This window comes from Eumetopias jubatus, unplaced genomic scaffold, assembly GCF_037043125.1.
Source record: "Eumetopias jubatus isolate StellerSeaLion01/CBP00866 unplaced genomic scaffold, mEumJub1_p1.0 scaffold_3, whole genome shotgun sequence".
Lineage (NCBI taxonomy): Eukaryota > Metazoa > Chordata > Mammalia > Carnivora > Otariidae > Eumetopias > Eumetopias jubatus.
The window spans coordinates 11,884,025-12,005,920 of NW_028274809.1; the positions used below are offsets into that span (position 1 = coordinate 11,884,025).

Here is a 121,896-nt window from a genome sequence, read left to right on the forward strand (position 1 = left end):
CCATTGTGACATTTTAAATATTTTATTTATGTAGAGAAAGAGAGAGCGTGAATGGGGGGTAGGGGCAGAGGGAGAGAGAGAGAGACAATCCTCAAGCACACTCCCTGCTCAGCCCAACATGGGGCTCAATCTCATGACCCTGAGATCATGACCTGAGCAGAAATCAAGAGTCAGATGCTTAACCAACTGAGCCATCCAGGCACCCCCTCCCATTGTGATATTTTAAGTTTTCAGTTCTTATAATATGTTTAGGATCTAGCCCCATGTCGGGCTCAGGGAGCTTGTTTCTCCCTCTCCCTCTGCTGTTCCCCCTGCTTATGCTCTCTCTCTGTCAAGTAAATAAAATCTTTTAAAAAATATATATGTTTAGATATGACAGAATATAGTCAAAGTGAAGAAAGTGTTTGGGTAACTCACAATGCTTACTAACAGATTTTTTCACTTATGACCACACCGGTATTTTATGACCACAACCTGACAAAGACACAGTTAACTAGTACTGGTGATGGAGTAAAAGTTCTCATTAATATGCAGTCGGATTTTAGGTTGTTAATAGGACCAGACAGAAATAACTAAAACTTAAATAGGTACACATTGCTTTAGGTGTTGAATTTCCCCTGACTGTAGACACTGAGATCAAAATCTGTTTAAAAAGTTGAATCCAGAAGTGGAGAGACAGAATCCATTGATACAGTGTTACCAGAATCTTTTTCCTGACTTGCACAGGGGGATAGTTGAAGCCACCAAATTATGACCACCCTATGAAAACCTATTAATGACAGATTATCCACTACTTACGCCAAACCCATCTCAAACAAACATCAGGGGGTCTTACTTTGATGAGTGTAATCACATCCCTGGGTGAGACACAGTCGAGTAAGGACAAGAGAGGAGATGTCAGTGATACTTTGAATGCCCGTTTTACGCGGTTTATTAGGAAAATCATTGCCTTAGGTTTACAGAAACAGAAACTAGCAGAGATTCGGGATATAGAAGCCACAAAAAGAGGAGGAAAGGAGTAGAAACATACATTTCAGCAGGAACATTTCAAGAAAGCATAGCATTAAAAATCATCACTCTTGTGTTGGGCTCATACTTTGGTGATGGACGGAGGATTGTGCTGGTGTTTTCCATTTAGAGGCAGGATATCAGGGACCAGGCGATCTATATTAAACTCCTCAGGCTGAGAACCAGTGTCATGTCACCCCTGTGACATTCAAATCAGGGAGGACTGGCAGGAAGAAAAATCTTACCAATGGGAGAGTTACCTGCAGCATCTTCCCAGAGGCCGGCCGGCCGTCTAGCAGCAACACTGCTTCTTGCAACAGCTCTTCTGCTGGCAACAGCACTTCTGCTGGCAACAGCCCTTCCCACCGCCGCAGCCACACGAGCCGCAGCCACACGAGCCGCAACCACACGAGCCACAGGAGCGACAGGAGCGGCGGCAGCAGCAGACCACGGGGGTACTGCAGCAGCCCCCACAGCAGCCGCAGCAGCAGGGGCAGCAGGCCGAGCAACAGCCCACCCGGTAGCACCTGCAGGTGGTGCAGCCGCCGCCGCAGCCGCCGCCGCAACCCCCGCCGCAGCCGCCGCAACCGCCGCAGCCGCCACCACCACCACAGCCGCCACAACCGCCACAACCGCCACAACCGCCACAACCGCCACAGCCACAGCAGCCCATGGTGTCAGGAGAGAGGACTCAGGAGGGACTAGCGAGGAGGGAGACTCGGGAGGTGAGGGAGGTCTGGTGCCGCCGTCTGCGGGGGGAGCCCCTTATGTACCATCCCTGCGCGTAGGGACAGTGAGACACATGACCACTTCCCTGTTGCTATTTAGTTCAGTCATCATGGGAAAAACTTCATAATATATTAATGACTTCCCTTTTCGTGATGTCAGCTAGATTTATTAGGTTATTTGTTTATTTTTCCAAGTCAAATAAATGCCCTAAAAATTCCAGTAAGGGCTCCTGGGAGCCACGGAAAAAGGGGGATGCTGTCAACAGCTACGGACACGCTAAGAAAGCCCACGCAACACAACATACTGTGGCTGACCTCCGAGCAACAACTAACATCATGAAGGGGCTATTTCCGTGCTCAGCCCAGAAGTCCTCTTACCAAAGACTAGACAAATAAAAGGAGTGTCAGGCTGAAATGGCATTGCCAACTGCAGAATCAGCCTTGCTACCCTCATCAGAGATTGTTTACCAAAGAATGAAAGCCTTACTCCTCTCCACAGACTTGTAAAGCAGGTCACCGTGTTCATTAATGGGTACATTTCACCTAGCAAGCCTGCTTAGAAAGCACAAGTAAATATTTGCAATGGCTCATCTTTTTCTGGTATGATTCTGATTGCGTTTAAAATATGAAGGCATTTCCTAATTAGAACAAAAAATGAATCTTGAGTGCTTGGGAAGTTTTTATCAACTGATATCTAAGAGGAAACTCTACGTGAAAAATGGTATGGCCCACAATGGCAGATAGATGAAGAGAAATATTTTAACTATGTACATCTATTTTTAAATTAATATTCAAGGCATATTTGAAAGCTACTGACATAACCCATATTGCCAGTTTCCACTGGTCTCATATAGGTGACCACACACCCAGCCTTAGATCCTTTTCTAAAGCATACACCAAATCATGGCACAAAATGGTCCATTACAGAACCTCCCAGCACAGAACGTCATCTATGTCAAGGGCTGAATGCTTCTTTATTATTGAGAAATATTTTTTTTAGGTGAGTCTCAGGCAACTATATTGCTTTGGAATGATAGATGAGAAGTACTTCAGAATATACTTTGGAAAGATAAAACAGTGGTAGGGGTTCCTAACCTTGGCACTGCTGACATTTTGAGCCAGATATCTCCTTGTTGTGGGAGGTGTCCTATGCATTTTAGGATGTTGAGCGGCATCCCCGGCCTCTGACTAGTTATGACAACCTCTCTCCCAGTAATGACAACCCAAATGTCTCCAGACATTGCCAAATGTCCCCAGGAGGCGAAATCACTCCCCACTGAGATCAAGAGCCCTACTGAAATATAAGGGAAATAACCTACATCCTGGCACTCTGGCAAAGGATGCAAGTTTAAAACTAGCCCTTGAAGTCCACAAAAGGATATTGTATGAAATTCTTTTTCTTTTTAAATTTTTGGAGAAAATCCCCAGGACATATGATTCGGGAGGGGTAAAGTATGTGGGGTGGCTGGTGAATGAGGCCAGGGAGGGCCTTGCCCACGCTGACTGACCCCTGCCCCCTGCCACCATACTGACAAAAATGTTTGTTGGATGGAGTCAATTGAGTTGTGTTCTCATCAGTTTCTTTTGTGTCAAATACCACTGGGAGCAGGCAGTCAGTAGTAAGAAAACCACAGAAAATGCTGGTGATGCCAACAAAATGAAATCCTAGCCCCTTTTAAAAAATGAAGTAGACAGAGCAAAGCACAAAAACAAAACAAAACAAAAAGCCACATGAGTCTATGTTGTTTTGCTAGTCAGCACAACCCAACGTTCTCTCTTTCATCCCCACAGGAGGGGAAGAAAGGAATCCAGAGAAACTCAGGCGATGCTTGGTGAGGGAAAGGGGTGGGTGCCTTGGTTGGACCAGCAGGCTTGCCTTCTGATTCCTGGCCACACAAGCACGGCTGTAAAGATAGGAAGCCAGTCAAAGGGGCCTGGGGACAAAAACTTTTTATACTAAGTTGTACCCCAGGGAGCTCAAAATGGCTTCCAAGAAACCTAGGTTGCAGGGAATAGAAAGGCAGTAATTCAAGAAATAGGAAAGAAGCCATAAAAACAGAGCTGGGAGAATGCCGTGGACAAAGCTGCCACCTTGTAACTCTGGCCCACAGCTTTTCCCACGCCTCCTTCCCCTTCTATTCCTGTTGTTTACAGGCTGGGTAGGAAGATCCCATCTTTTCCACGATCTGCCACTTCATCCTCCTCAGTGTCTTTTTGGAAGCCTTCAGTGTGATATATCTTTGGCCCAAGTTACTTTGCCTGATCACATCTGTCTTAGTTTGGGCTGCTCAAACAGAATACCACAGACTGGGTGGCTTATAAACACTCACAGTTCCAGAGGCTGGAAATCCAAGATCAGAATGCCACCATGGTGGGTTTCGGTGAGAGCCCTCTTCGTGGTTGCAGACTTCTTGATGTATCTCCACATAGTGGAAAGGATGAGAGCTCTCTGGGGTCCCTGAATAAGGGCACTAATCCCATTCATTAGGGCTCACCCTCCTGACCTGATCCCCTCCCCAAGGCCCCACCTCCTAATACCATCACAATGGAGGTTAGGATTTCAGCCTATGCATTTGGGACTCACCTCCCACCAATCTGCCCCTTTCTCAGTTCACTTCTGTGTTCCTGATACAGGGATGAAAACATAAATAAAATATGATCCCAGACTTCAAGGAACTCAGTCTGGTCAGGGACACAGGGTGTATAATCTGGCAACATGAAGGCAGAAAAAAGAGTAGAAAAAGTGGCAAGGAAGGAGTGCACAATGCTTTGTGGGCAATGATGATCTAGACAAAAGATGTTTCAGTTGAGCTTTGAATAAAACCAGAAATCTCTCAAGAGGCCACAGGTGAGGAAATAAGAGTGGTGAGTTATCTTTCTTGAAATGTAAGTCTTTTTAACGACCAGTCATGGTATTTTTCTGGCTATAAAAAAATCCAAGAAATTAAACTTGGTCATGAAGGCCAAGGTCATGTGCCATTCCCCCAGGCTTTGCAACCTATGGTGACATTTGCAGAGGGGACCCAAGGGATGAGACACTGGAGCTCCTTCAGAAGTGATGGGTGATCCATTGCAGGCATTTCTGCAGAGGGGCGTAGCCTCAAAGAACCACTGTTCTACACAACATACGTAAAATATGACAGGAATTAATTGTAATCCCTGCGAGTGATGTTTTGCATCTCAGTTACAATGGAAAGGAAAAATAGAGCCTGGACATTTCAGCAGTAGGTTCTGAGGAAACATGGCTGTCCCTTTGTTATGCTCAGCCAGGGTGAGGCAGAGCTAAGTTGGAATCCTGGCTCAGACCCCAGATGTGACACTCAGCATGTACCTTGACCCCTGTGAACCAATTTTAATGGCATTTACCTCCTAGGACTGCACTGACATAAACCACGATAAAGTACTTGGAATGGAGTTACATACTACACATATGTGATTAGTTCCTTTCTTCTACAAAAGCTAGAAATAGAAGCTACAGTGACAAAGTCAGTTTCCTACATTTACTGTGAACCTCGGTAAGTACTAGTCAAGATCTTGCTGTGATTATTTTAGGCCTGGCCATACAATCTAGGCAGGGAGTAACTTATATACAGTTGACCCTTGAAAAATGCAGGATTGGGGCACCAAACCCCCACACAGTTTGAAATATAACCTTTGACTCCTCGAAAACTTAACTACTAATAGCCTACTGTTGACCAGAAGCCTTACTGATAACAACAAACACTGATTCACAAGTTTTATATGTTATATATATTATATAGTATGTTCTTTAAAATAAGCCAGAGCAAAGAAAATGCTGTTAAGAAAATCACAAGGCAGAGAAAACACATTTACACATTTACTGTATTTATTGAAAAAAAATCCACTTATAAGTGAAACCATGGAGTTCCAACCTGAGTTGTTCAAGAGTCAACTGTGTATTTTTCAAATTAAACATGAATTATTTCAGTGATAAGACATTCTGGAAAAGGTAAAACTGGAGACAGACATCTGGGAGGAAAGAGGGACAAATAGGCAGAACACTTCTCTGTATAATACTATAATGGCGGTTAGCTGTCATTATACATTTACCAAAACTCGAGGAATTTATAACCCCAAAAGCGACCCAGAGAGTAAACAGTGGATTTCTGGAGACAATGACACGTCGAGTTAGGTTCCTCCATTGTGACAGCTGTCCCACTCTGGGGCAGGACGCTAATGGTGGGGGAGGCTGAGTGTGGGGACAGGGAGTACATGAGGAATCTCAGAACTTTCCGATGAATTTGTCTGTGAGCCTAAAACTGGTCTAAAAATTACAGTCTACTTTACTCTGAAACCAATAATACATTATACGTTAATTAATTGAATTTAAATTAAAAAAAGTTTCCAAAAATACATTTATATAGTCTACTTTAAAAAAAAATAAACATGACTTGACCTAAACGAAGGAAACTGAGGCACAGAGGGACCAAGGTTTTCTCTGGGCCTTGGAGCCAACTTGGCTCCATCCACTACCCCATGAGTGCAGAACACAGGAAGACATGAGCTGGTATTGGAAGCTCATTTTGAAATACATCATCACAAGCCCTCCAGCCCCAGAGAAATCTCTTTCCAAGCGACTTTCCCATATTTTGACCCATGATCCAAGGACAAAGTGAATCTGAAAATCAATGAGAAAACTGTTGGACTTTCTAGCCTCAGAGCTTTATGACATGTGAAAAGAGGCAAATGGGGGTGCTTTGCTTCCCCAAAGGGGATCCCACCTTCTCTACCATTCAGCAAAGACCATCTGCAAGCAGAGAAGGGTTCATCTGTAACCACGGGAAAGACACGCACTCGGCAAAGGGATCCTGATGCTCACAGGATGCGTGAGCTTTCATCAAGTGAGAGTCCTTGCACTTGAAGGTCGTCCTTGCCCTTGAAGACTGCTAGATGCAAACAAGATTAAACATTTCAGAAGCATGTTGTTTTATCAGGAGCACAACTTGAGGAAGAAGCAAACGCTAAAACAAGCAACTGTATGAAGTCAGAGGTGTTCAATGAGGAAATACATTCAGGGTCTTGTGGAATTCGGCCAAGGAAGCTGGTGGAAACCACAACAAGGAAGTGGCCACATGCCCCGGGTTGGGCCCCGAGGTGGGTATATAAGGGTCGGTGAAGCAAAGGGCCTCAGACCTCCCTCACCTCCCAAGTCTCCCTCTTCTCTACTCCCTCCTGAGTCCTCTCTCCTGACACCATGGGCTGCTGTGGCTGTGGAAGTTGCGGTGGTTGCGGCGGCGGCTGCGGCGGCGGCTGCGGCGGCGGCTGCGGCGGCGGCTGCGGCGGCGGCTGCACTACCTGCAGGTGCTACCGAGTGGGCTGTTGCTCGGCCTGCTGCCCCTGCTGCTGCGGCTGCTGTGGGGGCTGCTGCAGTACCCCCGTGGTCTGCTGCTGCCGCCGCTCCTGTCGCTCCTGTGGCTCGTGTGGCTGCGGCTCGTGTGGCTGCGGCTCGTGTGGCTGCGGCGGTGGGAAGGGCTGTTGCCAGCAGAAGTGCTGTTGCCAGCAGAAGAGCTGTTGCAAGAAGCAATGTTGCTGCTAGGCGGCCGGCGGCTCGGCCGCTAGCGTGAGAGATGTTTGGGGCTGTGCTCACAGGCGCCTGGTAAGACTTTCCTCCATCCCTCCCACCTGCTTGCTCCTCCTCTATGCACTTTGATGTCTTAGAGCTGCTCATTCTGTCCTGGTGCTCTGAAGTTTCAGGGCTGGTTCTTCCCCTTCAGTGTGGTGTCATGACGACACCAATTTCTTCTCCCTGTATTTTCCAGAAGGTAACGTCAAGCAGGTAACGGTTCTCCGTCATCTTTGAAATCTTGTCTCTGTTTGGAAGAAAGATAAATCATATATTGTCAGCCTTACAGAGTGGGAACACAGGCACCCAGGTCAAATATCGGTTTATATTATAAGCTTGATAAAGTAAAATCATGATAGTTAATATTTCATTTTCTTCAAAAAATTACTTATGATTAACGTTTCTATTGTACATTCACTAACTTCTTTCCATTTCTATGTCTCTGTAAAAAAAAAAGTGGGGGGCAACTCTTTCTTAATAAAAATATTATTCACAATATTCTAATGTGTCTCTCTGTTGTATAAGATGTGTCCCCTCCCATGACTGAGGCCAATGGAGCCGAAGACAAAGGGTGATATCGAAAGACTTGGGATAGTCTTCAGTTCATGGGTGATTGGTCCTATACTGTCCTATAATGGGTTTTACAAGAAAGATAGAAATCGGAGGTGGGGGAGGTAGAACCTCAACTTTCGGTCATGAGGGTCATTGAAGGAAATTCCTGGGCTCTCCTACACGTCTGTGTCTGCAGCTGAATTCTGGTTGTAAGTGTTGGACAGCCCCACACGGCAGGTCACGTTTCACTCCATCGCTCTGTACATTTCACTCATTCATTCATTCTGCAGACATGTTAAGTGCCATGTTAGGTATTTAGCCAAGCACCAGGGATCTAAAGAAAAACAAGCCTTTGCCTTCGAAGGGTTGATGTCTGAGAGGGGGAGAGAGAGAGAAAATCAATTACAAAACAGCATCCTATGTCAGGTTTCTTTGGTCACCCTTTCACCACACCTGTGTCATCGATTCAAATAGATATTTGTGTATATCATTGCAGCACACTGCTGAGTACAAACAGAAGAGACACTCAGTTCATTTCCTGGTCATCATTAGATGACCAAGTGAGCTGTTGACAATTTCCATGGGGCTTTCCCTGGCTCCCATGGCATTTGGCAAAAATGAGCACCCGTCCTCCCTAATAAACTTCTGTCTCCCAGCTTTTCATCCTCCTTCTAGTGACTTCTTCTCGTCCCCTGTGCGCTTGCCCAACACGGACACCCCAGAGCTCAACCCTAACCCTCTCCTCCATCATTCTACACCCTCATCTGTCTCTACTCTGTCATCCTTTTTTTCTTTTCCTTTCCAGAGCACCTAACACTTTCTAACATACCATAAAATTCAGGAATTTATCATGTTGATCCCATGGTGTCCCCTCCATCTCACCCCACACAGAAATGTACATTCTACAAAGCAAAGATTTCTCACTCTTTTGTTCACTGACAGTATCTCAAGCACCTAGAACAGCATCTGGCACATCATATATACTCAATAAATAGCTTGGGGTTTTTTTTTAAGATTTTATTTATTTGAGAGAAGAGAGAGAGCATGAGCAGGGGTTGGGGGGAGGGGCAGAGTGAAATGGACAAACAGATTCTCCACTGAGCAGGGAGCCTGACTTGGGGCTTGATCCCAGGATTCCGAGATCTTGACCTCAGCCAAAGGCAGATGCTTAACTGACTGAGCCACCCAAGCACCCCTAAATAGTTTCTTAATGAATAAATCATTTTGTAAACTTTTTTATCATGGAACATGCCAAACATAAACAGAAGTGGAGAATACAGTATAACACATTCCTAAGAATGATCACCCAAGTCAACAATTATCAACATGGCCAGTCTTTTATCATCTATGACCTCATCCATACCCCTCCCACCACTGGATAATATACAACGAAATCCAGACCTCATAACACCTAATCAGCAAATATGTTCCTTCAAGTGAATGAATTCCTCATCATCTCCCTCTGACTTAAGACTATGACCAAGGGCTATCAGAGAAACACAGAAGTAAACTCAAGGTCCAAAACGAGGTCCTCTCTTGGCAAAAGGTTATGGAGGAAATCATGACACCCTGGACCTTTAAGAAAATTCTGGTGTTCTCTGGGAGGCCTTGGCAGTCAATGTACAAGGGCACTCTGTTGCACAATGAGCAGGGTACTCCCACTCCCAATGGGTAGCTTGGTAATTTATAAATCGATTTTCTGCAAATCATAGGAAGGTGAAAATAGAAAATCTAAGCCAACAGCACAGTGACTCCAAACATGTGGGGGACTTTCAATCAATTTAACTTCCAGTCAGAGTCCTTAGAAACCAAACAGTATTTATCTTTGGGGAGAATTTTCCATTTACCAACAGATAATGAGAAAGGTTTGGGGTTTTGTTTTGTTTTTTTCCATTTTAATCAATGAGAACTTCATAATGCTTTTTTTTTTAACAGCTTGCGCTTAACAAAAACTAATAGTTGAACTGTTTGTGTTAGAAAATTCTCTGTCTTGTTTCCCAAATTCCTCATATCAGTGAGCTCATAGGGGAAGGGAGGGGAAAAATGAAACAAGATGAAACCAGAGAGGGAGACAAACCGTAAGAGACTCTTAATCTCAAGAAACAAACTGATGGTTGCTGGAAGGGAGGGGGTGGGAGGGATGGGGTGGCTGGGTGATAGACATTGGGGAGGGTACATACTATGGGTGAGTGCTGTGAATTGTGTAAGACTGATGAATCACAGACCTGTACCCCTGAAACAAATAATACATTATATGTTAATTTAAAAAAAATTTTTAAAGAAAATTCTTAAAGCGCAAGAAAACCACGCCACCTCACAACCTTAAAAATAAAATAATATAATAAAACAAAACAAAACAAAATAATAAAATAACATAAAATAACACAGTGCCTATAAACATTAACTCTGGAGCCAGGATGCCCGGATAAAAATCCAGACTTCTCCGTTTACTAGTCCCACTGCCTTCTGTCTCACTTTCTTCATTGCAGAATGGGCATCCCAACTGTACCTCTCTCACAAATTTGGGGGGAAAGTAAATGGAGTTACAGGCAAGGACATATTTATAAATATATCCACACTGCATTCAGTTCATCCTGCTTTATTACATTGATATATCAGTATATTACTTTAAGCTGCTTCTTTCGGGTTCGGATACACGGGGTAACAGGTGAGTTGTTTGTCGGCCAACCTTCGATTTCCTCCTCTGAGTTTAAAGGTTCGGGAGGCCTGTAATTGGCATATGCAAAACGTTGGGGCGGGGCTTCAGGGCTCCGTGTCGGGCAGGCTCCCGCCCCCGCCCCTACAGTCAGCGCCAGGCTTCATGCGAGGGGTCGCCCGCGGGGTCCTGTCCCGGGGGCTTGGTCTCTGGGGATGTGAGCGATCTGTCGAGCAGACACCCCCTCCTCTAGGTAAGACTAGCTGCGGGAAGCGAATTCCTGGCAGAAACACCATCACCCCTAGGCCGCCGCACTTCCCTGTCTCCCAGTTTCGGTGGCGCGGGCGGGACGCGTACCTGCGCTGCCGCGGGCGGGTTGGAACCGGCCTGGATTCCTTCGCGCGCCCCCGGCGGCATCGCGCTGCGGCCCCTGCGCTCTCCCTACCCGGTGCTGAGGCTCGCCCAAGTAGGTCCGGTGAGAATCTCACTTTCAACCACCTGCCAAGCCCATTAAATGAGACCACGACTCCGGTAAAGGGCCAGCATCCCCCCATGGTTATACCCAGGTGCACAGATTCTAACTGAAAGGAAACCTGAGCGCAGAATTTTAAATCCCAATCCAAAAATGGAGAAACGCACCAGTGAGGAAAAGGGGACTTGGAAGTGAAGAGACCTGGGACTCTATTGAGACTACCTTAACTGAGATTAAAGGATAACACAACTGTACTTTACAATAATATTTCTGGAAAGGATACCTGATTCATCAGATAACATGTATAACAATAATTTGGCAAGTCGGGGTTGCTGCTATAAATGTGCAAAAGGTGTGAGGATGTGGAGTGCTTAAAGTCTGTAAAGGGTGAAGAAAATATTTTCTACAAATACTCATACAGAACTGTTCCGCTGCTACCAAGACTGGAACACGTTTGTATCTCCTAAGGCAAAAGGTGTGTTTTCATTAAGGTACATATTTTAAAAAGACCCAAACATAACTAACTTCCAAATATGTTTTTCTTCACACTGCCTTAGGAGTAGCTGAAATGGACAAAAATACTAGGTTTGCTCAGTCATTATTGGTCCGAGATCATCAATGGCTTCTCAGAGTTGGGTAATTCAAGGATAAATACCCAAATGAATTTAGATGAAGTTATTTACTGTGTCCCTTTTCTGAAATTACTCTCTCTGAACTATGAGTGCCCAGCTGTGTTCATTCTGGTTGACTCTGCTATGTGTGTTTGCAGGAGGCAGATGGGAAGGGAGCTTTTTGAGCAATTACTATGTGAGCAGTTCCTGAGAGGAACTGTGAGGTGGGTGTGGTTATCCACATTTTTTTTTTAAATAAGAGAGAGAGAGAGAGAGAGAGCACAAGCAGGCAGAGCGGCAGGCGGAGGGAGAGGGAGAAGTGGGCTCCTCACTGAGCAGGGAGTCTGATGTGGGGCTTGATTCCAAGACCCTGGGATCATGAGCCTCCAAAGGCAGATGCTTAACCGACTGAGCCACCCAGGCGCCCTGGTTATCCACATTTTTTTAAACATTTTATTATGTTATATTAACCACCATACATTACATCATTAGTTTTTGATGTAGTGTTCCATGATTCATTGTTTGTGTGTAACACCCAGTACGTGCCCTCTTTAATACCCATCACCAGGCTAACCCATCCCCCCACCCCACCCCCTCCAGAACCCTCAGTTTGTTTCTCAGAGTCCATCCTCTCTCATGGTTCGTCTCCCCCTCCGATTACCCCCCCTTCATTTTTCCCTTCCTACTATCTTCTTTTTTTTTTTTTAACATATGATGTATTATTGTTTCAGAGGTACAGGTCTGTGATTCATCAGTCTTATACAATTCACAGCACTCACCATAGCACATACCCTCCCCCATGTCTATCACCCAGTCACCCCATCCCTCCACCCCCCACCACTCCAGCAACCCTCAGTTTGTTTCCTGAGATTAAGAATTCCTCTTATCAGTGAGATCATATGATACATGTCTTTCTCTGATTGAGTTATTTCACTTAGCGTAATACCCTCTAGTTCCATCCACGTCATTGCAAATGGCAAGATTTCGTGGGGTTTTTTTGATGGCCGCATAATATTCCATTGTGTGTGTGTGTGTGTGTGTGTGTGTGTGTGTGTGTGTGTATATATATATATATATATATACCACATCTTCTTTATCCATTCATCTGTTGATGGACATCTTAGCTCTTTCCACAGTTTGGCTATTGTGGACATTGCTGCTATAAACATTGGGGTGCAGGTACCCCTTCAGATCACTACATTTGTATCTTTAGGGTAAATACCCAGTAGTGCAATTGCTGGGTCATATGGTAGCTCTATTTTCAACTTTTTGAGGAACCTCCATACTGTTTTCCAGAGTGGTTGCACCAGCTTGCATTCCCACCAACAGTGTAGGAGGGTTCCCTTTTCTCCGCATCCTCACCAACATCTGTTGTTTCCTGAGTTGTTAATTTTAGCCATTTTGACTGGTGTGGTGGTATCTCATTGAGGTTTTGATTTAGATTTCCCTGATGCCAAACGATGTTGAGCACTTTTTCACGTGTCTGTTGGCCATTTGGATGTCTTCTTTGGAAAAATGTTCATGTCTTCTGCCCATTTCTTGACTGGACTATTTGTTCTTTGGGTGTTGAGTTTGATAAGTTCTTTATAGATTTTTGGATACTAGCCCTTTATCTGATAGGTCATTTGCAAATATCTTCTCCCATTCTGTTGGTTGTCTTTTGGTTTTGTTGACTGGTTGTCTGCATTTTAAGAGCAGACTTGAGGAGGTTAAGTACTTGCCACAAACAGGGGTGAGGCGAGGAGGAACTGGAGCTTCAGGCTCCAAAGTCCTGTTCTTTCCACTGAACCACACTGGCACCACAAACCCAAGTCTGGAGGTGGGGGAGCCTACAGCCGGGAAGGTCTGCAGTAAGATGTCAAAATTTTAAATAGTATATTCAGTAATTAACAACTATTAGCAAATCATTTAGATTCAGAGGAAGAAATTGGAAGTTATTTGGATAGGCTAGAGACATGATGAATGGTAACAAATATTAAAAGATAATTTTTGGAAAAGGATAAAGTGATGACTGTCACACAGATATAAATATGAACATGTGTTAAAGGTTTTATTAACTCATTAATGAGGAAACTGGTAAGGCCATTACAACCAGATCAAAGGAGAACCCAAAGAATGGGTATATTTATAGATCAGGAATACTGAAATCTAGGTAAAACTGGTTTTCCATGGGGGTGGGGACACAGAGCTGTCCTTTCACCACATAGAATTCTGCTTGTCTATAGACAAGATTTCTTTCACATTGCTATTGATTACCTCAATTTACGTAGTTGTAAAATAGCTTAAACTCTGCATAGTTTTTTTCCTTGAAGTTCAAATTTTTCCCTCCCGGGGTCCATACCCCGTGTACTGGACTAGTCACCCACAGGGCACTTCAGTGGCTAGACTTGGTCAGCTGACTTTCCATATAAGCTGTCCACCGGTTTTATTCCTCTCACTGTACCTGACGCTAGATCGATCTAACCGTAGACATAGAAGAAACAGCCTGGAAAGGGATGATTGCTTCATCAGCAAATGTTTCGCAGGAGCGAAAAAGAGCCAGAAAGATGCCATAGATGACAAAAAGGAATCTGAAGCGTGTGTTTTAAAGATCACTTGTATCTGCTCTTACAGTGGTTGGACCTAATTCACACTTTTTGAAGTTGTGTGGAGAGCTGCATGTCCGCAAACCTTCCTTAGTGTTTGCTTTTGTCATGTTTGTTTTTTGGGGGGGTAATATATAAAGCCTTATGAGCAGATGGTAGGTGATAGGACTACTTCCCAGTTTTCTGAGATTCTAAGTCACTTAATACAGAATTCGAGAAAAACTAGATTATTTTAGTTCTAACATTCAGAAAAAAGTGTTTTTGATATGTTTACCTCCCTGTCTGTGTTTCACAAAGATCTGTTTCTCTGGTTTATTTTCCTAATGAGATTCCATGAGAAGGTTGCCGCGGAAGAGGTGGGTTCCAGTGTTGCAAGCCCTCAGAAGGGGGTGGGCTCTGGCGTATAAAGCCATTGCTCTTGACAGCTCAGTTCTGAAGGACTCCAGATTCCCAGGAGAGGGAGGGGCATTGTGACAGGGACTCCCAGCAGGGAACATCAGGAAGGAGCTGGAGTTGGATCTGAAGGCAGGAAACTGGACTCAGTTCTAGAAAAAAGAAACTCAGGACACAAAAGGAACAGGTAACTCTGATTCTCCCTGTATTATTTTGAAGAATGTTCTATGTAGCTAGACTGCCAAAGCTTGTTGGTCTGTCCTAGCTTTGATTTGTGGGCAGTTTCTGTTCTAAATCTTCTAGGGAAGACCCAGTTAGAAAGATGTTGTTCTGTTTTCAGATTGTCTCATGTAGATTTTGGAAAAACCTTAGTGCTTACAACAATAAGAAAAATCCAAGCCTGCAGAGAGTCCCACACAGTGAAATGCTTTTAAGGAGTAGGGGATGGGGAGGGGGAATAGAATGTATTTTTTTTTTTACTTGAGATAAAATTTACATATAATATAAAGTATGGATTTGAAGTTTGAATGTTTATAATTGTATACACACTTTTATCTATATCTCATCAAGATATAGGATATTCCATCACTCCAGAAAGTTCCCTTGTGCTCTACTACAGTCAGTCCCTCCCCTGTCTCCCACCCTGGGCAACCACTGATCCAGTTTCTACCCTGTAGATTAGTTTTGCTGGCTTTAGGACTTTATCTACATTAATGGAATCACAGTTTTGTGCCTGGATTCTTTGGCAGAGCATAACTTTTTAAATATTCACCCAAATTGTGCCATAGTTCATTCCTTTTTATTGCTGATTAAATCAGTATTAGTTGCTTTTATATATATAATTTTTATTCATTCACCTTTTAATGGACATTTCAGTTGCTTCCTGTTTTTTCACTATTGTGAGTATATGAATTTTCTTTTTCTTTTTAAGATTTTATTTATTTATTTGACAGAGAGAGACACAGCAAGAGAGGGAACACAAGCAGGGGCAGAGGGAGAGGGAGAAGCAGGCTTCCTGCTGAGCAAGGAGCCTGATGCGGGGCTCGATCCCAGGACCCTGGGATCATGACCTGAGCCGAGCCGAAGGCAGACGCTTAACGACTGAGCCACCCAGGTGCCCCTATGAATTTTCTTATATAGAGTGCCAAATGATTTTCCAAAGAGTTGTTGGTATCCTTTTACTTTCCCACAAGCAATGTATAGAAATTCTAAACCTTTGCCAACATTTGGTTTGCTAGTCTTTTTGTGCTTAGGTGTTCTAGCGGTTACAGTGTTCCCTGGGGTTTTCCTTTCCATTTTCCCAGTGGTATCTCTTGATTAGCAGATATGTTTTTCCAATGAAATCCAATTTATCAATTTATTTTCTTTTAAGTTGAGTCCTCCTTACCATTTCAGCGACACATTTTGCGATCCCTGTGTCATAATGATCTGTTTTCTTCTAGACGATACTCCATGGTTCCTAGAATAGATTACGTCAAATTAGTTTTGGTGTGTGGAATGAAGCAGAGATCAGTGAAATGCATTTTAAATAAGATGAGGGCTAAAATACAATAACTCACTGGAAATCGGTGAAACCACCCTGAGATCCCTGATTTTGCAACAGCAGAATGATAATTAAGCAACTCCCTGGGATCACTTCACCTTGCCTGCCTCCGGCATCAGCTGGCCTTGACTTAAGCAGACTGCAGTTCCTCCCATTAGGTGGCTGTTTCACTCAAAGTCCTATTCTCTTCTCCTTTAGTAGCAAGTAGACTGAAAGGCATAATTAGTTGTTATACTCTGCTGTCAGTGACAAGCATATATTTCAGTTTTCAGTAGTCAAATTTCGAGTTTGCTTCTGTCTGGTGAGGGGCTTGGCTCCAGCAGTGTTGAAAAACCTGAAAGGTGAGTTTTTGGAAAATGGGACAAATACTGGCCCTAACTGTTTTTAAAAGGGCTTTGGGGCTTGGGGCGTGAAACCGTTTGCAAATTATCATCTCTCCTGACCCGCGTCCAAGTCCTTTGGCATTTAGAGGTGGGGAGATTCGTGGTTATTTTAAATTACCAACCTGAGGCTCTGTTATTGGAAATTGATGTTTTGACTGCAGTAAAGGTTCTGGAGAACAATGTGAAAATTAGGCCAGCCCATTCTCAGATGCCGGTAGCCTTGTCGGGCACCCTCTCTGAGATGACTGGAACGTTTAGTAGGGAGGATCGGACAGGAACTGGGTGGAGAATGAGGGTTCTGGAGTTTTCTCCAAATGTATTAGCACCTCAGTTAATTCCGGCAGCATCTTCTAAACAAACATGAAAGAGGATTTGATTCCTTTCCACTGACTTAAGTCCTGATACTCCAGGCTCTCTGTTGTGGGAAACCTTTGGAAAACCAGATTTGGGAAAGATCTTTGCTTTGACTGGGTCATCTTGTCCCCTGCATCGGGGAGCCCACAGCTCGGAAGTCTTTAGCAGTGGGAGGCGAATTCCATCTTGTCAGAGTGGGCGGAGGAATCTGATCACCCTGAGGTCCCCCTAGCTTGGGAAGTACCCCCAGGCCTCAAGGAGCCAAGAGGCCCACCAGTATGTGCCAGTTTCTATAGTTCTTGCTTTTTAATAGTTGCCTATTCCATGCAAATGGAAATATACACTTAAGAAATATTTGTGGCCACAGAGTTTTATATATATATATATATATATAAATATATATATATATACACACACACATAGTAGTACACACATATAGCCTATTGTTTAGGAAATAGGACACTGTCCTTGCTTGCAGTTTAGATAAGGTCCACATTGGCACAGGCCCAATATGATTCTCCAGGGCATAGATGAACAATACATGAAAATTTTTACATGCACATATATGGAAAAGGTTTAGTTCACACAATGAGTCTATAAGTTAATTAAGGAAATACAGCCAAGTGGATGGCTGTAGACTGCAACAACCAGGAAATGTGAGTTCTAAGTTTACCTTGCAACTCAGTCCAAATGGGAATTCTGGCAACAATAAACAAAAAGTTTCCTTTTCCCCATACCATAGAATTATAGTGACAAATGAACTTCTTTTGTGGTCAATATAAGAAAGCTGGGAGTTTCGAGGACACTATTGTAAGTCAAACAACACTTTTGATTATTTTTATTAAAGCTATGCACATTCATATGGAAAAGACATTGACCTGAAGCCAGTTGGAAAGATTTAAAGATGTGGTTAAAGAACAATAAAAATGGGAAAAAGTCAGTAATACGGTAATAATTGGAATGAAAATGGAGATGAAAACTTGAACTCTGAAAGCAAGAGACTGGAAACACACATAAGAGGATGAATAAAAAGAAATTGTTCCAAGGAGGAGGAAAAGAAAAATAATGAGAAGCCACCCCAGCCCAACCTGATCGTGGTTGAATACTTGTGTTTCTGCATCTAGAAATCTAAAAACCACGTTTTCTAGGAGATGCAGAAAAGTCTATGAGCACCTTAAAACAAAGTTAGTTTCACTACAGTAACCAGGGAATTGTGATTCTAAAGAAGACTACAGCACCCCACGGAGCCTGAAGAAAAGGAAGTGGCAGTAAAAATAGGTGGTCTTCCAGAAATAGACCCCGCATAGAGTTTGAGAGAAGAGACCGGAGTCTTGCTGAAGGGTCCCTGGCAAATTTTAATGAAAAATCATCATTATTTTCTTACCAGCAAAAAGAGAAAGGAACACATTATTTCCAAAGTAATTTAGATGGGTCACTTCCTAGTGCAAAGGTGTTCGTGGTTTCCCAAGCTCAGAGAAGGTCACGTGTGCTGGCTGGTAACCCCAACAGTGCACGTGGCCATTTACCACCGGGGCCCATGTGATGTGCTGCACGTGTGCAGATGGCGCAACTGGATCAGAAGTAGGTGCTCTCTAGTACACTGGTCAGGGAGAGCAAGGAGACTGCACCCCGCCCAGGACCACTGGGGCATAGGAGTAAAGCAGAGGCTAATGCCCAGAGTTCACCTCCTCCAGCTGCTGTTGCTAGACCTCTGAAGAACTCTCCTACATGGCCCAGCCAATGGAGGTAAGCTCTGTGGGAGATGCAGTTGCTGCTCCAAGTCTCCAAAAGGAGCAGCTGATTCACTCAGCCTTTCAGGTATTTCTGGCATTTTCACTATAGACTTCAAGTCAGGATAGTCCAATAAGCTGACTGAAAGGGGAAAGATCAACGTCTTGCTTTCAGAAGCATCAGGTCAGAAAATCAATCCGATTCATGTCCTTGAGTTAAAATCAATGAAGTGAGGAAAGGTTTAGAGTACTCTCTAGGAGGAGGATAATATTACAAGGTCAAAAATAATGATACATGGAAAAGTAGCAAAAGGACAGTTTTTTCCAGGATGGTGCTTTGCCATGAAGGCTGAGGCCCTCCCAAACAGAACAGGTGTTCTATGATGACCTTAACAGGTGTGCTTATGAGAGACATGAGTAAATATTTAGTCCTGTATTTTCCTCTGCAACTTCTTTTTTTCTTTTCTTTTCTTTTTTTCTGAGAGAGATAAAGAGCGTGGGTGAGTGAGCGGGAAGGGCAGAGGGAGAAGGAGAGAAAGAATCTTAAGCAGGCTCCACACCCAGTGCAGAGCTGGACATGGGGCTCGATCTCACGACCCTGAGATCATGACCTGGGCCGAAATCAGGAGTCTGACACTTAACCGACTGAACCACCCAGGCACCCCTTTCCTCTGTAACTTCTAGCCCCATGACTGTGTCCCACAGAAAGATGTAATATATAGTGTGATCATTCTTGTGTATTTCTATACTGATAATCCAAACAAAGCTGAAAAAAAATAGCCTCACTCTGCAGTGCACTTTGACACTTAATATATTTTATCTGCAAAGAGGATATTAAAAAAAAAAGAAATCCTGGGCGCCTGGGTGGCTCAGTCGTTAAGCGTCTGCCTTCGGCTCAGGTCATGATCCCAGGGTCCTGCGATCGAGTCCCACATCGGGCTCCCTGCTCAGCGGGAAGCCTGCTTCTCCCTCTCCCACTCCCCCTGCTTGTGTTCCTGCTCTCGCTGTGTCTCTCTGTCAAATAAATAAATAAAATCTTAAAAAAAATAAAAAATAAATAAAAAATAAAAAAAAGAAATACTGTTTGCAACCCACTAAATTTTTTTTACATCCACAATCTGAAAAACATTATCCTAGAATAAATGGGCATTGGAAGCTCGAGGGTATGACCAGGCATCTCAACAGAGAGGAAAGATTACTGAACTTGGAATTAGAAAAACCAAGCACAAGTCCAGGCTCTAATGTTGGTTAAAGGTGAAAACCTGCACACATGTTACTGCCTCTGGCCCTCAGTTTCCTTATCTACAAAATGAGGACAGTCCCATCTTCTCTATCTACCCCAGAAAATTGTCAAGGAAAAAAATGAAATATTCTTCCAAATGTAGAAATTATAGATTGTGTAATTTGATTATCATCGTCATAGTCATGGTGACAGCAAAGAGCGGCATCTCCTCAATAAGATAAAAATAAAAGGCTGTGATCAGTACTTCCAAGGTTTGTGACACCATTAGCCAGAGGTCTCTCCAGTAAAGAGGGAATGATTTGGGCAGAGATTGTTCGGTTGGAAACCTAGAGGCCATGTTGACAGTGCCTGTGGGAGTGGCCGGTGAGGAAACGAGAAGAAAATATCCAGGAGTCGGAATCGGTGTCACAGAAGTAGGAAGCATCTACCCACCCGAGTAGAGGGAAGATGTAAACTTGGCGCCAACAGACCCGACCCTGAACTCAGTCTTAACCTTTCTTAGTGGAGTGGCCATGAGCTTTGAGGAGGCTCCGTTCCCACGTCTGAGAAATTGGGGACACTTCAGATACATATAAAAAATATGTAATTACAGTTGATCCTTGAACAACATAGGGGTTAAGAATGCCACCCCCCTACATGTTTGAAAATCCACTTATAACTTTTGACTCCCCCAAAACTTAACTACTAATAGTCTACTGTTGACTAGAAACCTTACTGATAACAAAAGTCGACACATATTTTGTATGTTATATGTATTATATACTGTATTCTCTTTTTTTAAAAGATTTTATTTATTTATTTATTTATTTATTTATTTGAGAGAGAGAGTGAGCCAGAGAGAGCACAAACTGGGGGAGGGGCAGAGGGAGAAGCAGGCTCCCCACTGAGCAAGGACCCCCCATGCGGGACTCGATCCCAGGACCACAGGATCATGACCTGAGCCAAAGGCAGATGCTTAACCAACTGAGCCACCCAGGCGCCCCTATATGCCGTATTCTTACAGTAAAGTAAGCTAGAGAAGGAAATCATAAGGAAGAGAAAATAGATTTATAGTACTATACTGTATTTATCAAAAAAAATTTGCCTATAGGTAGACCCATGCAGTTCAAACTTGTTGTTTAAGGATCAACTACCTGTAATAACAAATATAATAAATGTGTATTATATATCCTATAATTATACTTACATTTATTTAATATAACCATATTTAATAATTATAATTATTTATATAATAAATATCTGTATATAATTATTATATAAAATATATAATTATAGATATATATAATGTGTATAATTAGGACTGTTCTAAGGATTAGAGACAATAATTATATACAGCAATTAATACAATACTTGGTGTAAAGCAGGAGCCACACAGACAATAGCTGATAGATTGTTACCATTTTACCTGTGTGCGAGAAGTAAGAACAAAATCACTGCCTTCAGACGGTGGGTGAAAGGTCATGCTGGGCTGGAGAGTTTCAGAACCTGTGTGCTGTGGAACTGAAGAAGCCAGAGCCATGGTATTTACTCAGAGCTAGACACAGACACTCAAGGGCCCCTACCGGAAAAGGCTTTCAGCTGACTGGGACAGAATGGGTCACAAACAGGGAGTGATGTGCACACAGGAGAAGGGGTTAGTGGGTTGGGGCAGACAGAATGTTGAGAGGCATATCCAAAACATCAGAGTCACCTGAGGATGTTTCCACCTGTCCTGGACTCTTCAGGGCCTGGAGAGCCAGAAAAGAATTTCAGGGTCGTGTGTCTACGTGTAGTTTTGCAAAAGCTCCCTGGACGATTTCCATCTGCTTCCCCCTCCACCCTGTTAAGCTCCAAGGCTGTGGCATGGAGCCAGTTTGCCCCCAGCGGATGGGAAAGGGACAAATTGTCCTTGGGCCTCCTGTGTCAGAATCGCTCTATATAAATGCAGATTCCGTGGCCCCCGTACCTCCTGAACCACATCTTAGGGATGGAGCCCGGAAGTCCCTATTTTTCCAAGTGCCCAGGCCATCTGATAAGCGAGTCAAGTTCACATGGTCTTTGTTAAGTGGCCAGAGTAGGAAAGGATTCTGGAATGCGACCAGTGCTAGACAAGGGGACCCTGGGCTGGGGGAAGGGGAAAGAACAGCCAGACAATCACCGCTGAGAAGTCTCCCAGTAGGCAGTAACAAGGGCTGGAGCCCTGCAGGCTGAAGAAGAGACACCAGGCAAGACTTGGCCTTGGAAAGGGTCTGGTCACCCGTGCTGTTCTGCCCAGTCCTCCCAGGCTAAAGGATTCCTGCTAATGTTTGGTTGAATGCCTTCTCCTATTTCCTCTGGCAGAAAACCTAGCTTTGGAGCCTGTGTTTGTTTCTGTGGGGAGGAGGCTGGGAAAGGAGTGAGGAAAGGAAGCCCAGCATCCCAGGATGCAAGGATGCAGGTGTGAGCCCCCCAGATCTTTCTCAGTTGTTTTCAACTATGGTCAGAAACCTTCCCTCATTTTCTCCTCATTAAGCCAGAATCACTATGGATCCTCCAACGTGAAGAGAGGAAAGGGAAGAGAAATGCCATGTGTTTGAGCAGTAACTCTGTGCCCAACATGGTGCCTCCAGATATCAGTCAAGGCTCACTGGTGCTCACTGAAAGCCCACACATGTAGTTAGCATCATTACCCCATTTTACAGATGCACAGCTGAACTGCGAGGCCCGTGTAGAATTAAGGACCTCCCTAGCCTTCCCCTGATGCAGCTAGCAGTCCACTCTGGAAATGCAGACAAAACTTTACTAGTTCTCAGTAGTGAGGTTTGCCCTTTATCTTCTTCCTTCTGCAAGAGATACCATGTGTTGGACACTTCTAGGTATGAGGCATAGAGCCGTGAACCAACCAAACAAAAAGCCCTGCCCTCCTGCTTACACTCTCATGGGAGATAGACCATCTTTTTCTGTGTGACCTTTCCAGCCAAATGCAGTTGGGTAGGAGTATTAGGACAGTTAAGAGATGGAAGGGATAGGGGCGCCTGGGTGGCTCAGTTGGTTAAGCAACTGCCTTTGGCTCAGGTCGTGGTCCCAGGGTCCTGGGATTGAGCCCTGCCTCGAGCTCGCTGCTCCGCGGGAAGCCTGCTTCTCCCTCTCCCACTCCCCCTGCTTGTGTTCCCTCTCTCGCTGTGTCTCTCTCTGTCAAATAAATAAATAAAATCTTTAAAAAAGAGAGATCTCTCTTTTAAGAAAGAGAGATAAATAAAATCTTTAAAAAAAATAAAAAAAAAGATGTGTCTCTCTCTGTCAAATAAATAAATAAAATCTTTAAAAAAAGAGAGATCTCTCTTTAAAAAAAGAGAGATAAATAAAATCTTTAAAAAAAATAAAAAAAGATGTGTCTCTCTCTGTCAAATAAATAAATAAAATCTTTAAAAAAAGAGAGATCGCTCTTTAAAAAAAGAGATAAATAAAATCTTTAAAAAAAAATTAAAAAAAAAGATGTGTCTCTCTCTGTCAAATAAATAAATAAAATCTTTAAAAAAAGATTTTAAAATCTTTTAAAAAAAGACTCTACTCCCAGGGAACCATGGGAGTAGACTTAGTTCTCTGAGATGCATGGAGAAGATAATGACTTGAAGGCAGCAGACAATCCACGGTCAGCTAGATGGAGAGAATGTTCTAGATGTAGCGTCAACAGATGTTACCCCATTAAGTGGCTCAGTTGGTTGAGCGACTGCCTTCGGCTCAGGTCATGATCCTGGAGTCCCGGGATCGAGTCCCACATCGGGCTCCCTGCTCGGCGGGGAGTCTGCTGCTCCCTCTGACCCTCTTCCCTCTCGTGCTCTCTGTCTCTCATTCTCTCTCTCAAATAAGTAAATAAAATCTTTAAAAAAAAAAAAAAAGACCGTCCTTTGAAAGATAGCCAAGCCTCAGCGGTTGTCTTCCCAGGGTAGACTTCTCTGCAAGCACATGACTCACGAAGAAAGAAGGCCCCAGCGGTTTGCTGGTGTTCCTCGCAACCCTGGAAGAGGTGAATCCCAGGCATTGAAGGCTGAGGGCAGTCAAACCCAGTACGCTATTAGCAAAATTTTCACATTGTCAGCATTGCTCGAAATTATAATCCCGTCCAAATTCTGATTTCCATTGTCTCTGCACTGTTTCCATCAAGGGTCTTGTTGACAAAAACAGAGACAGTGTTCCCCTCATTTAACTTGAAAGAACTGTGCCACTGTCCAGGTCACCTTGTGAAAAGATATGGTGGCCCAGTAGGCCCTCCCCACCTCACTAGCCCCTAACAAGTTTCCTTTTCCTAGACGCCTGGAACTGCACCCACTGACATGCTCTTCTGGAGTGAGCATCACTTTCCCTCTCTTGGGCCCACTTTCAAACTACAGTTGACCCTGGAGGTTCTATGTAGTTAGTCATATTCTTTAGGATGAGTGTGTTCATGAAAACACTTTCTTCCCTTCCTGCGAGGAAAGGTTGTCATTAGGTTGCTACCAGCAGCCCAGGAGGAAGGGCCACCAGAACGAGGCAGAGTGGAGCAGGGGAAAGGACCCAGATAGAAATCCAGGAGATGTGGATTCAAATCTTGATCATGTGGTTTGAAGGCAGTTAGAGGACACCTTGGATCTCCCATATGCTCAGCTGGGAATTTGGGGAAATGGTATCTATTCTACAGTTATTATTAGGACTTAATTAGATAATATGCAGAAAAGCATCATACAGCAAGTTAGTTTCCCCATTCCCCATGCTGCATAAGTAAAGCTGGATCCCAAATGTGAAGGAATGAGAGGGAATTTTCCTGTTTCAGATTTTCCATTGGACTTTCTGTCTGAAGTTTGCATTTCAAGCAATTTTATTTGTGGCTTGGAAAAAAAAAAGCATGAACTATTAATTAGCTCCCTGCCCCACTGGGTGCTGTGAAACTGCAGACCATGAGAAGCAATGGGCCCAGTGGTAATGAAAAGGAGATTAGTCGTCTACAGAGTGACGCCTTGCGTTCCCAGCGTAGACTTAGCGTCAGTCTGGAATGGGGGAAAATAGGGAAGAATGGCCAGTCAGATCTTTATCTGGCTTTATTTTTTTTTTAACTGAAGAATTATAAATTCTCAGATTGGAGACACCTAACAAAAGTATCTGGGATGTGTATTATGTGTCAAGCACCATACAAAGCAAGGGATAGTGTAATGGAGAGATAAATGTGTAAATAAACACACGCCAGTCAGTGTGGGAAAGATTTCAGAGTCACAGTACAAAATAGAGTGGGCAGATTAGTAGTAACTTGATCCACTAAATCTGCATTAAGTTGGATTTGACCTCCTAGAGGTACTTGACCTACCACATGTACACCGGTAACTCACCAGCCAATGTTTTACTTACTTTCAAGCGTGAATTAACCCATGTTTACCATTTATTAGTAACTACTCCTTAGCACGTTCTTGATGAAGAACACTAAGGAGGTGTAACCTGTCCCAGCAATAGTGAGTAAGAAGCCCATTGACAAAGGAGGGTTTGACTGGTGCACCTAAGGAGTATTTGAGAACATTTATTCATCACTCACCTTTCCATTTCAACTGCAGACAGATGAAACTTTACCCTTTCACAAGACATTTAGAAATCGGTTTTTCATTATATCCAGGATGCCAAAAGTAAGTAAACATCAGCTAATTTTGACTTTGTTTCCATTTGATCAGCCATGGATTGTTTCAAAACTTCACCAAGTCATTCCTGGATTTATCCCACGGTGGTCCTGTGCTTATTTGGATTTTTCTCCATGATGAGACCCTCAGAACCCTTCCTTATCCCGTATTTATCTGGACCAGATAAAAACCTGACCAGCTCAGAGGTAAATTAACATACATACAGACATATCTTAACATAGTTTAACTTTACAGGATTTGAACAGGACGTGCCATTAGGGCTTCATTCAACGTGAGACATGAACCCACTGACCTCTCCAATCCCGTTTTCATTGTATTTGTCATTTAATACAACGACTCAAACTACTCTTCCCTCCTCACACATACAGAAATGGGACACCATAGCACATTATATGTCTAATAAATATTTTAACTTTTATGGAGTTCTACCATTAGTCTTAATGCTTGGTAACTTTCAGGCTCAATTGATTTGTTACACTAACCGTAAAGTAAAATCTCTGCCAGGCACAGGATCTAGTCCTCACAAACTTCTGGGCGGCTGAGGCATAAGCAGGATCTGATAAAGAATCGTATCATTTCTTGAGGACACTTACTCAATTGTGAAAAACTATCGACCAGCCGGTGAGACATTAACAGCTTTATCTCTCAGTTTTATCTTCCCCTGCAGGCCAAATTCTCTTACTGAAAAGATTCACCTCCTTTTTTATAATAAGGGCAACAGGAAAACGTACTCACCCAACTGGAGAATTACCCTGTGATGCTTTTATCATCTCCAGCCATAACCACGAAAGCACTGCAGAGTGTGTGGCTTCACCTGGAAGGTTCCTCAATACTAGTTAATTTGGCGATGAGGTGCTACGGACAGAAAAGCAAGCTTGCTGTGCGGTGATGTAAAATCACTTCGCGACAACCCCGTTTCCAATTTTTTCCAGGTGGAAGCCTATCACGATTAAGACAAAACAAAGGACAAACAAATACAGGTCCCAAATCATCCGGTGAACCCAGTGGGGTCTGCTTCTGCAACCACTGTGGACCAGTTAATGTACCCATGCTCAGAGGTGCCACTTGGTCCCACTTTCCAGCCACTGAGCTTTCCCTCGTCATTGACCTTGGGGCCCACGGAGGTTGCTGTCGACAGCTGGGGCACAGAACAAAGGCTGGTCTGACAGAGCTGCCCCCACATCCACATCCTGCCCCAGAGATCAGCCCTTTCAGTCCCTCCCTTCTAGGACTGATCACTGAGGTCCCCGGCATTTCTGACGACAGCCATGAGATACCCACATCAAACTGAGGCCAGAATTGAGTAAGCAGAGATTAACCAGTAGAGTTGGGAGGGAAGAGGCTTTGGGAGCCCAGCAAATTTGGCCAGGAAGAAAATCCAGTGCATTACTTGCTCCCACTTTATAATTCTGCAAGGTTAGTATTTATTCGTTGCTGTCTTCACGTATGTTCATTAGACTCTGGACATTTATGACACAGTGATGGATCAAATAAACAAAAAGGTGGTCGCTTCTTCTAACATTGTCTAATTGTTAAAATCTTTGAACAGGAAAAGAGTGGTATTTTTTAAGAGCCTGAAAAACTCCGAAGTGTCTGTTGAACAATTTGTAACTAATTTAACTCAAATGTACATACTATTTAACTTTAAGAGAGTTCAGATTGCACGTTAAGCAAATATATTCTTACGTTGGGAGGCACATACATTTATAAATTGGTTTTGTTTTGGAGAAGGGGAAGGAGCTCTCTTTTCCTTGAAAATCAGTTTTCTCTTGTGCTTTTCCATCGTAATAAAGAACATCCTATCCCATTGGATGCAGAATTTGCTATTGGGCAAGCCACCTGTACCTTAGTAATGTACTACCTAAAAAGGTATCCTTTTTACCTCCCGGTGCTGCATGGTTATGTGATCCACTTTTCAACCTCACAGATCACCAATGAAATCCTTCCAATTTGGACATACTCTTACCTGGTGCTGCTTCTCCCCGTGTTCATCCTTACCGATTACGTCCGCTACAAGCCAGTCATCATCCTGCAAGGGATCAGCTTCATCATCACCTGGCTGCTGCTTGTATTTGGCCAGGGAGTGAAGGCCATGCAGGTGCTGGAGTTCTTCTATGGCATGGTCTCCGCCACCGAGGTGGCCTACTATGCCTACATTTACAGCGTGGTCAGCCCCGAGCACTACCAGAAAGTGAGCAGCTACTGCAGGAGCATCACGCTGGTGGCCTACACGGCGGCCTCGGTGCTGGCCCAGCTCCTGGTGTCCCTGGCCAGCCTATCGTACTTTTACCTCAACGTCATATCCTTGGTCTCCGTCTCGGTGGCCTTTCTTTTGTCACTTTTCCTACCAATGCCTAAGAAGAGCATGTTTTTTCATGCCAAACCCGGCAAAGAAGTACGGAAGCCACCGAACAAAAACGCGGCATCAGATGCACCTTACAAAGTTAACACAGCAGGCGGCGGAGAGAAACCCACTTCAGAAATAGCCACCATTTCAGGGAACCTGGATGGTGGTCCGTCGAGCGGCCCGATGCCACGAAATGTAGCGTTGAGTGTTTTTGTGCAATGGTTCCAAGATTTGAAGGAGTGCTACTCCTCCAAGCGACTTTTCTACTGGTCCCTGTGGTGGGCCTTCTCCACAGCAGGTTTTAACCAGGTTTTGAACTATGTTCAAATCCTGTGGGATTACAAGGCACCGTCCCAGAGTTCTACAATCTATAATGGGGCAGTAGAAGCTATTGCAACCTTTGGAGGTAAGCAAACATTGATTTATCTTCCTTTGATGGGTTACCCCCTTTAAGTTTATGTCTTCAGTTGCTAAACTCCATGGTGGTAAACTAGTTCTGTTCAGAGGGCATATCAATATTTTTTTTAAATGAGATTCACTGGAAAGAAAAAAAAGAGGACCATGACACTTCTATTCAGTGTGGTAGAGTTACAGCAGGTAACTCAAGAGCTCAGGATTAAGCACCAAATGATTAAATTCTGGCCAAATTCCTAAGATTCCAATTCATCATCAGGAAAGGGGTTAGTAATGCCCCTTATTCTTCCAGGTTGTTTTTATATCCAAAGGAAAATACTCACCTCGTATATAAGTAAGAAGTTTTTATTATTTTAGTAATAGATTGAACTGTCAAGGCTTCCAGATTACCACTGGAGGAGTTTTGTTACTAAAGGATTTGATTTAGCTAGTACCCCACCTTTAGCAATTCTAGATTCCATGCCAAAAATTTCCAAAAGTAGCTTTCTTAAGAGATTTAAGTGAGAAGTAGAATAAATGTGAGAGTCAGGATTCTAATATCGGAAGGAAATCTGCCTTTGAAGTTTACTCTGTAATAAATATTTATATCCTGGTAAGTGGAAACTTAAACTCAACTGAGACTTTAAAGATATTTTCTAGGAAGTAGGAGATTTCCACACCCTCATTTCCCAAAAATTTCAGAAAACTCATGTGGTGTTTGTTCTCCTATTGTCTCTCTTTTGGGAGGCCTCACCTTAACTCCTGCATACCAGGACTGCACTAGAATTGGTTCACTGAAATTCTTTCTCTTACGTTCCAAATTCTGGGGAGGAAAGAATTTTATTTCTTTTGTAACACTGGTTCTTTCCTGGATCACAGGTGGAAAAGTTAATTAACTAAACATCAGCAATTTGAAACATAAATACCTTTCATTTTGTTAGAAAGAACTATAAATAGTAACCCTAACGACTGCCAATTATTCAATCTCTTGAACTCCGTAAGTCAGTATAGAGTTCACTGAAAACCTCAAGTAAATGAGGCCAGATCTCAAAGACATTGCGATGGAGACCAGAAGATTAAGATTACTAATAAAGACTAAAATTTTCTACCCAGGGCAACACATCCATTACCCATTGAAAAAATTTACGATGAACAGCGAACAAGAAAGGCAAGTTTGGACAGGCTAGATATACACCAGAGCAGCCCTTTCACTCTTCTTCTATGTTGTAGCAAGTGACTGGGTTTAGGTATTGTTTCTCCCCGCGCTGCTGTGATAAAGAACCTTTCTGGCCCCTCCGCAGGGTGCACTGCATGGCATGTGGTAGACGCTAATTAAAAGTGTGGCAACTACCTGATTGAAAGAAGAGTAGGTAAAGAAAGAAGTCAAAGGCAAACCTGGTTGAGAAAAAGATAAATCCACATTTAGGTGGATCACACTATTTTTGTGAGAGCCACATATTCATCTTGTAGATTTGCCTAAGATGTGGCTTTTTAAAGAGAGCGTGTTGACCTATCCCACGTGCAAAGTCAATGTGTTGGATCTCCCTTAATGTTTCTTTTTCAGGGGCCATGGCTGCCTTTGCAGTGGGCTATGTGAAAGTCAACTGGGATCTTCTGGGAGAGTTGGCTCTAGCCATTTTCTCCATCGTTAGTGCAGGCTCTCTGTTTCTCATGAATTACACGACCGACATCTGGGCATGCTATGCTGGCTATCTGATATTCAAGTCCAGCTATATGCTTCTTATAACCATAGCAGTGTGAGTATTACCAACCACTTCTCTCCACTCCTAAACCCACACCATATTCTCTCTTCTGTAGCATTTCTATAGTTCCTTGCAGAACGTCAGAAGGATTTTAATCAATTGCAATATTAAATGTTGATTACATATTAAATTGGACACAATTAAGCCATGCTTTCATTTAACTATTTACCCTGTGAATGTTGCTAAGATTAGTCATCAAAGAAAAAAGAAGTTCTGTGGGTTCATAAACCAAAAGCAATGATACACTGTCGGGTTGTGATTTTTATTTCAAGCTTTTTGCCATAACAAGGTGTGGAGCAATCTGATTTTGAGTAAGTTTATTAAAGTTAATTTCATTTAGTTGTTTTTGTAATTCCAGGCATATACTTTTGTGTAAAGCAAAATATGCTCAGCAAATTATAAAAAGTTGGATATTGAAAAAAGTAGATGCAATGATTATAAGAAACTATGTATCCCAGAAATCATTTTTTTAAATGAAAAACGTTTTGTTCCATATAGAAGTTCAGAGAAAGCTGACTATTGGAAATGTGCTTTGGTATTAACCAAAAGAGATAAGAAATATTTGAATTTCAAATCATATGAAAGAAGTAGAGCCAGAAACTTTATTATAAAGTTTTGGGATTTAATGTGTGAAAAATGTTTGATAAGGAATTGATGAAACACAGAAATATAAGCAGACTTTGAAAAGACCATGGAACAAAAAGAGCATAGCTTGTTGGCAAGTTGACTTTTTTGTGGAAATATGTCAGTTTAATGAATCAAACTTGTATCTCTTAAGTTTCTCTTTTTAATGCGAAAGGATATTGTTAAGGTAGAATTACATTACTTATTTTCATTTTAAGAATCCTCAGAACCAAAAGTCCTTTACCTTTGCCACAGAAGAGCTCTAAATAACATACATTTGCCAGTCATTCATGAGTCGTAAGATGTCAAAATCTATTTAATTATTAAAAACAAATTAATTACAGATTCATTCAGTTGCACAGCCAGTCATGATTTGGATCTTCCAAATAACTCACCTACCAAAATTTAGAAGCTGTTGATACAATTGACAATAAAAAGAATAACTCTCCAAATGATTCCATGGATTGGATATTGCTTTTGCATTTTCATAAAAATTCACTGTGAAACACTATCTAAAATCAGATAGCATCAAATCTGATGCTATCTAAGTTCTCAGGTTGTGAGAACTTAGAATATTTAGGTTTCATTTCTGGGAAGCATTAAATTGGATAGGAGGAATTGTGTCATATTTCCTCAACTGGTATTTTAATTCAGCCTTCAACTGTATTTTTAAAATTAATTCCCTTTCTTTGCTCTACCTGTTTGTCTAAACTGGAGGAGATTTAGCCAAAGAGTACTGGTAACAAGACATCACTTTTATCTTCAGTTTCTGTCTTTTAAAGGTAAGAGTCCCATGTGTATTTTGTTTAAAAAAAAAAAACGTAATTCAACGTTTAATGATAGATTTCAGATCGCAGTTAATCTGAATGTGGAACGCTACGCCCTGGTGTTTGGAATGAACACCTTCATGGCCCTGGTGATTCAGACCATTATGACAGTGATCGTAGTAGATCAGAAAGGACTCAACCTGCCAATCAGCATTCAGGTAAGCTGCAATATTGCCGTTTTCCTAGTCAGGTAGTTGGGGGAATGTAGAATACCTAGGTAATCTGAAAGGTTTTTTCAGCCTCACCACAGCCAATATTTAATTTCTTGAATTGCTTAGTTGGGCAAATTTTTAAATAAGCAATTCCTTAATTATCATATTGTAACACACCAAGTAGGTTTTCAGCAATAAATACAGTTGGTTAGCCCTTGCCTGTGGCTCCTAACACCTCATCAGGTGCTACTCCGGTAACTGTGTCCCCTGTATGTCTGCTCTTCCTCCCGTCATCCCCTTCCAAGGGTTAAGAGATTCGACTACAAATGGTACATGGCTGCAGAGCTCAGTTCCTTTTCCCTACTCCACTGAGGGACTTGAAATTAGCCCAATTTCACATTTTACATTTGGCTCTGGGAAAGGGGGGGGGGGTTAAGGCATGTAAGAAGTAGCCTCATTATCTAAAATTCACTCGTAGCATTGCACTGTCCTGCAGACATAAACACATAGATCAATGGGACTTAGTGTTTTTTCATGATTGGTGGTGTTAGCTGGGGTTTGAACCCAAGTAAACTTGGCTCCAGAACCCACATTCTTAATTACTGCATTTCTTATACTTTTATGGCTGATTCTTCTAAGATAGAAGAAGAAAGTATTGTGTAAATCTAAAGGACCCATATTAAGGTCCTTGGTCTTAGTTATCCCATAATCCAAGCAAATCAGCACCATCACTGTGTATTATCAATGACATAGGCAGTCATATTTTTGTGTGTCTAGTTAATTCTATTTGTTTTTCTCTAGTTTTTAGTTTATGGGAGTTATTTTGCAGTTATTGCCGCCATTTTTCTAACGAGAAGCATGTACATCATCTACTCAACCAAATGCCAAAAGCAAGCACAGAGTTGTGCTACAAGTCAGAATCCAGATGAGCCCCACCCAGAGGGACTAAGGAATGTCATCATGGGAACAAAACTCTAACCTTATGGCAGCCACTGCATCCACTGAGCAAGGACCCTCTTGGTCACAAAGTCACCGAGTGCCATAAATTGACACACGTCTTAAGTCTGGATTTCAATGAACCTTTTCAAGACCACAACAAAATCTCAGTTTTAGACCAGATGCTATGTGTCCATCTGGGTGTAGTTGACAAGGCCCGTCATCTCAATCAAAGAGCCCATGTTGGGGACTCCCAACGAGTAGCAAGGATTGGGAAATTGTGGTTTTGATTACTCCCTAGGACATATAAATGGCATGGACACAAGCCACAAGAAAACTGCAGTCATCCTGCAGTTGCTGTTCCTCATTCGTAGGCAGAAATACTAACTGGACTGACCACTTTGCTTGCTTTAGATATTTGTTTTATCTTACCAAAACAGGCAAGAGATGGGACATTTTTGTCACATAGCCATTTTCCTCCTTCTTCCATTAAGTATATTTCTATATAACTTGCAGTGTTCTGTACGAATTTCAAGGTCTGGTCCCATTTCTAAGGACCTCTCTCCAATTCTGACAACATGGATTCACAACATGGGTCCACAACATGGATTCACAAAGCTATATTCATAACAATAATTCATAAGCTATTTTTGATTATATCACCATTTAATTTTGTCATGATTACTTTTTACTTTGTGTTCTGCTGAGCTTTGTTGTTGAAACTCTACCTCAGGAATAGCCCCAGACATTCCTGTGTGTCCACAGAATGACATTCAAGTCCATCCCTGGTGGCCCTAGGGGAGGCAATGAGCTTTATCCCTACCATGACCCCAGATAGGTGTTTTAATGCTATGTCAGTGTGATCTCTGTCTAAGAAATTTCCAGGAGTTTCTAAAATTATTTGTAAGTAAGAAAACACTGATGGGGCGGGGGGAACACCTAATTTTTAAATGGCAAAGATTGTGCTACATAAAATAATGTGTGCAAAAATAGTAAAGAGCCTTTCTAAATTTTTGATGAATTGTGCTGAGAATCGTCTGTGCTTGTGTCCTTTGAAACTGCAACAGAGGAAACATGGAGCAGTCTGCCATGGAAATAAAGAATGCTGATTCAAAATTTACATTTCAAATATCCTTTTCTCCAAATTCTAAAATTCGATTACTGGACTGAAAATAAGATTCAGCTCCAAAGCCAACACTTACTTAGGGAAAACTAATGACATTCCTACTTACATCAAAACCAAGGAAAGGATGATCACTATTTTTCTCCTTATTTAATTTATTGTACTAGAGGTATAAGCCAACACAATTACACAAGCAAAAAAAAGAAAATGAGATGAACTGTAAAAGAGGAAGCAAAACTATCACTATTCCAGATGCAAGTATACACCCAGGAGACTCAACTAAAAACTAAGATTGCAGTGCAGAAATTAAGTGTATAGAAATCAACTGCCCTCATGATACAACAACCATTTACAAGATGCATGGGAGTAAAAGACCCAATTTATGGTAGGACAAAAATAATACAAAACAATTACATGTAATCTATTTAATAAATGTGTAAAGCATATATGAATATGCCTGCTAAAACTTCTGTAGATTACAAAATAACACCTAAACACATGGAAAAGCCTATCTTGTTGTTGGTTAGGAAGAAAAAATATATAAAGATATCATGCTTTCTTTTTTTTATTATTAATATATAATGTATTATTTGTTTCAGAGGTACAGGTCTGTGATTCATTATATAATACCCAGTGCTCATTACATGTGTCCATCACCCAGTTACCCCATCCACCCCCCCTCCCCTCCAGCAGCCCTCAGATTGTTTCCCATGATTAAGAGTCTCTTATGGTTTGTCTCCCTCTCTGGTTTTGTCTTGTTTCATTTTTTCCTCTCTTCCCCTATGATCCTGCTTTCTAGATGAGTTTATAAGTTAAATACTGTCTCAGAGGAAAAAATACAGCATTTTTTTTTCAGAACTAGTGAGGGTGATTCTAAATTTTATTTGGAAAGTTAACAAAGAAGAACCAGGAAAATGCTTTGTCAAATGGGAAAATGAAATTAAATTATTTGCAGAGAATAAAATCCTATTTAAACTCTCAACTGCAGTAACATAGCAACATGAAGGGACAGTCCACTGGAAAAGAGTAAAAAGTTCTGAATCAATCCCTAGTTCCTAATGAGTTAGACTATGATTAAGATAGCATCTCATACAAAAGGAAGAAAAAGATGGGATATTTAATAAATTGGAACAATTTTTTTTCAAAGGAAAACAAAGTTGGACCCAAAAGTGATAGAATAACTCCATCCATATGTAATATCTAGTATTAATGCACAGTTATAAAAAAAACACGAAACCACAAAAATACTAGAAAAAAAACATGTAACATTGTTTTATAACCTCAAATCTTTCTAAAGTAGTATAAAACCTCGAAGTCATTTAATAAAATGAATTGACAGCATAAAACTAAACTTAACGTGTAGAAGAAAAATCACTGCAAACAAACCCAAAAGACATGATAACCTGGAGTAAATATTGCAACACTTCAAAGCTGCTTTCCCTCATTTATAAAGAACCAACACCAACTGGTAAGAGAAAGATCAGTCACCTGATAGAAAAATGGGCAAATCATGTGAACAGGGAATTCAGAGAAAGCGAAATACAAATGGCTCAGACATGTAGAAGATGTTTAAATTAACTCGTGAGGGAAATGTTTATTAAAGTACAATGAGATACCATTTTTCACCTGGCAGACTAGAAAATAATCCAAAAGTATAACAATACACTTGGTTCTCTGGGAATGGGCCAGCAGGCAGTCTCAAAGATGGGGGATGGGAATATAGATTAGCTTCATTGCTGTGAAGGAAAACTCCGCACTGTCACAATTACAAATCCTACCTATAGATTTCTCTGGTAGAAATATGCCCTACCGATGTACTACCTGCCTGGAAAATGACTCACACAGATGTTTTTCATTACAGTAGTGTTTCTAGGGATTGGATTTCTAGGTTTCTAGGGATTGGATTTCATTGGTTTCTAGGAAAGGATTGGGAACTGTTTAAATGTTGCTACATGGGAACAGGGAGAATGTATTATGGTACACCAATATATTCACTTGTAATAATATTAACTGGATAAAAAAAAATGAGGAAGATCCTTACATAGTGATAAAAGGCTCTAAAATAAATTATTAAGTGGAGAGAAGTCAAATGCCAAAATAACGAATGTGGGAGCTCATCATTTGTGCAAAAGTAAGGTGAAAAATACCTATATCAGCTTATATACACATACAACTTTTCTGGAAGGACAAACAAAACTAATAATTACCTGCTAAGGAGTAATGAAGAATGTGGGGGGTGGGGGGGAGTGGCATCTTTCCATGGCTTTTGATGCTTGCACCACGTAAATTACCCATAACAGAATTAAAATGCTAACTTTTAAAAAGTGTTTCACCTCTTGGGATATAAGTTAGCATCGAAGAATAAGGAGCTGGAGATTTTTATTTTTCACATGTAACCATTCTGAAGTTTTTTCATTTTATTTTGTAATATACATGAATAACCTAAATGTACATCTATAATTAAAAGGAACAAATGCAGAAGACAAGAGTATTTTGGTTTGTTTGTTTGCTTAAAGATTTTATTTATTTATTTTACAGAGAGGGACACAGCAAGAGAGGGAACACAAGCAGGGGCAGTGGGAGAAGGGGAAGCAGGCTTCCCGCTGAGCAGGGCGCCCGATGGGGGACTCGATCCCAGGACCTCGGGATCATGACCTGAGCTGAAGGCAGATGTTTAACAACTGAGCCACCCAGGCGCCCCAACAAAAGAGTATTTTGAAAAGAATTTTTTTTCATTTGGTATCTCATTAAAGAGAAAGGTTTTTTAATATTAAAACATAGATTTGCTTTGTAAAGTGTGGGGTTTCTTAACTGGTTAGAACACCTTATGGAGAAATACGTTAAATGCTTTTTTTTGTCTGTGGAACAACTCATGGAAACAACAGAAACAGAATTCATAAATAACAGAAGTAAGGGGATAGAAACGGCAAGAGAGTAACCATTTCTGAGAAGAAAAAGGTTATGATTCTAGCTTGTTTGCACTTGTCCTTTGTCTATACTTAGCCTTGATGTAGGTGAAATATTTAGATCTGGTTTGAGGAAATGGTTACGTGAAGAGGCACATGGTGTGCATTTGACAAAGAAGCAGGGTTACCGGGTCTTTAGGGAAGAGGCACACACGGTAGTGGGTGTTGAAAGGTCCGAGGGAAGTGCCTGCCAATCTCGTGGAAAAATGACAGGTGTCTGGGAGGGGTGGCCCAAGGCCTGGCCATGGCCTGCCCAGCAGCTCTGAGCTTGCATGGCTGCTTCGCACTCTTACCATTCAGCTTGGCCAAGGTGACAGATGCACCCTGTTGCCATAGCAGAATACAGGCAGAATCACTTTGGGTGGTTTTCCTTATTTTTCCGCATTTTTTACTTATTTAATTTCTTTTAACCTTTTGACCCCCTTCACCTGTTTCTCTCAACCCCACCCCCAACAAATGGCTTCTTCCTTGTTACTTATTCCAACATCCAGAAAAGAATCTAGAGTTCTTTCTCATTTATATCCTTACTGGAAACAGAGTTTTTACCACGTGGAAGGAAGATGGTCCCTCTACTGGACAGATTCCACTTGCATGTCTGTCCATAAGAATTATTTCATGTTGCTTTTAGGTATCGGCAACGTCCAGATCTGGAAAATAGCCCACCTGGTAATGGAAAGCTAGAATCAGGTAACTGGGAAAAATGTGCTTTAGAGTCTCGACAGCATCTGGTCCTTTCCTGATGCATAGATTATTTCCTTCATATCAAAACAACTCATATTCAGTTGAAAAGTAAAAAAGGAAGATGAAAGCAACAATATTCTGACCTGATCATTGGGTGTCCCTTTACTCTTGCAGAGGCAGAAAAATATCACCCGTGGGGGGTTGGGGGCGCGGTCAGGTGGTGTCTAGGTGTCAGGTGGGAGGCTGCCCTGGGAGTCTTCTCTAAATCTGTGGTTCTAGAGCTTAGCCACTGAGCACAAAATTCTAAAGTTCCTTCAATCATGGCACTCTAGGGAAGATGTTGGCTTGCATTTTTCCCCCCAGCCACCCATATTCTCAAAAAGATCTAGATCCAAACTTCAAGTCTCTGTTTGACTTTACAAGGGAAGTTGGCTTCAGCAGGGTGTAGCCCTCGGCGTCTGGACTATGCCTTGACTGTTTGGCGGGGAGGAAGATGGCTCTGAGGACTCAGAGCTGGGCAATCTCTGATGCGGGAACGGGAGAGGCAGAGAGCGGAACTTGTCCAGAAAGGAATAAAAACAAGCAGAAATGAGAAAAGAGAGCTTGTTGAATTTGCCAACCTCCTGTCTCCCCGACAATACAAGAAGGAATGGGATGGTCTGCTGTGGTATTCGCTGGAGCTTCCGGGGATTTGGGCTCGTGCCATCAAACTGCCCCGCTGAAAATATTCCCGTGCACTGCATGATTCGGGGAAGTTACTTCACGTTTTCGCACCCCAGTGTTCTCATCTATAAAATGGAGACAAGAGCAGTCTTACTTCATAGGATTTTTGTGAGGATTAAATGAGCTAAGACGTGTGTATCAAGTACCCAAGAGTGGCCAGCATGCAGTAAAGGCTCGGTAAGTCTTGGCTGATATTAATAGTAATAATTATTTTTCTAAATGTGAGATGTCCAGGCATACACATTTTCATGGACTGCCTGAGTTTTGATTGAGAGACCACATTAGTAGCATTTTTCTAGGACAGTCACAATTCAAATATCTCTTGATACTGCCTAATTAGACTGCAGAGCATACGTTTTGAACTTTGGAAACTATGGCCATTTCACTAATGGAAAAGAAGAGACTGTATGAGGCTGAAAACCTTGAACTGCCCTAGTGGAGATTCCCTCTAAAGTGGTAACACCTCTTATTAATAATTAATTCAGTGCTTGGTATGAACCAGACATTGTTCTAGTTCCTACATTAGCTTATTTTTAATCAGAAGGCTTCAAAAAACCATGCCTCTTCCTTTTCTATTTGCATCAGAGAAACAGAAATTAACTCTCCTTACTTCCTCTAGAGTCAGCTTCTGCTCCAGCCGATCCTGGCCCAGATTAGAACAACATATGCTGGCTTTATCTAAATTTACTGTGGTTTCCCTGCTTGAACACTAAAGAGCAAATTAAAATGTTATTTTATGTGAAGATATGTGAAATTTAACTAAATGCTTACATTTCCATTGTCAGATGTCCAATTTTGGTAGACCGTATCCCCAGTGTCAGTCTGTAACTTTCTAGTCAGAGTTTATTCTAAGGACATTGTAGGAATTGGTGGGTTATAAAGAAGGTTGTAAAACATAGTTGCCAAAATAATGTCGACCTTTTGGGCAACGGGAAGCAAATCATTTACAAATTTATCTTCACCAGTTTAGCTCCTCCAAACCTTCAGAATTACAAAAAAAAAAAAAAAGCTAGTATGGGGGGCAAAACAATATTAGGGAACTTAGCTCTGTCCACTTAACAGACACTGTTACTAGAGGTATCACATTGGAGTTTCTCCTCCACAGACAGGGTGACTTAGAAAGTTAAGGGATTTTTTTTTTTAAGATTTTATTCATTCATTTGAGAGAGAGAGACAGAGCATGAGCAGGGAGAGGGGCAGAGGAAGAGGGAGAAGCAGGCTCCCTGCTGAGCAGGGAGCCCGACGCAGGACTCGATCCCAGGACCCTGGGATCATGACCTGAGCCAAAGGCAGACTCCTAACAAACTGAGTCACCCAGGCGCCCCTATAGGAAATAAATTGAGGGTTGCTGGAGCAGAGGTGGGTGGGGGGATGGGGTAACTGGGGGATGGGCATTAAGGAGGGCACGTGATATGATGAGCACTGGGTGTTATACGCAACTGATGAATTATTGAACACTACATCTGAAACTAATGATGTACTATATGTTGGCTAATTGAATTTAAATTTGAAAAAAAAGAAAGCTAAGGGATGAATCTTGGGGTTCGGGGAGGCTACAGTACCTACAGCAAATTCAGAGTATCTGGGGGCACATCCCACACTCTGTTCCCTTCTACTAAACACAAAATGAGAACCTTGTCATTTCTTTTTGTTTCCTTTCCTATCTTTCAAAATGATAATAAGGACAACTGACCTAATCTAAGAATGCATGTGAGCTTCGAGGTTATTATATAAAATCCACAGTGCTGGCTGGAGGATGAATGCCAGCCTGTGAGCTACACCCACATAGAGGAAGAAAAATGCTGGCCTCGAGCCAGTGGAAAACGTCCAGAAGGAAGTGGCTCAAAAACAGGTTGTAGGTGATACGGCAGAACAAATGGGGGCAGCACATTAACAGTGTCCATAAAGGGAGGCAGATGCCTAAATCTTCCTCCTGAGAGACCAAGTTGCTTAGGAGATCCTAGAAAGGGAGACTTTCTCAAAGGAAATGGAAGGGGGAAAATGCATCACGCTTTGGAGATAGGAATTAAAGTCAAATATCATGGAAGAGAAAGGCAAGTGTGTGCACTCAAAAATTCAACCCGATGAGCTGTTTCCAGGAAGAAAATTGGACTTTGGATGAGACCCGGGGAGTGAGATTAAAATAGGAAACTAGCCAAGTAACAGCAGGAATGTGTCTGACTGGTCTTCTGGCCACTCACAAAATTAGGTGCTGAGAAAATCCAAAAACTTAGCTTCTCCAAGCAGTTGTTAATACGATCGCAGTGATTTGTGTTTAATACAAGGAGAAATCAATTCTCTGCCGATGCAAAGGCGGAGGCCTCCTTGCTCTGTGATAATGAACTCTGGTCCTTCCCTCCTGTCTGCCAAGGATTGCAGCATGCCACGGCGTGCCACGGCGTGCTTCACTGCTCAATCAGGATGTGCAGCAGGTGTTACGGGTCTGCCCTACAGACCAGAACTTTGAGATGGCGGTTGATGGCGGCTGGCTTTGTGTCCCAGGGCAGCAGAGGACAGAACGCCGCGCTCACCTTGTGAATTTTGGGGTTTTTTGCTGACTAATGCTCTCCTTTTGCGTAAAGGCTCCTCCCCACAAAGGTAAGCCCACACATGCTTTACTTATCTGCTGGAAGAAGCAGCTGATGAAAGACACCTTTCTAGTTTTTGCTTCAGACCCTGGTTTCACCAAATACAGGACCGCTGTTGCTTCATCTTCATAAGGTAAAATAAAGTATGCAAAATTATTCATCCCAGAGGGGGTAAAAATTGTGTCAGAATAGAGAGGGCAATAGCAAAATAATAATTTGTATAGAATTCTGATTTCTACTCCTTGTTATGGAGAAGGTACGTGAGTCAAATAATAATTTAAATGACATCGCTTTTTAGAAATTTGCCCAGGGTTGGACAGAGCTGCAACATTTACTCAAAATTGTGTACTATTAGGTGTTATAATAAAGGCAAAGCATCCTTGAAGCAACCTTCGAAACTCTGCCAAGCAGCACCAGCAGCAGCTGGATCAGGAGGTTCTAGAAGCAGGGACAAGAAGGGGATCTAAGCCTCGTTGCATTCACGGGATAGAGCCAGCTCTCAATGTGAATGCTCTTCCCCTCCCATCTGAACTTTCTATTTAGGAAGCTTTACAGATGGGCAGGAAGCACCACATCACTGAAAGCCTGACACTGGTAGATGTCACTAGCAGGAAATAGTACAGGATCTCTTTGGCCCTAGGAACAGCTTGTGGGGGCTTAAACGATCCAAAGAAAATTTCTGTAAATGTCCACTGAACTGATTTCAAGGATGCATGCTGCCTTACTTGGCAATAAAGAAGAATGAAATCTTGCCTTTCGCGACAACATGGATGGATCTGGAGGGTACTATGCTGAGGGAAATAAGTCAAACACAGAAAAACAAATGCTGTATGATTTCATTTATATGTGGAATCTAAAAAACAAAATAAATAAAACAAAGCAAACTCACAGACACATAAAATAAATAGAGGAGGAGGGGCTGGAGATGGGCAAAACATGTGAAGGGATGAAGAGGTACAAACTTCCAGTTTTAAGATAAATAAGCCATGCAAATGTATTATACAGCATAGGGAATATCATTAATAATATCATAATAAATTTGTATGGTGACAGATGGTAACTACACTTACTGTGAGGATCACTTCATAATGTCTAAAAATATTAAATCATTATGATGTACATCTGAAACTAATAGGATATTGGATGTCAATTATACTTCAATAAGAAAAAGAGAATGCATGCTACATTTATTATCAGTTAGGGTAATACGTGACATTTAATGATGTTCATCCTTTTATTTTTTTCAAGATTTATCTATTTATTAGAGAGAGAGCATGCTCATGTGCATGGGGGGGGCAGAGGGAGAGAGAGAGAATCTCAAGCAGACTCCCCGCCAAGGAGGGAGCTGGACACGGGGTTGGAGGGGGGCCTCAATCTCACACCCCTGAGACCACGACCTGAGCCGAAATCAAGAGTCGAATGTTTAACCAACTGCGCCACCCATGCACCTCAATGTTCATCATTTTACATAGCAACCCTAAGTTGTATGCCACACAGTTCTAATTTGGGGAGTAGCCAGCAAAGGACAGAGGAGAAAGTAAATGAGACCATGGGACAACTTGAAAGGGATGAGAGAAGGAAACAAAACTAGCATGCCCCACCCAGCAGGCAGAAGAAGAAGCGTTCAAGCCTTGCATCCTTACAGAACTGGATTCTAAACGGCATGACCCTTGGCCAGCCACATTATCTCTCCCGGAATGTCTGCTTTCTCAACTGCCAAGTGGAGACAATATCTACTTTGTGAACTTTTCAGAGGATTAAAAACAAGGCATAGAAAACATGTCATATAAATGCCTGCCTAAGCAGGTATTAGGGTCAATGGCACCTACCAGCGGTATTATTTTTACATGCTTGTTGATGGTATGGGTTAGGAAGAATTGATTTGGTTTTGATAGAGAATTGCATACTTGGAGTACATGCTGAGCACTCAGAATCTCAGGAAATGTGGACAGACAGGCACAGCCAGATTCAAATAGGTCACTAGAAGTAATATTTACAGGTGGTTATTCAAACTAAAGAGGTATCAGAAGAAGACAGGTTGTATTTGACTATCCAAGGGCTTCCAGGGGATATGGAGGGGATAAGACTTCCGTGGGCTGAAGAATTTCAGATATTTGTGTGCATATGTCTTTTAAACCATGTAGCCCTGCCACACACCCCTTGTGCAGCACTAACCCAGGCAGTGTGCCGACCTGGCACTCAGGTGGTCCCTTTTTGAGAAAGCAGTCTGTGCGGAGGTATCAGAGTGGTCCTCAACTTCGGGGTGGGGTGCATCAGAATCCAGAAGATCTCTGAGTAGCAGCTGAAAATTGCATACAGGAGATTACAATACCCCTTCTCGGAAGGGCACTCTAGGAACTCCATGGAATAAGGGGAAAGCCCTAGTGGAGAACTCAGTTTTGAGTCCAATAGACAATATCAGGAATGCAAAATCACCAGCTAAAAATGTACTCTGAAAAAAACCTTAAGATGAGGTTTTTTTCCACACAGATGTGACCAAAACATGGACAGGCAATGGAGTTTAGGGCATTTGTATGATTACTGTAGAAATTATAAGGGAAAGAAGGAAAGGAGAGGGCTGGGATATTGGAAGCAAAACAGAGACATCCCAATGGAGCTAAGGAATGGTACGGTCAAGGTAGCTGATGACATAAGCAAGAAGAGGTAGCTGTAGATAGAGCCGGTTGACGAGATCCCTTATTAGAGAGAGAATAGGGTGTGGCCATGAGAATGGGGAGCTGAGACAGAATGGAAAAAGGAGTTCCTGGAAATGAGAAGACTGAGGAACTGGGAAGATGAGATGCATTTCAGATGGATATTGAAGAACTGTAAGATAATAGCAGGACTTGGGATGAAGAATTGATGCCAAGGATTTGGAAGACGCAGGAAGAGAGATGAGGAAGTCAGTGAATATCGGCAACTAGACCATGACAAAGTGGTCAAGTTAAGAGAGTTCCAAAGAAATGAACATTTTTATTTTCTGCCAAAGGATTGAGAATAATTGTCTGGAGGCAGCGTGGAAGATCAAGGACAGTGTCAACTACCACATGTAAACACCCAAAATCACAGCTAGAAAATGATGGCGCTGGTATTTGAACTCAAGAACCTGGGAAATACTAGCAGCATTATTGCTATCCTTAGCTGTGGGGAGTAACTTCTGTCCCCCTTCTCTCTCAATATCACCACCTCCATTTCTATATTCTTGTCCAATACCAACACTTTTGCCTATTCTTCTCCTCCTCTCTCCAAGAAGGCTGGGGTCTTCTCCCATCCCCACCAAGTGGGCAGTTGTGTTTCTTCTATTAGGTTGACTCTGGTCTTCTCAAACCAAAATTCAGAAGGCAGAGGAATTTCAACTTCTCCAGGATAGTAGAAATAGCTGTAGGTCCATGAAAGTCATGGAGAAGAAAAGACCTGAAGTGCAGCGCCAAGTTCAATTATGGAGTTGTGCAAACAACCCAGGGTCAGGCTAGACAGAAATATAATGAACGAAAGAAGAGTGTGGGCTTCTAGGAGCACAGAAAACAGATGACTCTCGGCTCAACTATGGCTCCTCAGATGGTCATTTCATCGGTTACACAAGAAAGACCTAGAAAACCCCAAAAGCATTCTTTATGGAAGAGCAAATCCCTACTTTCTGTGAAGTAGAAGTAAATGGAAAGCAGTTATCTCAATTTAACCCCTGGCAAATATTTGTCATTGTCATCATTCCTGTTTATTGATGTAATTCAGTTTCTGATTTTTATTGCCACCTACTCGGCTTAAGTAAGAGCTTTATTGATATAAATTGGATCAGTATTTACTTTGCCTCGAGGAAAAGGACAATCAATCTAATAGGTCTCCAAATAAATCAATCTTCATGTTGGCGCACCGTGTAAAGGGGCAGAGAGGGTGGTGGATAACATGACGACATCTGGAAGGTCATCCTTCCCAAAGTTCTCCCACGAAAAGCCAAGATTCCACCCAAGGCTACTCACTCTTTTCCAGGGAACATCATCTTCCATGCTGAACATTATATCTAACCTCCTTTCAAAGTGAAATTACCAGAGGACTCATTGATTGTTACTAGCAACTGAGTGTGAACGCACTTGTGGAAACTTGTATCTCTCACTGTAGACAGCACTGCTCCAGCTAAGAATACCAGAAGCTGGGTACCTAACACACGAGTTCTTTAACACATCACATCTATTTTCGGGGTTTCTTTTATATCTAAGACCGCATGCACGCATGCACTCATGTACTCACATGCACACACAGATGCACGCATGCACGCACGTATGCACTCCTCACTCCCTGCTCGATTACTTCAATGGTCCGTGGAGCAGGAGGGAACCTTGTGATTCAAGGAGAGAAGATAAGCTCTGTGAGGCTGAACAGGGGAAGTCTACTCAGAGAGTGGATTTTTTTTTAATTTATTCATTTTATTTTTTTATTTTTTTATTTTTTTTATTTTTTACTAAGATACAATGTATTATTTGTTTCATGGGTACAGGTGTGAGGTTCATCAGTCTTACACAATTCACAGCACTCACCATAGCACATACCCTCACCGGTGTCCACCACCCAGCCACCCCATCCCTCCCAGCCCCTCCCCTCCAGTAACCCTCAGTTTGTTTCTTGAGATTAAGAGTCTCTTATGGTTTGTCTCCCTCTCTGGTTTCATCTTGTTTCATTTTTCCCTCCTTTCCCCTATGATCCTCTGCCTTGTTTCTCAAATTCTGGAGGGTGGATTTTATCTTAAGTTAGTTAACCTCACCAATATCTGTGCTTCTCTGTCTGTTGGCAACTCGATGTCATCCCCACAGCCACCGCCACCTTTCAGGGCCTCCTCCTTCCTGCCTGGGACGACATCTGCTTGACTTTGCTTCCCTGTATGGTTTTGGGTCAGTCTGCTCATGAGAGGCACTCCTGTGAGATTCGGAAGATAGGAAATAAAGAAGTGGCCAGTATTTTCCAAGGCAGCTACCTTAATTGCAGTAATACCCAGGGTAGAATTCCTTCTCAGAGAGGCCTTTGGATAAATATAAATACCCATCACCTTAATAACATTTAAATCCAAACTTCCTGAAGCCTGTAAGAATATTCTCTAACATACCAGGATATATACAAATAAAATGCCATTAAATTTAAACTATTACCAGAAAGTGTCAAATATTGTACTTTTAAGCCCAGAAATGCAAGCAGAAATTTGCCTGTAAATTCATATAGCACTTAGATTATCTGGGTCCTATTAGAACTATTTTATAAAACACACTAGTTTTTGCCATTTTAACCCATAACATATATAACTCCTATTGATTTCATTTCTCTGGAGAGCCCTGACTGATACAATAATTAATCTTAGGTTATATACTTTGCTAGCACTAGGTAATTTATCCAAAAAATGTTAATTGAGCCCTATTAAATATGAATATAGTAGACACCAAGATGTCTCTGGCTCTTCTGTTTTAAAAGGAAGAGATGAACAAAAACCAATAAGCATATCAATATATAGCAAGTGGTGACAAAGCAATAGTGACAAAACAAAACAAAACAAAATATTTTGGACAGGGTGTCCTGAGAAGTCCTGTCTGGAAAGGGGCCTTGGAGCACCATCTGTATGAAGGTATGGGGCGCAGCCTGCAGACACCTGGAGGAAGAGTATTCCAACAGGTGGGCTAGGAAGACTTACGGCCCCAAACAGGATGCACATTTGACCCATGTGGGCACTGTCATTGCACGCAGGTCTGTAGGTATTTCCCGTGGCAAGTACATTGAGCCACACTCAAGAGACAGGCCCTGTCACTACCCAGCAGCCATGTTATCTTCTGGTCTCTACTTCTAGAAAAATGAAGAATTAGGACCAGATTGGTGTTTCTTTCCCAAATACTCGTAGTGGCCCTGCATTCTACATCTTCCTCACAAGGATTTCCAACGTACAAATAAGGACTCTGAGGAACATTCCAGCAAAGAAACTCATATAACTTTATTTAACCCAATGCTTCTGAACTTATTTGGTCTCAAAACTCTCTTTCTGTTATGAATAGAATTTGAGTTCATTGCAAACACTTTTATAAATACCGGACGCTAAGGAGCCAATTTATCTTTCAGTACTAAAGCTGTCTGAATACTGGGACATAAAATAACACACCCTCATTGCCCCTGCTGCCCAGCTAGCAGGCCCTAGGACTTCAAAAAGAAGGGACTGGAGAGAGAACAACTTTTAAATTTATTTTTGGCAGTAGAACCTTTCTTACATGTAAATTCCTATGTGAAAAAAATAATAAATTCCTACGTGAACCGTCAATAAACAAAGCAGATAAAAATCAAAGATGCCTGGGCTGAAGCAAAGGTCTGGATTTTTTTATTTTTTTTATTTTATTATTTTATTTATTTTATTTTATTTTATTTTATTTTATATTTTATTTTATTTTATTTTATTTTATATTTTATTTTATTTTATATTTTATTTTATTATTTTATTTTATTTTATTTTATTTTATTTTATTTTATTTTATTTTATTTTATTTTATTTTATTTTATTTTTTATTTTATTTTATTTTATTTATTATGTTGTGTTAGTCACCATACAGTACATCATTAGTTTTTGATGTAGTGGTTTGGATTTGATGTGACATCATCAGCTGTCTGTCTCCATGTACCGGGATCACACTGCCCTCTAGTGTCTAATCTTCAAAGAGAGTAAAGCTAAAACTACTACAGAAATCTCTTTTCAAACTTCCAGCCTCAGAGTTGCACCTAACTGCAGTTTGCTAAGCTGACTCTCAAAGTGAGATCCCCAACCATCAGTCAGCATCGCCTGGGAACTTGTTAGAAATGAAAATTCTCCAATGGAACAGAATCGAGAGCCCAGAAATGGACCCTCGACTCTATGGTCAACTAATCTTTGACAAAGCAGGAAAGAATGTACAATGGATAAAAGACAGTCTCTTCAACAAATGGTGTTGGGAAAATTGGACAGCCATATGCAGAAGAATGAAACTGGACCATTTCCTTACACCACACACAAAAATAGACTCAAAATGGTTGAAAGACCTAAATGTGAGACAGGAGTCCATCAAAATCCTAAAGGAGAACACAGGCAGCAACCTCTTCGACCTCAGCTGCAGCAACGTCTTCCTAGAAAGATCGCCAAAGGCAAGGGAAGCAAGGGCAAAAATGAACTATTGGGACTTCATCAAGATAAAAAGCTTTTGCAAAGCAAAAGAAACAGTCAACAAAACCAAAAGACAACCGACAGAATGGGAGAAGATATTTGCAAATGACATATCAGATAAAAGGCTAGTAGCCAAAATCTATAAAGAACTTATCAAATTCAACACCCAAAGAACAAATAATCTAATCAAGAAATGGGCAGAATACATGAACAGACATTTTTCCAAAGAAGACATTCAAATGGCCACAGACACGTGAAAAAGTGCTCAACATGGCTCGGCATCAGGGAAATCCAAATCAAAACCTAGATGAGATACCACCTCACACCAGTCAGAATGGCTAAAATTAACAAGTCAGGAAATGACAGATGTTGGCGGGGATGTGGAGAAAGGGGAACCCTCCTACACTCTTGGTGGGAATGCAAGCTGGTGCAGCCACTCTGGAAAACAGTATGGAGGTTCCTCAAACAGTTGAAAATAGAGCTACCATACGACCTAGCAATTGCACTACTAGGTATTTACCCCAAAGACACAAATGTAGGGACCTGAAGGGGTACGTGCAACCCGATGTTTATAGCAGCAATGTCCACAATAGCCAAACTATGGAAAGAGCCAAGATGTCCATCGACAGATGAATGGATAAAGAAGAAGTGGTATATATACACAATGGAATATTATGCAGCCATCAAAAGGAATGAGATCTTGCCATTTGCAATGACGTGGTTGGAACAGGAGGGTGTTATGCTGAGTGAAATAAGTCAATCAGAGAAAGACATGTATCATATGACCTCACTGATATGAGGAATTCTTCATCTCAGGAAACAAACTGAGGGTTGCTGGAGTGGGGGTGGGTGGGAGGCGTGGGGTGGCTGGGTGATAGACATGGGGGAGGGTATGTGCTATGGCGAGCACTGTGAATTGTGCAAGACTGTTGAATCACAGATCTGTACTTCTGAAACAAATAATGCAATATATGTTAAGAAAAAAAAAAGAAGATAGCAGGAAGGGAAGAATGAAGGGGGGAAATCAGAGGGGGAGACGAACCATGAGAGACGATAGACTCTGAGAAACAAACTGAGGGTTCTAGAGGGGAGGGGGGTGGGGGGATGGGTTAGCCCGGTGATGGGTATTGAAGAGGGCACATACTGCATGGAGCACTGGGTGTTATGCACAAACAATGAATCATGGAACACTACATCAAAAACTAATGATGTAATGTATGGTGATTAACATAACAATTAAAAATTTAAAAAAAAAGAAATGAAAATTCTCAGTCTCAACCCCTCCCCACCAAGACCTGCTGAATCAGTAAGTGGGGAAGAGACTCAACGGTCAGTGTTTAAACACCTTCTCCAGATGAGAAGAAAATCAGAACTCAGCCCATCACCCACAGGTGGGAGTACCATGTTGCTTTCAATTAAGAAAAAAAAAAGAACTTGGAACAGCCTGTTGACAACCACAAATTCACAGAGGAGTTTCTCTACCTAGGATTCGTTCAGCAATTTTCACTTTCTGCCATTCTTTCAGACTCAATATGAGTTATATCCATTCCAACAATACCACTGGACCCCATTTATCTGTAGCATTGCCATGAATGACAAAAGCAGGTTCTAGAATGAACCTGGTCATCTTTTCTTTAAAAGAAAATTTCTGTAATGGTAATGCCCATCGTAAAACATAGGGTTTGCTCGTGAAGTAGTGGTGAAAACCCTGTAACTCTAGCCTGTGTTTAATACATACACAAGATTGTATTTCCATCACAAGTCTTTTTCCTGCCCGCCATGCTGAATTTATGCTCTGTTCAGACCAGGCAGACCAAATACGGGTGCGTGAATGGGTTAGAGCAGTTTTACTACAACGACAACAAAACTGGCTTTCTTCTTTCCTTTCTTTCTTCTTCCTTCCCCAAAGGCTTCCTGACTACTTCGGGTGAATGAGGGCTCTGTTGGCTGAAAGCACAAACCCAACCAAAGGGGCCCTGGGAACATCAGCTTCCTGTACAAAAAACACCTTCTTTGCCTTTAAGACACCTTCAAGTTTAGAAACACTTGTTTATAAAATTTGATAACTTGATAAAGAAAACAGACCCAGTAAAAAGGAGTGCCGTCATTACAAACACTATAAACATCAGTATCTCAGCGGGAAAGTCAATAACTTATGAGTAATGACTAAGCATGAAGGAAATTTACAAATTTTTATTTAAAATTACAGTCTGCTTAGACGGATGACCCTAAAAGAGTGAGGCACTCCTTTATCATTCCTGCAATTCATATATGATGAGAACACTTCAGTTTTTTGAAACCACCACCATATGGAGTATAACCAGTTTATTACCTAGCTGAAGATACTTATAGGTAGCTACAAAACGAACTGGGAAATTTCACTCAATATGTAAATAAAGACTCACTTATTCTATTTATGGTTAACAATAATGAAAGTATGAATACAAGGAAATCCAGGATAGAATATATTTAACAAAAAATTTTAAATGTGTAATATATCATACATTTTGTCCAAATTATCAAAAATTTAAATTATAAGGGGAAGGGAGGGAAAAATAAAATAAGACGAAAACAAAAAGGGAGTCTAACCACAAAAGACTCTTAACTCTAGGGAACAAACTGAGGGTTGCTGGAGGGGTGGTGGATGGGGACATGGGGTAACTGGGTGATGGGCATTAAGGAGGGCACGTGATGTGATGAGCACTGCGTGTTATATGCAACTGATGAAGCGCTGAACTCTACCTCTGAAATTAATAATACACTATATGTTAATTAATTGAATTGAAATGTGAAAAATTCAAATTAGGTGTATTAGAATCAATATCAGCTTCCTAGGGTGGCTGTACCAAAGCACCACAAAACTGGGTGGTTTCAAACATCAGGAATTTATTGCCTCTCTCATAGTTCTGGGGATTAGAAGTCTAGAACTAAGGTGTCAATAAGACCCTTCTCCCTCTGAAAGCTGTAGGGAAGAGTCTTCCTTGCCTCTGCCAACCTATGGTGTTTGCTGGCAATCCTTACTCTTCCTTGGTTTGTAGATGCATCATTCCAATCTTTTCCTTTGTTGGCACATTGTCACCTTCTCCCTGTGGGTCTTTGTATCTGTGTCTCTCCTTATAAGCATCTCAGTCATATCGGAATAAAGGCCCACCCTACTCTAGGATGACCTCATCTTAACTAATTATATCTACAACAACCCTGTTTCCAAGTAAGTTCCATTTTGAGGTACTGGGAATTAGGATTTCAACATATTTTTTGGGGGAGGGGACACAATTCAACCCATAACAGTCCCCCTTCTGGCCTCCCAAAATTCACATCCTCCCCACATGCACAATTATATTCACCCCATTCCAAACATTCCCAAACATCTGAACCATCCCAGGCTCTAAATCCAGGCTCTCATCTAAATATCATCACTTCAGAGTCCCGAATTTCATTGTCTAAATCATATAAATCACTATGGGTGAGACCTACGTTATGATTCATCCTTTGGTAAAATTCCCCTCCATCTGAGGGGGAGACGAACCATGAGAGACGATGGACTCTGAAAAACAAACTGAGGGTTCTAGAGGGGAGGGGGTGGGGGGATGGATTAGCCTGGTGATGGGTATTAAGGAGGGCACGTTCTGCATGGAGCACTGGGTGTTATGCACAAACAATGAATCATGGAACACTACATCAAAAACTAATGATGTAATGTATGGTGATCAACATAACAATAAAAAATTTAAAAAAAAAATTCCCCTCCATCTGTGAACCAGAAAGCAAGGTATCTGCTTATAAAATACAATTATCATGGCATAGGGTAGACATTCTCATTCCAAATAGGAGAAATTGGAAGGAAAAAAAGGGGTAAAGGGACTGTCTTAAAAACTAGCAAGGCAAGTTTCATTAGATTTCAAAGCCTGAGAATAATTCCGTGCGGCTGGATGTTCTGTCCTCTGGGCCTGAGAGAATGGCAGCCTCACCCTGTTGGCCTGAGGGGGTCTCATCAGCCCAAACTTCTGCATCTGTGCCTCTGCCCTCAGACTCATTCTTTTTTCGTTTCATGCCGCCTCTGCCCCTGTTAAGCCAGGCTGGTAGTGATTCTGCTGATATAAAATTCTCAAAGACCCATCAGACTCCCGTGCAATTCACAGAGGTCCAAACCATCAGACTAGAGGGTCCTCCATGGAGCTTTCCAGGATAACCCCATCTCCATCCCTGGCTTCTGCTTAGATGGTTGATTGGATCCATCAGCCACACACCTGAGCTCTTTAGCAAACGATGGCCCAGCCACACTGTTGGCACTGTTTATTATATATGCTATCTAGTCGTGCTCAGAATCTTCCAAGTCATTGAGCGCTGGTTCCTTTTTGCTTTGGAGTTCTTTCCTTGATTTCTTTCCTTTCTCTCACATTTTATTATAAGTAGCAAGGAGAAGCCAGACAGCACCTTCGACACTGCTTGGAACTCTCCAAGCAAAGTATCTCCAAGCAAGATTCATGGCTTACAAGTTCTACTCTCTTTCCAACAACAAAATGTAATTCAACCACGTTCTTTGCCATTTTAGAACAAAATCACCTTTCCTCCAATGTCCAATAACATGTTTCTCCTTCCCATCTAAGACATCACCAGAAGCACCTTTATCATTCATATTTCTAACAACATTCTGTTCCTAATGAAATATGTCTTCTCTAAGACAATAGACACTTTCTCTGTAGCACTCATTTCTTCTTTCTGAGCCCTCAACAGAATTGCACTTAACGGCAATATTTCTACCAACAAACTCTTCAAGGCATTCTAAATTTTTTTCTATCAAAGAGAGTAGAACTTGTACCTCAAAATTCTTCCAGCCTCTACCCATTTTCCAGTTCCTAAGCCACTTCCATGTTTTTACGTGTTTGTTACAGCACCACATACTCACCAGTACCAAAATTGGTATCAACAATCCATTAATCCTTGTGATGTCCTGGGTGAAAGGGAACCATGCCGTTGAAATGAGTCCCTATTTCCCTATTTGATAACATCCAAATAGCAAAAGGAGTGATGTGACCGCTGAAAGTCAAATAGAAAGAAATCTGTCTAATCACCATTAAAAATAAGGAGCATTTAGTGGTCAGTGTGTATTAACCAACACAGCTAGTTAGAAAGGGCAAAGCAAGGTTCAGATGGAAAATGTTGACATGGAAAGCTGATTTAAGTCATCTAGATTAAAAAAAAAACATACTTTTAATACTGAGTCATGGTGAGCTGGAATATAGAGATCATATTCTCTTAATTCTTTAAAAAGTATGTACAGTAAATGTTCACTAATTTAGAGAAGAATCTAAGTAAATTTAGTAAAACATCTAAATAGAGAAGTATAGGTGTGGACAGCATGTATTTTGTAACTAAACTGATCAAATGTTCCCTTTATGGCAGACCATAAAGGTCTGATTAAAAGGCAAATAAGTATGATTTATGATCTCTCATATGTAATTAGTATTTATAAAGGGCTTTCAGACAATTTAAGTCCTTAAAGAAATAGTTTTCCATGTGATCTTAAACTGTAAACTTACTCTTTTGGTGTCTTCTTATTCTCTCAAATTAATTTTGAAATTATTCCCACATTGTGTACTGATAATCAACAATTCAGCTTAGCTGAGTCTAACATTATGAGCTGTTACTTTATCAGTGATTCATTGGTGGTGCGATTTCCTGGGTCACTGGGACTAGACCAGATTCTCAAAGAGAGACCAGGGAAAGACACTGGTATTTATTGTTAGGCAGTGCCCCGAGTCTTCTCCTGTTGACCTCATTTATTCCTCACAAATAATAAAGTAGATCACTGTTGCCTTCTTTTAATCAGTGGGACTCAGAGAGGCAAAGGAATTTGGGTAAGTTCAGCCAGCTATGTTAAGTACAACAGAAAAAAAAACATCTATCAGACGGTCTACATCACGGTAAGAGCTGGGATACTTATTAAGTGCCCGCCCACTCATGGCAGCGCACTTGCCCCTCAAACAGCGAGGGCCCCGAAGCTGCAGAACTCCCCACCTGAAGCACCTGGGATAGATCTGTGTCCTGCACCAGAAGCCCACTGTGTTCAATGTACCCAGTGTCCTCCTCCGGAAGACTAGAAATTTGCACTTTGACATAACTAAGAGCAAATCAGAGCATTTGTTTGGTAACATGTTAACTGATTTCCAATGACCTTTGGAGCAACAGGTTAAAAATCAACTAAGAATTATCACCTGCTTGAACTATTAACAATCACACCCCTAGGGTAACCTGAGATTGTAAATTCAGTATTTGTCTCTTTTTAAAGCTATAACTCCACCATTAATTTTAAAAGGGGGGAAATGCCTTAGAATTAGAAAAAGAGGTCTAAGGAAGGAATGTTTGCATCTATCATGTTGGGTTCTTCGCTCCCTTCAATCTCAGTGGAGACCACATATCAGGGAATAGTGTATGCCTTGTGTTTTCAAAGTTCTTCCCAGGGAGCCATTAGTTTTCCACAGGCCATAAGGAAAGTCGTTCAATTCAGAGGGGCAATGCAGGCAGAGAAAATAAAAACACGCTGTCCCTTTGCAATAAGGGAGGGTGCCAGCAGGGGGCCAACTTGGAGCCCATCCTCACAGCAGTAGTCCCGATTTCACATTCAAGAGGATTTGTTGTAGCTCTTTCTCCACCTGATCACTTGTCATGTGAATCTTCCCATTGTGGTGGTAACGGATTCCATATTCTAGTCAGACCAACCAATCCACTCATTTTGAGTTCAACAGCCTTTGACGAACTGGCTGCCAACATCTGGGGTGGGTGGAATGGAAGTTCCCCACCTGCCCAGGTGAGGACAACTGAGGCCTCAGCCCATCAAGAAACGTGTCCAGGACAGGGAAAGAAACAACAAATGTTGGAGAGGTTGTGGAGAAAGGGGAACACTCTTGCACTGTTGGTGGGAATGCAGGTTGGTACAGGCACTTTGGAAAACAGTGTGGAGGTTCCTCAAAAATTTAAAAATAGAGCTACCCTATGACCCAGCAATTGCACTACTGGGTATTTACCTCAAAGACACAGATGTAGGGAAAAGAAGGGCCATATGCACCCCAATGTTCATAGCAGCAATGTCCACAATAGCCAAACTGTGGAAGGAGCCGAGATGCCCTTCAACAGACAAATGGATAAAGAAGATGTGGTCCATGTATACAATGGACTATTACTCAGCCACCAGAAAGGATGAATACCCAACTTTTACATCAACATGGATGGGACTGGAGGAGACTATGCTAAGTGAAATAAGTCAAGCAGAGAAAGTCAATTATCATATGGATTCACATAAGGAATAGCATGGAGGACATTAGGAGAAGGAAGGGGAAAATGAGGGGGGGAATCGGAGGGGGAAACGAACCATGAGAGACTATGGACTCTGAGAAACAAACAAGGTTTTAGAGGGGAGGGGGGTGGAGGGATGGGTTAGCCCGGTGATGGGTATTAAGGAGGGCTCGTATTGCATGGAGCACTGGGTGTTGTACGAAAACAATGGATCGTGGATCACCACATCAAAAACCAATGATGTATTGTATGGTGACTAATGTAACATAATAAAATTTAAAAATAAATAAATTAAATTAAATTAAAAAAAAAAAAGAAAGAAACTTGTCCAGGGACCACACAACTCAAAAGGTGGATTCGAGATTTAAATTTGCTCAACTGCAAATGCTGTGTTCTTCTCACCAGGAAATCCTCAGTTCGTTATTCCAAAACTATTTTGGGGGTAACCTCCAGGGTTGCCTGGGTGGCTCAGTCGGTTAAGTGGCCGACTCTTGGTTTTGGCTCAGGTCATGGTCTCAGGGTCCTGGAATTGAGCCCCACGTCAGGCTCCGCACTCAGCAGGGTTGGAGGAGGGGGAGTTCTGCCTGGGATTCTCTCCCTGCCCCTCCCTTCTCTCAAATAAATAAATAAATCTTTAGGAAGAAAAGAGTAACCTCCATATTCTTGAGACGCAAACAGTGGTTTGTGGTTCCCACTCTGGAGAACTAGAACACTTGGGAAATATCTCCTTATTATTATTTGAACTATTCTGGTCAGTTAGAAAACCGTGTTTGGCCCAATGGCTGTACTTTGAACAAACATTTCCAGGAGACCTTTGAGATTTTATTTATTTATTTATTTGTCAGAGAGAGGCGGGGAGAGAGAGAGAGAGCACAAGCAGGGGAAGCAGGAGAGGGAGAAGTAGTTTCCCCGCGTAGCAAGGAGCCGCATGTGGGACTCGATCCTAGCCCTCTGGGATCTGACCTGAGCTGAAGGCAGCTGCTTAACCGACTGAGCCACTCAGGCGTCCCTCCAGGGGATCTTTGATATGTAAGATTGTGTGCTAGATTCGGTGACAAAAATGAATCCCCGCCCCCATGGAGCTGCCAGGCTAACAAGCAGATGTGCATGTTGATACCTCAGTTTCTTCCAAAGCCATGCCTTCTACAGAATGCATAGTGTGTGCTTACTGACTGGCATCGTTCAAACATGTACTAGTGTGTGTAATCTTCCCAACACGAGGTAGGTCTTACCATTCCCATTTTACAGATGAGAAATCTGAGGTACCAAAGAGGTCCAGTAACTTGCCAAAGTTTACATGCTTGTGAGGAGCAGCAAGAATTTGGACCTTCTTGACTCCAGAGCCCTGCCCTTTACTGTCGTGCCACACTGCTTTGCCAGGGCTGTAACTGAGAGGAAGCATAGAAGAAGGCAGGAGAGAAGCTGAAAAGGGTTGGGAAGCTTCAGGCAGGAAATGGTCAATGACTGAGTGAGTGACATTCTCTCCGAGCAGTCCATTGCTTTCCTAAGGGCTGCCCATGTCTTCCCTCAGGCAGCCAACCTTAAGGCTTATCCTCCTGAACTTAAGTTCTCACGTTTCAGTATTAGCAACATAAGTGGGGAAAAATAGGAACAGAGCAAGAGCTAAGTATCAACTCAGAAAAATACTTTTAAGTCCTGTTGAATTTCATCCATGATACCTTACTGTCTAGATGTCATGTAATTCTTCTGAAGGTTGGCATCAGAAACAAGTCAAATCACCTGAGTGGGTGACAAATCAAATTACTGGAGGCTTCTTATGCTAAACCAAGGCTCACCTTGAGTTTGATTCCTAGATAAAGGAAGGGGTCTATCTGCTTTATAAAGCTTCACTCCCCAAAGGCTATTTTATTCACCAATTTAAGCACTCATTAAAATGGATTTCCAGTTCATCAACCACCACAGGGTAATAAGCTCATGATGGGGGGCAGGAAGCAGATGTTTGCTCAGCAACTACGTTGATCAAAATTCTACCAGTCTTATCTTATGCCCAGATTTCTGCCTGAGGAGAAATTCCCTGACTTCTTTCTCCTGGAAAAGATTAGAGGAGAGCATGGCCCACTGGCTTGACACACTGGGGAGTACTTTCTTCCTCAGTGACCCCGCCAGTCCAGCTGATATGAAACTTAACCCCCTTCCTGCAGTGTTTTCAAGTAACCATTAGTTTTCTCTTTAAACCAAAAAACCCAAAGACTTGAGTCCCTGTGTTTTGACCTGTGATATATATTTACTGTCACAACAATTTTCTTTTTGTCATTTTTTAAGACCAAAGGACAAATGGAGCATGGGGAAGAGAACACAAGTTTTATGAAAAGAAACCATCAATCTTCTGACTTGCTTTTTTTTTTCTTTTTTCTCCAACAGTTTAACCATCCATGAATTGTTGCCGTACATCACCAAACCCTTCCTGGGTTTTTCCCACAGTAAACCTCTGCTGCTTTGGGTTTTTCTCAATGATGAAACCATCAGAGCCATTTGTCGTACCTTATTTGGCAGGACCAGATAAAAATATAAGCCTCAGCATGGTAAGTTTACTAACGTGCTTATCTTAGATTTGTCTTGTTAGAACCGATGTCTAAAGCCTTGGGTAGGAGCTAAGTATCCGCACTTCTTACCATCTCAAATGTGAACAAATGGTCCCTAATGATTTCTGCGCATTTGTCATGTAAAAATATAAAACTCTTTCCTACCACACATATGGGGTGAGTTCAAAACAACCTTTCAGCTGTACAAAAACAATACTCCCTGATGTCATTGCTTATTATCATGAACCTAAAACAAAGCCATACCTAGATATAAGCACAAACCTTAGAGGATAGTATAAGATTTGGAGGGGAAATGTTAGGAAAAAGCATATGAAAAAATCCTCTGAAGATTTTCTTCCTCTTTATGTATAAACATTAAGGCCATGGGTAGTTTTTAGTCAGGTCATAGGAAATAATCCTAAGGAGCCAATGAGTCAGTGGTTCTCAAAGTGTGGTCCGTGGACCAGTGCAAGAGCATCACCTGGGAACTTGTTAGAAATGTACATTTTCAGGCCCTGCCCCAGATCTACTGAGTCTCAATGTCTGGTTTTTAACAAACCCTCCAGGTGAATTGGCTACATGCTAAAATTTGAGACCTGCCACTTTAGTCACTGAACAATAACAAGATCAGACAAAGCACTGTATCGATTCAATTTCCTTAGGAAAAAAATGCCACACCCATTTTATGGGCTGGTTATTCAGCAAATAGGGCATAACAATTGTATCCCCCTTGGTCTCCCTCTCCCGGAAAACATCCTCATGTCCCTCCCGGACACCAAGGAAACTCTTCCCTCTAAACCAATCCACCATTTTCCCTCCCGATAAAAAAGACGCATGCCAATCTTGAATGCTGGTAGGAGCAAACAGGTTTGGCTGAGAGATAGCCATGGACTGGGTTTAGAGTCCAGAGACAGTCACAAAAAACAGATCTGGAACATAGCTTTTCCCAGATTAGTGACTACACGTAATGTCGGGAAAAGCCAGAATGAAGTTCTACCAAACTGTAAGAATACGTAGGTAAAAGGTGACCTGAGAACTCAAGGAGTCAGGCACAGATTAGGTCAAAACACACTCTTGGGCTCAGTAAATTGGCGGGTTTATGTCAGTGATCCGAGACTCTGGGATTTGAGAGGGATTTAAGAGGTTCTACCCCAACCTTCTTTACACATCTTCTACCCACTAGATTCCGCTTATAGAAGCTAAAATAATTATGTACTGTTGATGGGTTCAGATGATTTGCCGATACCGCCAGTGTTTTCTGGAAAACCATGGCCAAAGCTGACTTAAACAAGAACCAACGCACTAAGCGATTTCTCATGGCTCTTCCAAAGCAGCCCAAGAAAGTAAGGCCAAGAATGCAGAAAAACAGAAGACAAACTGGCATTCCTTCTTCTGATATTTGGTCTTGAACTGGTCATTTGTCCTATGTGTTCCTGATCACTCAGATGATCTCTTGATGGTCTCTACATTTTACATACTGATGTGGATCAAAGGTAAATATGGTCAGGTTCTGCCAGTACTGAAACATTCTTTTTAACCTTATTGAAGAAGAGTCAACTATTTTAAAAGAACAGGCAACAGCATGTGAGCAGCCCTACACTGCCCTGGGGAAGCTGAGAAGCCTAACATACGCATTACGGCCTCTTTTCCCAGCCTCAGTGCCTTATGCAGATGATATTCCATTTTAAAAATGTAAGAAGCAGGGATGCCTGGGTGGCTCAGTCAGTTAAGCGTCTGCCTTCGGCTCAGGTCATGATCTCGGGGTCCTGGGATCGAGTCCCGCATCGGGCTCCTTGCTCAGCAGGGAGCCTGCTTCTCCCTCTGCTTGTGCTCTCTCTCTCTCTCTGACAAATGGATAAATAAAAAAAATCTTTAAAAAAAATAAAAAGGTAAGAAGTAGATAACTAAGAACAATAACTGCTCTTTATACTTGGAGGAGGGAGCCCACATGTTATGAATATCCATGATTTTGGCACTTTGTTTCCTTGAATTTCAGTTTCCCATGGCTTTCCATTGTATTGTCAGAAACTCGTGTGAAGTATCCAATTGACATGGGCCAAGCAATGTCTTAGGATGGATACATGTCATCTGAATAATATATATGTCAGAGATCTATGGTGTGTTACACTTCTGGTGCTTTTGTCCTCACACCCTCCCCATTTAACCTCACAGATCACCAATGAGATCTTTCCAATTTGGACATACTCTTACCTGGTGCTGCTTCTCCCCGTGTTCATCCTCACCGATTACGTCCGCTACAAGCCAGTCATCATCCTGCAAGGGATCAGCCTCATCATCACCTGGCTGCTGCTTGTATTTGGCCAGGGAGTGAAGGCCATGCAGGTGCTGGAGTTCTTCTATGGCATGGTCTCCGCCACCGAGGTGGCCTACTATGCCTACATTTACAGCGTGGTCAGCCCCGAGCACTACCAGAAAGTGAGCAGCTACTGCAGGAGCATCACGCTGGTGGCCTACACGGCGGCCTCGGTGCTGGCCCAGCTCCTGGTGTCCTTGGCCAGCCTATCGTACTTTTACCTCAACGTCATATCCTTGGTCTCCGTCTCGGTGGCCTTTCTTTTGTCACTTTTCCTACCAATGCCTAAGAAGAGCATGTTTTTTCATGCCAAATCCGGCAAAGAAGTACAGAAGCCACCGAACAAAAACGCGGCATCAGATGCACCTTACAAAGTTAACACAGCAGGCGGCGGAGAGAAACCCACTTCAGAAATAGCCACCATTTCAGGGAACCTGGATGGTGGTCCGTCGAGCGGCCCGATGCCAAAAAATGTAGCGTTGAGTGTTTTTGTGCAATGGTTCCAAGATTTGAAGGAGTGCTACTCCTCCAAGCGACTTTTCTACTGGTCCCTGTGGTGGGCCTTCTCCACAGCAGGTTTTAACCAGGTTTTGAACTATGTTCAAATCCTGTGGGATTACAAGGCACCGTCCCAGAGTTCTACAATCTATAATGGGGCAGTAGAAGCTATTGCAACCTTTGGAGGTCAGTATACCAGACTTTATCTTTTCAATGTGCAAGAAATATATTCTTCCAAATCATAGTCTTAGATAGATTGGTTGTAGTGATTTCAATACTGAATACCAAATACTCTGAAAAAGAAAAGAGTTTTTACCCCAAATCTAAAAGAGACAATGAATATAAGGAATGATTGACAAGGCAATCCATGGAAAATAAATTTTTATCCACCCCTAAAAACAGGGACTGCAAATGTGTCCCACTGGCCGAAAATGGTTTGTCCATAAAGAGTTGAGTGGTTTAAGGTTAACCTACCAAATCAACTTTCCTCTCTAACTGCTCTGTAACTCTAGTTGTTAAACTATGGTTTGCAAACCATTAATAGGGGTGGGCAAATGATGGCCCATGGCCCACCAGAGCTAATAGTTTTTACATTTTTAAGGGGTTGTAAGGGGAAAAAATAATATATGACAAGGGTTGTAAAAATAATAAATCCAGGCAAGCAACCAAATAAAAACAAGGAAGATTATGTGGTCTGCAAGCCTAAAATATTTACTCTCTGACCCTTTATAGACTATAGATCTTGAAATCAATGTGGTGGATTTCTGACCAGCATTTTTATTTTTTTTTAAGATTTTATTTATTTATTTGGCAGAGAGAGAGACACAGTGAGAGAGGGAACACAAGCAGGAGGAGTGGGAGAGGGAGAAGCAGGCTTCCCGCGGAGCAGGGAGTCCGATGTGGGGCTTGATCCCAGGACCCCGGGATCATCGCTTGAGCTGAAGGCAGACACTTAATGACTGAGCCACCCAGGTGCCCCTGACAGCATTTTTAAATCAAAGAACAGAATAGAAAATTTAGAATAGAATAGAATAGAATAGAATAGAATAGAATAGAATAGGGAGCATAACAGCTTATAGGGATAAGTTTTGTTTTGTGAAAATTCTATTTACATACACATATGTATGTAATGGTGGACATATAAAATATATTTCTTTTATCAGGCTATGGTCAAAGAAGTTTGAAAGCTACTGTTCTAGGAGCTACTTTATCATTTCAAAGGTTCCCCTTGAGACATCTTAAATAATTTATTTATATCTTTCCTTAACTGTACATGCAGGGATTTGCCAAAGCTTGTGGTCTTCTGATTAAGATTATTCTCCCTACTCAGCTTCCCCATTCCCTACCATATCCAGATATTTGCTAGAATAATAGTGAATCAAGACAAGATTCTTATAATCTTCCAACCTATCTCTTCTCCACCACCAGCTTATTGTACTATCTTGTATAATTTTCTCCCTGGCCTTTCCTATATAATATACTTTCATTCATCTGTCATCAGTAAGAACCAGTAAGAACTGTGTCCCCCTGCAGTAGCTCTTAACAAATAGCAACCCTTGATTGTGGAGAAAATGGCAGCAAACGAGACAAAGAGCGCCAGGAAAGGAGAAAGGCAGGGTGTGACATGGTGGGAGAGGCAGGACCTCCAATAGGATATGTGTGTTCCTGAGTATTTATTACTTCTCCTTGAGCTGACCGGTGTCTACTTCAATCTTATTTACCTATAGATCGATTTCTGATATTGCATTTTGTGCAACAGGAAAAAGGCAGCGACTCTGAGTGACCTTGAGAAGGTCTCTGGGAGAATGAGGGTTTCCAGCTTCTGCTACAGGATTCCCCCTCAACCCTGTCCTGGGCTTTCTACTTTCGAAAAACTTCCCTCCTGGCTGAGAGGCTACTGTGGTTTGGGGGTTCTTAGATTCTTGTGCATGGACTCTTCCTTTTTCCCAGAACATATTTTGTGAAGTTTGAAATCCTTTTCCAAAGACAGTGAGGTGAAGAGAAGGAGGGAAGGTGGGCTGACACAGAGTTAATGCTCTTAAAGTCAGAAGGGTAGAGCCCAGAACTGTCTTTGAAGTTAGCCCAACAACATACATGGTTTTTCCTGACATAACAAAGCTTTCACATCAAATAAGACTTTGAAGATATTATTTTTGAAGTTGGGGTGTTCCACACCCACATATTTATTGAACATTTCAGGGCCCATTGTTGAGGTAATATTTTTCTCACTTCCCTTTCTGAAAATTCCATTTTGACTCCTAGAAACCTGTTCTAGGATTTGTTTACTTTAAACTATTTCCTCTCTAAGGACTTGCTCTTCGGGAAAAGGGAGAAAACAATCCTCTTCTCTTCAGAAAATGTATCCTTACTGAGGGCATGTGTAGAAAAGGTAAAATGTTCATAAAATTCATTCTTTAAAAGCGTACAAAACACAATTTTTCTTTAGTCTCTTTGTGATTGCGAGGACCCTAATTAGTGTCAAATTTTTAGGCAGAACCAGGTGAAGTAGGACTGGTTTGCTGACCTAAGGCCTCATGTAAATGAAGCCATGTCTTTCAGAAAGAAAGCTAAGGGTAGCAAGAAACCTGACAATTGATTATTTCATTCACAGCACAATGTAGGAACACATTATAAGTACGTCCAGATAATGCGTGTTACAACATGAATGTGTCCTGGGGATATGTCTTGTGACTGCATGCAGGGCTTGGGTCAAAGTTTCTCATCCTCGGCAATATTGACATTTTGGGCAGGGAAATTCTTTGTCATGGGGGGCTGTCCTGTGCTTTGTAAGACGTTCCACAGCATCATTGCTCTTAACCCACTAGATCCCCTTAGCGTACCACCACCAGCACCACCACCCCTGCCAAGCCATGACAACCAAAATTGTCTTCAAATATTGCCGTCTGTTCCCTGAAGGGCGAAAACACCTTTGTGAGAACAGCTAGGTTATGGTTAGTTTAAATTTGAGTTAGGGTCAGCACTTCTACAGTCCTATCACACACTATTAAAACTAAAATTTGATATATCTGATTTCTCCAGTAGGCTATATTATTTTCAAGAGCAAGGATCCAAAGTTTACCACCATATTTTCCCATAGAGAAGCTCAAAAATGTTTGACGGGGTGAGGAGGTGAATGAATGAGTCAACAAATAAAGACGGGGATGATTAAACCAACAAATGGGGGGGAAGTGTATAGAGAGAACTCTTGAATGTTGGTATCCTTCAGGGATTTAAGGAAATTTTTAAATCAATGTTATAGAGAAGCTAGAGAAAACAGAGATGAGAACAGAGAGAGAGGATCCCTCCTAGAACATTCATTCATTACATGGAACAGAGAAGAACACAGTAGCAAGGGCTGGCATTCAGTTTGAAGAACTTGGTGCCTCACTTGGTCACCAAGTATTCACAACTGACCATTCCTCACGCTTTGCTTTGTCTTGACTGAACTTGAGTCAGGCTCCTCTCCTTAGTACAGACCCCTTACATTCTGCTTGCCCCAACTCTGAGTAAACACAACACAATGTGGAATGTGCCCCAGCCCCCATCAACTTCTCCTGAAAACTGACCACAGCGGGACACTTTCCTGTCCGTCTCCATGATCATTTCCCCTTCCTTGTCCAGCTTCCTCTCCAAAGATCCCGCTTATGTCCGCTTGCCCTACAGTGAAGGATTACCCTATAAAAGAAAACCCTTTTTCTGTTTGATTTCAAGATGCTTGCAGATTTTGGCGATCAGAGTGTTCTCCCTATTGCCAGTCTTTCTTCTAAATAAAGCCTCCCCCTATCAAAGTCTGGATTTGTTTTTGTTTGACACCGGGTTTCTGAACCCGAATTTTATCTTCTGCAAAGGGAAGAAGAAAGAAAAAAAAAAAATGGCCTCTCTGGGGCCGTTCCAGTCTGTGATTTATGGAAACCCAAATTCAGTTCGTCTATTTCAAACTTTCAGAGAAAAAGATATGTACACTTCACAGAGCTGGATCACGTGGTTTCATTCGGTCAAAGTTCACAATCAGTCAACATTTTTTACCATAGCCTGGAAATGTTTCAGGGCCTATCCAGTGTGAATTTTAACAAAACAGCACCCTATTTGTTATGTGTGGAATGACAAGACGTCGTATATATTGATTCCTTCCTTTCCAGGGGCTCTGGCAGCTTGCACAGCAGGTTGTGTGAAAGTCAACTGGGATCTTCTGGGAGAGCTGGCCCTGGCGCTGTTCTCAGCAGCAGATGCAGGTTCTCTACTTCTCATGCATTACACGACTAATATTTGGGTGTGCTATGCTGGTTTCGTGATATTCAAGTCAAGTTACATGCTTCTCATAACGATAGCAGTGTAAGTATTTTTCATTTCTTTATCTAAATCTCAAGCAACAGAATAGATTTCTTTATTCTTCCAGTTCTTCTGAATAGCATTTGCAATGTTATATTTAATGCTTCATATAAGAGACAACAACTATATTCCTATTTTAACGGACTTTCTCCTGGGACTTGATTAGGGTTATTCATCAGGGAAAAAAAGTTCAAAGTTCTCCTAATTAATAAATGGTGATATACTTTGAGGTTTTGATTTTTTATGGTTTTTTATATTGTATTTGTTTAACAGAATAATTTTATTGATTTTTTCTTCTATAGTCCTCTTTTTCTTATTTGGTAAAAACATTTAACATGAGATCTACTCCTCTTAGCAGACTTTAAAGTGCACACTACAGGATTGCTATCTATAGGCACAATGTTGTACATCAGACTGCTAGAACTTATTTATGTTGCATAACTGAAAGATATGTATTTATACACGTTAAGCCGGCAACTTAATTTTCCCCTCCACACAGCCCCTGGAAACTACCATTCTGTTCTTCGCTTCTATGAATTTGATTATTTTAGACAACTCATATAAATGGAACTATGCAACGTTTGTCCTTCTATGACTGACACATTTCATGTAGCATAGTGTTCCCAAGGTTCATCCATGTTGTCCCATATTGCAGAATTCCTTCTTTTTAAAGGCTAAATAATAGTCAATTGTGTGTATATACCACATTTTCTTTATTCATTAACCCATCTACATACATTTAGGTTGTTTTCACATCTTGGCTACTGTGCATAGCAATATAATGAACATGGGTGTGCTCATATTTCTTCTAGGTCCTCATTTCAATTATTTTGGATAAACACTCAGAAGTGGGAATTTCTGGATTGTATGGTAGCTCTATTTTTAATTTGTTGAGGAACCCCCATACTGTTTTCCACAGTAGCTGTACCATTTTGTATTTCCACCAACAGTGTACTGTTGTTCCAATTTCTCCACTTTGATTTTGTTTTATTTAGCAACAAAATAAGATGTGATTGTATCTAATTTTGACTCCGATTAGTTTTCACCCTCTACCTGTTCTAATCATAGAACACCTGTTTCTTTTTGAAACAACTTATCAAATAGTCTCAGAGCAGTTGTAGAACTGAAGCTGTTTTGTAAAACTACATATAAAAACAAGAAACATTAAATCATACAGTAGTTTAAACATGGGGAATATATGATCTCTTTTAATTAGAATGGAAAGAAAATGACCTAAGGAAGTGATGAATGTTGCCTAGAGAATACCTAAAAAAGAATTAGGTTGCTCATCATATCCTGTGTGGCAATATGTTTAATTTTAATTAGGTAGTTGATCAGAGATAAAGCAAACATCTGAAAATATTTTCCTTGACCTAACATTATCGGCTGCATAATCTTGGATATGCTCTTTGGCCTTAAACTTTTCTTAGAGATCTATAGAATACCATAGAGTGTATCAATATATGCATCATGGAGTTCCAGAAGAAGAGAACATAAAGAAAAAGAAAAAACATGTAAAAAGATAAGGGCCAAAAATTTCCCAAATTTTATCAAAAGCATTAATTTATATATCCAAAAAATGCCAAACATTCACTTAAAACATTAAATTGCACATTCAAAAGGCTCACCCATGAACTCCATGTAACTTACAATTGGGTTTAAGTCTACCAGTTTGTTATTTGTTTACTATTTGTTCCACCTGTTCATTTGTCTTTATTCCTCTTTTGAAGTTAATTGAGCTTTCTTTTTTTTTAAATTTTTTATTGTTATGTTAATCACCATATATTACATCATTAGTTTTTGATGCAGTGTTCCATGATTCATTGTTTGTGCATAACACCCAGTGCTCCACGCAGAACGTGCCCTCTTTAATACCCATCACCAGGCTAACCCATCCCCCCACCCCCCTCCCCTCTAGAACCCTCAGTTTGTTTTTCAGAGTCCATCGTCTCTCATGGTTCGTCTCCCCCTCTGACTTACTCCCCTTCATTCTTCCTCTCCTGTTATCTTGTTCTTTTTCTTTTTTCTTAAAATATGTTGCGTTATTTGTTTCAGAAGTACAGATCTGTGATTCAACAGTCTTGCACAATTCACAGCGAATTGAGCTTTCTTTTTAATTCCATTTTTATTTCCTCTATTTGTTTTTCTTGGCTAAGTCTCTATGTTTTTAGTGGGATTAGATTTTTAACTCATCAGTTTTCCTTAAATTAATATTATACCACTTTGTGTATAAATACTTTACAGCAACATAATTCCATTTACTCCCTGTCCCTTGTACTGTTTTATAGATTTTACTTCAGTTGCTGTTATAAACCCTACAAATACATTATTATTCTATTTGCTTTAAATAGAAAATTATCTTTTTTTAAATTAAGACCAAAAAAAATCTTTTATATTTACTCATAGATTTGCCATTCCCAATCCTTTTCATTTCTTTCTGTAAATCCAAGTTTCCATCTGCTGTTGATTCCCCTCAGCCTGAAAATTTCTTTTAAAATTACTTGTAGTACAAACCACCTGGTGACAATTTCTCTCAAATTTTATTTGAAAATACATTTTACGTCATTTTTAAGTATATTTTTGCTGACTAGAATTCTAAGTTGATTGTTTTTTTTTCCCAGTCAGCACTTTAAGGATTTATTATTCCATTGTCTCCCAGCTTGCATCGAGGAGTTTGTTGTCATTCTCATTGCTGTTCCCCTAAATGGGATGATAATTTTGCTTTTGGCTGCTTCTAAGATTTTCTTTCTCTGTTTTTATTTGATTTTCAGCAGTTTTACTATACTTACGTTTTCTTTATGGAATAGTATGATTTTTTGCTTACCCTGTTATTTTCTTATTATTATTTCGGCCTTTTGTGACCTTCAACATCCTAACAAGGAGATCTCTATCTTCCCTCACTTTTATTTTAGAAACCATTCGAAATGTTTTGTTTTCTCTCAGCAATCTAACTCTTGATTAGTAAAAGGAACTTAAGTCAAATCTAAATTAGTTTGGTTTAATGCTTAATGGCTAGATTTAGGAAGATGGAGAACCTGAAAATTAGTAAAAATAATTTTTCAGAGTTATTTGTACTGTTCCTGACCACAGCTTCCACACAGTGAAAAAGTAAAAGTAGATTATTCTTGAATATTTCAGAACAGATTGGTTCACAGCCATCTGCATATCTATCGCATACTGTGAAGTGAGTCAATATTGCTCGACTAAAGAAACAAATAGGAAAATTTGAAAAAAATAATAAGATTAACTGTCAGAATATGAGATGGTTTAGGAAAAAACAAACAACCAAAATCTTTTGGTGTATTGAGAAATTCTCAGAATGATTTATCATAGACATGAAGAAGTAGAGGGTTAAGCCACAAGAATAATAAGAATGCTGAGATTCTGAGAGGCTATGAAGATGGAACTCATCTCATGACTGTCAGGGTTTTCCCAGACAGTATGTTCAGAGCATTCTCCATAAAGCCCAACAATCGTCTTTCATCTAACTTGTCAATTCAGTCAGGTGATTGATAAGCTTAGTGAAAAGAAGTATTATTTTAGGCATAATTAACTTCGGTTACATTATTTAAAATATCTAATTACTGGGCAGGACTCAACAAATAGTATCTTGGTGTCAGGATACAGACTCACAGTGAGGAAAAAAGAGAACTTGACCTCATAGATCTGTCAAATTTGGTGCTAAATGAAATTATCACTCACATGTCCAACTTCAGAATACTGATAGAATATCATTTTCTCTGTAGGTGAATCCTGTCTCTGTAACTTAACTCACATCTTTTTAATACTCTAACTTCTAAGAAAATTTTAAAATAAATTTAGCCCATGTAGGATAAATGTATTTCTAATGCAAAGGGTTAGAGTTCAGATTTGGAAGAAATTCTAAGATGATTGACCATCCATGGTTTCAACCATCATGTGATACAAGAAGTTCATGTAAAAAAATCTGATTATTCTACAAAAGGAGATATTTACTTCATATTTCTTTTTCATGATAAAACTGATAAATTTGATTAATGTTAGTCAAAGCAGTTATCTGGGTCCAGTTAAGTATTCCCTGTTTGAATACAAGCTCTGTGAGGGTAAAATCATGCTTGCTCATTGGTATGCCCATGACGTCCTTGCTTCATGATAAACACTTGGTGAGCATTTCTGGAAAATAACAACAACAAGAAGCAAGGGGTACCTGGGTGGCTCAGTCTGTTAAGCATCTGCTTTCAGCTCAGGTCATGATCTTGGGGTCCTGGGATCAAGTCCCATGTCAGACTCCCTGCTCATTGGAGAGTCTGCTTCTCCCTCTCCCTCTCCTTCGGCCCCTTCCTCTGCTTGTGCTCGCTCTCTCTCAAATAAATAAATACAATCTTTAAAAAAAAAGCAATGAACAAATACAATAATATAACATTAAAAAAAAACTTTGGGCTATTGAATTTTTTTTAATTTAACCATTCTATTTTTATATGCACACAAAGTAATGTGTTTTTTTAATGCCTTCATAAATTGTTCCTATGACTTTCCTTTAAGTTATAGGGTAAATTGGTAAATGCCAATCCCGTAATTCCATAATGTATGGAACATAAACGATCAAAGAAAAATTTCAAAGTGGTTCTGTCTTCAAATTACAGACTATCTCAGAAGCTCATCTGTATTTAGTGCTAAATGCCTAACAGAACATGAATATAATTCTCTTTCCAAGAACTTATTAGCCCTGTGCACTGTGCTCTGCATGGTAGTTTTATGCCTGCGTAGAAATGACCCAGTAGGAGCTTTGAAATAAGATTTTAGGCAGTATGATTCCTTGTCATTTCAGTTGCCTGGGACAATAATTTTTGGGTTTAGACTGAAAAATCTTAGGATTCAAAACCCCACTCTGCTGGATGTTAGCATTATGCCTCTGTCTGAATCCACCACATATAAAGGTCTATCCAAAACCAAGTAATCAATGATACTCTGTTTAAGCATCTGTACAGATTAAATCAAGATTCCAACCTGGAATAATTGTCATACTAAAAGGGAATCTGCCGTTTGATTTAATTAATCTATATTTCAAGAGCATCTATCTAGTATAGCATTTTTTTCCAAAGGAAAAATTGTTAGCTGAGCAAGAAACTCCTGAAATTATAAGGCCCATTTGGGCCATGTGTTATATTCGCTTTGTGGGATCTAGAGTAATTTATGGGTTTTGTTATGTTGGTAATTTTTTCACTGAAATAATACATTTTCATTGAATCACATAATTTTAAAATGCTTGTATTTTTTTCTTAGTGTGAGGATTTAGGGAGGTGATGTAAAAATAGTTAAAACTTTCCATTTGTTTTCATATTTTTTAAAATATTTTATTTATTTATTTGAGAGAGAGAGCACAAGAGGGGTTAGGGTCAGAGGGAAAAGCAGACTCCCCGCTGAGCAGGAAGCCCAATGTGGCACTCGATCCCGGGATCGTGACCTGAGCCGAAGACAGACACTTAACCGACTGAGCCACCCAGGTGCCCTATTTTTTTTTATTTTTTTATTTTTTATTTTTTTATTATTTTTTATATTTTTAAATAAAGTCAGCTTATAAATGTCTTAGCTAAATTACATGGAAGAATTTGGATGCATATATGTCAGTCTTGCCTGACTAAATTAAATGAACTAATGGCCATATTGAACAAATTGTGAAGGCAAATAATTTGTGAGTTTTCCACAGAAAAAATTCACCTATTCAACTCTGAAACTGCTAATGTAGACAGTCAATGATCCAGTGAAGAGCCTCCAAATAAGTAAAAACTCATCAAATTGACTCGTGATTTACTCATTGATATGTCTAGGTTAAAAAGTGACTGCTAAACCATATCCACATCCAATAATGTTCAGTGTTACCTGGTTGCAGAACATTTGGAATATTTGGCTTAATTTTAGAGAAGGTTAATTATTTTTAAAATTCTTATAATATATCACATCGCATGGAATGTTAAAATATAACACTTCACTATTCCATCTACCCTTCATTCCTTTTTCTCTGCTAGAAGAGGTTTTTAGCAAGAAACTTGTCAACAGAAGCTTGAGCTACCTGAGGGGAGCCAAATCTTGGGAACGACACAATTCCCTGCTCTACCCACGGGGGCGCCTGGGTGGCTCAGTCATTAAGCGGCTGCCTTCTGCTCAGATCATGATCCCAGAGTCCTGGGATCAAGCCCTGCATCAGGTTCCCTGCTCAGCAGGGAGTCGGCTTCTCTCTCTAGCTCTGCCTCTCCCCACCCCCTCTCGTATGCTCTCTCTCTCTGCTTCCTCTGTCTCCCAAATGAATAAATTAAAAAATCTTAAAAAATAAAATAAAATAAAAGCCCACATATGGGTGCTTTCAAAACTCTTTCCATTTGTACACTGTTAGATTTCAGATTGCTGTTAATCTCAGCGTGGAACGCTATGCCCTGGTGTTCGGAATCAACACCTTCATTGCCCTGGCGATCCAGACTGGCATGACTGTAGCTGTGGTTGGCAAACAGGGACTGGGGCTTCCGGTCAGCATCCAGGTAAGTGCATGCTTCTGTGCCCTCACTGACACAGAGGCACACTCTGAAAACCACGCGCACACGCACACGCACATTTACATTATTTATACATAGTAAGTGGACTTACTGAGATATATTTTTCATACAATAAATTGACATATAAATAAATTTATATACAGTTCTATTAATTTGGGCAAACACACAGCTGTGTAGCCACCACCACATGAAAATAAAGAACCGCACCTTCACCCAGACAATGCCCATGCGCCTTTGCCATCAGCTTCCTCTCTCTACACTACCCGCAGCAACACCCTGATGGGTTTTCTATCCCTATCGCTTTAAGAAGTCATATAAATGGAATCATAGAGTGATAGCCTTTTGTTTCTGGCTTGTTTTCATTTAGCATGGTGTCTTCAATGGAATAATTTTGTATTGAGAGATATAAATATGATGTAGTTAAGGTACATTCTATTTCTTAGGAAACTTTTACATTAAACAGGTGACCTTTTCATTAAGCAGGTGAAAGAATGAAAGCATTACAGACCCATAAAGTCATTCCAGTTTAAGTGGTTCTCATTACCCAAAGCTAAAGGTTTTTCTTGCCCTGGTTAAAGTTCAATCTTATGAATGCTTAGTTAACAGATTTCATAAGCCTACTCAGTCTCATGGACAAAATGGTTGATCTTACATGTCTCTACACATATCTAATGCAGATGTTTAGAATATTGAAATGTCTTCTTTAAAAACAAATAGAGAAAAAGAAATCATTTCCGGTAACACAATTGAATGAGTAACACCAGGACATTTAAGAAATCTATTTAATCTCAAACTCAAATCTATCAAATCTCAAAGTTCAGTAGAAGGAAAGATATCTTCATTGAATAAATATTAAAACTAAGATTACTGTAGAATTGCTCTCAATTCTTTTTGAGAACATAAAGAGATCAATTGTTACTTTCTAAAATAAAATTTAAATTCCTGATTTATTATCCAGCTTGAAATTTGCTCTCCAGCTTTTTAGAAATCATTAGGTATGTGATGTGATCAAGGGAGTACAAGCTTGAAATCAACAAAGTATGAATATTAATCTTGATGTTTATTAATGACTTCTTAAGAACTTTTAATTTGGGAAAATTTCAAATACATTTTAAAATTAGAAAGAATAATGTCATGATGTCCCAATCTTATGGCCAATCTCATTTCATCTGTACCTGCCACACACTTCCTCATCCTTCCCCCAGAGATGTAATTTTTTTAAAGATTTTATTTATTACTTGAGAGAGAGAGAGCATGAGAGAGCACAGAGGGAGAGGGAGAAGCAGACTCCCCACTGAGCAAGGACCCTGAGGTGGGACTCGATCCCAGGACCCTGAGACCATGACCTGAGCCGAAGGCAGCTGCTTAAGGACTGAGCCACCCAGGTGCCCCCTGTAATTTTTTTTAATGTCTGTTTTCTCTTCAGTAAAATGGAAAATATAATACCTACTTCATGAGGTCTTACACAGATTAGATGCCCGCCTATACAATGCACCATTCCCAGCCTGTAGTGTACTCAATACAAGGGCAATGCATTGCTCTCTTTTCTTAACAGAAAGAAACAAGAGTTATTCACATGAGTCAACATTGTTAGGATACACTTATCTTTTCTAAGGACTTCTACATGAATCCCCTCCAGATATCTCCTTTATTTTTCCACAAATCCACTGAGTCTTAATCTGAAGTTTATGAATTCCTAGAACTGAAAACTGAAGGAGGCAACCCAGAACTTGAGAAGAAAATTGCCTGTCAGTCTGTCTGTCCTCGTCTCTGTGACTACTTTGTGTAACCTGACTTAAATGACTGCTTTGTGAAAAAAAAATCAATACATTTTGACCTTTCTGGGGAGTTCACATGGACATCCAAAGCTGGGGGTAAAAATTAAGTTTGGCAGAAAAAGTCAAACTTCATCTTTGTTTCCTCTGGTAAGTCAAGACTTCCAAATGGTTTTACCTTCTCAACCAAGGGAAATCTAGATTCAGGGCACTCCTGTAAAACCTTTCTCTGTATTTCTACCTATCTTCTCTTACCATCTCTGCTAATAACTTCGATGCTACAACAACTTTCATTGAGATTCTTTCACGTAAGTTATACTGTAAAACTCAACTCCTGAATAAAGGACTAGTTTACCCAGGTGCCAGAGTAGGGTAAGCACAAAATACACAGTCCAAAGGCATAAAGGAAGACAAGCCCTATTTCTATAAAATATTCGCCAGACAAAAAGAGTGTTACTACAGATTTCTGGGTTCGAAAAGCAGACTTCTTAAAAACTGATTTTGGGTAGGAATCTAATGAAATATGCTTGGATTAAACTTCAGAAAGCCAAGAATATAGAGGTATATTGATTAATAACTCCCAAGTCTCAATCATAAATGTCCATTTATCATTGATTATGCACTTACGAAATCCCGTGAGTTTCTTAATATAATTTCAAGTGCCATTTTAAAAGATTGGAATCTAAAAAATAGAAACTACAACCTAAGTCCGCATTCTCATAAGACATAGAGATTCAGTGGAGAGAAATCTGCATTGAGACATCCTGAACTAATTCCTCCATTTTCTCATTATTTCTCAGCCTGTTATCACAACATAGACTTTTTATAGATTTCTCAATTTAAACGGGCCATAGATATCTTAAAAAGAGGTTCCACGTATATCTTTGAATATTACTGAAAGGCTAGGGGAAAAGGGCCCATGAGAAAAGCTAAAAGAATCTTTTTATCTCATCTAGAAAAAACTAAGTAATTTAGCTAGTTATGTAAGAAGCGGTAACTTTAAAGTATAGCTTTACTGAAGGCATAAGAACATACTGTGGTATACCGATGATATAAAATAATTTTCTGGGGGATTTTTGTTTTTAAAAAATAGGTGAAATTCATAGGTGTAAATATGAGGGACTTTTAGAGGGAGTGGGTGAGTAATCACACAACTTCAAAAGGTTAATTTTTAAAAAATAATCCTTTTGTGGGGCGCCTGGGTGTCTCAGTCAGTTAAGTGTCCGACTCTTGGTTTCCGCTCAGGTCATGATCTCAGGGTCTTGAGATCGAGCCCGGCATCATGTTCTACACTCAGCAAGGAGTCTGATGGAAATTATATCCCTCTCCCTCTACTCTTCCCCCTGTATGCTCGCTCTCCCACACTCTCTCTCTCTCTCTCAAATAAGTAAATAAAAAATAATCCCTTTCTTAGGTTTCACACAAAAACACCCAATTATTCACAAGTTGGTTACTTGTTACTATATCCCTCCATCCCTCTTACCCCTACCCGGTTCCACCCTTCAATTTGCAGAGATACCCCTTGGAATGGGGAACACGTTGGTAACCATCAATTTCTTATTGATTGAGGGAGTTGACATTCATTCAACTCCCATTCATGAATCTCGTTACTTTCACCCGCCTCCTCCCTGGATGTCTTGAGGCTTAAGCTATGAAAAGCAACTCTTGACACTGGTGGGGAGGAAAAATATTGTTTCCTCTCACCATATTTGGCTCTCAGCTGGGTCTCTGTAACAAAAACAAATTAACAAAAGCATACAAATGTATTTGATTTAAGTTTTATATAACACAGGAACCTTCATAAGGAAATGAAGACCCAAAGAAATAGTTGAGCCTGAGTGTGTTTATACTAGATTTGATAAAGAGTGGAAAGTTGTGAAAAAACAATATGATAGGACAAAAAGGATATGAACTAAGAATAGTAAATTGGGGAAACTTCACACGGTCTGTTCATTCAGATTCCTCTCTGTGTCCCTTTATCTTTGGAGATAAGGATGTCCCTTTTCCTCCGGGTATAGACACTAGGGTCTTATGACCTGCTCCAAAGGAAGGTCGGAAAGTCCTTCCTGCATCTGCCATGTCTCAGATTCCTTCAGTTAAAAAATATTCACTATGCCAAAGTGTCATATTTGGGGGTAGTTTGTCCTGAACCCCATCACCAGCAAGGTGGGGAAGTACACATGAAAAAAAAAAGGGAAGGCCACTGGTATAAAGTGACCCCTCGATGTCATGGAAACCACAGCTGCTGCTCTGTTCTATCTTTCGTGTCCTCATGGAGAAATGCAAAATGATCCTCCCCAGCTCTCTTGGCAGGAAGCAACTGCACTCAGCCACTCGGGGACCAGATGGACCCCTGGTTACACACTCCATTAGATCATCTAGCTAGGATAACTGGTACTTTTGGTGCCCTAAATTAAATAAAAATTAGAATCATGAAAATGGAGTTTTAGTTTTAACCCCAAAGGGCTTAATAAGGGAAGGAGCACTCTAAACAGAAAGATTATCTCGCAAAAAGTAGAACAGTAATGCTATTATTTTGAGTGCATGAAATGGCGATCCCTTCAGATTTGTGGCAGCCTCCCATACATCAAATCTGAAATTTTTCAGATGTGTTTAAAGCATGGAATATTTGCCAGTCCAGATAGCTCAGATGAGTGTTTTCAGGTCACATTCATTAACTCAAAACCTGTGAGATGCGTGGTCTGTCGGATTTAGGTTTCTCTATTTCATAAACCATCTTGGAATCCTAACTCAAAGAGTAGCTGAAGGCGAGGCCAGATTTTCATTATCAAACAAAATAACTACCTATACAGATTTTCAATGAGTTTGGGTCCTGATCTTCAGATTTTGTCTTGTTTTCTTACTTTTCTATTTTAGTGGAAATGGTCTGAAGGCAAGTACCTTCAGAGGAATGGGGTTGAGCGACTGCGTTTGAAGAAGGAGAAGAAGGGTGGTGCATGTTGTTTGAAGTTTAAAGTCAACAAGGGTTTTTAAAAATATTAGATTAAGAAAGACTTACTTCCATTAAAAGCTACAGACTTAAAAAATACTAAAATAAGAAAGGCTTATTTCCATTAAAGCAACAATAAGCTGGATATCAGAAAAAATCCTTTATACTTCAAAACATCTAAAACTCCTGGATATAAATTTAAGATTTTTTTTTTTTTAATAAATGGCTGAATTGGTAAGAAATAAGAATACTCTGCAGAGGTCAAAGCAGGAACAGGAAACCAGATAGATAAGGAAACACTGAATCTATCATGTGCTTGAGCATCTGCTGATTCGCCCAATGACCTGGAATTTTGGTTTTAGTGGCAACCCCAAAGGCTACATCCTCAGTGAGTGATGAAACAGAAACAAACCATGAAATTATGGGGGAAACTCCAACAAAGAAGATGAATCTGGGTGGTATCAGAGGAATTTACTCTGGAAATTTGCTTTCATAAGCCAGCACTCACATAATTCTAGGGCCCAATTTTTATAGGCCAAATATTTTTTTTCTAAAGCTGAGTATTTAGCTTAAAATGGCCCTGGTTGGTAATGGCCCCCAGGCACCTGTATCTATGAAAACAAATGCTCTCTGGAAGACTGTCCCTCAATACAGAAATTTTAAAAATTGCCATATATAAAATGCCACCAAATATGAGCTTATGATTTTTTTAAAAAGTCCAAAATCATGCATGGATATAAAGTACCATGAGCAAGCCAACTGAAAAAATTAATAGCAGAATCAGACCAACAAAGATTTGAGACAGAGGAATTACCAGCATTAGAAGATAAAGATGTTTGACAGGTTTGTATACAAAGTAAAATAATAACATGAGAATGGAACAAAATACCTCATGAATGATGTGAGTATTTGGGAAAAACAGGGCTCATGAGAATTAGAAACTTAAATATGCTAAGAGCAAGTTAGATACATACATAGGAAAAATTACTGAATGGGAAGAAATCACCAAGAATGCAGCACAGAAAGAGAGAGAAGTGGAAAAATTAACAGATGTGGAGATGAAAGTGAGAAAGTTTAACAAATATCTAGTTGGAGTTCCTTGAGGAGATAATAAAGGTCGTAAAGAGAGGCCAATAAAGAAATATTCACTGAGAATTTTCCAGAGGTAATCAAGAGCATGTATTCTCAAAATTAAGAAAGAAGCTCCAAAAATCTCAAAAAAAGTAAGTAAAAAGAAATTCATATCTAAACACACTGTGGTTAAATGCAGAAAACCAAAGAAAAAGAAATCTTAAAATTAGAGAAACAGAACATCAGCTACAGATCATTGACAAGGGACATGTCAGTAGCTCAGAGTAGAAGCCAGCAAAACAATGGCTTCAAGTGTTGCAGAGAATAATAGCCAGCCTAGAATTACAGACAAAGAGAAACTATGTTTTAAAAATGAGAGTAAATGGGATGCCTGGGTGGCTCAGTCGGTTAAGCGTCTGCCTTCCTTCAGCTCAGGTCATGATCCCAGAGTCCTGGGATCGAGTCCCGCATCGGGCTCCTTGCTCGGCAGGGAACCTGCTTCACCCGCTGCTGCTCTTCCTGCTTGTGCGCTCTCTCGCTATGTCAAATAAATAAATAAAATCTTTAAAAATAAAATAAAATAAAAATGAGAGTAAAAAAGGACATTTTCAGACAAATGGAAATAGAATGAGTGTGTTATCACAAACAAACCTTTACAAAAGCAATTTCTAAAGGATGCACTTGAGGAAGAAGGAAAATTATCCCAAAAGGAAGGTATTCCCAGAAGAAGGAATGTTGAAAAAAAGAACTAAACATGTGAGTAAACCTAAACAAACACTAATCATTTAAAGAGTAATACTTAGGGACATCAGGTGGATCAGTCAGTTGAGCATCCAACTCTTGATTTAAGCTCAAGTCATGATCTCAGGGTCCTGGGATGGAGCCCCCTGTCGGGCTCCACACTCAGCGGGAAGTCTGCTTAAGACTCATGCTCTCTCCCTTTCCCTCTGCCCCTCCCCACCCTCTGTAAAATAAATAAATAAATAAATAAATAAATAAATAAATAAATATCTTTAAAAAATAAAAAAGAGTAATACTTATATTTTATATCTTGAGGGGTTTTTAAAAGGATGCCTGAAATACTGGACAACAATAGTATCTATCAGTAGAAGATATTCAAAACTAAGGATTTTTGTGCTGTTCTGGAGGAGGGCAGGAATTATTGATTAGACACTGCTAGGGCAACGCACTAAGCAGGGAGCAGGATGGCAGTCCATCTGGTGGGGAGGTGGATTTCATCACCAGCATTGTTTAAATTGCTGCAGCATGACGATAATGAGATGCAACAGACTTTTAATCAGTTTTATTATAGTTTTAAAATTCTCTACAGAGAGTTCTCCCCACTTACTGCCCGCACCCAAGGCAGACAACTGCGACCACCATTACCTTTATGCACCACTGCTTTGTTTATTTAAGAGTCAATATCTCAAGTGTAACCATGAAAAAAATTAGAAGTAGATTATGCAATTTTTATTGCATAATACAGAAGAGAAGAATAAAACAGTATATGGAAAAAGAATCACATGAAAGAGCTCAAGAAAGGAGGAGAAATTTAAGGAGCATGAAAAATCGGAAAAATATGGTGGCAAAAAACACAAATATGTTAGTTGTCACTAAAATAACAAATTAGCTCATAGGTTGGACTGCCAATTTACAGGAAATAGGGGAAGCAGAAGAATTCATTACATGACATCCAGGATTATCACCAAAAAACACCAACATCTGGGAAATTATAGTTTTTCAACAAATAAAATTTTAAAAAAGATCCATTGTGTCAAGAAATTCAGCAATCAGTCACAATGTGTGGATCTTATTTGAATCCTGATTCATTCCCAGAAACTAAAAATATTATGAGACAAGTAAGGAGACTTGAATACTGACTAGATGATATTAAACAATTGCTAATTTTTTAGATGTATAAATGATTCATGGTTACTTTTGTGTGTCCCTCTTTTTAAAGATACAAGCTGAAATATTTATTACATTATATGATACCGGATTCAAATTAATCTGCAAGGGGAAAGGGGAAGTTGTTGGGACATTGTGGAAATAAGACTGGCTATGAGCTGGTGATTGATAAAACCAGGTCACGGATTCAGGGGCATTTGGATACTGTCTTGTCCACTTTTGTGAATGTTTATAATTTTCCAAAAATAAAAATCAAGCAATTCAAAACTAAACAACCCAGAAAAAAAAATAAAAAGAATATTTTCAGGTTAGATTCTTAAAGGGTTACAAATATAGTCTATTTACAGAAGACATATTTAAAATTATAAAGACATCTGAGGTTTGGAGCAGGGAGGGAAAATTCATACCAGGCAAACAAAAATTTTAAAAGTTAATAAGTTCAATTTTTTAAAAAATAAAACATAATTAAAACCTCTTCATCTGTATATCTAAGGAGAATTATTAAAAATGATTAAATGTTCAATTATTCATTAGGAATATATACAAGTTCTAAACTTCTATACATCTATTATTATCATTTCAATATTTTGGAAGGAAACACTCTCTTCTTTCTTTTGATTTTTTTTTTTTTGGATAGAAATACTCTCAAGCATGTTATATTCTATGAAAAAATAAACTTCCAATTTCATATACTAAAGGTGAATATGAAAAAAAAGAAGGAAAGCAAGAAGGAAAACTATATATACTCTATATAGATGGAGAGTTTCAGAACAACAGTTAACATTGATTGAATTCTACTATGTAGGTACTGTTCTATATATCTTATATGTAATATCTCATTTAATCCTCACAACAAATGTGTAAATATTGTTATTCTAATTTTACAATTGAGGAAATTGAGGCAGAGAGAATCCGTGACCTGTTTAAGATCTCCCAGCTGATAGTAAAACATCACTCTATAACTTCAGTGTTAAACACCCATTTTAATGTCATGCATTAATTTTCTTTTTCTTTTTCAGTTTTTAACTTATGGGAGTTATTTTTCTGTTATTGCTGGAATTTTCCTAATGAGAAGCATTTACATAATCTATTCAGCCAAATGCGGAAAGGAAAAATGTAGGTCTACTACTGGTCAGAATCCAAGCGAACCGGAGAATTCAATGTCCGATATGAACTCAGTAACACAGTTTTAGCTTGGTCTCTCCTACCATGGACTCAAAGGACAGACGACTCTGAAAATGTATAGCGCTACACTACATGGCATTTTAAATTTTTGTCCTAGATTGAGATACCATAAAAGACAGGATTATCATCAACCTCATCAACACCACATCAAAACCTCTGCTATGGGCTGGTGAACTGGGTACAACCAAAAACTGGAGTCGACTAAGTTGAAACCAGCTATCTTTATGGCCTCGGTGAGCAACTGGGACCCTAAATACTGTTTTAATATTTTCAAGTCCACCCCAAAAGAACATGGAAATCAGACAAATGGGACCAGCCAGGAACAGAAACATGAAATATACAGAGTGAATGATATATACTGGCTTTCTGTGCCCAACCTCATAAACGTGTGATTTGGTTTGAGTAGTAGATAAAGAAGTTTCTAGTGCAGGCCTGATGCATAGTAAATGATCAACGTGTGATAACCATTATTATTATGCTCATACCGTATACTAACAAAAAAGTTAGAAGGGGGGAAATCATTTAATTCCTATAAAATGAGGCCAAAAAATTAAGAAAAAATTTTCTATTAAACTTTGCCATGACCCTACATGAAAATACTGAATATTGTAATGATTTCAATTCTTTTCAAATGAATGGATAAGTTTGTTGCAATTTGTGACAGTCAGTCTTATGTGTCAACTTGACTAGGCCAAGTTCCTTATTTATTTAAACAAGTACTAATCGAGGTGTTTCTATGATGTATTTTGCAGATGTGATCAAAGTTCACAACCAGTCGACTTTTACTTAGGGAGATTACCGTAGATAATCTGGATGGGCCCAATTCAATCAGTCAAAAGGCCTTAAGAGCCGAACTGAGCCTTCCCAGAGGAAGGAGAAGTTCCATCTGAGGACATGCCTGAGAATTCTAGCTTACCCATCCTGATGGCCTGCCCCATGAATTTTGGACTTGGCCTCCCCAGCCCCCACAATCAAGTAAGCCAACTCCTTGAAATATTTTTTTTTAATCTATATCTCCACTGGATCTGTTTCTCAGGCTGAATTCTGATTGATATAGATTTTGGTACCAGGAGTAGTTGTAGAGGACAGATTTATAAGAACAACTTTTCTGAATAGTTTCTGGGTTTTCTGGAACTGGTTACCTGAGCTAGTTATATTTAAAGCCACTATGAATCTGTTTCTAGTCATAAAGAAGACACTAGTAGTCGTGGCATGATGTGGTTTTAGACACACAAGTGTCACCATCGGACACTCCTAATCAAATACTATATTAGTTTCCTAACGTTCTTATAACAAATGACCACAAATTGAGTCACTTTAAACAACAGAAACTTCTTTCCTCACAATTCTGGAGGCTAGAAGTCTCAAATCAAGGTGTTGATAGGGCCATACTTGCTCTCTGAAAACTTGGTCTAGGGAAGGATCCTTCCTTGCCTCTTCCTAGCTTTGAGGAGTTGCTGGAAATTCTTAACATCGCATGGCTTGTAGACACATCACTCCAATCTGTTCCTCTGTTATCACATGATGTTCTCCCTATGTGTCTTTGTCTCTATGTCCAAAGTCTCCTCTTAGTATAAGGAGGCCAGTCATATTGGATTTAGGGTCGACCCTAATAAAGTCACATTTATAGGTTCCAGATGAACATAAATGTGGGGACGGGGGACAACATTCAGCACAGTACAAATACCTACAGAAGGTGAGATTCTGGATTGCTGTCTATTTGTCAATTTAGACTATTTTAGTTAAACTAAAGAGAACAATGGAATTGGATGGTTGCTCCTGCCAGCACTGGAGAAAATAAGGGAGAAAAAAGGATGAGCGTAGGGCTTCAAATTCCCAGGTCCGAGGGCTGAGTTAATGACCTGAAAGCTCTAATATCTTCCCTGAAATAAACCTTGTCTCCTGCAGCTACAGAGCTGAGATTTCTGATAGCCAAACCCGAGTCTCATTCTGCGATTGGCTGTTTTACAATGCAAACTGAATTCCTAACCTTGCAGGGTGTCTTCTGATTCACTGGGAATGTGTGGAATCCTGAAAACTGGAATGGAGACACATGGTCAGATCTCAATAAAGCTGGGGATATCTAAGCCCGAGATCTGCCAAGTCTTTGCCATTAGAAGCTGCCCTTCCATCCCTGCCTAACGAAGAAGTCCTGTAATGGCATCGGCCGCAGTACCAAGACATTGCTGAGTCTCCTCAGGCCCACACCCACCACCCCCTTTGCTTCTAAACCCATAACTAGACTCAAGTTTCAGCAGGCCCCAAAAAGGAAAGTACAAAATGTGTGGAGAGGCATTACACTCCAAAAGAGCTACATGATTCTCCCAGTTTTTATAGACAGAAATCTAGATAATATGTATGGGATGTGGGATCATGGTAGAAGGAACATAAAGTTGGATCAAGCAGAATTCGTTGATATGGGCTGCCAGTTTGGTTGGTTAACTGAAACATGAAGTCTACACTCAATTAAATTGAAATGCCAGAACTGCCTTGGTATGTTCTAGAGGAAGATACTCAAAAACTTAGGGAAATTATGATGTTAGAGTGGATTTGTCATGTGGATTTGTTCACCCAGCTTGGGAGGATCCAGAAGACACACCTTTTACCATAACTGTGAGAATACATTTGTGAGAGCAGCCCAGCATACTAGAAGAACTCTGTGGTTGGTTTGCTCTATAGGTCGGAAATTTAAGTGGGAACTGTTACCAGTGAACTGGAATACTTAAATACAATGGAGATCATGGGCTCCTAGGGTGGCAGGGGCCACATGGAGGCACTTAGTTGCTAAAGACAAAATGGGTATGGTTACCATAATGGACAATGGAGCCAAAGCAGTGGTCAGAATAGTCTAACTCACAGAGACTTGTGGTGTTGGCTAGTTGGTATCCATAGAAAAGAAATAGATGAACCGTTTATTGAATTCTTACTTGATCTGTGTGAGCTTAATTTTAAGCAACTCAGTATTCAGTAACAGTTAGAATGGAAAATGCTACCATTGCTTCATGATAATTTGGAGTCTGGTGTTTTTAGTATAGTAAAAATTGCCTGAAATTTAATCCATCCAAGGGTATCCGGAATTTAAGTCCAAGGTGGATCAATTTGACAGTAGTAGAAAGAAATCCTTGGGCATAGGAGGCAGCCCTTTTGGGAAAGTCTTCAAAACCTTTTTCCCAGATTAGATATCATGTCAAGACAGACTACTTCAGTTTCTATTCTGGGACTCCGTTTCTCTCTGTTGTGTTCTAAGTAAACACCTGATATCCATCTTGCAATTCACAAATTCTCTCTTCAGTGGTGTCTTATTTTGTTGCTTGAGTTTTTATTTCAACTCACATATTTTTTTCCCCCAGGATTTTGATATTAACTTATTTTGTTTTGACCTATATTTTCACTATAAATCCTCTTCTTTTTTTTAATGGAAGTCATTCTCTTATTTACTGTTTTAAAGATCCAAAAAATATTATTTAAAGGACACTGTTAGCTCTATAAAGTCAATTTCATCTGAAATGAATTCATGTTCCAAGTTTATTTTGTTGCCCTTTCTTAACATTAGATGTTTTCAAATGTGTGTTAGTTATTTAGCATTGTGTAACAAATTACCCCAACACTTGTGGCTTAAAATACCACATATTTATTATCTCACAGTTTATGAGTCAGAAATCCGGGCACACCTTAGCTGATCCCTCTACTTCAGGGTCTTCCATAGGTGGTCAAAATGTTGACTGGACTGTGGTCATCTCAAGGAGGCAGGGCATTGACTGGAGCATGATGCATTTCCAAGTTCATGTAATTGTTGGCAGGATTCAGTTCTTCATGGCCACCGAGCAGAAGACTTCAAATCCTTGCTAGCTGCTGACTGGAGACTGTCGAACTGAGGTTCCTGGCCATGTGGGCCTCTCCTAACATGTCAACTTGGGCCTCTCCTAACGTGTCAGCTTGCTTCATCAAAGTGTACAAGCCAAGAAATCAAGAACTGGCTCAAAGAAGGAAGTCACAGATTTTTGGAACCTAATCAAGAATGTGGCATCCTGTCACTTTTGTGGTATTTCTCTTCGTTAGTCACTAGAACTAGCGCATACTCAAGAGAAGGCGATTTCACAAGGGTGTGAACACCAGGAGGCAGGGATCATTGGGAGCCATGTTAGAGCCTTCCTACTACAAAGAGTTTTTGAAATTTTGACAACTTGCTTTAACCGAGAGGTGTTTTGTTTTCACTTTCATTTCTCTCACTCTGTCTTCCTACCTCAGTCCTCACCTTGGCTTTTACCTGTCTCGAAGTTTTGCAGGTATTTTCTCCTACCCCACATCCAAGTCTCATCCCATAGCGTAATGGGATGTTGTAGATTATTCTCAAGCCTATAGATGATTTAAGTCAATTTGTGATCTTGGGACTATGTCCATATGTCTCTGGTGGATACCAGTTTATAGGCCAGAGCCCCAGGCAGCAGAGAGTCATAGCATTTTTTCAAGACAGAAGGGGCGCCACCCTGACACCAAATCTCAAGTAAGCCTGGCTATGTCATCCCCTCTCCATGTGGACTATCTGATCTCTACGATCATATTCCCACCCTCCACGTGCCTATAGCCCATTTCCAGCCCCAGATCCCAGCAAGGTCATGGCTGCAGTCTTGCATTCAGCATTTCTGTTCTGTGTTTGGTCCACAGAGATATGGATCTTGGTTTTTTTTTCTTTCAAATAAATAAATAAACCTTTAAAAAAATAAATTAACTACATCGCTGGATCTTGGTTTTGAGCCCAGCGATGTAGTTAATTTATTTTTTCTTTTTTTTTAAAGATTTATTTATTTATTTATTTGAAAGAGAGAGAGAGAGAGCACATGAGAGGGGGGAGGGTCAGAGGGAGAAGCAGACTCCCCACTGAGCAGGGAGCCCGATGCGGGACTCGATCCCGGGACTCCAGGATCATGACCTGAGCCGAAGGCAGTCGCTTAACCAACTGAGCCACCCAGGTGCCCAATTTAATTTATTTTATTTGAACATGGTACCCACCAGAGCTGCCCCCTTTTTGGACAAATGCATCAATGTGTGAAAATACTGAACCATTGCCATCCAAAATCTCCTCGGCCTACGGTCTCTACAGCTAATAAAACAGCGGAATCTCAACAGTTGGAAAAAGCTGTAGAAAATAATTAGAAAAAGAAAAAAGGAAAAGAAAGGACAAGGAGGGGAGAGTAGAGGAAAGAAAGGAAGGAGAAAGGAAGGAAAAAGAAAAGAGGTTATCATCTTGTGGATAAAATTGAAGCAGTGGAAGAAAAGACTTCCTCCCTCGAAGAAGCATTGAAAACCCCCTTTCCCCAGGGCTTCTTTTCATGGATCACTTTTGCTGAAGGTGGTTGAGAAGACAGAGGCACTGGCAGAATTTATGGCAGCCGGTTTCAAAGGTCTGTTATTGAATGTTGCGGCATATTGAAACAATAGAAAGAAGAAAACTGCATACACCAAAAAAAAAAAAAAAAACAGAAAGAAGAGAAGGAAAAGATTGAATATGTCTGCAAAAGAGACCCCAGGGGAAGCCCAAATGGTCTCAGGCCCACCCTTAAAATCTGTATTTGGGTTCTGATGGGAATACCCTTGTGGGGCTTTAGGAGCAGCCGCTGAAGGGCCATGTCATTATATCAATACAAGGGGACTGTGTCTCCCGGGGAGTCAGCGCACTGGTCTATAAGGGAAGGAGGAGGCTGGCAGGAGAGTGAAGTTTCACTGAAGGAAGGGGGGGTCCCCAGAGACCTGGCCAGGGCTTTGAACCTGCTACTGCTGCAAGGGTTTTAAAAACGTGCAAAAGGTAAATTCGCTCTCAAGTTTCAGAACAAACGAGGATTCCATGCGCTCATACACAACAAAGACAAAAAGAACACTTTTTATGGACTTTTAGTTTTTATTTTATTAGGAAATTTAGACAGTATTACGTAATGACTAGGAAGGAAAAAGGGGGGAAAAAACTATGCATGATGACAAGAAAAAGTGAGAAAAGACAGAACCGAAAGGCAGTTGATATTTCCATCAAACCAGGTATTCGGAATCATGATTTCATTAGTAATTTGCACAGTTACTCTGGTGCTGGGCTGCATACATATTTTTTCCATTCGATGACTTCTCTGAGTTCGGGGACTCTTCTGATGGAAGGACTTAAGGCACCAAAGAAAGACAGGAAAAGGGTATTCTCAGGACCATCCGGTGGGGGAAGAGCAATGGGAGGCAGGAAGTCTTACCAACTGAACGAGCCCGGGCAGCTCCTGCACCCCGGCCGCCTAGCAGCAACATTGCTTCTTGCAACAGCTCTTCTGCTGGCAACAGCTCTTCTGCTGGCAACAGCCCTTCCCACCGCCGCAGCCACACGAGCCACACGAGCCGCAGCCACACGAGCCACACGAGCCACAGGAGCGGCGGCAGCAGCAGACCATGGGGACAGTGCAGCAGCACCCACAGCAGCCGGTGCAGCAGGGACAGCAGTTGACCCGGTAGCACCTGCAAGTGCTGCAGCCGCCGCCGCAGCCGCCGCAGCCGCCGCCGCAGCCGCCACCGCAGCCACCGCCGCAGCCACCGCAGCCGCCGCCGCAGCCACCGCAGCCGCCGCCGCAGCCGCCGCCGCAACCGCCACAACCGCCACAGCCACAGCAGCCCATGTTGTCAGGAGAGGACTCAGGAGGGAGTAGCGAGGAGGGAGACTCGGGAGGCGAGGGAGGTCTGGTGCCGCCGTCTGCGGGGGGAGCCCCTTATGTACCATCTTGAGGAGGGCGGTGATGGAGTGAGTGACCCAGGACACATGACCCCAGCACTTCCTCATTGCTGCCAATGCAGTTTCCACAAGAAGCTCATCCGGGGCTCTTCCCTGTTTACATTCTTATAGATGATATTTGACCCAGTACATTCGCTAATTTTAGCTCTTCTTCTTAAAGTCATCTTAGAGGCAGACTAGGAGATGCCAACATTTTGCAGGGGGTCTTCATTTCCACAGAAACACAGAAGAACCTCTGAGATTTAGAGCTAAGAAAGCACTTGACTGCTGCCCGCTCCTTCTCCGCCTCTCCTCAGTGGTTTTCTCTGCATACATTCAGCTGAAACGACCCTGCTCTAACAGAAACTTCTGAGAGGCAGAGTCAACATGAGTAACCAAATGGAACAAGCCATTTCTTTCCAATTTTTTTTTCACATCTATTACTGTCATGTACCTTACACCTCGTTAAATGGGCCATTTTAGTTCTTCTGAGGTTACATGTTCACAGCTGTATTTCCGCAGAGATGTGGACTGTTTTTAAACTAAATGACCCTCTTTTCTTCCTCGACCCATATGCATTTCCCGGATTCCTCCCTCCAGTTGAGAATCTCCTCCACACTCCAAATGCACAGACAGCCAAAGCGTGCTCCATCTTATTCCCACGGCTGTCCCGAGGCACCTGCCATGTCCCAGGCCCCAGGCTCAAGGCATAATCTCCCCAGCCCCATCAGCAACCCCACCAAAAAAAGCTACATTCCTCCACAGCACCTTCTCCATCCAGCTGCCGATCCATTAAAAAGTCAGCTTTGAATTCCTTGTTTCTCTTAGCTCCATAATTGGTCTTCCCCTGAATTCTGCATTTGTGCCTCCTTAAAAGCTCTCAAACCTATTCTCCTATCTCTTGTCCTGCTGCACTCCCCATCCCAGCTCAAGCACCCCCAGGTAGTTGAAATCCACGCTTTGGTCCACATACCACAAAAATACTTTGGGATCGTGAATAACAATGCCAACATGCCTCTGGGGACCTTATAGCATTTCCTCTCACTCAGACTCCTGAAGAACAATCTCACCAGATTGGGAAAATAGGCTCCGGGCAGCCAGCCAGTTACAAATTGTAGTTTGGGGAATCTGTTGGCCACCAACCATCTCCACGAAGGTCCTCAGAACTCCCTGACAGACCAGAGGCCTCCTCCAACAGCACACGTGATAAAGAACTCACTTGCGCTCTTGTTTTTCTTGTCTTATGTTTTTATAGCCTCCTTGTTGGTCACTAGCCCTCAAATCCCACCCGGACTACAGCTGCACACTTCACCACATTTTACACTCTTTTTCTCCCCGCATCAGGCCCCTCCTTGCATCTCTGGCCCGTGCACCTGCACCCCTCAAGGTTCCCACCCTGCTTTCAAAATCGCCTCGGTCAGACTACTTAGCAAAGGGGTGTTTCTCTCAGATGTCAACTGATATTATCTACTCAAAGACAAAAATTAATTCCTCATCCAAAGCAAAATATACCAAGGATTGCATCATTAAAATGAAGACTCTCAAGAGGATTTATTTCTGTTTTACAATAGTCATTAGAACCTGGGTGTGAGAAAGAAAATGGTATGCTTCACATGTAGAGGCAGGGAGTAAAAGTTTCCAGCTCCAGAAGTTTCCACTGGTCAACAAATGCAGTGATGGCATCTGGCCTTTCACATCCCCAGCTCCGGGTGTTACTTCCTATCGCAAGCTCTTTGAGGTCAGGGTCTGTGCCGGCCTCCTGAGAGCTCACCGATCACCTGGCCCAGGCTGTGGTCTGCAAGCCCCACGGACACAGGCATCGTGGGCAATGGAGATTCTGCCCATTCCTGTTCATAGCCTCACCATGCCCCTGGTTCCCAGAATGATTCCCTAGACCTTTCAGTCTTTTTCAAAGTTAAACTGGAATACAGGTTTTATTCAAACGATAAACTAAACATGTGATGATGACAAAGATATTTAAAAGGGAAGCAAATAAGAGATGATGTGATTCTTCCCTGTAAATAGAGCCAAGAGCAACAAGGAAGTGGTCATGTGTCTCACTGTCCTTACTCACAGGGTTGGTACATAAGGGGCTCCCCCAGCAGAAGGTGGCACCAGACCTCCCTCGCCTCCCGAGTCTCCCTCCTCGCTACTCCCTCCTGAGTCCTCTCTCCTGACACCATGGGCTGCTGTGGCTGTGGCGGTTGTGGTGGTTGTGGTGGTTGCGGCGGCGGCTGCGGCGGCGGCTGCGGCGGCGGCTGCGGCGGCGGCTGCACCACCTGCAGGTGCTACCGGGTGGGCTGTTGCTCGGCCTGCTGCCCCTGCTGCTGCGGCTGCTGTGGGGGCTGCTGCAGTACCCCCGTGGTCTGCTGCTGCCGCCGCTCCTGTCGCTCCTGTGGCTCGTGTGGCTGCGGCTCGTGTGGCTGCGGCTCGTGTGGCTGCGGCGGTGGGAAGGGCTGTTGCCAGCAGAAGTGCTGTTGCCAGCAGAAGAGCTGTTGCAAGAAGCAATGTTGCTGCTAGGCGGCCGGCCGGCCTCTGGGCAGGTGCTGCAGGTAACCATGCTGTAGGTAAGATCTCCGCCTCCCTTTCTGTCGGCTCCTTTGACTTTTAAGTCACAAGCATGACCTGAGCCTTGTCACCAACCCATAGGAATCCCACATTTCTGTGGTTTCTGTCATCCCGTCTGCATTTAATAAACACCAACCAAAGTAATAAATAGGCAGTCTCCTCTGTCAATTACCGTTCATATCTTGCCCTTGACAAAAATGAATCAAGATAGCTAATATTTCACCTTCTTGAAATGCCTTTAACTTTGTGTTTATTTTTGTCTTGTTTTTACCACTGCATTGCCATCTCTGTAAATGCAAAGCAACTATTTTCTTAATAAATTATACTAAATCAACCTCAAAGACCCATTTCTTTTTTTCTTGCCTGTCTCTAAACTACCTATCCCTCGGGAACAGCACATTTCAATCTCAACAGATGAGGCAGACAGTACATGAAGACAGCGATGAACCAAAAGCCAGATAAATTGTTTGCGATCGATATAGATGGATTAGTAAATGGTTAATCCACTCTGGGTCTATCAAGAAGCAAAGAACTCAGGGGCACATCCTCTCTCTTAGCAGATGAATGTCATAAACTAAACTCTTCCCAAATCTCTCCCTTGACAGAGTCTTAGCAACAGAAGTCTGAGTGCATGAATATTCATACAGATGCTGCATAGTCATCTGATCGCATCATGGTCACTTTTGAGGCTTATCGTGTATGATGGTCACTTATTGTCTACTCCTAGGGTCTTTTTCTACTGCATGTTGATCCTGATTGTCATGGCCTCATTGCTGAGAATTACTCCAAAAGGCGATGGAAATGGAAGCCCTGAGTCTCTCACATCTCTTTGGCCATTAGCTCTATAGTCCATGAGTGCTTTCCATTCAGCCGTCACCTCACTAAGTATCCATACCCTCCCATTCAACTCTCCCAGAAGTTCTGCTGGAGCCCTGGTAGGGGCCACGGAAGTCTGTCTGTCAACCACTACAAACTGCAAAATAGGCTTTCAGTTGTGGTGTCAGAAGATGAGCATTAGATTCAAAATAATCAAACTGGGCAACTTTCATACCACTCCCTCAACATTGTCTGAAGGAGTCCACACCACACACACAATAAAATGTGTTCCCGAACACCCCTTCTGTTAATTTCCCATAGTGCTCCCTCTCTTTTCTGTGTAGCTTCCAGATTCTTGATCCATCATGGTTGGTTTAGCAGTGAGCTGAGAGAGAAAGGAGACAGGGGGTCTCCCAGCTGGGTCTGGTGGTGAAGCTGGGACTGAGAGAAGCCAAGCCCCTGTGATCTGTCTCCAGAAGAAGGACATTCTTGCTCCAACACCACAAGTCTATATGGGGTCTTTCCTTGTCACTCTAAGCAGAGCCTGACAAACACAGATGCTTACATAGGTCGAAGTGACCAAATGCAATGAAATCACCAAAGGAAATATGAATTGAGTAGCCATTCAAGTAAAATCCCCAAAGGGAGCCCCTGAAAAGATAGTCTTCCTTCCTCTTTGAAATTCAGAAGACAAGGTTTGAAGGGGGGGGTCTGAGATGAGCTTCTGCAAATTCTAAGTTGACACATACCATCTCTGTTTCTGTTTCATTTTCCATATCCAAGAGGCCTAAGCCTCTAGTGCCCTCTGGCTACTCAGCACCTCTTAGTTATTCTCGGCCTCTCGGATGGGCTCCGTTTTCTGACTCACACTTCTCCTGCCAGCCTCCACCTTTAGAACCACCTCCTAGGGGCGCCTGGGTGGCTTAGTTGGTTAAGCATCTGCTTCGGCTCAGGTCATGATCCTGGAGTCCTGGGATCGAGCCCTGTATTGTGCTCCCTGCTCAGAGGGGAGTCTGCTTCTCCCTCTCCCTCTGCTCTGTCCCCCACTTGTGCTCTGTCTCTCTCTCTCAAATAAATAAATAAATAAAATCTTTAAAAGAGAGAGAGAGAGAGCCACCTCCTATCACATAGCTATTCTCAGCAGGGAGAGTCCTATCCATCTATCTTACCTAGCTTTTCCTCATGAGGACTCCTTGAGGCAGTTTTCCCACAAAGCAAGGTGGATCGGCAGAATTCTGGGACACATGGCCCTCCTAGCACTGAAGATGTAACATGTCTTAGGCCCCTGCTTTCTCCATCCTGCTCACAAGGACCGTGAGCTAGTTTTCAGGTGGTACAGGTAGAATAAGGGGGCTGTCGGGATGGGCTGAGTTGTTGTTACTCAGTACTGACATCAGTTGGTGAAAGAAGGACCCAGGCAGTAGGGTGAACCAGTGAGTTACTGAACGTTTAGTTGCCTAACATTGTGCTGGGTCCTATGAGGGACACTGAGACACAATTTCTTTGTTAGGTGACAATTTGATAGAGAAAAGAAAGTAAGTGCATATCTGTAATGACTACTGACAAAAAAAAAAAAGAGCAAAAAGGCCATATTATATTAAACATAGGTCACTAGCTAAACTACATAAATGAAAGACAAAGCATAAGACTTTTTATGTTTTGTTACTCTTTTGCTAGGGGCTGAACTGCATCTCTCCAAAATCCATATGTTGAAGTCCTAACTCCCAGTAACTCAGAATGGACTATGTTTGGAGATAGGCTCTTTAAATAGGCAATTAAGTTAAAGGTCCTCAAGTTGGGTCCTAAACAAATATGACTGGTATTCTTATAAGAAGAAAAATTAGGACACAGATATGCACAGAAGGAAGACCACGTGAAGACAGAGCAAGAAGGCAGGCATCTTCAAGCCAAAGAAAAAGGCTGCAAACTGAACCTGCTGCCACTTTCATCTTGGACTTTGAGCCAAGGAGCTTGGGCTTAATCTTGGACTTCCAGCCTCCAGAATCGTGAGAAAATAAATTCTTGTCGGTTAAGCCACCCGGTCTTCGGTACTTCAGTATGGCAGCCCTGGCAAACCAATACACTCTTTGGGGCATGCCTGATGAGTACCAACAATACATGTATTTGTGGGGATCCTGAGCCACAAGCTTAAAGAGATGCTGTGGCTTAGGTGAATCTGTGTGACACGTCATCCCTGATGCTTCAATGAAAGAAACGTGCATGGGCACCTGAGTGGTTCAGTTGGTTAAGTGTCTGCCTTTGGCTCAAGTCATGATCCCAGGGTCCTGGGATCGAGTCCCTCATTGGGCTTCCTACTCAGTGGGGAGTCTGCTTCTCCCTCTGCCCCTCCTTCCTGCTTGTGCCCTCTCTCAAAAAAAAATAAATAAAATCAAAAGAAAGAAAGAAAGAAAAAGAAAGAAAGAAAGAAAGAAAGAAAGAAAGAAAGAAAGAAAGAAAGAAAGAAAGAAAGAAAGAAGGAAGGAAGGAAGGAAGGAAGGAAGGAAGGAAGGAAGGAAGGAAGGAAGAAAAAAAAAGAAAGAAAGAGGTGCTGCTGTTGTATCCACACGTGGCACATGTACACAGTGTGGTCCCTGGTTTTCCTTGACACACTCAGCTCTCTCTTCTTCCACCTGAGCATGGTCTACACTAATTCCCACTACATGAAGCTATCACAAAATTCACAAGGAAATCAGACAGGATCCACGTATGGGGGCTTGGTGACGGGCTGAAAAGCACGGGAAGGGCACTCTGCATGCACACATCCTGCGTCTCACCTCAGTCCTTGAATGTTTCTCTCTGTAATCTAATTGCAAAATATGGGTCTTCATTTAGGTTATCTGACTAATTGGGAAATTTATAGGCAGGGCCTATAAGGATTTGAAAACAAAGTGAGAAAAATACCAGATTGAAAAATGAAAATATTTGCTGAGCTCAATTGAACTACAGAAATATTTTCCTTAAATTGTGATCCATCTTTTTGTTTTCAGTACTTAGTCCATCTGAGAAACGTGTGCCTTGTGGCAAAAGATGAGGAAAGTTAATGCAAGGACAACAATTGATGACCTTCATATTGCAGTGACAATAACCTCTGCCACTCTCTGGCTCTGGTCCAAAATAGACCAAAAGTGTCAGAGAGAACATAAACGGAAGAGTCCACAGGGAACAAGAAAGCCATGAGATTTCAGTGCTGTGAAGCCACTCTGGATGTTTTCAAGAACTCTCTCTCCACCTCTGATGGAAACACCTGCAGCAAGCATCACACTTGGCCTTGGATTATAATTCTTTATACACAACCCACCCCACCCAAAGACACTCTAAGGCAGGATCTACTCCATCTTTGAACTGGCTTCAGCACTTTAGACCTGTCTTTATATCTAGGGATTTCTCAGAGAACATTTGTCAACAGAAAGCCGACTTTTCTGAAATATTTAAATCCTTCTAAGTACGCCTCATGACCTGAATCATAAAATGTCATTTGTATTTCAATTTGTACCCTCCAAGTGAATGATGGTTATGGGGGATTAACTGAACTCTGGTTTCCTCTAGGTGTAAAGGAAACAGATCTTGCTCATAAAACTGTTTTCGTATCAAAAATAGACTACCACAGTCTGGCAAAAGGACACACATTCGATGACCACTCAGAGCCCCTCTAAGCTCATGAGTCTGAAAAAAAATGGAAATAAAATTTAGAAACATACTTCACAGTTTAAGTTATTAAGTAAGATCCGAGGGGCACCTGGGTGGCTCAGTGAGTTAAACATCTGACTTTTGACTCAGTCAACATGACTCAGGTCATGATCTCAGGGTCATGAGATCAAGCCCCATATCAGGCTCCAGGTTCAGCATGGAGTCTGCTTGAGATTCTCTCCCTCTCCCTCTGCCCCTCCCCCCTTTAAAAAAAGGAAAAAAAATATTTGAAATGAAGTCAAAAGAAATCTTGAGCCTCAACAACACCCCAATTGAGGTTAAATTAATATAGACAGAAGAGAATGAAGATAAATCCCATGTCCATCAATGCCGACCCACTTAGCACAACCTGATGGCATTACTTTTTGTATTTAGGGAGATAGAAAGCTAAACTAATAATACCAAAAGTCTAAATGTGCACTGCTGGCTGAGTTTAGAGGGGGAAAAAATGAAAGGGCCTGCACAGTAGGGGCAGAACTCTGCCCTTGACGCAAAGAGTAAATGGCCCCATTAGATGGCAACCTGAAGCAAATGTAGCCATCCATATTTTGGTAGCAGGTATATTTCTGAAAATTTGTTTGAATTGTTTCTTTGTGAATAAAACAGGATTTTTTATGAATTAGGGAGACTTGTTTCTCTATAACTGAAACTGTCATTTCAAAATAGAATTCAAAATGTAGATAAATCATTCTTTTAAGTGTCCCGTTGCTGTTGGTACCTGGAATGCATGGACAGTGGGGGCAAGGAAGCTATTCTCATGGTCCTTGCCTTGCTCTGCTATCATTGCCCGTCTTCCAAGGGATGTTTAAGTGAGATTAGATGTTCCAGGAGGTGGGATATGATAAAATCAAAATAAAGGCAAAGAGAAACACTTAATGATAAAAGTTTTTATTTTACTAGAAAATTTAGAAAAGAGCTCTTGACAAATAGGAATGCAAGATGAAAAAGGAGCAGATATAAAAGCATACACACGGGAAGGAAATAATCACATACATCTAGGGAATAATAAAGTGACCCTGTCCCATGGAGTGCGTGATGTCAGCTCTTTTTTAGGAGTTTTCACGTCCTTGTTTTTGCTGTTCCCTATTTGATTGGAAACTTCTCAGTTAGGAAAACTGGGAATACTCAAAGCAGATAAAAGAGGAAACTAAATCCAGGAGCAAAATCAGCCACAGGGGATAAGTCTCAGAATACCAGAGGACAACAGGTAAGACAGGTGAATGGAGGGGAAGAAAAGCCCAGTAGCTCCTGTGCAGGGACAGAGGCCGGCCGGTTGCCTAGTAGCAGCACTGCTTCTTGCAACAGCTCTTCTGCTGGCAACAGCACTTCTGCTGGCAACAGCCCTTCCCACCGCCGCAGCCACACGAGCCGCAGCCACACGAGCCACAGGAGCGACAGGAGCGGCGGCAGCAGCAGACCACGGGGGTACTGCAGCAGCCCCCACAGCAGCCGCAGCAGCAGGGGCAGCAGGCCGAGCAACAGCCCACCCGGTAGCACCTGCAGGTGGTGCAGCCGCCGCCGCACCCGCCGCCGCAGCCGCCACCGCAGCCGCCGCCGCAGCCACCGCCACAACCGCCGCAGCCGCCACCGCCGCAGCCGCCGCCGCAGCCACAGCAGCCCATGGTGTCAGGAGAGAGGACTCAGGAGGCAGTAGCGAGGAGGGAGACTCGGGAGGCCAGGGAGGTCTGGTGTCGCCGTCTGCGGGGGGAGCCCCTTATGTACCAACACTGCGGGGAGAGCACTGACCCAGGATTCGAGGCCACTTCCCTGTTGTTGTTGATGCAAATATCCACAGCTGAATCTCACATGGCCTTTTGTGCACTTCCTCAATGGGTCCTTCTGACTTGTAAACTTTGCTAAATTTATCTTTTACTTGTCTTTTTAAGGTCATTTTAAAAATAGGACAGGAAGTAACTATGAAATTCCATTTTTGTTTGTTTTGGGGGGGCGGGGTTGGAGGTTTTTTGGTAGACATCTGAATGGGTCAGAATTTCCCTTGGGTACTTATACATTTCTTGGTTGTATCAGCCCAGGACAAGATATTTTCATTCCTACACCATTTATAAGCATTTACTAAGTGGTGAAGCATCCCTTTAGGCAGAAGAGAAGATTTTGAGAATCAAAGGAAAAGGTGATCCCGGGTCACATTGTTTCATCGTCCCAAGGCAGAGTTCCTTGGGTGTTTCTTCATCCTGTAACATCAGGTAGGAGGAGACTCTGATTCAGAGGAGAAGGGACCCAGCGCTTTCAGGGGTTATTACAGAGTGCCCTTAGCGTTCTGCCAGAAGATAGAAGCGCATCCTGAGCACATTCTCAAGCCATGTGCCAAACTCGAGGAGCCCTCTGCTATCATCAGCCTGTTTAAAAAGAAAGACAGACCTAGGGCACCTGGTGGCTCAGTCAGTTAAGCATCTGCCTTCGGCTCAGGTCATGATCCTGGGGTCATGCGACGGGCCCCACATCAGGCTCCCTGCTCAGCAGGGAGTCTGCTTCTCCTTCTCCCTCTGCCCCTTCCCCCCACTCTTGCTCTTGCGATTTCTCTCTCTCTCAAATAAATAAAATCTTAAAGAAGAAAAAGAAAGACAAACCTAAAGGCATATTTCCAACATTGCTCAATCCCTAGTGATCATGGACCAGTCCGCCATGGAACGCTTACTTGAAATGGTTGCTTCTAATTTGTCATTCTTATTCAGATCACTCCTTCCTGTTGAGGGTAAATAGGGAAGGCAATCAGTACAGTCTGCCGGTCAGGTTCTACTGACTGTTGTAGAATATGAAAGTGCTCTTATCAGCCATCCTAGGACAGTCTAAGTGGCGAACAAATGAGGCAAGCCCAGGTGTCCTTGTCAGCCCCCTGCGTGACCCTGAGTTGAAGGAGTCTGGAATAGTGTTATAATCCAGGTCTTTAACACAGGGCTCTCTTCCTGTTACTTTTTAGTTACTGTTAAAGAAGTCTTAAAATTTAACCAAGGAAGACCTGTACTCTGAAAACTATAAAACTTTGGTGAAAGAAACTGAAGATGACAAGCAAATGGAAAGATAGTCCATGTTCATGAATTGGAAGAGTCAACATTGTTAAAATGTTCATACTACCCAAAGCAATCAACAGATTCAATGCAATCCCTATCAAAATACCAACAGCATTTTTCACAGAACTAGAACAAATAATCCTGAAATTTCTACAGAACCACAAAAGACTCTGAATAGCCAAAGCAATCTTGAAAAAAAAGAGCAAATCGTCATGTATCACAATCCCAGATTTCAAGATAAACTTCAAAACAGTATGGTACTGACACAAAAACAAACACATAGAACAGTAGAACAGAATAGAGAATCCAGAAATAAAGCCATGCTTTTATGGCCAGTTAGTCTATAATAAAAGAGGCTAGAATATACAATTTGAAAAAGACATTATCTTCAACAAATAGTATTGGGAAAACTGGACAGTTACATGCAAAAGAATGAAATTGGACCACTTTCTATACCATACACAAAAGTAAACTCAAAATGAATTAAAGACCTAAATGTCAGACCTGAAACCATAAAAGTCCTAGAAAAAAACATAGGCACTAATCTCTTTGATATCAGCCATAGAAATATTTTTCCAGATATTTCTCTTTTGGCAAAGGAAACAAAAGCAAAATTAAACCACTGGGACTAGAGTAAAATAAAATCTTTTGCACAGCAAAGGAAATCATCAACAAAACAAAAAGACAACCTACTGAATGCGAGAAGGTATTTGCAAATGATGTATCCAATAAGGGCTTAATATCCCAAATATATAAAGAATTTATACAACTCAATACCCAAAAAAGCAAATAATCCAGTTAGAAAATGGGCAGAGAACATGAATAGACGATTTTCCAAAGAAGAAATACAGATGGCCAACAGACACATGCAAAGATGCTCAACATCACTCATCAACAGAGAAATGCAAATAAAACTACAGTGAGGTACCACCTCATACCTGGAAGAATGGCTAAAATCAAAACCACAAGAAACAATAAGCGTTGACAAGGATGTGGAGAAAAAGGAATCCTCGTGCACTGTTGATGGGAATGCAAGCTGATGCAGCCACTGTGAAAACAATATGGACACTCCTTAAAAAATTAAAAATAGAATTGCCATATGATTCAGTAATTCCACTACTCGGTATTTACACAAGTAGTTATAAAAAACATTAATTTAAAAAGATATGTGCACCCCTATGTTTATCGCAGCACTGTTTATAATAGCCAATGAAGTAGCCCAAGTGTCCATCAACAGAATGGATAAAGAAGGTGTGGCATATACACACAATAGAACATTACTCAGCCGTAAAAAAGGATGAAATCTTTTGCAACAACATGGATGGATCCAGAGGGGATAAGGCTTAAGTGAAATAAGTCAGTCAGAGAAAGACAAATACCATACGATTTCACTCACCTGTGGAATTGAAGAAACAAAGCAAACAAACAAATAAAAAAAGAGACAAACAAAAAAACAGACTCTTAAATACAGAGAACAAACTAATGGTTGCCAGAGGGGAGGTGAGTGGGGGGATGGGGAAACAGGTGATGGGGGTTAAGCGTACACTCATCAGTATGAGCACTAGGTAATGTATGGGATTGTTGAATCACGATACCATACACCTGCAACTAGTATAACACTGTATGTTATAGCTGGATTAAAAAAAAAAGTCTTAAAGATTACTTCTTTGTGAATGCAACTATGTCCCACTTTTCAGAGCAGAAAGAGAACGGAGGGGCGCCTGGGTGGCTCAGTCAGTTAAGTGCCTGCCTTCAGCTCAGGTCATGACCCCAGAGTCCTGGGATCGAGGCCCGCATCAGGCTCCCTGTTCAGTGGGGAGTCTGCTTCTCCCTCTCCCTCTGCCCCTCCCCCCTTGCTCATGCTCTCTCCCCCTCTCTCGCTCACTCACTCTCTCTCAAATAAATAAATGAAATCTTTTTAAAAAGAGAGAGAAAAAGAAAGATAATAGAGTGGTTTGGCACTTTGGCTTGTTCGTACAGACCTCTAAATCATGCCCACACCTACCTGGCTTCAGTCACCACCATTCTAGGAAAAACTCTGTATAAAATACCCGATTCACTTCTGGTTGATACTTTTTTTGTTGGAATGTGTTCATGTCCTGTGAGTTTTTGGTAGCTCTTCTTTCTTGTGCCAGAGTCAAGACAGAACAACAAAAGTGTGTAAATAACTATCCTGGGAAATAAAAATGAGCAAGCATTTCTTCCATGCCTTCAGTTCATACACATTTCTTCCCAATTCTCTAAACTTCAAGATTCCTCTGTTCTTGCTTAAAAGGGTTCATGAACTTCTGCTTTAAAGCATATTAATATTTTCCATCATATCAACTTGTGGGGAGCAGCATATGCAATTTAATAAATAGTTGTTGAATTATCCTTCTTACGAGGAGGTAACTCTGAGGACACTGTGAGGACATCACGAGATGAATCCACAGGCTCTCAGTCTGGTGAGAAATGCATGCAAAAAAAAAAAAAAAAAAGAATTCCAGTACATGGCACCAGAACCAGAATAACCTGATCAACTGACTTTCTTAGAGATATGAGAAAGAAGTTGATTCTGAGTTTATATGGGAGAAGGCGGTTTGGGAAAACTGTGACAGGAACCATCTACATAGGAAGGGCTTCCTTCCCCTCTAAGAGCCTCAGTAAGGACTGGAGATGAGAACAGGTGAGGGGCAATCCAGGCAGCACCCCCCATAGGCCTGCAGCGGGCACCTGCAGGATGGGACCAAGGGGAAGGGCTGGGAACACAGGTAGAGTTAAGGGTAGAAATCCTTGGGCATAGGTGTCCCTGCTTTCTGAAAGTTCCTGTTAGGCTACTTTGCTTTTACAAAGACCTATATTAGTACCTGTTTTTGCTAATGGGAAGAAATCTGAAGAGGATTTTTCACTGTTATGATAAAAGCCGCAATATAGAGCTGCTCCAGAGGCCGCGCGAGGCACCTGAGCAGTGAGAGAGGCCCCGCGCAGCCCCTTCCCCTGGAACCACCCTCAGCATCCCTGCATCTCACTGCCAGGGCTTCGAACTGTGTCTGTGAGCATCTGTGCTTTCTCTCCATTGATTGTGTGCATCTGTTAGCAAGTTGTGTCCTACGGTTGCAGAAAAGCCTGAGAGGTCTGGGAACACTCAAAAATTTTTCCATGTAAATTAACAGTAATTGCTTCCTCAGCTTTACGCCACTTTGGTTTATGAAAGTGTTCATAGGAACGCTCTACTTCCGGCCGGATAGCAAGGGAAAGCTGCTCCAGAAGCACTGGGCATGTGGCATCCGTGGGACCTGGGATTCATGTTTCTGGAAGGTGACTGACCACAGAACCAGGACTTGGGAAGGTGAGACCCCAAAAGCAGGGACCAGTTAAAAGGCTTTTGCAGCAGTGATGGCTGGATAACCTCAGTGGGCTAGAGGGGGGAGCAAAGAGGGAAGGAACAAGTGGTAAGCAGGGCATAGAACAATCCCCAAGGGACCCCATCATACTAGAGAAAATACCATCACATTAACAGTAACAAACAGTGTTTTACTACATCGGCTACGTAGTCCCTTAGTAAGTGGTCAGTAAATATTGTTGAATGTGTCAGTCAATTAACTGATTAACTGAATTTTGCTGGTCATGGTGTGCCATGTAGGTCTTCTCACCCTCTTCAGAGTCCTCCTGCCCCAACAACCATGATCCTGGGGGTCCTCACGAGGTGTCAGTGTGCTCAGGAACGGAGCACACTCAGCAGCTCTGTGGAGTGTCCCTTTCTCCCCTGGCCGGTCCCCCAGGGCTGGCAGTGATACAGCTCTGAGGTCTTGCAAGCAGGAAAAGCCATGATGGTACATGGTGGCTGCCACTGGTTGCGAGGACTGCCTAAGGGTTGCAGGTCCTAAGCCAAAGCCACACCATGACTGAGCCCACACTGTCACCAGCCACTGCCCTGTGCTGTGGTTGCTACCAGTGCCAACCTTCCCCACCACATCTGCAATCACATCATCCTGCCCTGATGTCTCAGCTGCCATGGAAAGAATGTCCTCACCCACCTGGTACCATGCCCCGGACTCTCCATGTCTCACTGGGAATGTTTCTCATTGCCTTTTTTTCCACATGCCTCAGGCCCAAGTCCATAGGGACATCCAATTGCTCTTGGTCCATGACATGAACCACTCAAAAGACCTCTAGTAATTGGGTCATCGTCATAGAACTGAACACCATTGCCTGACTCTTCTCACTTAAAATGACTCTGTTTTCTTTTGTTTTCGTTAACAATCCCCAGTCTTCATTCCAAGACACCCCTGGTGGGCCCACTTCACCATTTCTGGAGACCTAACCAGACACATCAGAATCTCCAGACCAGTCAAGTTGAAGTTCACATGGGACAGTCACTGCCTAAGTGTACATGACATCATGGATGCAGAATTGATAAATATTTGTGGTTATCCATATGGCTTTTCAACTACTTTTTCTAGCTGAATAACCTAGTCAACTTTACCCCTTTTCCCTACATACTTGCTATTGCCCCCTGTTTTTGTACCAGTCTTTCCTACAATTAGGTCAAAATGTAAATTTCTGCATATATTACATGTACTACAAGTGTATTTGTGGAATGTCAAAGTGAAAAAGTATAGAGAAATTCTTCACTGGTGCCCCTTGCTCTCCAAGGTCCTTCAAACCAGATATTCAAATAATGAATAAGATATTAACAGAATCATGGTAAAGTTGAAATCATCATTCAGAGGCTCTACTCTTAATTGAACTGGCATGGAACAGATTAGCAACAGCTGAAGTAACTTATTGTCTATAAAGGAAATGGGATTATTTGTTTTTATCTGAATATTTAACTGTGTTTCCCTTAGTTTTTGTTAGTGAAAGGATGGGAGAACCCTTACATTTTTTTCTTTTCTTTTCTTCTTTTTTTTTTTTTTTATTAGAGGGGGCTTTTGGGAGGAGGGGCAGAGGGAGAGGGAGAGAGAGAATCCTAAGCAGGCTCCACACCCAGTGCAGAGCCTGACGTGGGGCTCGATCTCACGACCCTGAGATCATGACCTGAGCCAAAATCAGGAGTCAGATGTTTAACCAACTAAGCCATCCAGGTGCCACAAGAACCCTTATAGTTTTTAAAAAGTAGTCTGTTCCTCTTTCCTTCTTAAACGACAGAAATGTTCTGCACACTAACCTAGAGGAAAGAACAGATGTCAGTGGATGTGGCAAAAGGATGTCTTTTAGGGATACTTCACAGAGCCAAAGAGATGATGGAAATGATTGGTTAAACTGGGAAAAGACAGTCAGAGACTAAAGAAATAAGGACTCAGAGCACACCAAGATCACCTGTAGACCCTAAACCATAACATTAATCTAATTAAATATTAATTAACAATGCCTTCCATTGTAAAAGAGTGTGGGAATCCCTAAAATCACCCAAAGACCAAACTAGACTCCTACACAGATACCATCTAATGGGTTCTTTGCTTCACTTGAATTTTTACTGAGATTTGAAGAAATAACATTGGACAATGATCAGATCTCATTCAAAGGGTGACTGCATTCAGATTAACCCCCATATGGGACTGTCAGCTCAGCTCCATCCCGTTGGGATAGACAACAATCCCAACTCCCAACCTGTACAATCAGGTCATTGGAAGCCTTAGAGCATTCAAATATGTGACCCAATAGTTGGTAACACAAATTCCTACCTAAAGCATGGTTCAAATGCATAAGCATGCCAGTTAAAAATAACCAGGTGCGGCTGTTCTAAATAGAGGATACTATTCAGTGCATCTATCAATTAACTTCCTACTTAGAGTCCTATTTGGAATGATAAACACTTGAGCAAAGCAAACCACATTAACAAATATTTGTTGAACCCATTTCACATGCCAGGCCACACATGGGTATTGCAAGGAAATGTACTTCTAAGTAATTCCAACTGATCAGAGATATGAGAAGAAATAATTGGGTAAATTGAGGGGAAAAAAGATTTAAATAATAGTCCAATAAAATAAGAGTTGACTCCAAGTATGGGTTGTTTAAGTTCCAAGTGAGTATTAAGACTTGCAAGAGTTCCAAGGAGGCGCTAATTAATTCCAATTATGTAGTGAAGATAGGAAAGCTTTATGAAGCAGGCAGAGCTCAAGCCGGGTCTTGAATGGGACACCAGATGGGAACAGGTAGACAGGAGGGAGGAGGGGAGGTGGAGTGTGCAGTCTGGGATCATCCCGCTTCCTCCCTCCACTTCCAGGGGTATGACCGGATCCTTCTTTATCTCAGTTTCCTGATGAAAAGAATAATACCTCTAGCAGAGGGTTATTGTGGAATGTAAATGTGATAATACATATAAACACCGAAAATAGAGCTTAGGAACTACTCAATAAAAACTGTTGTTAATATTAGGATGGCTTTCCTATTTATTTACAAGTCCTTGGGATCACTGATGCCTAGTCACTGTCTGAGAATAACAATTTGAATATGAATATTATTCCATGTAGAAAATCTATGTTTATGTCTGCATAGAAATAACAGTGGTGGGGTGAGCGGGGAATATTTGGATCCACATAATACTTCTTCCCAGGGCCAGACCTAATGTAGGGTGAATGAAGCACTCGCCTGGGGTGAAAATTTAAGGTGGCACCAAAAACTTCAAGTCATTGAGATCTTTTTAATGCAATATTTTAAAAAATCAAAATTGGTACAAAAAGTCCATGATGAAAACAATATCAAAATTTTACCAAAAGACAGGGCTGTATGCTGTACTTGCTTGACTCGGCCTCCCCTAGTCCCAATCCTGCTTCTTACTTTACAAGCATCTGACACAGTTTAGTATTGCCTAGGTATTTAAATGGTCCACAAACACAAACATGGCTCCACCTCCTTCCTGTTAAAGACTGTGGCAGGAGGGAAGATACATGTGGTTAGCATGAATGCAGAGTCCCTAAGGTCCCATTTCCCAAGGAGCAGATTTTCAATTATAGTCATGGCAAGAGGGAGGCCTCCACCATGAATCACATGCCAGATTCTGAAAGGCCACAAAGATGAGCAAAGAATCTTTCACAGTATGGAACACAGTGTCCACACACTTGCCTCAGGACTTTGCTCACTTATCTGGCCCCATCTCCTCATGTGACACCCCCACCCTCAACTCTGCAGCCACACCCCACTCGGGCTGTCCCCACTGGTCATGCTGCCTCTCACCTCTGACCTTTGCACACATAGTTGCCTCTGCCTGAAGTAGATCCCATCCCTGCCATGTCCCCTGACACACCCTCTTCCCAGCAGTTGCCTTAACCCTTCTTGACTTGGTCTAAGTGTCACTTCCTCCATGAGCTTTCTATGACCTTGGCACTGCCCCCTCCCCCCAAAAAAACCTGGGTTAGATTTTCATGCATTTCCTTAATACCTCAGGGCTCTCAGCCACAGCACTTATCACATTACACAGTATTTCTCATTTACTTGTTTGTCTCCCTCATCAGAATGTAAGCACCCCAGGGCCAGGAGCCATTGCTTAGCATCTTCCAGCCCCAGCATCTGGCACAGTGAGCATCAGTCATTCTGGAGCCTGAATAGATGGATACATCAGTGGGACAGAACAGAAAAAATTACCTCTATAGATAGATGTATTAAAAATTACATACATAATTATAAAAATTATATATATATATAATTTTATTAAGAGAGTCCCTATCCATCTAGCATCATCTGTTTATAAGTAACAATAGTAAGATACAGAATACATTATCTGATACTAAAAAAACAATGAAGCATTATGGGAGCTCAGAGAGATATAAGTTCCTAGCCTAGAAGTGGAGGAGGTTTAGTGGGGAAGATGGGATTTAAGCTGAACCCATGCCATCTCCAGGTGGGTTCAAGAGGCACAAGAAATAGGACTTAAAAAATAACTAAAGTCTTCCAGCCCCGGCCCCATATCTCCTATGTAAGTTTGGTAAATGGATACCTCCCACAGCACTTGTCAAGGAACCCAGAACAAATACACCAACTTCAAGACCACTTCTGGAGACTAGAGACCCCTCTTCCTTCCAACATTAAGCACTGGTAGACAGTTACATCCCACTAGTAATGAGTTAAGTAGGTGTCACCTGGATAAGCAGAGAATATGCCCTTGTGCAGCCTAGAAATTCTTTTGAGTGCTGAGAAGGAACTTGCTGGAATGTAGCTCTCACCCAGGAAGCAGCGTTCAAGGACCACCTGGCAGTGTGAGGAACAGATAACAGCACATGTATGCATGAGCATGGGAAGACCAAAAAGAGGGGAAATAAATGAACAAGGAAACTGGTCTAAACTTGGAGAATCAGTCTGGTATAGGAAAAGGACTGTCGGGTTTGGTGTCAGGAAAACCTGGGATTCAATCAGGATTTATTTAGCTGTGTTTCTTTCAGGGAATTTCTTAACTGCCTCAACCTCAGTCACTTCAGCAATGAAATGGGTCTAATACAACTCACCTCGAAGGCTTGTAGTGAGCTATAGAAGTAGCCATGTGTGTAGAGGGGAGTCCAGGAAAACTCACCACCCATCCTTTCTTTTCTTCATGGACACAGGAGCAGTGTGCAAGCCGAAGGAGAGGACCCCTCGGCTGCCCTGCTGCTGGAGCTGGGCTGGCCACAAGGGTTGGCCCTGATGTCATAGTGTGGCTCCCCTCCTGTTGTTGAGAATCATCCCATGCACTCGGCACCTGGGCAGCGGTACGTCTTCCCTCCCCAAGGGCCTGCCCCAAGAGTTTGCTGCACAAAATCTGCACAGAAGCAGAGAGAAAAGACACAGTTGTCAGAGGCACAGCCAAGGATGCTAGCAAGAACAAGAGCCTCCCAGAACCCTCCACGGAGCTCAAGCTCCCCACCAGGGCCAATGCTTCTCAGTCTCCCCAGAAACCACCCAGCACCGCAGGGTCGGGGCTACCCTAGCCTTCTCCCTTCCTTTGAGGCTCATTTTTTTGGCTGCAGGAGCACCAGAGCTGGATTCACTGTGCAGGAGCCCAAGCAGTTGACGGAGAAACTCATAGAACATGTGACTAATGGAGAGATGTCATCGTGCATCAAGTCAGTTTATTAGGAAATTTAAACAAGCAGATGTAGACAGAGCAACAGAAAAGACTGCACACAGGCAGAAAACTCCCAAATGGCCAAAAGCCAGGCCTAGATATTTATAAAGATAGAACATTATGAACAAATAAACTCCTAGGATTCCCAGTAAACTTTGGCGTTGCCCAGCTGCCTTCCCATCGGCTCTCTGGTTGCATCTTTGTTTCACGCTGTGCGAATGGGGCAAATTTGTGCCAAGTGTGGGCAGAGGGAGATCTCAGAAGGATAAAGCCTGAGGCCCAGGAAGCATGAGGGGGGAAGCTGGTGACAGAGAGGCCCAGGGAGAGGCGTAGGTGGATGAGGTGAAGCCGTCTTACCCGCAGGGCAGAGTGGCCTCCCACAGCCCGCTCCCGGCAGGGGTTGAGCTGCTGGCCGCCTAGCAGCAACATTGCTTCTTGCAACAGCTCTTCTGCTGGCAACAGCACTTCTGCTGGCAACAGCCCTTCCCACCGCCGCAGCCACACGAGCCGCAGCCACACGAGCCGCAGCCACACGAGCCACAGGAGCGACAGGAGCGGCGGCAGCAGCAGACCACGGGGGTACTGCAGCAGCCCCCACAGCAGCCGCAGCAGCAGGGGCAGCAGGCCGAGCAACAGCCCACCCGGTAGCACCTGCAGGTGGTGCAGCCGCCGCCGCAGCCGCCGCAGCCGCCGCAGCCGCCACCGCCGCAGCCACCGCCGCAGCCACCGCCGCAGCCACCGCCGCAACCATCACAACCGCCACAGCCACAGCAGCCCATGGTGTCAGGAGAGGACTCAGGAGGGAGTAGTGAGGAGAGAGACTCGGGAGGTGAGGGAGGTCTGGTGCCGCCATCTGCGGGGGGAGCCCTTTATGTACCAACCCTGTGGGTAGGAGCGGGAAGACATGTGACCACTTCCCTGTGGTTGATTTCAGCTCCTATGGGAAAACCTCAGGCTCTTCCTGTTTATTTCCTGACACCTTTAGTCTCGTTAAGTCACCTGTTTTCATCTCGGCTAAATTTATCTCTGTTTCACCCAACGGGAATATTTAGCAAAGATCCCATCCCCATTTTCAAATAGTGCTGGTCTTGGAATCGATGAGCCGGGAAACGCATCTGCCCACTGAGGTTTTGCTTCCTCCCCAGTATTTGCCCCCGGGGAATGATTATTTCCCTTGATACCTCTTTGAGGAAGATTCTTAGGGGTCCTTTCAGGAGGGGAAAGAGAATACACAGAACCTTAAATAAAGGAGGTAACTTGCAATATCCACCACGTTTTCTACCACTGGTCAGCATGTCACAGATCCCTCTAGACCAGCAGACGCGTGTGTTTCTTCTTCCTGGGATACCTGCTCTGGCTGCAATGGCGAACTCGGCAAATGATAAAAACCATCCTCCCCGGAGAAGCCCCCAGTCTCCAGATCCAGCTTCAGCACCTTCGCACTCTCAAATGTCTGCCTTGTCATTCGTTCTCCTTGCTTGAGTCACACATGTAGCTTCAGTCTTAGTCACAGAGCAGGTGACAAGGCAGGCACGTGGTGAGCTTTCAGAGGCTCGGGGAAGCTCCTCTGTCCCCAGAGACTCCATCATCTGACAGCTGCCTTCCAAGCGTTACCATTAATTTTAAAGTAACACCATAAGCCCATTACTTGCTCAAATAGCACTTTTTTTGGGAAAAATAACTAAATTTTCCCAAAAATTTAGTGAACACAGTGGCATTGTTTTAGACTTTTGCAAATCGCTTTAATGTCTGACTTAATCAAAGATGAATGGCTGCTCGTTATCTACCTTCAGTGTTGTAACAATTGGACTGTGTTCTTTTGGTGGAAGTGCATAAAGAAAACCCAGCCTCACACCAATACCCAGTGGGAAAAGGATGACCTTACCAGCCTCAGGGCCCCCGTGGGTCTTTGAACCACACACTGAAGACTGCCAGAAGAGACATTTGGAAACTTTGGGTCCCTGCGGAAAGAAACTACTTAAAAATGTACCCAACTATTGACTTTCACCTCATCAAGTATAATAAATCTCTACACATCGTTAGTATATGGTATAATGATGGCTCAATGCCATTTAATGAAATTTTAGTGTTTCTATATAAAAACAAAAACAGACAAAAAAAAACCAAACCCTACCTTACGCTGCTCTATTTACCAGGGGCCCACATTTTGTTCCTACTCAACAATCCTCGGCTTTACACTAAAGTCCAGACTCCCCGGTAACCATCTGGCTTCTATTTGCTTTGCAGCCTAATCTGTCTGGGGCTCGAGGGTTGTAACCCCAAGCTGCACAAGAAGGGAGAGTTTGGTAATTCACAGCACTACGACTAGTAGTTAATCTTTCTGGTACAGGTACTATGTGCCGCACAGGGTATGGAGTACTTAGAAATAAGACAGAGACGTTAACAATGAAATAGGAAAGATTCAGCAAGGAACATGCAGCACAAGAAGGAACAGGGTCAATGAGCCGAAGTCCTGTGGGATGATGGTGCTGACACAGGACCCACCCTCGATCCCTCCTGTGACCCAGAACTTTTTGCTCTCCTAAAGGAAACACAGCAGCCATATAATCATTATTTGTACTTTTATGTCCTCTCTTGACCTCCCTCATGAGTGTGCCTTTGGCTGAAAATGCCCTCTTCCACCACTGAAGGCAGATCAAATGTTAGCTTTTCCCAATCACGCCAATTGAAATTAATCTTCCTTTTTTCTACCCTTTGGTTTTGGCTGGATCTTCTTTTTTTTTTTTTTTTTAAAGATTTTATTTATTTATTTGAGAGAGACTGAGAGATAGAGAGCACGAGAGGGAAGAGGGTCAGAGGGAGAAGCAGACTCCCTGCGGAGCAGGGAGCCCGATGTGGGACTCGATCCCGGGACTCCAGGATCATGACCTGAGCCGAAGGCAGTCGCCTAACCAACTGAGCCACCCAGGCGCCCTTGGCTGGATCTTCTTTACATGACAATAAAGGAAGGAGGGAAGACAGGCAAGGAAAACAGGTGGAAATGGTGTTGGGTAGGAGGACAACGGCGAGGCAAGGAGGGGCTGAGAGCTGGTAGCACCACCACCACCACTGGCATCCGGGGAACTTGCTGGATCCTCGCCCTGTCCCCCTCCACGCTCACCTCTCTTCTCTCATCAGCTTGGCTCCTCTTCCTAGGGCAATGACCACTTCTAATCTTGTTCCCTTTCTTCAGATGCCAGATGCCTCCTCCAGCCCCTTCACTCGAGAAGGATCTTCCTACCACAGACTCTATAAACCTGCCCGTATCTGCACCCTCTCTCTCCTTCTTGACTTGCGTTACAGCTAAGGAGGTGTACCTCCCCACTCCTCCCATTACAGGCCAGCCCCTCCATCTGTGCTCTGAAGACCATCCATCTGGCCTTTTAAATCTCCTTTCTCATGCACCTTCTACCTCCACAGGTATTTGTTGAGCACCTACTAAGTGCCCAGCCCATTAGAGGCACTGCAGACACAGCAATGACCGCCCTCTGCTTTCTGGACCCTTCTCAGAAGCATCGAAACCCTCAGGATGGCCTCTCTCCCACCCTCAAACAAGGAAGCACCTCTGTTAGGCCCAGGCTGCCTCCTGACACTTCCTCTTGTTTCTCCTGCCTTGACAGCCACACCTGCAGAAAGCATTGTCCCCAAACTAGCTCCCTGTAGATGACAAGCATGAGAACAGTGACATTAGAAAACAGGGATTGACCTTTCACACAGTTTACCTATATCAAATCATCATGTGATAAACTTAAATATCTTACAATTTTTTCAATTTTACCTCAGTAAAGTTGGGGGAAAAATCAAATAAAATAGGGATTCAGGGGGTGCCTGGGTGGCTCAGTCGTTAAGCGTCTGCCTTTGGCTCAGGTCATGACCCCAGGGTCCTGGGATCGAGCCCGCTTCGGGCTCCCTGCTCCGCGGGAAGCCTGCTTCTCCCTCTCCCACTCCCCCTGCTTGTGTTTCCTCTCTCGCTGTGTCTCTCTCTGTCAAAAAATAAATAAAATCTTTAAAAAAAACATAGGGATTCAGTGGGGATCAAGAATGTGGGAAAGGACAGTCAGCAAAATATGCATAATATTAGATATAATAAAATGCATTGGCAATCTTTCAACATATAGTAAAATATGTAGAAACAAAATATTACCCATAATTTCACTATTTAAACATAATTACTCATAAGTTAATAACACACATATGCTTACTTAATATAGTTTTTGCTTTTTCTGATCGTTAAAGCTATATATATTCATCATAAAAGATTTGAAAAATGCACAGAAACACAAAGAAGACAGATTACCCACAAGCACATGTTACTGAATTAACTACTGTTCACTATAATTTTCTTGCAGAATTCTGGAAGAATACACATATGCACTATTCAAAAGCATAATCGGGGATGATAGGGTTGTATCCTGGGTGTTACTGTATTTTTTGTTTACTATAATAAATAAAAATCTTCACCAAGCACTCCAGAACTTCTCGACTCCTCCCTAGACAACTACTTCACTGGAACTGCTCTAGTTCAAGTCCCAGATGGCCTCCGTGTGCTTCACTCCAAAGTGTGCTCTTCAGGCAATTTACAAGATAATTTCTCGGCACTAGGCAGTTGGCAAATCTCTCTTTCTTGACACACTTGTATGTCTTGGCTTTGATGAGACCAGATCCTGTTTCTCTCCTACTGACCTTGCCACCCCCCTCAGTCTACTTTGCAAAAAATGGCTATTTGGGAGGCTCGAGACTTGGTGTATAGTCTTGCTTGGTGTTGTCTCTTAAAAAAAAAAAAAATTCACTTCCTTTATAGCTTATTGACTCCTTTGTGGAATAATGTAGATTTTATTACATAGATCGACCTACTTTCAAAATCTGATTTTTCTAAAGAGCATTTTCGGTCTGAAATGTTTTCAAGAATATTTTCCCAAATGTGGGATCGTCTTTTTGTCATTTTCTTGGGAAGGTGGGGGGATATCACCAGGTCTTCTGAGAATAATCTGGATAATTAGGGAGCTATTAACTCTTCATCCACTGGAGTCTAGACCAACACTGACCAATAGAACTTTTGGCAATGAAGGAAATATTCTATTTTGAGCTGGCCAATATGGTAGCCACTTACCACATGTGGTTACTTAGTATTTTAAAATATGACTAGTGAGGCTCAAGAACAAAAACTCTTTACTTATTTAATTTTGATTAATCTAAATTTCAATAGCCAATCATGGCGAGCAGCTACTATGTTGAAGAGCAGAGCTCTGGACTGACAGCACCTCAAAAGAAAGGACCACACCTCATCCTTCTTTGAATCAGTTCACCAAGAGTTTAATAACTGTCTTCTAGATTCCAGACACTGTGTAGCAGTCAGGGAAGTAAGGTGAATGAGAGATGAAACTGGCCCTAAAGAAACATATATAGTCCATCAAAAAGACACAGAAGTAAATCATCATAATGTAGTATGAAAAGTTCTATCACAGAAGGCCAAGTGGAAAACATACAGAAGATCAGTTAATGAAATTCCCAACACCTAGCATAATTTCTGATATACAATACAGCAAGTTTTGCTATAACACTTGTTTTAAAAATGCAAATTTGTTCCAAGGAGGACATTATGCTAAGTGAAATAAGCCAGACGTAGAAAGACAAATACTGCATGTTCTCACTTACGGAAGGAATCTGAAAAAGTCAAACTCACAGAAGCAGGAATAGAAAGGCAGCAGGGGCTGAGGGGAGGGATATTGGGAAGATGTTGGTCAAAGGGTACCAATTTTCAGTTAGATGAGTAAGGTCTGTGAGCTAACGTACAACACGGTGACTGCAGTTCATAATACTGTATTGTATCCCTGAAATTTGCTTCCTAGAGTTAGTCTTAAATGTTCTCACCATGGAAAGGAAAAATATGGTACCTCAGTGAGGTGATGGATGTGTTAATTAACTTGATTATGGTAATCATTTTACAATGTACACATACATCAAGTAATCACACTGTACACCTTAAATATACATAATTTTGATGTGACAATTATACCTTCATAGGGCTGGAAAAAAAAGTTATTCCAAGGAGATTGCTATATTAGGCAACAATTAGAGAAGAATGCTAATTCTGTGCTTGCTTATGCAGGACTTTGTCTATAAGAAACACCAAACAGATGGAGAAAGCTTCACCCAGCTACAACACAACACACACACACACACACACACTTCAGACAACTACCAGCCACCTGCATGCCCTGTGTGTTCTGAACTAGGCTCATCCACACCTGCAGTTACAACCTGCCCTCCCATTTCAGACACACCCCGTTCCACACCTTGACAATCACACAAGCTGCCCCTTCCCAGACCCACTTCCACAAGCAAACTTCACATCTTTTTCAAAGTAGAATGCCACATTTCTTATAGCATTTATATACTTTTAACCATATGTGTAAAATCATCTACACTTTTTATTAAGTTCCCATCATTTTTTAATAGGTCACTAATAGTTTTTGACACCGTTTCCCCAACCCAAGGGCCCTGTGGTTTTTATGGCTTAATTTTGTACAGTGCTATGATTTGCTGTGTTATAGCAGAACTGACTGTACATAGAGAAAAAAATCTTCGCAATGAGCGTCCTGCCACCCTGATCTCGAATTCTAAACATCATTCTCCAATAAAACCAACCAGACTCTTTGGAAGAAAGGGTGATTCCTGGTCTAGGGCTGGGGAGGGATGAAATGGGCCATGAACATCTGTGTCGGAATATAACTTGGTACTCAAAAAATGATAGAGGTATTTTTATTTTTTTTAAAGATTTATTTATTTATTTGAAAGAGAGAGAGAATGAGAGAGAGAGAGAGAGAGCACATGAGGGGGGGAGGGTCAGAGGGAGAAGCAGACTCCCCACTGAGCAGGGAGCCCGATGCGGGACTCTATCCCAGGACTCCAGGATCATGACCTGAGCCGAAGGCAGTCGCTTAACCAACTGAGTCACCCAGGCGCCCGATAGAGGTATTTTTAAAAGGTACAGGAACCAGCTTGAAGGTGTGGCAACTGGAAAAATGTAGGACAACTTGAGCGTCGAAATAATGACAGTTAATAGGTGATAACTTAGTGAATAGAATAGGATTGTTCTTTCCATTAACTCACATTGATATATAAGTGAGTAAACGAGATAACACACATCTGCATCTTGACCAGATGTGGCTGAATCGCTCTGCAAATTGGTCATAGTGATGTACATTCCCATCCAACACTGTATGAACCTTCCAATATCCTCACCAATATTTGGTATTATCAGACTTGAACATTCTGATAAGCAGGTGGATATAAAACGTACCACAGTGTGGTCCTCATTTCTACCTTTCTGATCATTAGTGGCATTGAGCTTCTTGTTGTATGTAGAGCCATGTCTTCTGTGACTCCTCAGTTAATATCCTTCACGCATTTTTCTATTAAGTTGTTTCCCTTTCTAAAATTGATTTTCTCTTTAGCCTGTGGCTGGTTTTAACTTTTGTTTTCAGCATCATTTTGTAAAATGTTTTCTTCCCTTTCATGTATTTTGTCTTTAATTAATGTATTCCTTTTATATTTTAAGAAATACTTTACTAGGGGTGCCTGGGTGGCTCAGTCGTTAAGCGTCTGCCTTCTGCTCAGGTCATGATCCCAGGGTCCTGGGATCGCGCCCCGCATCGGGCTCCCTGCTCGGCGGGAAAGCCTGCTTCTCCCTCTCCCACTCCCCCTGCTTGTGTTCCCTCTCTCGCTGTGTCTCTCTCTGTCAAAAAATAAGTAAAATCTTAAAAAAAAAAGAAATACTTTACTAATTTGAAGTCATAGAGCTAATTTTTCACATCTCCCTAAAATGTCAAATTTTGCTTGTCACTTTTTCATCTTAAAATCATCCGGAACTTATTTTAATGTGTAGTAAGAAGAAGGACCCTCATATTATTTGTATCAATAGAGATAGCCTGTTATTTCAGTACCAATACTGAATGGCCAGGATCTTCTCCTGATTTGTAATGTTTCTGCCATAAACCAAATTCCAAAATTTGTGTTATTTTATCTCTGTGCTCTCAAGTCCCATCCACTAGTCTCTGTCTCTCTCAGCAACAGAATATCACACTGTTTTAATGATCATAGCTTTAGAATTAGTTCCAATGTATGATAGGTGAACTTCTCTCCTCATTCTGCTTTAAAAATTGTCTTGGGGCGCCTGGGTGGCTCAGTCAGTTAATGGATGGCTGCTGATTTGGGTTCAGGTTATGATCTCAGCGTCCTGCGATCAAGCCCCGCCTTGAGCTTTGTGCTCAGCGGGGAGTCGACTTGAGGATTCTCTCTTTCCCTCTCTCTCTGCCCCTCCCCCGGCTCACATGTGTGTTCTCTCTCTCTCTCTGTCTCTCTCAAATAAACAAATAAATATTTTTTTAAATGTCTCTTACATTCTTGTTTTTCAAACACATTTTTGGGGCAGCTGTCCAGTTTTTATAAAAAGTGAAAAGAGACCAATGTTTTAAAAATCTCTTAGGGTTTTTCATAGAATTGCAATGAATTTATTAATTACTTCGGGAAGAACTGACATCTGCATTAAGCAGGTTCTCCAGAGACAAAGAATCCACAGGATGTAGAGATACAGATACAGACATATAGATTTCCTATAGGAATTGGCTCACACGATATGGAGGCTGACAAGTGTTACGATCGGCCATCTGCAAGCTGGAGAATCACGAGAGCCAGTGATGGAATTCTGTCCGCATCTGAAGACCTGAGAAGCAGGAGCTCTGATGTCTACAGGCGGAAGGTGGCTGTCCCAGCTCAAGCAAAGACAGCAAATTGGCACTTCCTCCACCTTTTTGTTCTATTCAGATCCTCGTGCACTGGATGATTCCCACACACGCTGATGAGGACCATCTTCACTCAATCGACTGATTCAAATGCTAATTTCTCCTGGAAACGTTTTCACAGACACAGAAAAAGATGTCTTACCAGATATCTGGGCCAGTCTTAGCCCAGCCAAGGGGATACATGAAACACCATCACAACATCATTTCAATATTGAGAATTCCCATTTATAAACCCAGTACATTTCTCCATTTATTTCCTCTTTTATGTCCTTCCACACAATTTAATAATTTTCTTTCTAAAGATCTTGCAAGTCATTAGGTTTAGGCACTGGTATAAATTTTGTTGCTATTTTGAATTTTTTTTTAAATTACATTTTCTAATTGGTGTATAAGAAATTTCTTTATTGCTGAAAATTGATTTTTTTTCCAGTTTTTTTTTTTCCCTCCTGGACTTACTACCTCTGCTATGTTAGTGCCAACTTCCCAAATGGAGACACAGCTATACAGCCCATCCTGGGCTTATTCCACTATAAAATCCATTTGATGAGAGACTCTATACACCAAGTTCCTTGCCTTTTTAAGAGTGATTAGATAAGATAATGTACATAAAGTACATATAATTAGAGTAATATAAAAGATAAGATAAAATGCCAGTCAGGGTCTCTCCTCTGGGAGGTGAAGATCCCCCGAAGAAGAGGGAAAGCTCGATCTCCACAGTTTCGATCGTCTAATATTAATCAAAAGAATTGCACTCTCTGGCAGACCTACTGGGGGAAAGCAGCGTGTTATTAACTATTTCAGTCAGTTCTGATTCCACTTTTGAAATAAAAGCGAATTTATCTGAAACTGAAAGAAAATTAAGTTGTGTGTACTCCTGAGGAAGTAACAGGAAATAAACATCCATCTCAGAAACGGGTCAAAACAACCAGGGGATGAGTAGGTAACATGTGGGAAACCGCCACATCCAGTATTTAAGGGCTGCCGGCAGAGGCAAATACCAGACCTCCCTCGTCCCCTGAGTCTCCCTCCTCGCCTTTCCTGAGTCCTCTCTCCTGACACCATGGGCTGCTGTGCCTGCGGAAGTTGTGGTGGCTGCGGTGGCTGTGGAAGTTGTGGTCGCTGCACCGGTGGCTGCAGCGGCGGCTGCACCACCTGCAGGTGCTACCAGGTGGGCTGTTGCTCGGCCTGCTGCCCCTGCTGCTGCGGCTGCTGTTGGGGCTGCTGCAGTAGCCCCATGGTCTGCTGCTGCTGCCGCTCCTGTCGCTCCTGTGGCTTGTGTGGCTGTGGCTCCGTGGCTGCAGCTCTTGTGGCTGTAGTGGTGGGAAGAGCTGCTGCAAGAAGCAGTGCCCTGCTAGGCAGGCGGCCGGCCTCTGGAAGAGCATGCCCAGATGGCGCTGGCCTGTTGGTGTGACTTTCCTGCAACGTGCCCTGTTTCTCTTCCCACGACCTGGCAGTCAGTCCCGGGCCCTCAAGAGCTGGAAGCTGACACTCTCCTCTCTGTCACATCATAAATTGATCATTTCAAATAGACTCTGCTATTTGATGTGAACAACAAGAACTCTAAAAACAAGAAGACAGTCCAGCTCCTGGAGTCAATTCACATGCTGAACCAACTGAAAATGGAATCACAGCTACCAACTAATTTTTGTTTTTCTGAAATTCTTTCCCACAGTTTCGGTGCCTGCATTTCCATCGTGCTCACACGTTTCGGACCATTTCTACTCTGTTCTTATGTCGGGCAGGTTTGTGATGCTGAAAACCAAATGCACACATAGAATAATGTACCATATGTGGATGGCTGAAATCTTTTTTATTTTTATTTGTTGTCTTGCTATGAAAGGACCGTTTGTGTTCCATAAATTAATGCAAGCTAAATAAAGAAACCGTTGATGGGGAGAACATCCCCTATTGTAGGAGTCTCATCCTTTATGATAGCAGTTGCCCTGGGAGGCATTACGGGCCATGACCCAGGGCTGTGCAAGCTCCAGAAGGCTGAATAAGCAGGGCCACGGGGAAAGGACGCTAACCGCAAGTTTTGCCTTAAGACCCATTTTCAAAAGAAAGGAATTGATAAGTTTTGTTCTGTCATGTTTTCTGCCAATTCCCATGTACAGACCCTCAAAAGAATTGGATTTCCATGTCACCCTCCAACTCCAGGCAAGCAGCCCAGAACCCCTTTCATGGTTGAAATTTCAGTGTTTACCTTTAATCCCTGCCACGAACTGTGTAGACATTGTTTTTATTAATCTTTTGTTTGAATGCTCTCCTGCCTTGTTTGCCACACTCAGCGTGGTGTCTGACTCCATTTCCGGTCCTTGAAACTTGGCTTTGTGCTCCAGGGTACGTGCTTCAGATGACAGGTGCCCCGGGGAGCAGGGGGCGTGGCTGTGGCCTGAAAGCCCAGGAGAGGAGGCACTTCTCACCGCGCACTGGTTTGCCAGTGCCTGACAGAGCAGGGCCTCTCTCCTTGAGAATCCGAGGTGAGAAGGTAGACTGCAGCTATGAGCTATGCCCAGGGTTGTGCAGTAAAGATTTCACCTCTCCCTGCTCAGGTGGCTTGGAATGCTGATTCCATCAGGAAGCTCAGAACCAGATATTTGCCTTGTCAGAAAGGGTCTTCCATTTTGCTTTGAGGTTTGGTGTCCCTTACGTTACCTCAAAGCCGGGCCATTGTGTCAAGATGCAATGAAATTTTTAGAAAGCAAACATGATGTGTCTATTGTGCAACCTCCTTTCTATTGGTTATTTAGAGGATGTACCCTTCTTTATCAAAGCAATTCTGAAAAAAAAATCCCTAAGGGTTATTCCTGAATATAAACTTTTTCTCTTATTTCTTTATTAAAAAAGAAAAATCCATGATGCCATTCCCTTTTCCAGTAAGAATCTTTCTCTCTGTGTTCACAGTCACGAACAGGTCTAGAGCAGCCTTATTTACACAACTTCAAGGTCGCATCTCACTGTCTGGGACACTCAGTTACTCTTTCCAAAAAGGCCCACATGTTACCTTGGGCTGAAGGAACATGAACCCAGTTTGTGCTGTTGTCGCTCCAGTAGAACAAAAGGTGTTTTTCCCAAAATCGGCCTAACCCACCCCAAAAAGGGTATTTTTAATACAAATCTAATACATCTACCAATCTGCCTTAAATCTTTCCATTTCAAATACCAATCAGAAGAATGTGGCCTTTGACACAAAATGCTTATTACGGAGAGTGATTTTGGGAAGAGGTCATGACCAGGTCAAGCAAGCAGGCATTTAACTCTTACATAGAAATGGCTCTGTGCTGGGGTGAGACGAGATGCCCTGAGAGCAGGATTGTATACAGGTGCCATCAAAGTTCACTGAGTCCACTTAGGCCTGCACCTGAAGATTTCAGTCCCAGTCTCTTCGTTTTTACTCTGGCATCTTTCTTTTTTTTTTTTATTTGAGCGAGAGAGAGAGAGAGAGAGAGAGAGCGAGCATGAGCGGGGGGAGGGGCATAGGGAGAGGGAGAAGCAGGCTCCCTGCTGAGCAGAGAGCCCCACACAAGGGCTCGATCCCAGAACCCCGAGATCACGACCTGAGCCAAAGACAGACGCTTAACTGACTAAGCCACCCAGGTGTCCCATTCTGGCATCTTTCTTAGAAAGGGTGATAATATTTTACTCTTGCACTTGTCAGTTTCTGAGGGTTATTCTTTGCTTCATTTTCATGAGAACAAAGAAAGTAAATGTGCAAATCAGATCTAAGATGTTGACCAAGGACCTCCCCCACCAAAACTATTTCTGTACATTCAGGAGCAAGAGGATGAAGACAGTTGCAATCTCTGTGTGACATGAGGAGAAGGACCGCAATGACTCTTGGCCAAACCAATCCACCACGAATATACCTACCATAAGTGCCCGATTCTTAAGCCCAAAAAGATTCTCCTCATGTGTAACTAAGAGAATACAAGTCAAGCATAGAGAGAAAACATCTATGCAACTGAAGAATTTAATTACTACACCTACATTTAGAAATTGGGAAGAATTAATCTACACCAACTTTGTGGCATGTCCTATATTTTTAGAAACTTAGTCATTTACCTATAGACAGGAGAATTTCCAAGCAATTCAGGACACAAAATGGCCTGTGGCATATTTTCTTTAGAAGGACTCCAGGTATAGAAAACCCATGCTTTCCTTTGTTGATCCGTCCCAATGCACTATCACCCTGGGATTTAATGACTTCTATATCTACAACAGAAATCTACTGTACTTTAGTGTTTCCCCTTGTCCACTGGAGACCCAAGAGTAACATCTAGAAATCTGCTCATCCAAAGTCTTTATAGACGTGGGGACAGCCTTCAGTCCTTTCCTTGTCGAATCTAACAACCCCAGTATTTTAGCCTTCGGTGGAGTTAAGAATGAACTATATTCGATCTCAGAGTTGGGCCCTGACACCAGCAGCGTCAGCATCATAAGGGAACTTGTTAGAAATGCACATTTCAGAGAGTCTGGGGGTGGGCCCTGAAATCTGTGTTCTAACAAGTCCTCCAGGTGATTCTCAGGCATGTTCAAATTTGAGACCTTTTGACTGTGTCAATCTCGAAGAAGCAGCTAGTTTACATTTGGAGTTGGCATGTCGTCCCATCATAATAGGCACCCTCATTTACTATTTCCATCCCATTTTTCCACTGGAGATGTTTTAAAAATAGAGACGATTAAAAAAATTGTTTTAATTTAAAAACTAAAAATAGAGAAGATAACTTTTTACTAATTTGCATTATTCAGTCACCTTTTGTATGCTTACTTTGCCTTCAGGATTTTCTTTCCATATCTTTTCTTAGACCCATAAGTTGATGAAGTCTACTATTTTGAAAGCAGCATCTTTTCTTGCTAAGATTGTATCATCTGCTAAACTTGCACAAATATAACCTAAATGCAGGGTTCGCTAATAATTACCTGGTGCTTCTAGGCTCACATCTCAATATATACATTTCAACATATATACAATTTTCCTATCAATAAATAGTAGCTTGGAACTCATTTACTCACCTCTAATGCCCAGTTTGGGGTTGGGACAGATGATCTCCCTAATAACACCAAGTGGTAAACATTCTTTTCATGATGTCAGTCAAATATACAATTAGAAATAGAATAACTGACTTTGGCTTCACAGCTGCTAGTCACTAAGCCAGGTGCATTTGCCCTTTCCTCAGTGACCAGTGCTGCCAACCTTCAAGTTAACTTATCTTGATATTCCTTCTTGGACTACTAAGTGAGGAAAATAGAAGCATGTCATTCATTACAGCAGATACATTCAGTACTTCCCGACAAAATATAAAAATCAAAGACAGCAAAATAAATATAGCTTGTATGAACGTTCTTTTAGGCCACCTGCCCAATTCCAAATAGGTCCAACGAACCAAAAACAGCTAATGCAAAGAATAGTGTGGTTGCCGGGATGACAAAATCCCTTTCCCTGGAAACAATGCCCCCCTCTTCTCTGACACACACAAATTCACAGTGAATCCCAACCAAACATCACAGGCTTCCATGCAGGTAGAGGAGGTCTAATTCTTACCCAGATGAAGATTCCAGAAAATCAGGACTGAAACCGTGTTTTGGAAATCACAATTCCAGGACTCGTGATTCTCTTCATGATTTATATTTGCTACAAGGTGCAATCTTTTACCTGAGAACAGGTGAAAAAAAGAAATAGAGCAAAAATAAACTATATACTAACAACAACAACAAAAACCCATGTGGAAATAGATTTAAAACAATACCATTTAAAATCGCTCCAAAGAAAATGATACTTAGGTATTAATCTAACAAAACATGCACAGAATTCATATTCTTGCAAGTTACAAAATGCCGATGGAAGAAATTAAAGAAGTCCTAAATAAATGGAGAGATAGGAACACCTGGGTGGCTCAGATGGTTGAGCGTCTGCCTTTGGCTCAGGTCATGATCCCAGGGTCCTGGGATCAAGCCCCGCATCGGGCTCCCTGCTCCTCGGGGAGCCTGCTTCTCCCTCTCCCTCTACTGTTCCCCCTGCTTGTGCTCTCTCGCTCTCTCTGTCCAATAAATAAAATATTTTTTTTTTAAATGGAGAGATATATCACGTGTGTGGGATTTGAAGATTCAAGGTAGTGAAGATGCCAATCTTCCCCCACGGCCAAATTGATCTGTAGGTTTAATGCAATTCCAAAGTCCCAGCCAGGTGTTTTGTAGAAATAGACAAGCTTATTCGAAAGTGTGTATGAAAAGGCGCAGGACCTATAATAGCTAAAGCAATTTTGAAAAAGAAAAGTAAAGTGAAAGGAATCGCTCTATCTGATGTCCAGGATTATTATACCTTCCCACCCCACCCCCAAGAAAGGAAGGAAGGAAAGAAAGAAAGGAAGGAAGGAAGGAAGGAAGGAAGGAAGGAAGGAAGGAAGGAAGGAAGAGAGAGAAAAAGAAAAAAGAATCAACCTGAACTTCATACCTTATAAAAAATTAACTCAAAGTCAATCATGGGTTTAAAGGTAAAACATAAAACTATAAAATTTTTAGAAAAAAAAGTAGGACAACATTTTTAGGACCTAGAGCAAGGTGAAGAGTTCTTAGACATGACATAAACCATAAAAGGAAAAATTGATTAGTCAGATCTCATCAAAATTAAAATGTTTGCTCCATGAAAGGCCTGCTTGACATGACGAGGAGACAAGCTACAGGTTGAGACAAAACATGTGCAAGCCACGTATCCAGCAAAGGACTCATTTCAGAATACATAAAGAGGGGCTCCTGGGTCATTTAAGCGTCTGCCTTTGGTTCAGGTCATGATCTCAGGGTCCTGGGATTGAGTCCCGAGTTGGGCTCTTTGCTCAGCGGGGAGTCCGCTTCTCCCTCTCCTTCTGCCTCTCCTCCTACTTGTGCTCTCTCTCTCTCTCTCTGTCAAATAAATAAAATCTTAAAAAAAAAAAGAATATGTAAAGAACTCTCAACACTTAACAGTAAAAGAAAACAACCAATTAGAAAATGGACAAGAGACATGAACATACTTTTCCCTGAAGAGGATATACAGATGGCAAGTAAGCACACGCAAAGGTGTTCAACATCCCTAGCCATGGGGGAAATGCAAAGTAAAACCACAAGG

General features: G+C 41.8%; 3 protein-coding genes and 1 long non-coding RNA gene across 4 annotated transcripts; 2 read left to right on the forward strand and 2 right to left on the reverse strand.

Moving 5' to 3' along the window:
- Window positions 1-25,495: 25,495 nt before the first annotated feature.
- Window positions 25,496-32,544, forward strand: LOC114210881 (thiamine transporter 2-like). Its single transcript, XM_028105318.2, has 5 exons — window positions 25,496-25,645; window positions 27,388-28,213; window positions 29,765-29,957; window positions 31,431-31,572; window positions 32,368-32,544. Exons 1-5 carry the CDS (start codon window positions 25,496-25,498, stop codon window positions 32,542-32,544), a joined length of 1,488 nt encoding a protein of 495 aa, XP_027961119.1.
- Window positions 32,545-57,425: 24,881 nt separating this feature from the next.
- LOC114210892 (thiamine transporter 2-like) lies at window positions 57,426-80,140 on the forward strand. The gene is made up of 5 exons (XM_028105360.2): window positions 57,426-57,575; window positions 59,748-60,573; window positions 64,527-64,719; window positions 71,087-71,228; window positions 79,967-80,140. Exons 1-5 carry the CDS (start codon window positions 57,426-57,428, stop codon window positions 80,138-80,140), a joined length of 1,485 nt encoding a protein of 494 aa, XP_027961161.1.
- A 15,076-nt stretch (window positions 80,141-95,216) lies between these two features.
- LOC148164662 (small cysteine and glycine repeat-containing protein 9-like) lies at window positions 95,217-95,561 on the reverse strand. Its single transcript, XM_088021949.1, has one exon. It carries the CDS (start codon window positions 95,559-95,561, stop codon window positions 95,217-95,219), a length of 345 nt encoding a protein of 114 aa, XP_087878075.1.
- Window positions 95,562-103,582: 8,021 nt separating this feature from the next.
- LOC114210897 (uncharacterized) lies at window positions 103,583-120,439 on the reverse strand. Its single transcript, XR_003609604.2, has 4 exons — window positions 120,337-120,439; window positions 105,460-105,684; window positions 105,032-105,140; window positions 103,583-104,493 (listed from the first exon to the last, which is right to left on the reverse strand). It is a non-coding gene; the product is annotated as an uncharacterized LOC114210897 (long non-coding RNA).
- Between the last annotated feature and the right edge of the window lie 1,457 nt (window positions 120,440-121,896).

Excerpts from the sequence above, each read along its gene's own strand:
- LOC114210881 (XM_028105318.2), top strand. The coding sequence starts at position 25,496 with ATGGATTGTTTCAAAACTTCACCAAGTCATTCCTGGATTTATCCCACG. Across the intron at positions 25,646-27,387 it reads AAAACCTGACCAGCTCAGAG|ATCACCAATGAAATCCTTCC; the intron begins GTAAATTAACAT and ends TCAACCTCACAG. Across the intron at positions 28,214-29,764 it reads AGCTATTGCAACCTTTGGAG|GGGCCATGGCTGCCTTTGCA; the intron begins GTAAGCAAACAT and ends TTTCTTTTTCAG.
- LOC114210892 (XM_028105360.2), top strand. The coding sequence starts at position 57,426 with ATGAATTGTTGCCGTACATCACCAAACCCTTCCTGGGTTTTTCCCACA. Across the intron at positions 57,576-59,747 it reads AAAATATAAGCCTCAGCATG|ATCACCAATGAGATCTTTCC; the intron begins GTAAGTTTACTA and ends TTAACCTCACAG. Across the intron at positions 64,720-71,086 it reads CTTCTCATAACGATAGCAGT|ATTTCAGATTGCTGTTAATC; the intron begins GTAAGTATTTTT and ends GTACACTGTTAG.
- LOC148164662 (XM_088021949.1), bottom strand. The coding sequence starts at position 95,561 with ATGGGCTGCTGTGGCTGCGGCGGCGGCTGCGGCGGTGGCGGCTGCGGC.